Source organism: Semicossyphus pulcher, unplaced genomic scaffold (genome assembly GCF_022749685.1).
Source record: "Semicossyphus pulcher isolate SPU_LCO1_2020_fin unplaced genomic scaffold, fSemPul1.0.p SCAF_12, whole genome shotgun sequence".
NCBI classification, from domain to species: Eukaryota; Metazoa; Chordata; class Actinopteri; order Labriformes; family Labridae; genus Semicossyphus; species Semicossyphus pulcher.
This window is the reverse complement of record NW_027211626.1, coordinates 3,424,996-3,569,174: the sequence shown is the minus strand read 5'-3', so window position 1 is coordinate 3,569,174 and position 144,179 is coordinate 3,424,996. Positions and strand designations below refer to the sequence as shown.

The window sequence follows — 144,179 nt, the reverse complement described above, 5'->3', positions numbered from 1 at the left end:
TCAATGAATTACCTTTATATACATAAATTTCACTGATCACGGGTTTGACTCCCGGTCTGCCGATCATTTGATGCATGTCATCCCCCACTCTCTACTCCACACACTTCCTGTCTCTCTTCAGCTGTCCTATAAATAACCCAGCTTGCATAATCACTAGGTTGTGCAGACTATAGGGAACTTAAGTAGTTAAAGAAACTCCAATGGCATGACAAGCCAAAACAATGTATGCGCTCTATCTCTGATGCAGATGAAACTATCACAGCGTGTTTGCACTCTGCACATAAAAACAATCGTACCTCAAAACATGTGTTTAGAAATATTATCTGCATGTTTCTACATTTAGAATAGTTTCAATCAATATATTTTTTGTTTGTCTGATTTTGGATTACTTTGAGTGACCTCGCTCCTGTGATTGGCTCATGCTTAAACGAGCAAACACAAGAATTGTGAAAAAATGCTTTACCTTGGTCACTGCACACGCCTGAAGCACTTTAAGGTCAGTTCAGATCAATGATTCGCAACAAGACTGGATGCAACCGGCAAAAGAATCCCCTGACATCTGATCGTAAACATTCTAAAACTGGGCCGTTCACATCAAAGCAACGCAACGCAGCTGACCGTCTCCACAGCAACGACGCACTGACATACCCCACTACTTCTGCGTTAATACTATAAAGTTAGAATTAGGCCCAGGGTACAGGAATTAACCAGCTGGATTTCTGTTATCGTTATAAAAAGACAGTGGCATGCTCACGATGTTAGCTGTAACACTGATTAATAAACGTCGAAGACAGAGAGTTTGGACAGTGAGGATCTGGAGCGGTCTTTGGCTACTGCAGCGCCAGAGGCAGGGCGCCTATGCCAACTTATGCCGTTTGCTGATTGGCTGAAGTGAAATAGCAACATCATTCAGTTCTAAAACTGCATTTGCAAGTCAAATCTTCTGCAACTCAAGGCAACGGCTTCAGACGCTCTGCAACTAACCAGTTCACACCGCTGCAATTTTCTCTGCAACATTCTAAAACTGTTTTGTTGCGTTGCGTATCATTGATCTGAACTGGGCTTTATTACACACATTAAAACTCAATACAATTACTGCCTTAGGTCAATTTAGAAACATGATTACAAACTACTCTGCCCATGAATGTAGCTGTTTTTACCTGAACTCTGCAACTTGTTTAATTTCCTGTTATCTTGTTGTTTTGTTTGTTTATTGTGTTTTAATTGTACTCACAATGTCATTAAAAATAAGGGCATGCCCTCAATGATTTCCCGAGATTAAACAACGGTTGAATCAGGTATTTTTTATATATACGACATAATTTAAATTTGTTTATCTATTATAAAGGTTTATTAACTTACATAACCTTTTAGCTTAGCTTGTACAGATTCTTGTGACATGAAGCATTTGAAGAACCTCCAAGAATTCTAAAAGGCAAAAATATGTACCGTTCTGTTGCAGAGTTCAAAGGGTTATTAAAGGCCTCTTTTTAAAACTGGTCAACAACGAGGACCGGTTAAAAACAGACCTCACATTATGTGGACAACACAGCTACAGGTCTGAACCAGAATAGCGGATAATACGGAGGAAAATTGGGCAGAGTAGCATCCAAAAGCTGCAGCGGCCTGTGAAGTCACTTGACTGTAATGCAGGCGGACACAGATGAGATGTAAGCAGTTCATCTCCTCAACAACACATTCATGTTCGAGGCTGTAATGGTACAGAAATAGAAAAATTCAGTGTAGTTGCAGCGTTTACAAACATAAAAGCCTGTCAGGATCTTTTTGTGGGAACGTGTAAGTGACCCTTATAAAGCTGTCAGACACTTTAGTTACTGATCCTGCGAGCTGTAATAGAAGCCTAAATTCAACATGAGCAATACCTGTTTTAGTTGGATTGTGTACATTTTGAGCATCCTATTTATGTCCTCTTTAGGCCGCCTGTGCCTTCTGAAAAGATGCTGTATGCTTCTGCAGAAATCCAGTGTACCTTGGCTGGTTATATTTAGTCAAAGAGCATTATGAGCGATTGTTTCGCTCGTGTTGCTAATCTGCGAAGCTGCTAAATCTCTGCGATTGTCCTTTTGCATGACTCAGTAAATTTCCAGGTATAGATTTATAATGTTTTCTTCTTCTCGTGGTAATCTTATCTTCCCTCTTCTTTCTCTTTCCCCTGCCTATCTCCTCCACCCCCCACCAACCGCGCAGAGGAAGGGAGTATTAATCAAAAGAACTGTGTCTCCCCATTCCCTCCTAATAAGTAGAGAGTGAATGCATGGCTGCCTCCATCACAAACAGCAATGAGACCTTAGACTCCATTACCACGGGTTTGTTAATTCATGAAGTGGGTTTCTTCTTGCCCCTCCCTCCTCTCAGAGGTCTCCGCTCTCACATGCCCTCTTTCCATATTCTCCTTGATTCTTGATATAGTTTGCACCCTCACACTTTCCCTCCTCTCATTTCATTGTCATATTTAAGGAAGAAGTAGTTTCATTTGGGAGTGTGTGCGGGCCAAACCATGTCATGCTTCATAATTCAGCAGCGTACAAGGTACAAGTTATTTATGGACATGCAGGAATAACAGAGAAGCAATCATGACACTTTGAGAGCCTTCTGCCGGTGAATGGATGCACCGAAAAGGCACGAGGAGGAACACACACTACATTCAGCAACGTTTACATTTTTAACACCTGCTGAAAATAAAGTGGCTCTGTTTTGTAGTCCTACACTGTTCCTACATCTCCCAAATCTCAGCTCCATATGTTTGCAAAGAGGAAAATATGTCCTCTCTTTACCTGGTGTCAACATTGCATTTGTAATTCTACAGGTATTGTTTCAGAGTAATTACAGGGAAGCAAAGATGTACACAGCAGACATCTTAAAGGGCCCAGAGTTCAGATGTAAACTGAAGAGCAAAGTGAAGCAAATGTTCTGGCACTGCTGTGAATGCTTATTATATAATTTGTCACGCAGAGGCGTTTTGTGATTCTGCATCTTCTCCTTTATGATACTAAACAATTAAAGGAACGCATTCTGGGAAAAAAAAGCTTCTTCGCTTGTTCGCAGAGATGAGATGCTGCACTGAGATGAGAGGACTGATGCAAATCTCGTGCCTGATATCAGAACTAACCTTAGTTTCCTTCAGACAGAACTCGCCCCGACTCTCCAGAGGGTGGGGGACTGATTTTCCCTAACCAATCACAAGACACCAACACATCCATACCATTGAAACTGGTGTGCAGCCATGCCACCATACTAAATTTGCCGGGGAGGATTCAAAGGTCAAACAAATGGCATGTCAAAATATAAAGCTACTGTCAGCAGTCTGTTAGCTTAGCTTACCATAAAGACGAGGAAAGCAGACAGGCTCCGTCCAAAGGTGAAAGAACTCGAAGATTTTCACTTAAATAAATGTCTGTTAAGTCACTATCTATCGCCGTATGAGGTAACACAATGGTGTTTGAGCTTATGGCCCACTGATGCGACTTTTGTGGAAAAAATCACAAGCGGCGCCCAGTTAGTGAGTGAGTGATCACCCAGCAGTGGTTGGTCTGCCAGAGAGGGTAGGCGGAGCTAAGCGGCTGCTTTTCCGCTCTCTGCAAGTGTTGCGAGTAAACAGTAATCTACTATGGCTGAACAAACAAAGAAAAGATGGATGACTACAGATACAACTTCAACAAGAAGTGAAAACCAAAGAAAAAGAAACAAACTCGACGCTCAGATGAAGCAAACAGTCTGAAAAGGAAAGCGACCGTCAGCCAGGAAAATCAAGAGTTACAACCAGAGCCAACCGTGGACGTCACATATGCAACACTGTCTGGATATCTGGGAAGTGTGCTCCCGCAATTATCATTTATCACCACAGGTGCTGCCAAAGAGAACAAAACTGAGATCTGACCCAAGTGCCACACTGTTTCTTGACCAAGTTCAGTGACTTCCTGGAGTTACCTTTAGGGGTGGTGGCTCATGTAACTAGCTGATTCCCACTGATACCACCCTTTGTGCTAAGCTTAGCTAAACATAATGTAAAGAGGAGGCTAGAGCTAACAGATGGACACCACAGTGCTGTTGACAGACTCATCTAACTGTTGGATAGAAAGCAAATCAGTGTGTTTGGCAACATTCCTCTGACGGTGGTGTAAAATGTTTTAACCATCTAGAACTCTGAAGTACCTCACGACACTAAAGCACCAACACTAAAACATCTGACTTCACAACATTCTTTAAAAATAGTATTTTAATTAAATAAGATGTTGCAGTGTCAGTGATGCACAGAGTGCAGGTAATTGTGGTTAAATCTTTTCCCAGACTGTTGAACCGGCTGCTCTCACTACAATAATATCTGCTACCTGCAGCCTGTGGCCATGGCGCCTCAGCCTTCCTGCTGTTGCTGACATAGATTGAGGGCCCCAGTAATATTTGCAGAGCTCATTTGCACTCTGTGTGGCACATGAAATTGCCATTGACTGCAATCTTGCAAGCTCTCAATGGCCTCACATCGACAGTGCTTGTTAAAACCACACCATGAATAAGTCCTAGGATCGAGAAACGGGCCTCGGGGGAGTCCAAGATGGCTAACAAGCACATTAGGTATGGCAACTATGTAGTGCACATTGTTTACACCCACACTCAAGGCACACATGCACACGACCACACACACACAAACAAACATACAGGCCGAAAACTGAAACCTTGAAGGGAAATAGAGAGGCTGTGTGTAAAATTAGCTTATTAGGCAAAGCGCAGGCTGCAGCCTCCACGTAAAGGATCACACACAGGACAAGTGCCAACAGAAGATCAGGTAGTCGGGATAATGATTGTAAAGTGGCTTTTGAAGCAGCAATTAGCTGTCAGCTGTTGCAATAATGGCTGTTTGTCTTGTCTGATAACAAAAGAAACTCGTGTTCATACCGTTTCTGCTCCCCACCTCTCTCCCTCTGCGCTCCTCCTCTGCACTCTGGTGCATCGCCAGAAAATCTGATTTCTCACATGGGCAACTTTTCTCCTGCAGAGAGATTATTTCAATAAGAAATAAACAGTCTTCCCCCGCAAGGCATGATCCACTCAGAGAACGTGGCTTTAACAATGAATAATGCATATGTTCACTGTTAAATTGTATCTCGCTTACAAGAGAAGGAATATCTGTCTTTCTGCCAATCTGAAAAGTGTTAAACCATCAAGACATTTAGTAATATACGATATTTATATTGTGCTTGAGCAAATCTTAATACAGCTAAAGAACAGGACATTAAAATAACTTACATAACAGGAAAAGTTGCAGTGAATTCGTGCAGGTTTTGACCATAGACTGTTTAAAAAGATGGACGAAAGGGCAGCTCCCTAAACATGAAGTCACTCTATCGCCCCCTGCTGACTGGCTGCAGTATAGGTCATAAAGCCCGCCTCCTCCATGTTAACAGATGGGACATGAGTCAAACTATAAAATCAAAATATATACATTGTCAAACATGGTTTCTGTCTTTATAGTTAGTTCTTATCATTCTGATTGACGTCCAAGTGTTCATTTTTCTCACAAGTTTATTTTTAGTTAGTTATTTGATGCAGTAAAAAGGATGATTGACAGCTCTGTTGACCAATACGGCTCCTGCAGCCGATCTGTTCCAGATTAGCAGAGTAGCAGACGATTGTGCGAGAGGAGACGTAACTAAAATGATCAATACAGTCATCGAAGTTTCCTTACCTGTGAAAGTTAACCTCAGACCAACACAAAGAAGCTGTTCTGCTGCTAAACACGCCGGCGTGCGGGATCCTTGCTGTTTTTTCAGCAAGTTAAGTGTGTGTTTGGGTTAGCGGAAGTGGCTACAGCGGCTCCACCCGCCGATTTCTACTGCGCAGTCTCTGGCTCCAAATGACATCACCATCGCAAGATGGCAGCGCCTATCACGGGGCTATTTTGGCATCACTCTACAATGGGAGCAGATGGAGACGCGTCGTCCATCTATATATACAGTCATTGGTTTTGACCATCAGCCTCTTACAGATGAAACATTAAGCGTCATGAGTAAATGTCTCTCTAGAGTGGATAAAGCTAACAGTATTATTATGCTACATACTATAACAAACTTAACATGAGTCCTGTGTCAATAAAAGATAAGAGCTGCATTAAATATTAAACATAATCCAAAACACACCACAGTGTTCCTCTGAGAAGCTTTTTAATGGACACACATGAGCTCCATCGGATTACTCTCCATCCCTGACTCGTCCATCCTGATGTGTTTAATTAGTGCCTGAGCTCTAAAATATTGGGTTTGCAACTGGAGGCCCCCCTGCAGGAATTTTATTCATCAACATCTGCCCTGACTCCAGCATTCATTAAATGAACTCTTAAATTATCAACGAGCCAATTATAGCATCATACAATCAAGCCCCAGGTGACGCTGTTTGGTGCTTAAATTCCTTCCAGGGTTTTTGAGACAAAGCTTTTTTTCTTTAACGCCCAGAGACTGAGTGCAGGTTAATCTACAGTATGAATGTGTTTATTCATCTGCCATGTTCTCCGTCTGTATAGAAACATCTGCAGGTTCCTTTTAAATATAGCGCCCTGGGTAATGGAACTCAAACATTTTGGGAACCCGCCCAGTGAGCCGATTTGGAATGAAAACCTGCACTATATCCATTAATCCCCATTGATATGTTGGCATGTGAGGATAATTTGGCACAGTCACAGGCTGAATGGTAACAAGAAGGAGAAAGCATGCAGGGAAATTATTGTAACAAGCCATCACGAGGATTCAGGACTGGGATCATAGCACCTAAGTGGCACGTATTTCCAAGTATAGAAAAAAAAGTATTTTAATGTCATAAATTCAGTGCAGTTATTATTATTAATATCCTGATCGAGACAAAAGTATAACTCTATCGTGATATGATTTCATGAACATAATTAGAAGAAGAAAAGGTGAAACATTAGTTTATTAACAAAACAATTTAAAAACCAATAAATAATTAAGTCAGATAAAACAATACATTTGAAGTTGAATGCTTAGCTTCTGTTTCTAAACCAAATAAAAAAACCTGCGGCCTTAATAACGTCGTTTTTTTGGAGGGTCTGTCTTACAGTGAGTTCAATAGAAAGTCATAAAAACTGACAGACATAAAACCAGAAGTGCACCTGCTCCTGAAGGTCAGCATCCGGTCCCAAGAGCCTCTGCTGGTCTGGGAAGTGTTAGCTTAGACATGCATGCCCGCCAGCTTCACACACCTGCTCAGCCACCACATCTGTGGAAGTGTTGACAAACTTATCCAGCGATCCTCGCAGTGACTTATTAAATTCTTCCTTTCTTAAAATCATTTTCCTTTTCTCAGCACCCGACTCGGGTGAACGAAATCTGTCCCGTTCTCGTGCGGCCAGCATCGTTTCCCCTTGTCCTTCGCCCTTGCAGCTAGCAGCGAGATTGAGCACACACTGCGTAACGACGCAAAACCAAAATAACTTACTAAACGTTGCTGGAAAGAGGAGCCTCTTCCTGTTCTTTTTGTTGTTTTTGAGGTGCATTACCGCCACCTTCTGCTATGGAGTCCTCCTACAAATGCACTCAGGTACGGAACAAAATTGTTAATGTGAAATCTGACCACTGGGGGGGAGGGGTACTCAGGCACGGCGGTACGATGCATCGTATCTAATGTAAAAACGCCCTCAGAGGCGCGAGGCCCTGTGCGGTTGCACACTTTGCACAGTCCATGCAACGGATGAAAGGGTTTGTTTTTATGTCTTAAAAAGGTCACTGGGTAAGTGTTGGTCAAACTGGATGTAAAAGATTCCCCAATCTTTTTATGATTAAGTGTAACACCACAATGGATCTGAGAGAACCTGTAAACATGGTGATGAGGACAGAAAAGCGTCAGCACTGTGTAATTTGCGATGATTATCCTGTTTAAGGATTTGATTACAAGAGCGATAGTTAAACTTGCCTGGGTCGAATAAGGGGCTAAATGAAAAATTAACATATAGAGCAGCACCTCTACAGTCTCGGCCTCCTTTGTGAACATTTTAGACAAAGATGACAAGAAAGTAAGCTCTGTTAAGTGTTTGATATGTGGCAATTAAGAAGGGCACATCGCAGCAGCTTAAATCTGGTGCGGAAACAGGTCGGGTATACCAACGTCAACAAACAGTAGAGGCATCATTTACTAATTCATGAGGGTTGTAGATAGACAAGAAGGCAATGGATGACCGGTTTCACTTAATTGTAAGCTAAACTTTTATTCTGAAGACGAAGAACTGAAAGGGAAAAGGAGATGAGATTCTTGGGTAGGTTGAGTTACTGTGGAAGGTGTTCACCCACATGGATCCGTTAGCCTAAACAGTTTTTCTATGCACAGTTATTCAGGAAGGCCGACACTGAAATCAGCCCACAGGGTCCATGTGTTTGGACAATGAAGGTATCTATGACTTGTTCACACATACAATTATGTTAATTAATTACTGTAACTTTTACATTTCAGTGTAAAATACTTAGATAACTGCCTCCAGAGTAAGTGGACCAGGGGGGGGACGAGCAAACTGCCTCCCATAACAGACCATTAGCAGCTCATACACTGATCAAACCCTCGTCCCCGTTATCTCATTTCTCATGCGTGGCCATGTGAATTGTCACTTACATCTCCCATCTTTAAGCCACTCATCTTTATTCAGCTGATCTGATTACAGTTTGCATTTTCAATTAATGCCAGAACCCAGAGAGAGAGAGAGAGAGAGAAAGGGAGAGAGAGGGAGGACGGAGGAGAAGCTGATTTTAAGATTGCGTTTGAAATGTGAAAACTGATTTTAAATTAAGTGAACACGAGCTGGATGAATGGAAAAACGCCAGAGACACTGCGGTCCACATAGCACATCTGGAGCCTCTCCAAGTGCCCGAGGGGCGTCCCTAAGAGGAGCATCACTCCCCGGCTCCGTCAGCAGCAGCAGCAGCAAGGGGGGGAGAGGGAGCGTTTAAGAACACAGGAAGAGGAGAGAGGGAGAGAGAGAGAGAGAAATGGCTGGCAGGGTCTGATTTTTTTTACTGTTGAGCAGCTGTTCCTTACACAGCTTCCTGTTTTATCAGCCCTCAAAGAGATACTTTGTCATTCACATTTACAGAAGCTCACACACATTCTGCATCCTTATAAAGTGTTCATAAAAGGGCTGCAGCTCGGGCTGTGAGGGTACTGAATCTATCTAACCGCGGTGGCACACCAACGCCTCCTTGCCGTTCAGCTGCCCTTCAGTTTAAAAGTGTTGCTTGGCAAAAACACATTGGTTATCATCGTTTTTACCATCTATAAAGCCAACACAAGCAGCGAAGTGTCGTTTCCCTCCTGTCGCTCACTGTGGTGTAAATTTCTTTATCCTTCATCCTGATCAACTGACGTTCGGAGACTCTGAGCTGACGTTCTTGCGTGCTGTGGTTCCACGCGCACGTATTAGCGCTGATCGTTTACCTTCTTCCTCCCGCCCGACACATGCCAGGCTTTTTACTGCTTTTCTCGGACATAGGTGATGTCTTACTTTTTCTTTCACTCTTTTGGGGTCAGGAAAGAAATGTCTCACTGCTGCTTCTCCTGATTTTTGGCTGACCGCCGGGGTCAGAGCCAGATGAAGTACACTTCAAAATAAAAGCATTGTGTACAAACGAGGGGAGTCAGAATTCCAGATCTGGCTTTTACTTTGAAAAAGCATACCAGAAGTGTTGACCTACTTTACTCTCCATGCCTGTGACTTTTGCTACAGGAAGAGATGTTAATTTTGCTGTCAGAGATCAATGGGACTTATCACAATTCACTTTCACCGTGTATTTTGACCGAGAACCGGCTCAACTCGCTGTAAAAGTAGGCGAGCCTCCCATTCTCTACATTTTCGGCGCGCGTCACGCCGGCATTGTGAAGACTCATCTGTTTTCATGCATTCAAATGAAAGAGAACACGTCCCGCAGCCTTCACGCACACGCCACGCTTCCAGTGTTGTGGGCGGCCACATACTAGGTTTTGACCTCGTCTTGTTGTTGCTTCACTGCTAATATCGGACCTTTTATTTTTATTACGTTTTCAGATGTTATTTCAGTTAATTTACTGAACCTGGGATTTCAGCAGGTAAGTTATTGGTCTTGATTTTTTTTTTAGATAAATAAATAAGTGGCGATGACCGTCACTGCCTCCACTCCACAGTTGGCGTCATGTAACAGCAGTATTGCAGTCAGGCGGTTATCGTCACGGCACTAGCTGCAGCTTTATTTCAGTAACGGAGTATCCCACCGATTATTCCAAAGATTTATTGAGTAATCTGATAAGAAATACTTTGTCTTTTTAAATACGAAAACAAAACAAGACAAGGCTTGCTGAGTTGAAAATGATGCAGCTCTCTGCATGAAGTTGTCCATCCCACTCTGTGATGAACTAATACATGTGCATGGCTGATGCACGTCTATTCATTATATTTAAGGGTTGCCCGCACCTGTTGAACCTGTTGAACCTGTTGAAGCTGCTCTCTGCGATCAAGTTTAACTGAATAAATCTGCCGTTTTTGATTGATTTATTTCAGGCTCCGATTGCAAATCATGCCTGATGATTTCTGGGGAATTTTACGCGTCTCTGTGAAGGTGAAAGTCTGAGGCTTTCTCAAACTGACTGCAGCATTCTGAGCATTTTTTTCTAGGTATGTAATCTTTAGCAAAACTTTGTCAACTTAGGGACAAAATTAGCCGCCATATTGATTTATCCCTGAAGGCCAACTTGTCCCAGCTGTGCAGCGGTGAGCGACTGAGAGCTGCTGCTAAGTGACAGAGTAAAGTGATGCTGGGCAGGAGAAGGAGAGGCAGAAGGATTGCATCGTGTGTGTTCAAGTTGCATTCTGCAGCTTTACCTAGCTGGTGCATTTAGCCATAATGACTGTACATTATTTATTTGTCCTCATTTTAACAAGTACTTAAATGGATTTACGTTAATGCTTACGCTGGAATTACCTTTCTGCTGCTTCTCCGGCCTGTTACTTCTTTTCATTACTCGCTATTTCCTCTCTCTTCCTCAACGTCAATCCACGCGAATACACGTCTTCTCATGTCACGTGTCCAGACATAAGCTTGTTGTGTGACTATTAGAATCCTCCATGTGAAACACAGCACTGTATACACAATTAAACAGGGCTTAAATGCATGTATGTAGTAATCAAGGTATTGGAGTTCCTCGAGGAATCGTTACAGCCCGAGTTTATAAGCATGCAAAGAAATGATGTAAAACATAATCAATAAAAGGAGGTGGAGACGAGTAAAATCACCAATAATCTGCAGGTTTTTAATTAATCTAACGTTCAAAATGTTGCTCGTATCCCTTTGAAACATGTTCAAAGGGAGGGCTTTCAGAGAGTGTGAGGGTTAGAGACAGAGTGCAGCAGAAATAGCACCGCGCTCAGAGCACACAGAACATCCTGTGTGCAGGAGGTGACGTGGAAAAGGGGCTCTTTTTGCAGGCACTGAAGACGCTGCCTTATTTGGATGCAGTTAATTAGAAAGGTTGATTGATTTGATGGCACTAGCGGGGCGGGACGGCAGAGTGCACTGGTCTGTGAAGGAGTCCACGCTCAGGTCGATATGTGCGCCTTCCAGGGAAGCTTTAATAACAACATTAAAGCTCTATGAAGAAGCACCGACTCGGTTTCTGTTTGTCTTCCAGGACACAGTCCACACATGATTACACACGACCCCTTTCAGATACATTTCTGTTATTCCTGCTGTAGATTTGAGGTGAAGCGCTGCACTGACTTCAGTTTACAGTTTGCGCTCGTATCAAAGAGTGCTGATTTTTATTTGAGAGACAGAAATAAGGCTTTTTAATGAAATGCTGTTTGTGACGCATGGCTGTTCCAGAGGAGATGAAGCTGCTCTGATGATGATGATGATGGTACACTTCCTGTCACATCTATTAGTCACTCAGGGACGAGCTTGTGTATCAGAGCCAGACTCCTGCTGAGCTGCTCTGCTCCGAGTCTATACATTATTTTCTTTACTCAATAGCCACTTAACAGCACTGACTGCTCATGTCGTCACAGGATACATGTCGTATGCATTTATGTTTTTCTAACCGGAAGCGTCTGGACAGAAAATACAGTAAATATTCCCTGAATCACTGTTGTTAAATTACAACATAATAACTCAGATTTGTTTACTTCTTAGAGTTCGTCCCAAGTTGAACATTTGATCTTTGATTTCTAACTATTTTCCTCCTGCAGCCCTCGGGCATCTCAACTTCTTCAAACCAAACATCGCTGCAGGCATTAATGTTAGAGTTGGAACTCTTTATGTATATACAGTATTTAGGAATGAAGTCAATTGAATGAATGCATTTTAGATGTTGTAAAAAGGAAAATGTTGTTGATGTGATTTATGGGCTGAAACAGGCCGACATCACCGGTCTGATTTTTAGGAGAAAAGGTGAACTCACGAGGGACTCATTTCTCTCCAGGTTTTCAAAGCTGATCCTTCACTGCTTTGGTTTTTACATTTGAGATTTTTTACACACAATATTGGGGGTTGTTGGTCCTCTTTATCAGCTCAGAAAAATATACCAACACTGGTTTAACATAACACTGGCTTTTCCTTAATTTAATTTAATTAATTTAATTCCTTAACTGCCATTAACACAAGAGAAAAATACACTCCAGGAAATAACTTTAACCTGTTATAGGATGCATTTTTATAAGCTCTATACATCAGATTTTTTTTATTATTATTTTTTAAGATTATTTTTTGGGCTTTTTATGCCTTTATTTCAGAGAGAGGACAGTGGATGGTGGCGGAAAGGAGAGTGGGAACGACACGCGGCAGGGTGCCGAAGACGGGAGTTGGACCCGGGGCTGCCACATCGAGGACTATAGCCTCTTTTTTTTGGTCACTGATTTAACCGCTGAGCCGAACTGGCGCCCTCTTTATGTCTGATTAGACATGACATGGGGACATATCTCTTGAATGGATATTCTCACATTTTCATTGGTTTCACATTTTTGTGTGTTTATTGTTCACAGTGAAAAAGTGAAAACTGCATAATTCGTGTTTTTCCAGAATTACATGTTTAAAAAGGTCGCCTCTGAAATGGGCCGTTCAGAACAGCTGCAGGTTTCTACGTTGAACTTTGCTTTCGCTGATTTCGACCAATCGTCATTCACCGTCATTCACCTCAGGCCGCCAGCTTACCATTCCGATACCTCCTGGGAACTCCTGGGTTGCTGCAAGTGCTCAGGTGTATCGTCCTCCCACTCAGGGTCCGATTCTAGCTCGTACATAAGGCCAAATAACCGATCCTAGAGCAGCCATGTTTTCTACAACTTTGGAGTGACAGTGCAGTGCGGCCGCCCCCCCACGTGGGATCGCACACATGGGGGAGGGGCTATGCGGTCACTCCTAATACTGACAGCCAATCGTGGCTAAGGTCTAACCTTTGAATGGCAAAACTGCTTGTTCGTTTCAGGAGGAAGGAGAGGCTCCAAAAAATAATTACCACTTTTTTTTTTACCTGCGCCAAACCTCAGGACACACAGCATTTACAGCCTCAGTTATTGAAGCCCAAGCTTCATTATTTTTCAGCATCGTGACTCCTGACACGCCGAAACACGCTTCGGAAAAGTGTGTTTTTTTACCGCTTCCACCTCCGACACAATTGCCTCAATTTCTGCTGTGCTGAAATTCTTTTGGGGGGGTTCACTTTGGGGCCATCTCTTGCAACTTTTCTTTTATTTTTTGGTGATTTTGCGTATGCACTTAATTTGTACGAGAGTTAGAACATTTCTAAGCATATATTAGCGAATGAGGCTCATTGTCTTTAAGAAATAGGAGAAGAAAAAGTTAATGAAGACACATAAAGAATTGTGATCAACCTCACACACAAAAGTTTCTTCATCTTTTGAGAAGTGGACATTTTGCAGGTGAAGGTTTTCATACAGGCTCATCACATATTCATGTACAGACCGACAGAGATGGGTATAGATCGACGCGAGCTTACACACAAACACACACACACACTCAAATAAACAACAATAAAAGTCCATCATTTTCTTCTGACATCCAAATTAAAACTAAGCGTCCCCCAGAGGATTGTATTACCGGCGTGCTGCGTGCTCATGACAGCTTCATCACAGTCGTATGAAATGCAGACCAGGCCGGGGGGACACTGTTGTTTACCCCCAAACCATTACCCACTACTCTCTCTTATAAATCATTCTTGCATTCACTCAGCCTGTTTTTTTTCCTCCGCTCTGTTTCTGGTGGTTTATTAATACTTGCACCCTTCACGCTCGGCTGGCTGAGATGAGCCCCAGACTTCTGGCATCATCCGTGCACCTTGTCATGCGGAATTGATCTTGGTTTGTTGCTTTTGGGCATCGACTGTCGGAAAAAGTCCAAAAGTTTAATTGGCCTCGAATGTATGCACAGTAATGTATAGTGTGGCTCTTATGTAATGGAGCCCAAGTGTGACATAGATGTGCTGCATTCAAGCTCCACATAATCGGACACTTTAAGGGGCCCTCTCAGTTCAGAATTTATGACTTGAAGTTTTATTATTTCATATCTCAGTCAGCTTCATGTTTCTGTTTCTGTCTTCACATTTCCAACTTTTAATTGGGCTAAATTGTGTTTTTCTTATTTTCAGATTTATTTTATCCCTTTAATTTGAAAACGAAAACTTGCTTATGCTTTTGTCTGTTTCTATTTCATTACATTTGAAGAAGAAGTCGCCAGTTTGCCCGAATGGCAGAAATTACTGCTCACTGTCTTCTTTATTAAATTATACACAAAAACAAAACAAAAAAGGTCAAAACAAATTTTATTTTCTGAGTTCTTCTGACCCGACGGCCATTTTTTAAAGAAGTGGTATTATGCTGTTTCACATTTTAAGACACGTATATAATGTTACAACGTTGGATGTTCAGACTAAACGTGGGTGAAGTTTCAAATCTGTAGGTAAAAGTATGTTGGAGTAATCCCCAGGCTTCTCAGCTCAATCTGCAGGCTGTTTTTTGTAAACACTGCACATTGTGACGTCACAAAGTGCAGCCCAAAGACTGTATATATAGCTGGACCAAGTGTCTCCATCTGCTCTCATTGTACGGAATTTATACCATAATAGCCCCTGTGATAGGCACTGACATCTTGCGATGGTGACGTCATTTGAAGCCGGAGCTGCGCAGTAGAGATCGGTGGGTGGAGCCGCCGTAGCCACCGCACATCAGCGTTTTTAACAGCAGAACAGCTTCTTTGTGTTGGTCTGAAGCAGACGTTCACAGGTATGGAAACTTCGATGACTGTAATGATCATTTTAGTTACGTCTCCTCTCGCACCATCGTGTTCTACTCTGCTAATCCAGAACAGATCGGCTGCAGGAGCCGTATTTGTCAACAGAGCTGTCAATCATCACTCTGACAGCATCAAATTACTAATTGAAAATAAACTTGTCAGAAATATGAACACTTGGACATAAATCAGCATGATGAGAACTAACTATAATGACAGAAACCATGTTTGAGAAAAATGTATTTGACATGCATTTTGATTTTATAGTTTGACTCATGTCCCATCTGTTAACATGGAGGAGGCGGGCTTTATGACCTATACTGCAGCCAATCAGTAGGGGGCGATAGAGAGGGTTTGGCTTCACTTTTAGGGAGCTGTCATGTCGTCCATCTTTTCATACAGTCTGTGGTGCAGCCTCAGCAGGCTTCGGAGAGATAGCCAATCGGAAGAAAGCGGGCCTGTAGGGGCGGGGTTTCTTTAAGGGACAGTACTTATTGAGTTGTTTCAGGCAGAGGCTATATGAGGGCCTGCACAGAGCACCAGTGTGACAAAAATGAGTTTTTTAACTGTAAATTATGCTAAGCTACTCCACAGGTATCACAGAGTGAAATATGAAGCTTGAAAATAGCGTAATACCCCCCCTTTAAGCAAACTGCAGGAAATAAGAATCACATAATGATGCATTTTGTTAACTTTTAATGCAGGATGGAACTTTTGTTTACTTTTTGTGTTTGATTTGGAGGCAGAGACAACAAAGATCTAAACATCCTGATAAATTAGGGATAAAGTAAAACTTCCAGACAGGGCCAAGCCATATGATCCATATGGGATCATAAAAGGATTCTGCATCTCTGTGAGTTCATTAAAAGACACTTTGCAATAATGATCAGCTCTTTGATCAAGAGATGCAACTTGCTGCCTCACATGAATCTCTAAACCATAATATATCAGGAGGAGGAATCTGTATACTGACCTCAGGGTCAAACCCTCGTTTCGATGCAAGGCTTCGCAGCAGCACAAGGGCATAAAAAATACACACATTTTTTTTCTATGATGTGAGATTATTCATTCAAGATATAGATCTCAGGTCTGGAGCAGATAGTGCAGCCGCTGAAAGCACACACCTCACACCTCATCATTTATTTATTCATATATAATGCGTCAGAAAACACGCTCTCAAACTCTCTGTTTTGACACTCTCTGCTGCTCGACGCCATCCCCGGAGACAAAAATAGTGGTGCTGCCTTTTAAAACCTTTACTTTATTTATGTGGTTATATTTAGTAAGACTGCTGCAGGTGGCTTTAAAGCCTTTCTATTTCAGGTGATTGGACACTCGAGCCGATCTTTAAGTAGTTTTCTTTCTAAAAAAACAAATGGCGCCTAATGTCAGCCTGATGAGCGCTTAAAGAGCTGATGAGATATCGGCATTCAGTAAAGTCATGCATGTTGATTGGCTGCTTATTCTTGTGACCTTTTCAGTCAATCACAGAAGAATATGGGGAGGCCCTACATGATGCTTTGGGATGTATTGACTGTTTTCAGCAGATGGTAAGAGCCATTTCCAGTCCCGGTGGAGGCTGAGAAGCCCTGCACCACCCTTTGTTCCTCCACACACTCGCACAAACACACTTCAGGGCTGACGCCATAAAATCAATCTTGCCGTGACAGAGCTTCCCACTGCAGCTAGGGGCCTAAATTTATTGTTCTAAATTAGGATCTGACCCGACACCTTTCTCTCAGAGGACACAGGAAGTAGTACAATTTGGAAAAGCAAACATCGGACGCCAGAATCCGTAAAATAAAAGTTACCCAACGGATCCGAGTAAAATATATCGCCTACTGATGTGGGAGCGCGTCTTTAATCCTCAAAGAGAACATTAGCCTCCGCCTTATGAAGTACCACTTGTACGCTTGGAGCCGGCTGATTTATGGTTGTACAATCTTGTATACAACTTACAAAGGGAGTATGTGTGGAGAATAAAGGAGCATACAAACAGCTGCTCCTCCAATAAGGTATCAAAATGCAGAGGATCAGGGTGGCCTTCTTCAATGAAGCTGAATTTAACGTGATGTCTGATTTAATGAAAAGATAATCAAATATTCCTGTAAATGAGAAAATCACAGCTATACGGTTACAAACCAGTGTGATGCTGAACCGTATCAGGCTAACACAGCCTCTTTACAATAACATTCAGCTGCCCGTCAGTCAAAGTCACACATTAACATCCTGGGATGTTAGTAAGCTAACACAGTTCGCTAAAAGTAAGTATAAATACTGGAAATCACTCTATTAGCCATTCTAGTAAATAGTAACACAAATAGTCAGGTTAGAGGAAGTTTAGTTATAGAAATGAAACCCTTAAAATGGTTCACTATGGTGTAAATAAACAGTTAAAATAGTAAAAATGTAAAAACAGTTAATGACTCTAAATAAAGAGTTTAAATAACAAGTTTAAAAACAGCAGTTAGCCCAAAGTAATGAAGAAACTGTTCAAATGATCTGCGATATAAAGTTTTAAGACTTTTAAATGACGTGGAAATCAGTCTCACCTCTTGAAAGTAGGTGAAAACAGTCATTAAAGTTTGCCTAAAGTAATCACTGAGACTGTTAGTAGAAGGTTGATGAACAAATAGCATTTTACTAAAAGTAATTTATAGCTAAACATCTGAAACACAGCTTTATAAAGAGAACTAGATTTAACCCTGGATGTGGCTGTTACAACTTTAGGACAAACTAATTTAAATCTTCTTTGGAGCTATTTTAGCAGTTTTTGAGAACTATTTTAATGTTTTTACTGGGAAGTTGATTAACAGACATCTCTTTCACAATGTAGGTTCATAAGAAAACAGTTGAATCACTAGATTCACTAAACGTAACTGATAAACTGTTGATGTAGCTTAAAGTAAGCAGTTAACAGTTCATAGTTAGCTTAAAGTCTTTTATAAACAGTAAGAACAGAAAGTTAAAGTAGATTAACAGCTGGAAAAGGTGGAACAGTTTGTTCAAAGTAATTGATAATCAGAGATGGAGATAGTTAGGGAAGCTTCTGCTACTCTCAATGCAAACTGGACTGTAGCAACATTAGCTTTAAAGGTGGGGTGTGCTAATGTCAAGCTTCATATTTCGCTCTGTGATACCTGTGGAGTAGCTTAGCATAATTTACACCCTCAGACAGGCTCTGTCCCTTTAAGAAACCCCGCCCCTACAAGCCTGCTTTCTTCTGATTGGCCAGCTCTCCGAGGCCTGCTGAGGCTGCTTTTTGATGTCACAAATGTAGAAAAAACAGTGTGAAACCTGGCGTTCACAGCAGCCTGCAGACTGAGCTGAGAAGCCTGGGGATCACTCCAACACACTTTCACCTACAGATCTGAAACTTCCCCCATGTTTAGTTCAAACATCCAAAATGATCTATCGTTTCAAAATGTGAAACAGCATAATACCCCCTCTTTAAATATTACATTGTATGCAAGAAACATTTAACAATTCCTCCATGATGAATGTAAAATATTATCCAATCCATAATCCATATCTAGAACATATTTAGAAAATGTTGCAGGCTTGATAGAGCTGATAGAACGTCACAATGTCTCTAATATTTAAAGGTAAAGTTAAGTTTTATTATTCAGATAAGTTTTATGTATTTAGTTCATTTAATCTCTGTTTATTTTGTTAGACAATATCAATTTCCTTCATGCACACAAGCCAAACCAGAAATCTCTTATTGAAAGCTCTCAGCGGGGTGCGATTCTATGCCTCCTTAGAAATCTACCATGTGTTATCAATATGCTTAATGAGCTGGAAAATAACCTGCGTTCAAATGGCAGCAGTTGGTGTCCATCTAATTTATTGTGGTGGTGAAAAGTGATTCTTCCCAATTTCTCTATTTAAAGTGGGTGCTGCAATGAGGGCAAAACTTAACTCCATAATAAGGACTTTAAGCACTCAGCTCCGAGACGCTTTAAAAACTCTTTGAGCATTTAGGGTAAGATAAGGTCGGTAATACGCCGTCGTTGTTGTGGAAACAAAAGCATGGATAAAACACATTACCATTCTCTATGACATGAAATGAACATCGGACTGTATTTGAGGACAATAAATGAATCATCTTTGGGGCACTGACCTCTACTGCATAACGTTCAATGCAATGCTGAAGCTCTTTAAATATAATCACATCTTTTCTCTTCTCTTTCTTCTTGTTTGATTAGGCACTGTGTGTGTGACAAAAGAGTTCCTTTATTCTAAGTGTTCTTCAAAATAAAGTACGGATATGGAGGTGGCAAACTATGATTCATAGGTAAAAGTAAATCTAACGTTTGATTACAACAGTTTAAAAGTTGTTGAATAAAGTTATTCCAGTGGAATTTTAACACTCCACCCACTAATTTAATTAGTAATAAAAAGTGTTAATTTCGTTAATGAAAATTATTACGATGAATGTTCAACAGCCTTTTTTCCATGAAGAAGCGAGGCATTGACGAGCTAAAAATAGATCTTTGATAATTGATATGTTTTGTTTTCATTAGGGAGACGAGACAGATGTTAATGGTGAGCTGTCGGACATTTAGGAGCAATTATATTTTCCACCACCGTACGTCTAATGTTTCAGATTACAAGCAATACATTCCTGTAGCTGGTTGAATTGATTGAGGGGCGTCTGCAGATCCCCCTGAATCCGACCCAGGCATACAGGCGACGATGTCCCAAAGCAGCAGTCTGACAACAACATGAAAAACGGGTTTGGTCGGGGAAAAAAGATCAGCTGTGTGGACACACTTTGTTTATTTAACACAATGCACTGTAGCTAGGGGAGACGGAGAGGCGCCCTGTGGCTACACATTAGGTGCAAGAATCAGTGGGAGAGTCCAGGATCGATTATCCAAGGTAAGAAATCTGGATCTCACACAAGAGTGAAAAGGTGCTTTACAGATTTTAGCACCTGCTCCCACCTGTCACCTTGATACCGATTTCTGATACATCCATACTGCTGCACTATATTAGGTCATCATTACATGTGATATGTTGTTTCTGCTGCTGTAACATACACTGTTATTGACTTAATATTCCATATCATACTGCATCATACTATACGTATACCTACTGTGACATAACATACTGTATTTATTTGACACTTTTGATATTGCACATTATTAACACTGCGACTTTTCATACTTTATACTGTATGATTTCATACTGCTAAATGCTGCTGTTATTACCCATATATGTCACTTTATCCCATACTATGTCACTTATGTCACTTTTGTATACCAGCCGTATATACCTCTTATTTAACTTTATGTTATTTTTATCTATTTCTATTTGTACTTGCCTTCTTGCCTCTTGTCTTTGTGCTGTTGCAACAACCGAGTTTCCCCTCTGGGGATCAATAAAGTATAATCTTATCTCATCTTATACCTGTGTAAGGCAAATTGAATATGTTTAAAGAGAGAAAACGTTTTTTTTAATAAATGCAATGAATAAAAAGTAATGACTTTTTATTGACTAAATCTAGACTAAAGTTATAAAGGGTAAAAAATGACTAAAATGTGACTAAAACTAAGAAACATTTTCATCTAAAGACACAAACACTGGTATTCAGATCATAGTAGTTTCACTCCAAAGTCAGAGCTGCAGTCTCACATCATTGTTGCTCCAGTGTAATATTCCTTTCACTGATTTCTTCTACACTTTACTCAAATGATCCGCAGCAGATTTTCAGGGTTCACTTTAGGAGAGCATCCTTGAAGCTACGAGAGCTTCAGTGTCGATACAAACATATTTTAGCTCCTAAATTCACTTTAAAATCTGGAGTTTTGTCGGTAAAATAACTAAAAATTCACCTCATTGTGGAGACGTCCTCATCTGAAGCGTTATCAACTCACCTGTTTCAATGTCAAACACTTTTCATATCTAAAGAATCTGCAGGCCGACGTTTTCATTCATATCAGCTCATGTCAGTCAGAGCAGGCGTTCATTTCTGTTTTAAACTATTGTAGTTTTTAAAACAGCATTTTGCAGTTTACACTGAATGTATTTTTGCATGCAAATGTGGTCCGAAGCTTTTCAGAATAATCTGAGTTTAATTTCATTCCACATGTTTTAATAAATACTTTAAATTAAAGGGAATTTTGCAGTCTTACATAAAAATGAGCTCCCATCCATCATGTCCGACCCTGCCAAGCCCCTCTGTCTCTCCACACAAAATAATATAAATTCATAATAACGATTACAATGAGAGGAGATAACTTTCTGTTTAAATGTATAAAACTTTGGTCGAAAGAAAATTAAACATTAACTATTTTTATAATCGGTCGTTTCTCAAGCAGAATTGTCAAATATTTGCTGGTTCCTGCTTCGTGTCAGGATCTGATGCTTTTTATTGCAGTAAGTGAAGAGTCTTTGGGTTTTGATCTTTTGCTTTGACAAAAGAAGTAATTCAATACATCGCTTTGAGCTCTGGGAAACTGTGAGAAGTAATTTTTAAAAATTTTTGACACTAAAATCGATTCATCGTGAAAATAATCAACAGATTAAATCGATGATGTACCTAACCAAAGCCCGAGTTGCTTGTTAACAGGAACCTATGTCCAAGAAGGGTCAGCAACATGCTACATTTATTTTCCCATTGAGAAACTGGTGTTCCATTAATAGAAGAGAAAGGAAACCCATATCCTCTTTTCCCCTCCTTACAGAGAAGGCAGGAGCCTGTGAACCTGAACAGCAGATATAAAACTCAGCTTTCAGGTGCATACATGCTTCATTGGCCTCCTCACACCTGTGCATTAGTAATATTCATCCTGGCAAATCATTTAAGCTGGACTCCCTGTAGGTCTAATTAAGCGAATGATTCCAAACCCTCTCCGTGTGTTCGCCTTCATTCAGCGGCAGTCTGCAGTCTGGCGGTTTCAGCTCCTCAGCGGCTTCGGTTTGTGAAGTACAGTGAAGAGAGGAGAGAGAAGAAATGCTTCAGAGAGATGACAAGGCAAAGTAAGCCCCCAAGGGCCAGGTAATAGACGGCCCCAGACACTTGTTATGATACATGTCAGTGATATCAGACATCCAGCCCCACCTCTGCAGACTGGTGTTTCCACAGCAGCAGCTCTGCGGGGTGCTGGAGGAGGTGAACCCGGCCTGTCTGTCAGATACTCCTCCTCTGTTCTGAAGATGACCAGCACAGCGGAAGGAGCCCACCAGGAGCTCAGACAGTGAGAGAGGCGATAGACACACCCCTCCGCCTTCCAGCACGACTGCTACTGCCCTTGTCTGAGAAAATATTGGATCAAAAAATGTATCAGCACTTATTGGTAAGACAATCACTCGGCCTCTCCTTGTTTCGATTTCTTAGTTTTCCCTTTCAGGAAGCATCGACGAAATCTCAGATCACTTCACATTGACATTTCAAGGGGAGGAGGTATATGAAGGCATCGGTCTGAATGCTATCCACTGCAAACAGCATCTCAGGCTGGATCTCAGTCCATCAGGCCATGAAATATTCATCCGTAACTCCAAAATGTCTGTCTGTCATGAATACTGTACAACACGGCCCCTCCTGAATCCTGGAGGACAGAAACAGCAGCAAAGCCAAATCGAGCCACATCATTGTGTGATATAAGATGTTACCATCGTGTCATCTTTGCTCAAGTCTCAAGCAAGTCTCGAGTCATGTTTTCTTGGGCAAGTCAAGTCAAGTCACAGGTTATGTCAAGTCAAGTCGAGTCCTTAGTTAAGCCAAGTCGAGTCCCGAGAAAAGTCCCTTTTTTTCTTACCTAAGATGCAGCACTCTTACCTGTAGTATCCGGTCTTTATAAAGAGAAAACACAAGGTGTTAGCAGCTCGTCTAATAATGATATTATTGGCCAATTTATATAACCTGTTCAAAAAGTATGACAATGAATTGTATCTGTATTATCTTGGCACAGACGCAGCCATGATGATGGTCTGCCCTGAGACCGTATTGAGTAGTAACGAGTACGACTGATGAGGCTTCTCTTTGGGGGAAAAACATCAGGTAGCGGGGGGGCTTTGATGTTGACTGTTGCCATAGCGAGGAGTTGGATTGACTGCATTCATACTTGATAGACAGAAACTTAATTTTCAAACTTATGAACACACGCAAGTCATCCGAGTCATCATGCCTCAAGTCGAGTCTCAAGTCATTTATTTTTTGTCAAGTCGCAGGTCATCAAAACAGCGACTCGAGTCCAAGGCACCAATTCTCAAGTCCACATCTGTTAATTACTTAGATTAGATGTGATTTAATTGGACAAGAGGCCTTTACAGAGTGCTGATATGGAGTATAACAGCACTGAAATCCTTTAATGTGTAAATGTATCAGTATGCTTTAGGTATTCTGAATACTGTCGTAAAAGCAAACGGTCTTCGTTTAGATTGATCAAGCTGCAGCCTCATAATCACACATGCAAGCTGTCAACAGAGTCTCATTTCACTGGTGACATGATAGACGTACACATACAGATACATGTAAAAGAAATAAGCTGCTCTGCAGTTACATGACGACATACACAAAGTAGAAAGAGTGAAGGGCAACAATTATATGTGTTGGTGAGCAAAATGTTTGATTAAACAGAAATAATAATCTGCTTTTGCTCTTTACTACTTTATGCTGTTTGTAGAACTGTTGTATAAAGGGAATATCACACTCGATGTAGCGCTGTTGTACTGAATATCAGCACGGCTGTAATTATCCTCCACTCACAGCTGAGCTGATATTCAGTACAACAGCGCTACCTCTCGTGTGATATGCTTAAGTATTGTGATATTTTGATCGGCAACACTGAATCGAATTCCGTACACCAAATTAGAGCTGAACAATTAATTGAAATTGGAACTAAATCACAAAATGGCCTGCTGTCATTTGTTGAATCACAGGAGGCGCGATATTTGTTAAATGTGTGTCAAAATACCATTTTAATTTAAATATTGTGCTGCAGAGATGTGCTGGCCTACGCATCATACACAGATGTGAGTATCAAATATGTTTGGAACAGATCCCCGCAAAAAATCACGCCATAGTTATTTTAATATGTTTTTCAATGAAAATGAGGATCAAAATGTAAAAAATATAATTCAATTTAATATCACAAAAATCAAGTCAAAATAATCGCGATTAGATATCAAAATCACTCAGCCCCTCACCAAATATCTATCATTTATCATAAGAAATAATCAGGGTAATATTGCAAATATAAATTAAACTTTGGTACAAGTTGATAACAACTATAGCTGAGTTTGCTGAGAGTTTTTTGCTGCTGTGGTCAGCAGCAGGTACAAACAGGAAGTTGGTTGAAACAAAGATTTTGACGTCATTATTTCAAGTCAGTTTAACAGAAATCACTCTCAATTGCAGAACGGGCTGCAGAACTTTTTCTCCGGGTCGCATTAATCAGAAAACCTGTAAGTCTGTTTGCTTGATCTCATTTTGCTGCATTCAAAATGACTGATGGCAGAAAACTTTATCTTAAAGAATAAGTAATAAGTTTTCCTTTGAGTTCATAATTTGCGGTTGGAAAAAGGTCATAACTTGCATAATGGTTTATCACATAAAAGCTTAAAATCGCAATATTTAGCATCATAATTGTCGTGATATTATCGTGTCATCAGGTCTTTTGTGGTTCCCGTCCCTTTTGCTTTGGCTTCAGTGGAGTGATAATATAACAGTGTAAGATTAGAGCCAGAAGAAAAGTCTCATCGCCTCAGTGTCTTGTTTCCAGATAAGCTCGAGCTGTCACAGTCACATTCTGTGTGCAGCAACATGTTTCTGTTGCACACAGCTCGGAATTCGAGCCAAATCCCTCGACTACCTGCCATCGGACATGGTACAGTTACCACAGGCCCCAGATATCCGCTTCCTTAGCGCCCATTAGCAAGAAGCCGAGGATTTATCACTAATGTCAGGGAGGCATTAGCAGACCTAATGAAATTTCACGTTGTTCTTCAAGCAATATTATCCCTGTGACCCCACTCTTTTCACTTCAGCAAGGTTTAACAGCTGAATGTCAAACAGCTGGCTAAGCCTGTGGCATCAAGCTTAGTAGCGTTTTTTTTATCTGTGCTCATTTGGATTTGTGTTCCTCTCAGAATAATAGAAAATAATGACAACCCCCAGCCCCTTTCAGTCTGAGGTGGGCTGCAAGTTAATGACATCGGGCCATGTTGCGCTTGGCTGCATCCCCACACATAATTATGGTTTGATTGTCACAAAAATCGCCTGCACTTGCGACTATAGCTGCTATAAACCCCCCCCTCGTCTAGATTAACGAAAAGGCAAATTATCTTTAGTGTGCTGGCGCTCCAACCATAACTGCCCTGAAATGAGTAATTAAAATTTAGCTTCATAACGAAAGGTGCAGCCTGGAAATTAATTGCCATGTCTGAAATACAAATTCCCATTCTGCATGATATCAGCTGCCAGAGAGAACATGTGCAGCAGTTACATGTGGTGATAGTGCACTTACTGTTTCATTTTGAAACTAGCATACTTAGGAGAGATGAGGGAACCCTGTTAGCATGGCCCTTAACTTCTTACTACCAACTGAATTCCACTAAAAAATATTAATCCAAAATATAGGCTGTATCGTACCCTTTGTTTTTGGTACACTTTGTAATTACTTTGTTACATCCACCATTATACAAGTGATCTGATTGGATGAGAGGCATTCCATGAGTGCGGATATAGAGTATAACAGCACTGGGGTCTTATCAAGTTTAATCAATTACACATGCTCCAAAGCGACTGTCAACAGACTCGCTTTTTACCGGTTGTATTATAAACGTAGACATTCACTAAGCAGACAGAGTGCAGGAAAATGTTTGGGGAACTATTTGTGTTGGCGGAGCAAAAAAAAACAATAAATAATACTGTAAATTTGCTGTTATTATTAATATTACTGTTTACTCATATATGCTGCCTGTTAAAATATCAGAATCAGGTTTAGAATCTGGGTTTATTGCCAAGTAGGTTTGGACATACAAGGAACTTGTTTTGGTGATTTTAGTGCAGAACAATTAACACAGAAGTAGAATAAAAAAAAGAAAATAGAATAAGAATAAAAAAATATAAAAAGCAATACGTATAATACAAAATATCACTCGAGGCTGTGCCGTTGTACTGAATATCAGCACGGCTGGGATTGTGCTCCGTGCTGATATTTTGTACAACAGCACGACCTCGAGAGCGATACTGCTTAAAGCTCCAGTGACGAGTTTTTCGCTGGTTATGAAACAGACTGAAATTAATTTTGATGTCTCTGTATGAGCTACAAAAGCAAACCAGACCATCGGCAACAAGATTGATTATTTCTATATAGTTATTTTTAATGCATGAAACTGCTGGTGGGGGCTGGTGCACGCTGCCTTTGTTTACATTTTCCAGGGCAAACATTTTAAGTGAGTGATACATGTGACTGTTAAAGAATGCAGGATGAGATTGGTTGTTAAAACCCACCACTTAAGCATGTACAGGACAAAATCAGCAAAGGGATAAGAGGCACGGCTTTGTCCACAGGGGGCGCCAAAATCAACACAAACCGGAATTCCTCACAGGAGGTTTAAATAAAAGACAACACTCTTCACTGGTTAATGTTGTTGTCTAGAAGTTTTAAAATAAGGATTTTCTCTGTCCAAATGTTTTTCCTGTGCACGGAAATGTTGGAGTTTTGTCTCAGAATAGACTTCCTCTGTGGCCATCACCCCAAACAAAGCCTTTTCAGGCTCTGTACACTCTCTGATGGAGGCCGTTCTCCCGGTGCAGCTCTCACCATGTAAGCTTTGCATTTTTAAAAACCTGTAGTTGTACACCAACTCCCTGGAAGTGAGAAACTCTGCTGGATTTGCCGCCACCCACCACATTTAACAGCCTTCGAATACAGGCAGCCTGAGGTTCAGAGTGTAATCCCGATCACTTTCTGGGTCAGGGCGATTTGAGTTCATCCGTATCAAAGAGAATCCATCACATGTGCCGCACGTGGAGAGGTGGGGCGGACAGTCGACGAAGGTGAGCACAAGAAGGAAAAGGAACCATTTCAGGCGGGGGAAGAGGAGCAATCAAAAGTCAGAACAGGTTTGATGTTGAATTTTTCCCGACGTGGTTTCTAGATTTTCAGTTGTTTCACCTTTACATTGAGCGTCCCGGCGTGTGCAACATGGGGACGACTTGTGTGCAGCGAGGAGGTACGTGGAGGACTTGGCAAACTGTAAAACCAGGACACACTCTCCTCTCCTGTCCCGCCTCCCTCCCTCCCTCCCTCCTGCAGACCTCTCATGGGACTTACCTCCAAGTTCAGGTGGTTGGTCGCCATGGTAACTGCCGAGAGTGAGGGCTATTTGCATTGTTTCGGCTTTCATCTCTAAAACCATGTCATTATCCATACAGTACAGGTACTCGTGTTTGTTTGTGTGCTCCCGTCTGCCTGATTGTCAGTCTATTTGCCCGTTCGCCTGCTTGTCAATCCGCCTCCGTGTGTCAGAGACTTCCTCCTCGACTGCTCTCCTTCTTTTTCTGTCCAGATCTGTGCATCACTCCTCCGTCGCACACTCATTCACCACATCTGCCTCTTTTTTTCTGGTGCACAGCTGGAGTGCCACATGCATCTGCAATCACTTTATTCTGCACCCATTCTCTATTAATTTCCAAATCACCAACACACACACAAACACACAGATGCAAAGAGAACCATCCCATTTAAATTAGTGATTGACACACCTGACAGCACCCACAAAGAAAGCAAATCCTTTTGCCGTGCCTGCATCATGTGACTGAACATTCATATAGCATGTTAAACGTGCAGGGATGACAATAATGTGATATCAGTGCTTGGAGGAACACCCAGGTTTTGAGGAACACTTCTGACATCTGCTGGTCATGAAGGGAACAACAGAAAATATATAAAAGGGTGCATTACAGGACCAAAGCTGCACGGTGGCAGGTAGAAGCAGAGCGCAGTGTGGTTGACTAACTCGCTAATTAATGCTCTGCTGGATACAAATTAATCATCATAAAACATGCAAATACTGAAAGTGGTAGAATTTTTCTATATTTTCGTATTAACAATCGCAATCTTAAATAAAACAGTGCAATCAAACATTCAATTAACTAACACCTGCATGAGATTGCACTCGAGCAGAACACCTACACAAATACATAAATAAAATATGTAACTATGTGTGCACAATCTTCCGTCCATTGAGACTCTCTGCTTGGAGAAAGCGAGCAGTAATTATGCAAGAAATCTGAATTCTGAGACTGTTTCCTGAGAGAAGTCGTTCCATTAAAAAAGACAAACCTCCTGCTGCACTAATTGGGGGGATTTATAAGCTTTCAAAATGAAAATGAGAGCTGTTTTTGCCTGTCACCTCTACTGTACACGCAAAGGAAACGGGTCGGTTTCATCATTTAAGTGCAGTTATTGGATGTGCAAACATCTGCCGGAGAAAAAACTCTACCTGGAGTAAACAAACCTCCTGGGACCACATGAAGAAGACAGATAGGCCTGAGAGAGTTGTGTTTTAATCTGTCTGTGTACAGTTTCTAGTTGTGTGAGATGAAAGTGAGGATACATGGAGGACTGCGAGGAGGCCCAGGAGTCTACACTGTTTTACTGTGAGTCTGGATATGTGCCAGGACTTCACGAGAGGGAGAGCAGCTGTTTGCTGAATTCACGTATCCAAACTCAACCGCTCAGTGTTTTGTCTACACCAATTCCCACCTCTCCACAGCACGGTTCATTCCAGAGTAGTGGAGCTTTATAAAGTCATCACTGGTGGAAAAGCCAATTTAGCATGTAAACATTTGTTTAAAATGGAAGCAAACTCTCCAAATAGGGCGCCTAAACAACAGTCAGCGAGATCGGTGCTAAAATAGGAATAAAAAAACATTTGTTTAAGTTATGTTTTGTATCGGCTCTGCAGGACACACAAATACATTTTAAAAAGTTACATATATCAGCAAAAACGCAGCTTTATAAAAAGGGCCGTTTGGCAGCGCAGTGCATTCTTAAAGGTTCACACTCAGCACATTTTCACAAACGAACACGACCTCCCTGAATACATAAATAATCACACATAGAAACTCATTTATTTGGAACCAGTCCCTTTTAAAGTAGCATTCTGTGAAGGCCAAAGCTAGTTTTAAATACAACAGACACCACCATGGTTGCTAACGTGGTCGCAACCAGCTGCCTGTTTGCATGATCAGCAGGTGAGGAGTAAAAATAGCAATCAATGAAAGTAACGAAGGGAAATACTTTTTAATATCGTCTTATCAACTAGTAGGTAGTTAGGTAGTTGATAAGTTGGCTGATCGGTGTAGCACGTCGGATCATTAAAAGGGCCAGTTCGCCGATTTCCAACCTCAGTCCTATCACGCTATTATGGGGAGCTAATGCCAGTATGGCCAAAAAAAGCAATTTGGCTCTGTGTCTTTGGAGGACGCTATCCACTTCTTCAATGAGCCCTGGAAAACCTGGCCAGGGAGCTCGCCAAACTACACTTCCTCAGTCTAGGACGCTCACCTCCGATGTCATGTCTCGTTCAAAATCGTCAGGTTTGAAATGTAGACTGCAGACCTGAAGATTTTTTAGACGATCCACCAGTATATTCTCGTCGTATTTCAGATGCTGTCCCGCTCTGAGCCATCGTCTGCAGCGAAAACGGTAGTACTTCATTCCAGCATCTCTGCTGGGCCGTTCCTTTCAGAGGGAGGGGCGCAGTGCATGCTGGGTGTTGTAGGAATGTAGAATGGGCGAAACCACGAGCTGTTTCTACAACTTTCTCCATAGCTGTGGCGTCAATTTAAAATGTTATTGCTTCTACTGAGAACACCAGCTTTGACTGACAGCGGCTTTTTCCAGGGGCGAACTGCTCCTTTAAAGCTTTTCTAACTAAAAACAGCAGCCAGGTACAGGTAGAAAAACAAGAGAGATGACAGCAGTTAGAGACCTAGTAATGGGCCATATAACCAAAACAATGAGCTTAAAAGGAGATAAAACGCAACAGACAAAGCCAGGTGATAATAACCTGCAAAATCAGTTAAATTCCTTTTAACAACCCCTCTCAAATTAAACTTTATAGTTGGACCCGTTGTTTATAAAAAATATATTGAAAATGCAGCTTTAATTGTGTTGTGGTGTATTATTTAATATGAGAAGAGGACATCTCGAGAGTATGAGAGGAGATCATTAGTAGACAGACGAACTGCTGCAGACAGACAAACAACACTGATGAGAGCAGCAAGGCTCAACTAAAAAGGTACTCAGTTGTGAGCCAAAACAATATTTCAGGACAATGAAGTTTCTATGGCAAACAAGCAGCAGCAAACTTTTCTCTATATATAAGAGTGTAAATGCTTTCATCCTCCCACTGTCTGGGCCTCCACTCACATTCCTCCTTCAGTTAGCAGTCTGCCACAGGAGCAGTGGACCCGGGAAGAGAACTCGTGGGAAAGTGAGTCATCGAGTGGACGCTGCAGACAGGATGTGAGGATATGATGGGCAGTGGAGAAACATGTGCTGGCACAGAGAGCTTAATCCGTCTTATCGATGACAGGTCGGTGTCTCGGTGGAAGACTACGATCGATGGCACTTGACCCCCTTAAATAGCAGAAGTGCCGACATCCCTCCCGTCGCGCCGTCTCGCCCAATCAGGATTGATGGCGGCACGACCACACTCCTCCATGATCAAGCGATGCTGTTAGTCGCTCATTTTTAATAATGATGATGCAGCACATTGATCCCATAACAGCTGTCTGTTGTTCTGAGGAGTGGCTTTAAAATGACTGTTTACTGTTGTGCCTGATTATAGACTGAGCACTCATTCAACTGTGAATGTCTCACCATGAAGGCATGGATCCAATGAGAGTAAATAAAACCTGACGATGACACTGAGTAAAATACAGCAAACTGTAAAGACATGATGTTCAAATGGCAGACTATTTTAAACATACTTACATCAGTGTCACTGGTCTTTATTGGCTGGCATTGGATGTATTCTTTAGAGTAAGACATTGGCTGCTGATCTACCGGGGTCTAGGTTGAAATATCTTGCACACTTTATCACAAAACAAATGACAGATAATGATATTTAAAGGCAATGCTGCAAGATGCATGCACAAGCAAACATTATTTTAAGCAGGTTTAGTAAGTGTGCAGAATGATGGAGTAAAGATGTTTCTGTTCACAGCTTATTGAACACCGTTATACTGCACACGTGTGGTCAAACTTACAGAGACTTCAACTTATAATCAGGGTTGTACAATTAATGGCAATTTCATTGTTATGAAATATGAGCAGTCAAGATAAACACATTGTAAACATGTGAATTTATCGCAATGAATAAGAAAAAATATTTTATGTAAACAAGCAACAATCTCTGAGCACTAAGTGTGCAAAAATGTTACCCATTGTATGGAGCCCTGGCTGTCATGGCCGTGCTTTCACACCCTGTTGAGTCAGATGAAGCCCAAGCATCAGCTGCCCTCACACTAATTGTTGTTAAGTTAGAAAACAGCTTTTGGGTTTATTTAGGATTCAGCAGGGACATGCTGCAAACACAGGTGTGGTGTAAAACATGTGGAAGAGCAGATAAACATAGAAACATATATGCACTCTTTAATATCTGTTCATATCGTTATTGTAACGCGTCAACTTCAACCTTAGAGGGCTTTCACATTAGGGACCCGGGCCCGGATCTGAGAACACTTGCCCCCAAAGTCCAGTTTGTGTGAACACTGGGTACTGTAGTGTAAATCTGATGTTTCTTCAAATTAAAAAAAATGGCACAAATCACGTAAAAATTTAAGCTCCAACATTTTTTCTGAAACATTATTCAAATCAACATATTGTGCCCGAGTCCACTTGAAAAGGTCGTCTCGAGTACAATTCATGCGTACCCGGGTACGGTACACAACAGGTGTGAAAGCTGCTGTACCAAAACATGGCAGTGGAGCACTTTTTATAACTGCTGAAACTTCGAAAGCAGCGCAGTAAAGTAAAGTACAATTTCAAGCTGAAGAAGAGCTTTGCAGTAGCAATAGGTTGAATAAATAATACGAATAATCAAGGTAGGATAAAAAGGTTAATGAGTAATAATAAATAGTCAAGGTATGCAATGCAAGAAATGTAATTCAGGTAAAGACAGCAAGTTAGGAAAGCAAATTAAGCTGAATGGCAACAACTGACCGATGTAATCGCACATCGCAGAGTTTCTTGTACCATGCAGATCAACTTTGAGAGAACTTGTTCAGCAACAAAGCAAAGCTAAATGTTTGTTGGTGCACCAGTCCAAACTTGCAAGACTGTTTTAATTCATTCATTCATCTTTGTTTTAATCACACATCAGGTGTACATGCTACCAATCCAATCTCTGGAGACAGCAGCAGAGTTGAGTCTTTGTATGACCGTCAATGTGTAATTTATATTTGAAACATGTCCTGTTATTGAGCTTTGTGTGGTTTATTTTGTGCAATTGTGAGTCTGTAATAAAGTTCGAATTGAAATCTAGTCGAGGACACTCATATGAAGAGACATTTTCCTCATCTGACTCCAACTGTTCTGTTTTTCATTCAATAGTATAAAATGATCCTTCGTAATGCAGCCAGTCTCTCTCTCTCCATCTCTGACTTCTAAATGACATTTCAAATAAACAAACATAAAAATATCTTCAATATTTAAAATTCAGTCACAAAAATTCACTCAGGATTTTCGCCCAGAGGACGCTGAGGATTTTTTTCATCATGGATTCCTTTTATTTTGGCCACATCAACAACAACAACCAAACACATGCGAACGACAGGAAACACAAGGATGCTCTCAAAAACACAGAGGAAAGATGCTGCTGCGCTCTGCCAGAGAACTGCAGGGATTTTAGAGTTTACAGCACTCGTCTATGATGCATTAGATATTACTTTAGATTCCAGCTCTCGTAGTTTGCAGCAGTGTTGTAGTCGAGTCACCAAACCTCTAGTCCGAGTCGAGTCTCAAGTCCCCACGACCTGAGGTTTCTGGGTGCATCCTGGACAGATGCTAAAGTTCCAGGTTGTCCACGTCTTCTCCTCAATGCTTCTTTTACATATCGAACATGCTGCACTGCTCTTGCTTGCAGTTGCTGTAAAATCTTTGAAAGCAAAACGCACGATTCATGGCGCCTCTTTAAACATCATCACAGGAGCTGTTACTGAACAAGGCGGCACGTGAACGAGCATGCAAGTGAACACACGTCCCAGTTCCTGCTCGATACTGAATAAATTATTAGGAGGACATAAAACAAAGTAAGAGTTTGTCCCCTAAAAAGGACAAATCTAAAGGTGCTTTACGACAGCAGGAACTTTCCCCAGGAACAAGGAACCTTTTCAGGAACTATTTGCTTTTCGACAGCAGGAACCGGGGTCTACATTTAGTTCCAGGGTAGTTGACATGCCCCCTGAAAAGTCCCTGCTCAGGGGGTACTTTCCAAAGGTCCAGGAACTTTCTGATTGGTCGAGTATTCAGATTTATTTTACTCACTTGGGTTGCATGATATCGGGAAAAAAACATACATGGTATTAATATATTTTTGTCTGTTTTGCGATATTTATTGTAATATAAAAAACAATTAACACTAATATTTCTTATTATTTGGGACTTTTAAGTCTATTTTCCTAATGAAAAAGTTGGGATAGTTCAGTTGGAGTGACACGTTTCCGTATTAAATAAATACAAATAGACCTGTGTGCTGCTGTTGTGTTTTTTATACGGTATGTCATCAACTGTTTCTAAGTTTCAGTTGTTGAAATCTGAGTTTAATCAGCGTGATCAGCACCGCGACAGTAACTCAGTCTCCTACTTCCTGTCGGCATACGCCGTGTGTGCTGCGGACGTAACTGTAAACGCTCCTCGGCACGTCTGCTCTGTGAACCGTTTATGTAGTTCACAGCTAGAAGACTGACAATTTCTACATAGTTATTTTTAAAACGCCTTCACTGCTGCCACCTGGTTCGATTCAAATGAAGTGATTTATAGCACACAGACTGTTTACAGTGAATAGTATGTAGCTGTTAAAAGAGAGCAGGATAAGGTTTTTCTGCACACGACGTTCAGGGCAGGAACAGCAAAGAGATTAGACGTACCAATGTGTCAACAGGAGCCACAAAAAAGTTTCCAAAGAGATTATAGAACGGTTTTGTTTTTCTAGCAGGGTTCTGATCATGATTTAAAAACGTTTGCATGTAAACTCGGGAGAATGTGACTATTATTGACCAACATCACTCACAGGCGATCACATTTATCTTTGTTTAATGAAAGCGTGGACGGTGGAAATATTCTGCAGCACAATGAAGAAGAAATGAAACAATGTTAGAGCACAAAATAACTGCACCTTTGCATGCTTGGAGAGTTTCCAGCACACCTATACCTTGTGCAACTATAATCACATGATTAGCATTCAGCCATGATCATGGTTCAAACTCTACTGCTTTAGCGTTGTAACAAGATAACTTCAGGATTAACAAATCAATCCTCAAACAGAGGCAGGAAGGGAACAGCAGCCGGCTGGAAGGAGGGAGCGCTGCTTTGGAGCAGATGCTGGTGTGAAAAAGCATCAATGCAAAATCCTTCTGGTCTGAAAGTCTGTCGTGTTGAGATCACAGAAAGCTACAACAGTACCGACCTGGTAATCATGACCGAGTGTAGCAGTGTGTTATAGCACCCCGGCTACAAAAGCTCAGTGTTGGGGAAGCTAAAAGTAAAGCTTTGCAAACAATCAAAGTTTAACAAAGAAACATAACTTGGTAAAATATAATATTTAGAAAATTTGTTCAAATGTTCAAAAGATTATCAATACGATGACATACGATACAACGGTATATGTAATACAAGATTATTAAATAAATATACACATGCCAGAATAAAATGGTTTTTAGCAAAAATTGGCCACATTTTAACAGATAACATATTAACCAAAGATATTGTATAATTCAAAGGAGTCTGTCAGGCAGACACCTGTCTCCAGAAACTAGAGTCCAGGTTAGGGCATCGGGCCAAGCAGAAATACTTCGTTAGCCAGATGACTATATGAACATTTGTTTACAAACAGTAATAATTAATACCTATGACAATTTCTAATATCTGATACACCTGAGTTTTACAAATGCATTTAAAATTAATCAAAGCATAAAAAATATCGCCAAATTTTTTTTCACAGGTTAGCTGACGATCCAGCTTCCTGTAACACACCTGACACCTTAACCTGACCTAAACAAAACAATCCCAGCGCGCATATGGACAAAACTGCAAGACTCATTATATCTGCTGTAAATAAATATGGATTTTGTTTCTAAAAACAAATAGTGAAGAAAACATATTGAAGTGGCAACTTCCTTTTTTTTCTACGTCCCAAAGCTGTTTGTTGTTTTAGTGGTTTCAGTAGTTAAAGACACAAAAAGTGGCACAAAAGTTTCCACTACTTGAATCCGTAAATATTAATGCACTTGCTCTTTTAAATGTGGAGGTTTTTGAACACTGATATTTGGGTTGTTATGATGGGGTTGTACCCTGTATGTCTTTTGATTTACAGGTTTCTACAACGACATCAACATAACTGCTCGTATCTTTGTATTTTCTAACTAAACTAGTGAAGTAACTATTAGTAAGCTACTGCAAAATGAAGTTAACTTACCAGGGGAATCACACAGCTATCGGCTATTTCACTACTTCCCAGTCAAAACACAACCACTATCAGACTTAACATGGGCTAATGTGCAACAACTTTCTGCAAGTCGATAACCAGGACATGTGTGCTCATAGTGTGGGCGGAAATCACAGTGATTGATTGGCAACCAGTCCAGGGTGTACCCTGCCTCTCGCCCAATGACAGCCGGGATAGGCTCCAGCTCCCTGCAACCTTTAACAGGATAAGCGGCATGATGATGGATGGATGATGTTTTACTCCAATGTGAACATGAAACACAGACACTCTTTCATAGAAAGACAGAGAGGTGCAGGGTGGTCCTGTTCCTGCGGCTGTAATATTTTGAACACAGTTGTAAAAATTCGCCCAAACAACTTTCCAGTATAATTAAAAAGAATGAATTAAAATATAATATCACAAAACCTCCCAAGAGGTTAGTGAGCGCATTGGAGACAAATCATTTCATTTCATTCCATGAGGCGGATGATGTTTAATTTCTTCACTGTTATATTTCTAATTTTCTGCAAATAACATAAAATTAAACTTGTTTTACGTGTGTGTGTGTGTGTGTGTGTGTGTGTGTGTTAACTGATTTGTTTAAACCATTTTACAAATTGGACATTAATTTAAGTTAACAGTTAACAATGAGAATTGTTAAACTTTTATTTGCTAAAAAAAAGCTTGTCATATTTTTGATTGACAGTGCCGGCAGCCCCTCCTCTTTCACTCAGCGTACAGCTCACGCTGTGCACAGACGCAGAGGCCTACTTTCCATTACAGGTGGACACGTGCAGGTGAGACGCTACTTGTCGGTCAAACATCTTCTGTGACACCGCATTAATACAAGCTGCAAAACGTTTCCTGTGGACGATGCGGAAAATGTTTGTACAGCAGTGCGAGGGACCTTCCGCCACCTGTCCAGGTGCTGCACAGTGACATATTCCCTGGAATGGATCGTCTCCTTCAGGCCCTCCTCAGTCTAACATACAACTAGCTGCACTGTTGTAACTCTCTATCACATCTGGCACCAGTGATGAGAACCAGACTGAACTCTTTGAACCTGCTCTCCTGTGAACGAGACCTGAATGAAACGTTGGATTATGATGAACATTTCTCGGCCCGACGCCTCCTGCTGTGATCATCAAAAGTAAGATCGACTTTATTGTTCACTGGGTGTCGTTCGTGGTGGGTGTACACCTGCTTTTTATGCTGATGTTGCTGCATCAGTGTGTTGGTGTATGTGGCCTCCGTGCCAGGCTGTGTTCAAGTGTCACTGTGCATGTTGGTGCAGGTGAATCTTTATCCATACTCTTTATTTATGAAGCTGATGTGGCCGCCGTGCCAGCCTGTGTTTGTGTCATTTTCTGAGTTGAGGTCGCTGTACCTGTACCTGCTGTACACATATAATAATAAAAATGTACCTTTCTTTTAGATATTATTTTGTTAATAATTCCACATGCATATACCCGACTGTACATGTTAAAAATCTTCATTTTCCTTTGCATTAAACATCCTTTGGTCAGCTTTAAACAAATATTAAAAAAAACAAGATGGCAACGGCTAAAATGTAGAAACTCAGGCTCTAAAGGGGCATTCACGAATCAATGGACTTCAGGGTGGCTACACCCACTTCTTCTAAGACTTAAATTAATACTTTCTTATAAATCAGCAATATAGTAAAGTTAGCTGAAACAAATCACCAATCTATCAGCACGCCAAGACCCCCGTCACCCAGTTTACAACGCACCCGACACCAATGCCTATCCCTGCTGTTGGTGGGCCCACAAGGCAGCGTCTCCACGTTTCTTCTTCGGGCTGAGCCTGGCCTGGCCCCATGGATGAGAGCCCGGCCACCAGGCACTTGCCATAGAGCAACCCCCGCCAAGTCTGGCTCCAAGGGGTAGCCCTGGTCTCGCTGATCCGGGGGAGGTGGCTCTACCACGTTCTTGCCTTTTCATAGGGGTCTTTGAACTGCTCTTAGTCTGGTCCCTCCCTGTTGCTGGGGAGTGGGACGTCTGGGTGACCTTGCTTAGCTTGCTTCCACCGCAACCCGGCCCCGGATAAGCGGAAGATAATGGATGGATAGGTGGAACAAATGAGTTTGAATGTTTTCATTAGTAGCATTTTTATGACAATTGTTTGCTTTAAATTGTCGAAGTAAACTCTAAGAGTTTATAGGCCGACCATAAATAGTTTCAAAAATAGAGTTTCATCTCATTAAACTAAAATTGGACGATAAATAAACTTGATGATCTATGTTTGGGCCTTTTTTAAAAATGACAGTAATTGTCGTAATTTCTGATCAGGTCGGTGTGAATGCTCTGACCTGAGAGACTTGCTCATTGTTTCCCGAGCCGAGTGTCGAGGAGCAGTGTCTTATAGTTTATATTTGTCAAATAAAGAGCACCTGTAAGTGTCCTCACAGGGCCTCCTAACAACGCCATTGACCTTTTCTGCAACACCTCCTGTATTTCAGGTCGCAGGATGCTCAAACAGCCGGAGCTGGAGCCCCGGAGAAGCGGGTTGTGAGCCGTGATTAACGCTCCTCTCTCCCAATCTCTGACAAGCACAAGGGCCACTCCGCCCGTGTGATAGACTCCTTCCCAAATTGAATCCTCTCCTCTTTTTACTCGTCTGTGATGTAATCTCACTTGGTACCAGCGCTTCACACAGGGCCACCTTTCCTCTTTTCATTTCCAGCAATAAAGTATTATGTGTGAGCTGACTTCAGCAGCAGCTCTCAGAATGCGTTGTGCGGTTTTGAGGTCAACGCGGGTATTCATCAGCGCCGTTCCCCGCTGAGGCTGTAATGATCAAAGTTTGTGTGCCACAGGCAGAGCACAATTTACAGCACCCCCATGTGCCCTTGCCCATCACTCTGCATGGCGCTAAGCTTATCATTGTTCTGGCCAATTATATGACCCGGTGAGGAGAATACGATTGCCGTTCTGTACCAGTGGTTTGCCAAATAAATAAGTGCTTAATGACCCTCTCACTCCCCCTTTTCAACTTAATTAGGGGGGGAACGGATTTACTGGATGGATGAGTCTACAGCAGCCGACTGTGAATCTGAAGCAGGGGAGCGCCAGCCCGTCATTCGTCGTGTGTGTCGGTTTGTTCTGCAGCTGCTTGATTGCTGCCCGAGACACCTCACATTACTGACCACCAGCAGGCCCAGCTGTGCGGCTGCACACATTCAGGCAACCTGCTGCAGCTGAAACAGACATGAGGATGATGTCAGAATGTCTGCAGGTTGCTGAGCTGTATGTATGACATTTATATGTTTATGTGTGTGTATTTGATGAATTAAAATCACATATATTTAACAACAAGCTTTTTTACAGTGACACAGAAATGGAGGAGTCACGGCAGGCTAGTAATTCTGCACCTGGCTTTAACAGGGTTTGCCAAAGACCAGGGACATGCACTGAGTTTTTCAGGGGGCAGTGGCTCGAGCAAAGAGACATTCAACCCACGCACAAATTTTGTCTCCCCACTCACAGACTGTATGAAAGCATGGCCACGGTGGAATCATCCATTGGTCTGCAAAGCCTCAGGTTTGAGAATCCACTTTTTTGGAAGCAGAGGTGACCTTATTTGGATGACAGGGTGGACACATTGTACAAGAGACACTGATCTTATGGTGTTTTCTTTGTGTTCGGCCAATATGATACTGATTTAGGGGAAAAATCCAACTCTTCAAGATATGGAGGTAAGAATTCATCCATTCACTATCTATACCGCTTATCCTGTTCAGGGTCACAGGGGGCTGGAGCCTATCCCAGCTCTCATTGGGCGAGAGGCGGGGTTACACTTGGCAAGACAGACAACAGTTAACACTCACACCTACGGGCGATTTAGAGACACCAATGAACCTAACGAGCATGTCTTTGGACTGTGGGAGGAGTACCAGGAGGGAACCTGCGCATGCACGGGGAGAACATACAAACTCACTTCGTCAGAAGCGGGATTCCTTGGCGACAGCGCAAACTGCACCTCCATGCAGCCTGAGGTTAAGATAAGTTAAGATAAGATAGAACTTTATTAATATTAACTTTATTAAAGGAAATTATAGTGCCAGATACAAATATCCAAAATACAAAATTAGAGAAATAAAAAAAACAACTGTCACGACTCTGCTAGGACGGGGATCCATCCCAATAAAAGAGGGGGACCCATTTTTTTTAAAGGCAAAAAGTGAACAAACTACTTACAGAAAAAAGAAAATTGAAAAAGGTAAAAGATAAAAGACACAAGACGTCGAGGAGCGACTCCAGCAGGCTGCCGCCTGGAACGCCACCAGAAGTGGAATCAAATACTAAACACTTAACTGCCAAGAATTCACCCAAAATATGTTTGGCCACGTTTAATAAGTATTAAGAGATAAGAATGACAGTAAGACAAGTAAATAGATGTTTGGTGTAAGACACACAGTCAACTGATGACAAAGAACACTGATTAAAATGGCTCTGCCTCACAGCAACAGAACGTTTAATCATTAGAGCCATTCATGGTCCAACTAAACTACCTCTTCTCCTTGTTCATGAGCACAATCACTGTACATTTCAGGTTAAACACAGCAGAGGACAAACATCCAAAAACATCAGAGAATAAAAAGAGGAAGATTACGGTGTTTAAAGAGAAGGTTTGATTTCCTCTCGCTCTTTGTGAAAGGCAATTACAGGTGTATTCAGTGACTCCTGGTTGGATGGACGTCTTTGTGTTAAAGGCTGTCTGAGAGTGCTGTGTGGCTTACACTGAAGCAGATGCTGTTTATGCATTGACTCAGTTACTTTTTTCATCAGTGTCCTTTTTCATCAGAGTCTGGGTTTGCAGTGCTGGTGATGCTTGACAATAAGGTCTTAAGTGGCTCTTACGAAACAAGCAAGGACTCAACAAGTAAAGTGGAGAAGTGACTGAAAAGTTTATTTCTGCGAAGTACATTAAAGCTAAAGAAGGTTTATTTTAGAAACGTTGTTAATCAGCCTAAGGGGCCTTTCTGTGTGGAGGTTGCATGTTCTCCCCGTGCATGCGTGGGTTCTCTCCGGGTACTCCAGCTTCCTACCTCAGTCCAAAGACATGCTCGTTAGGTTCATTTATGACTCTAAATGGCCCGTATAGGTGTGAGTGTGTGCGTGACAAGTCTGTCTCTATGTATCAGCCCTGTGATTGACCGGCGATCAGTCCTGAGTGTAACCCCGCCTCTCGCCCAATGACAGCTGGGATAGGCTCCAGACCCCCCATGACCCTGAACAGGATAAGCGGTATAGATGATGGATGGATGTTATCAGCTTATATTTGTTGGGAAAAGGAAAGTTCTGTCTACCTACCTGCCTTCCTGCATATACATCCCAATGCAGTCATCACATGAGCAGTGTCTTCCATAAGCTAAAGTTAGCAAGCTAATTGCACAAGAATAGCAGCCAAAGCTGAAGTGATACATATATCTCTCCCCAGCTCTCTCTCATGGACGTGTCCTACACCATAAGAGAGACAGAGCATGTTTTTGTGTTTAAGGGGAGTGGCTTTAACATTGTACCCGTAACATACATTCAAATTGTAGTTGTACGCTTCCCTGTTCCTCCACAGTTGCCGACCCAATCTTTAAGTTATTAGACTTCTGCATATTTTAGTGTGATTTCCTTTTTGGAATTTGCATATTAACCACTATTTAAATAAATCCTATAAACATTAACCTTTGTTTGCTTTTCCTGCCAGGATTCATGATGAAAAGGTCAATGTAATATTAAAGGAGCACTTCACCCCTGGAATAAGCGAGAGACGCTGGAGTGAAATACTACTGTTTTCGCTGCAGACGATGGCTCAGAGCAGGACAGAATCCGAAATACGACGAGAATATACCGGTGGATCATCTAAAACATCTTCAGGTCTGCAGTCTACATTTCAAACCTGACGATTTTGAACGAGACATGACATCAGAGGAAGTGAGGAAGTGTAGTTCAGCAAGCTCCCTCGCCAGACTACATAAAATGCGTCACCTGGCGGAGGTTTTCCAGGGCCCACTGGAGAAGCGGATATTAGCGATATTGCATTTTTTTTTACGATAATGCCTTTCTTTCTTCAGTAGGTTTATTTGTTATTTTAATTTCATCACAATGCATTCCTACATTACTGTACATGACTGTTGATGTGGGTTAGTGGTACAGAGAAGAGGGCACGGCCTCTTCAGCAATCCCTTTAATCATAGCACCACTTTGTGGCTGATGATGGTCATAAATCTTCAATAATGAGGCCACTGTTGTCTGAACATTGTGCCAAATGTCACGTCTCTAATGAATTATAGAAATTATAAATTGACTAGTTTAACTAAATTACAAGATCCAATAAAGACGTGATTAATTTGACGTTCAAGCCTGAGAAACGATTGAAGGAGCAAAGAGGTGGAAATTATTGATTATGAGGAACACATTACCTTTGCTCTGATGATACAGAACTTTTTATTAAGTGCTGACATTTTTACAGGAGATACTGCATTTATTTTTATAGAACTCAATTGAGTGACATATGACTGGAACTTATTCATGCAAGAAACACAGCGACACAAACAAACCCTTTTAAATGCATCAAAAGTTGGAGCAGATTTAACCTTTGACCTGAACCAACTGGAGACACTTCACTCCACTCTGTGTTCTGTCCACGTTGTGATTGGGCTGCTTAATGCTTTCCCTGGGATTATTTAATGTCACATAATGATTCACTTCTCATTAAAATTGTAGCCTTTCATATTTTCCATTTTTAATTAGCATGTTTGGTCGCCACCAGGAGTCCCAGCTGCTTCTGTGTCTTGATGGGCGACACCAGATGTCCTCTGAAAACTGCACATTATGCTGTCTTCATCACAGAGACGCTGTGTAATGATGCTGTAGTCTCCTCATTTATATTTACAGAGCTTTTTTATAGATCCTGAATGATTTAAACTGTGCACAAAGATCACCTTTAGGCTGGTGTAAGCGTCGCTGTCAGAAACACTTGACAAACAGAAGCACAGAGTAGACTTCAGCGTGAGTATGATAAGATAAAAGCAAAGCATTCCTTTCCACTAATAAATCCAAGGAGCTAAACGTCCAGGGCCAGACTCGCCCACAGAGCTCAGATCGTGCCCGGCGGGTACAGAGAGTGCCGTCCTTAAGACGTCCTGAAAAAATAAGCAGTGAAGAGTGTTTGAGAGCCTCGAGTGGAGCCGTCCTCAGTGGACTGAAACACCACGGCTTCTGCAATATACTCTCAACATCCAGAGAAAAGGTGTGTGAAGATATGTTTATAAACACAAATATGCCAAGGGCTGGGCTTTGGTCCAAGTCTGCCACACTTTAAAACACACACACATACACACACACACACACACACACACCGATGCCACCGCTGCTGCTGCAGTCCAGCTGGCACAGAAAAGGGACGCTTTGATGTCGGTACAGGCCAAAAAATCAGCTGGAATTGCATGAAGGGGAGAAGTAGTGAGCGCCTGTGCCTGTTGTAAACATATTTTAGCAACCGAGCTGGAGATAATATTGAAACAAGTAGAACTTAAATATTTAAATGGTTGCAATGTCTCCGAGCATCGTGCACACTCAGGACAGGGAAGACTGCAGGCTTTGTGATGGATCAGCACTCTGATAAAAATGAAATATTGAGTCTTTGTGTTAAGAGAAAAAAGCTGTTCGTACTTTACAAACGAGTCATCAAACACACATTCAATCTACTGTAATACTCGCTGATTCCTAATTGGCGTAATTATCTCTCTCTCTTTATAAAGGCTTGAGAAACATGAAATGGGAGCTGTTTCTGCTCCAGACATGTGTGCAGGTAATTAACATAAAAGAAGATTGACTTTTCCTCACGTTTGAGTGAAAAGATGTTCAACAAATGATCAAAACAAATCATTACCAGAACTCTTTGCTTTTTCTGAACAGATATGAACAGTGAAAACATGTTTTTTTACATCCGATGTTTCTGCAAAATAACCAAATGTTTCATCAATATTTTGTGCTCAGTAGCTTTAGCTCCAAAATCCTCACACACATCAAACCTGATCTGAAAAAAGAGGATTTCTGTGCACATGAAGCTCTCTGGACACCATGATTTCAGCTCGCTGCTGGCCTCCACTGAGGCTGTAACCAGGCCCGTGTCCCATTTCCACAACACTGATTATTCTTTAGCTCTGGATCAGAATGAATCAGTGATCAAAGACCAGCTGGCTTTACACAGCAGGAATCCTGAGCTCAGTCCCATATATGAGAGAGGAGTGCTCTCTGACACCTGTTGATCAAACTGGAGAACTACAGCCACTTTGGACGAGAGCTGTCGATGCCACAAGTGCATCATGCAGTGGAGCAGATGATGGGACAAGTACGCTTATGCTTTACTCAAGTAGAAGTACAGATACTTGTGTATAAAAGGAATCACGTAAACGTATAGGAGCTCTAATTTACTGAAGTAAAAGTAAAGAATACAGGCTCTGAAAAGGACATCTCTTCGGGCTGTTTCTGTGCAAAGTTAACTGAACCTCACATAAAATAAAAACAATAAACTAGAATGTGCAAATCAGTTGGATGGGGAATATTTTGCTGCTTTGAATCTTCAGCAACACTGTTGGCCATTTTCACTGCTTCACTTTCATCCAAGTTCTCCTTGTTGGACTCACATCACATTCACTAGAGGTCTCTTCTGTGCAGCCCAGTTTCAATCTCTTGTGTGTTTTGGTCTTGATACATCCTTAACTTTATGTTACATTTACCATCTATAATATGTACTGTTGTACTGTGGCCGAATGGTTTCGAACAAGCTCCATAACCGAAACACCAAAGTGCAGAAGCAGCAACACAAATACAAAAGTTTCTTCACAAATACAAAAATTTCTACACAAGTACAAAAGTTGCAACACAAATACAAAAGTTGAGAAAAATACAAAAGTTGCAACACAAATACAAAAGTTGCAACACAAATAAAAAAGTTGCAAGATATACAATAACCCACAACACAAATACAAAAGTTGCAAGACGAATACAAAAGTTGCAACACAAATACAAAAGTTGCAACAGAAGTAAGTGAAAACGGGTATACAGTGTCGGAAATATTGTCTCTGGACTGTTATTGTTGTTGCACAACCTTAAACGTGTGTGAGAGAGAAGCACCTGCCTGTCTGAGAAGTTAGTGAAACCTTGTTTGCTGAATAATTATTCACAATTATTATTACTATCACTATGTTTCACAAGTGTGCATAACATTGTATGTCAGCAGCCTACATAAAAATAAAAAGACACTGAACAACAACTGGCCACCGTATTGTTGGATATCCAAAGTAAGTGTCTGTGCTACGTGTCACTGTCCCATCTATTAAGGTTGAAAGACTTGATCGTTCCCCTCAAAGAGCTCGCTGGAGGGATTAAACATCCCGTCTGGCCTGGGAATCCCCCAGGAGGAGCTGGAAAACGTTGCTGAGGAGAGATATGTCTGGGTCACCTTGCTTAGCCTGCTGCCAGCGTGACACGGCCCCTTATATGTGGAAGAAAATGGATGGATGGATGGATGGGTAAATTCCTCTCAAATGGATTAAAGGATTGAGTCCAGATATTTTAGTCCAGTATTTTTACTCTGTTACTTCCCACCTCTGTAGTAGTGCCTAATTAAACATTCTGGGGTCTGCAGCCATGAAAAACTCAACAATCTTTAATGTGACTTTACAGGGAACAATGTTTAGCTCGGTCTTATTTTGAAAGGGTTAACTCTCTTAATGCGATAACTCTGTGGTGCATTTGGGATGTCCAAGGACCACTGAATTCCTGCCCTGATAAGCTGTCAGCAGCATTGCCCTGTCTGCAAATTGTGCGTGTGTATGTACAAGTTAATGCGTGTGTGTGTGTGTAATTGGGAATTGAGAGAGAGAGCGGACGGCCTCAAGGTTGTACGCCATTAAAAACAAGACTGCATAAATTCCGCCTAATAATTCATAATAATGACTCCCCAGTTTGTTGCTTTGCTTGTTTATCCCACGTTCATTAACATGCCATCCTCATGGTGCTCATTCTGCAAAACGTCTTATGAGTGGGAGTGAGGGAGAATAATTAGAGGGCATATGGAAATGATTATAACCTGCTGAAGTGGAAGAATCCCAGATCTACTGCACTCAAACCCCTCATGAACACTGAGGGTTAAGTAAGTAGAAGTCCTGTGTGTTAGTGCACAGTTTGTTTATATAAGCGTGTGTGCTATCTGCTTTGTCATGTTGATCTCTCTCTGCTCTGTCTCTGTCTCCTTGGCCGTCACTTCCTGGTTGGTGATATAACACTCTCGTGGTGCCCTTCAGTGTAAAACCTTGGTTTTGTAAGTTTTGATGCCAAATCCACCTTCCTGGTTTTCCGAGCGCCTCCTTCTGCTTTGTGTTGGTTAGAGAGAAAAGACGCAGTGACATCAGGATCTCTTCATGGATGACCTCCGTTTACTCTGATGAACACTTAGTGAAACAGAACCTCCATGTTCTACTGCCAGCTCCATCTGCTCTCCTGCGGCATTATTAAAACAAAAGGCGACATGGACTATGTTCTGATTCACAGCATGGCATATCGCCGCTTTCACAAATGCACTGCACACCTAAAAATGCCCAGAAATTACCAGAGTGGTCTGCGTGTGTGTGAGCAGAAATGTCTGAATTCACTGACCTGGACATTAAATGTGCTTCAACATGCCAAAACAAAACAAAAGTATCAAGTCCTTCTACCGTCCAAGTGCGCTCACGGCAAGCGAGTGGGCGTGTTGATGAAGGTTTCACTGATTATTCTGCTCGCTTCAGTTGACATTTTCCACTCTTGTGTTTGTATTGTAGAAATGTCCGTACACAAGTTGTAGTAATACAAACCCAAAAACAGTCACTATTAGCGAAAAATTCTCCTCCATTTCCTTCCTGCTCTGCCCATGCACCCTCATCAGAACCCGTCGGCTATCGTCTGAATGCACTCAAGCCTTCGGGAGCAACTTTTAGGGGTTTCCGGTGTAACCTGCAGTTAGTGATAAAGGACTTCCAGCCAAGACCACTTTTTCCATGCGCTGCATTGTTTACAGTCCGACTTGCAACTTGAGAAGTGAGAATGAAGTTGGAGTCGAGATACGATGTCTAAGAGCTGATTGTTAAGGCCGGCCTACACTAAAAGATTTTTAAAATCTTGTGAGAACGTGAGAGAGCCCACACATGATGACAAATAATGAGATAGTTTTGTTCCTGTAGTGTGTGGAGAGCAACGATATGACCCAAACAGCACACCACACACCAACAGATTCATTCACCAACAACCAGTCGGACTCTTACAGCTGGAAATCTCACTTAATCCCTCGCAGTCAAACGAGACTTTACAGTAAATGAAGATGGCCGACGACTGGAAGGAAGGGACGGAGACGCCGTGAACATGAGCTGTACATGTTACTTTATGCTTCACGTTTGCTTTTGTCGTCATGGCTGCGGTTGATGTGCTTCCTCCTTCAGTCAGCTTGCTTTACAATTGGCTATTGTTTCGTTCCATGTGACACTCCACAGATTGGCTGTGTGGGGTTCTTTTGAGCAGATCAGAGGAAGTAAAATCACTCTTAACATCCCTCCCACCACAGGAACATCTGGAGAGATCATCTTTAGAAGCATCAAAAAATCAGGACTTGACTACTTTTGTCTGAAGGGGGGAATCAGGCCCAAAATTGGCTTCATTATCTTGTATACATACGTGTATACATTATGCGTGTTTTTTAGCTGCATGAGGATGCCTGTTTATAGAGATTAATAAAAGCTAAATCGTGGTAACTAATTAGTAAATTCACATACTTCTTACAAGGGAGCTGGCAGGGTCTGTCTGTTTAGGCTCCAGATCAACTGATTGGGACAATTGTGTTCTCCCTTTCAGCCCCTCTGGGTAATCTCCCCACATTTTCAGGGCGCGGTGCATGTGTGGACGGGCCTTTAATACAGTTGGTGCAAAAGGCTCAGCTGTCAAAGAAGCAGACAAACAGAAAGGTGAGAGCTTATCCTCTGCCTGTAAACAAAGATTAACACAATTTTAGAAAACATAAGCTCTTCCAAATGGACAAAAAGCTGAGCACATAAGAAGCTGGGTTAGTGGAGGGAGCAAATGGTGTTGGCATGAGCATATGAGCAGAGTAATAATGAGAAGTGTTGTAATGGGCGCTCGGCGCACCTGCAGGAATATGACTGGATGTTACTTTCGCCGCACAGCTGTGAGCGAGCCCGCGTAACTTCTGCCTGAACGATTCGCTTCATTTGTGTTTAATTCAAATAGTCAGAATTTACATGAATAATTAAGAGTCTGCTTCAGGCCTTGTAATGTAATGTTACGTAATATTGGTTTAATGTGAGCGCGAGTGGACTGGGGATTGTTTTATTCCCTTTTAAAGAGGCAACAGTTCAGTCTGACAGCGTTGGAAAGAAGTGGTTCTTCTCTGCTGAGCTGCGGCTACAGTGAAGAATAAAACAAAGGAACTCTGTGAACACACTCAGTGCCCCTGTTTCCAATTACCTCAAATGCCACACTGATGTGTGTTCGCTCTTGAACTCCCTGAAAATGTCACTTTTTGTGGAAATAGCAAGTAAACAGCGTTTGACACCGATTGCAGCTTCCACCACTTTCAGTAATGACTGCGGGCCTGTTGTGACTCAGAACACCCTCATGTGTTGTTCTGAGGTTTGTGCGTCTGTTGTGTACTTTCATGTTATGATGTTGGCTGTTTTTGTAGTTGTGTGTGCTTTATAATGTGTTTTGTTGTTTCATGCTGAACTGTGTTACGCTGTCTCACTGTGTCATGTCATTGTGTGTTGTGTTCCTCGCGCTCACCTTGTGTGCTCCGATGACCCGCGGGATGCTGACAGGTCAACAGCTTCACACCCAGAGGTAAGAAGAGCATGGTACCTAAAAAACCTCTAACAACATACAGTGACAAAGCAGGTCAGGGTGAGCGTGTGGGTGAGATCACACCTACAGTCAATTAAGTGACGTCCATGCACGGTTCTTATCTGCCCAGTTGTGGTCTAAAAAAAGAACCATCCCGTCTTACATTATGATTGTTGATATGTCTTTGCGTGCTCACTAACACTATATTCTTCATTCATTAAAAAGTACAAAACAGGAAGGTCAAACTGAGGGAAAAGAAGTGCTTTCAGTCTGCAGTGTGGACCTCACCCAAAATAAAACTCTGGTCCTGGTCAGTGTGAACTTGACCTCAGTCCTCTTAAAGGTGAACTTTAATTTGACTTGATAGGACTGAAAATCTCAGTCAAAAGGAAACCGAATCAAAATGATGCGTCTCAGGTACAGGTCGATGCAGGGAGATATCTGATAAGCAGCGGCTTGTGAGGACAAAATAGGAACTTCAAAAGGCACTCATTGTTAAACATCATCTTAGTTTGGTTATCCCACTTTAAAGGATATTATCTCCTAGTGCCTAAAGAAAAACTGAATGAGAAAGTAAAGCATGACACATTTCTTGAAGCCCACCAAGAGAAGCGAAAGAAGCATGAACCAAAAAGAGAACCACATAAACTACAAGAGAACAAAACACCCAAAAACTGAAGAAAAATACCATCGCGAGAAGCGAGACAACGACAAACAACCACTGTCACTTTTACTCTTACTTGTATACCAATTGTATTTACCTCTTATTTTATTTTGTTTATTTTATCTAATCTTTTATTTGTATTTACATACTTGCTGTCTTGTCTTTGTGCTGCTGAAAGACCAAATTTCCCCATTGGGGATCAATAAAGGATTATCATAAGTTATCTTAACTACAACAATACACACAAAACTACAACAATACACACAAAACAACTACAAACAGAAGGAATACAAGAGAAGCAAAACAAACTACTTACATAGTACCCTTAAAGGCACAGAAACAAGCTAGAAAGATACACAGAACAACTACCAAGACATATAAAATAACACAAACAGAAGCAAATCAACCACGAACATAGGAAAAATAACTACAAAGAAACATACAACAGCCTCAAAGACACACCAAACAAAAAAGCAGAGAAGCCATAAACTTATTTCAGTTTAGGTATTTTGCTCCTGTGAGATTTGTCAGCCTGTTGCTCGTATATTTAAACAGTATCACATGAGAGGGAGTGATGTCGTAGGTCGGTTGTAGGCACGAGGCCGCAGGCACGACCTCGACTGTGATATTGCTTTTATACAACAGTTATACAAGCGGCAATAGTGGTAAACAATCAACAACAGATCATTTTTTGTTCCACCAACTCCACTAGTTCCACCACTTAACTGAAACTGGACTTTTGTTGCCGAGCAACCCAAACATTCTCCTGCGCTCTGTGTCTACAGGTCATCAAAGATCAGCTGTTTTTATCATGTTCATTTATCTGTTTGTTTTAATTTATCATCAACCAGTGAAATAAGAGTCTGCTGTGTGATTCAGAGGTACCAGCTTGATTAATGTAGACATACACAGTCTGTAATGTTAATGAACAGTATTCAGAACACCGGGCTGAGGCGGAGTGATACACAAGGTGAAAAGTCCCGGTGATGTTGCACTCTGTATCGCCACTCATGGAATGCCTCTTGTCCAATCAGATTACTTGGTCAGAACTAACTGTTGTATAATACAAGTTACAAATATTAAGTGGCATAATTTTATTTTAGAGGATGTTTGTTTTGACACTTACGTATTACAAGGAATAATGCTAAAACAATATAACCATTACTGATATTCATTATGACTGAGATCCAGTCTTTAAACATTATGACTGATTTTACTAATGTGCCCCTTCTTTTTTAAAACAATGCCCCCCCCCCACGCAAAAGTTTCCAAACCCACCCCGTCACTTTAGTAGAGCAAACTACAGTTTAACAGACGAGTATCCAAAGAGGAGTCGAGCACTAGTTGTTCTCGTCGTGCTGATAAATACGGAGAAGCAGTCAAAGGGCTGCTGCTAATGCTTGAAGAGCAGCATTAATCCAACAATCGACCCGAGTACAGCCATTAGAATTGGTGTAACCACTTATTTTTCACATTCTGTGGAGCAATTATGAAATTTTAATGCGATGAAGCTCTAATTTTGAAAGTGTGTCGGTTTGCTTTTTCTTGAAAGTCGTCCCCTGCTGCGTGTGACCTTCTAGGTGTGATTTGATGCACAGCGTGGCGGTTAGCATGAAGACGTGGGCTGATTCATGGCCTGCATGCATAAATTAGCTTCTCTCTCTGCCTGTCAGCGTGTTTCTTCTTCCTTTCCGCAGGGTTAAACATACAGTAGTGGAACCTGACACTGTGCGCTGCAGAGAGTCTTGGTAAACAGTACTGGGCAGCAACCTCTCCAGGGGGACTGAGCGTGTTTGTGCGTGTGTGTGTGTGATTGTTCCACGGCAGCAGTTTGAAGAAGGTGCTGCTGCTGTGTTGACGTGGGTCACAGTGGCAGGGTGGAGGAGCTGGATGAGGAGCTGTTAACGGGGTCAGGGTCACTGACAGCAGAGGAGAAGCCACTGAGGACGGCGGTGACTCGAAGACTTTCCTTTGACAAACTGTGAATGTGACGTTGGCTCGTTGTTGTCTCGTCTCGTGTGATGTAAGGATGTTCCAAAAGAAATTTAGTGTTACAACAAAGAGGCGTTTTTCATTTGGAAGCTTTTTTTAACAAATATTTTATTTTAATTTTATATATCTGTATATCAGACCGCTGCAGCTCTGATCACAGACTCTGGAGGACCAACTTTAATCATCAACTAAACGTCAGCCAGTTTACTGTGGTGCAAAAGGGAAGCAAAGAAAACAGCTGAGAAAAAAGCAGGAGCTCTGAAAAGACACAGAAATCTGGATTGGTGAGAAATCAACTAAATTGAATCTCTTGGCTTTTAAGAGACACAAATCTTTTAGTGCTCGGTCACTCTGCTAAGTGATTAATCATTTGGGGAACAAGGGATGTTTCATTTTGTCATTTGGCTAACCATGTCAAGAACAAAAACTTTTGACCACTTTACATTCCCCTAAATCCGTGAAAAGGTGTTCAACCAAAAACAACTGAAATTATCTATAAAACTTGATTTTGTTGTAGTTATAAGAAGATTAGTTTGTACTTCATCCTCCTCCTTTTCGAACATGTTCTCTTTGCTTTGTGTTAAATTCATTGGATGTTGTTATGCATGTTTTAATGTTATTCTTGCTGCTTAACATGGGTGTTAATTGATTGCCCTCAGGCATGCCTCGACCCATTCTTCTGAGGATTTCCTTCTGCAAATGTAATTTTGTACTGCTGCTGTATGAAAACAGTTTGCCCCCACAAAAGGCTTCTCCAGTGGAACAACAAACAGAAGCATCCGGCCCGAGCCTCATCTTCAGCCATGGATACAGTTTAAAGGGGAAGTGGTGCCTCCTACTCACTCCATAAACACTGCATCACACCAGCAAAGTAGACTTTTTTAGGTCCAAGTTTTCATTGTTTCTATGTATGTGGATTAATATTTACATTTGGATGGATCAAATTATGATGCAGTGCAGGCCAGGACACAAGTACTAACAGTTGCAGCTTCAACAGCAGAGTGTCTCTAACATTTTTCTACCTTAGTCTCTGTTATTTCAAATGAGTGAAGGCTTTAAAAAAGATGTGTTGGTCTTTAACATTTTGGAAAAAGGCAATAAAGTTTAATTGGCATTGGGATATACTGCCTTCAAATGCAACATGTTTAACTGCTGTAAATTTGGGCATTTTAATATGGCGCTCTATGGGAGTTGACTCTCTTTTGGAGCAAGCCCCAAGTGGCCCTTCGAGGAACTGCAGTTTTTGGCACTTCTGCGTTGACCTTATTTCTCAGCCCTGGAGTTTGCTGCATGGTATGAACTAATGCATATTGACAATGAATACATAAAAAACAAGGTAAACGTCTTAACTGCTAGGTAAGAGTTCATGCACTACACTCAGGATTCTTAGGCCGGAGATATACTTGCTTTTTAACCTTGTGTTCGTGCACACAACTGGCTGAACGTAATTGTTCATATACTTGTCTATGCACTACGCATATTAGTTTGCAACTACCGTATGTGCGGGATGTAAACAACAGACATCGAGGAGGTTACAATTATGTTCTTTCTGAGATCACAGCAGAAGAAGTGACAGCTTCCTCCCCACAGTTTCCACTGTGCACGGACGTAACGGTCCCAGACTTGTTTCCATGTCGATTTCTAAATGAGAACTTATCTGTCTCCAGCTGTTTTGACGGGCATGTTTGTCTCTGTGCAGTGGCAATGACACATCGTACAGATGTGGACAATTGTGGACTTGATCTATTAGGTTGTCTGCAGAACTTTCTCCCATTGTTGTCCTGCTGCTGTGTTGACCCTCTCACATCCCCTCTGCCTCTACACTGCCCCTACCTTTCACGTGCAAACTGCATCTTGCGAGCATGTAGCATTTATTTTTGAGGACGTGCACAGCTGACGCTCCAAACAGACACAGGGAACACGTGGCAGCCATCATATGCACACGAATGCGTAGTTAAAGGCAAGAATATCTCCAGCCTTATGGTCATTGAAACAGCAAGACATTTTAAAATGTGTTATCCAGGCCTGGGGATGATCTGGACAAAGATGAACATGTCCACAGTGGATCATCTCACAATCAAAGAAGCCTTTTTGTACTGCAAGCGGTTTTTGGCAAACATTAAATGAGTCTCCCTACTGTGGTGAAATCTGGGATTAGAAAAAGGTTATTTGGCTGTTTAGGAAGGTGAGTTGAGTCCACAACAATGGAGCTAATTAAATCTGTTAAATCTGAACACAAGCAATGATGAAACAATCGTCACCTAATGGTAGTTATTTGTTGGGTAATTCATTACTCGTTCAGGAGGCAGAGAGAGGGCAGCGGAGGTGAGAGAACAGTATTCTCTCGCTCATTAAATGTGTTTATTGGTTAAATAAGGAGACTACAGACGGCCGCAACACCTTTTGTATTTCCCTCAATTATTCAGAGACTATTTGAACCAGAGCAACAACATTTTTAAATATTAAACTTACATCTGCCTGCTAATTATCCATACCATTTAGGGGTGATAACATACGACTTATTGCTCATAATATTAAATTTGATTGGAAGAAGTCAGATGTTGCAGTTGATCCCAACCCAGGGGACAGTTGCACCATATATCAAAATACATTAAATTTCACTAATATACTTTTGCTTTGTGTCTCAATATGAATATTCAATAAAAATATTTTGATTTATCTATGCAATAATAATGTAGTATGGTTTATGGTATGATTTTGTTTGTTTATAGAACATAGGCCTATAGTCAATGTACAGATGCCTTTCAATCCTTCTATATTTCAGTGTTTTTTTTAATATTAATTCAGTATATACGTTACATCCTATCACCAATGGCAGAACATCATGTGTTAGCTTAACTGACTTAATTCTCATTAAATTTTAATATACAGTATGACACAGATACGACTCATAAAATTAAATTTAAATCTCCAAAACAAGCTTTTTAAATAAATGCAGCAGCAATTGTTTATGGCGTCTTTTTTCTTCCCGTTGGCAGGTCTAACTGAGCATGTGCAGTATGAGTACCATCTATTAAGCAAGTTGCTGATTGAAGGAGTAAGACTTGTTGCAACTGTCCTTTCTTGGGATAAAATGCCCATAAAATGAATAATGACTGTTCAAATCCTGGTAGAATGCGGCGGTACCAAACAGGAAGTACCATTTGTTTATCATCTGCATTAAGAAATGAAAGAAAAATTTACATAAATAAAGATTTCCACTTCAAATTTGTTCCTACACATTTGACCCCAAACCAGCTTATCATGTTGAAACCAAACCTGTGCCCTCGCACATAGTTCTTCTCCCCTTTTGAAACCTCATTTGACCTACCACCAAACACAACACAGACTGAAGCGTGACATCATACCCACCTCTTCACTTTACACCAGTATCTAACAGAGATGTTACGGTCTCCACCCACTAAACGTCACATCTCTGCTCAGCTGTCAAAGAAAATTACGCCTGTGTTTCACTCATGTGGTTTCACTTTATTGGGTCTTGGACGGGCAGCAAACTCGCGATTACGACAGCACATGAAGGCAGCATTTGCTCCCGGGACTCACTGAGGGCGCAGGTGAAAAAAAAAGACCGCAAATTATTCAGGTTCAGCCCTGCGCAGTAGTTTTTGGATTAACTTTTACTTACTTAACTTAACTTTAAGGAGATTCAGCAGAGTTTTTGACATTTAGTTTTTTTTAATTCAGTTTTGAGTGGCCCGGTGTCATACATGGCTCCCTGGGCTGTCTGGCTCCTGGTCGCGCTGTCCGGTGTCCTGTGCACGCGCTCCTGCTGGGCTTTTACCTGTCCGACCATCTGCCGCTGCAGCAACGACACCTTTCAGTGCAGCAGAGACACTCAGCTGGCCGCTCGGGCAGCAGCTACATCCGTGCCGCGACTGTAAGTTACTGAACTTGTGTTGGTAGTTAAGTGTTAAACCCCTGTGACAGACTACTCCTGAGGGTCTTACACTCAACTTAAGCTACTTTATGGACGTGTTCGTACTTGTGTGATTCTCTCTTACTTACTTTGTCATTTAATTTTCCTTACTGTAAAACTTAGTATATTATTATTTATCATAAATGTAACTTGAAAGCTAACCTGAAGAGACATTGTTATATTTTACTATGTAAGTTACTTTTATTTTAACCCTACAAACATGTAATTATCTTGACTTTGAATGATACAGGCGGCTCACTCAACTACGCTTTAAAGAAGTCCCCACTCATGCCTTCAAGGAGCTCATCAACATTACTATAATGTAAGTAACTTGATCATTGCTGTATGTTTTTGTTTGTTTGAAATATGTATTGTGAGTGGACTAAAGTGACATTAAAGCTGGGTTAACCTATAAAAGGAAACACTTCTAATGCTGAAAGACACCTCGGCCTCAGCCTGCATGCACGTTATTTCATTAGTGCAGTAAAATGTGCAATGTTCCCAGACAGTATTTTGACATTAAACTTGACCTGAAATACCGCTGACTGACTGTAAATATAAACTTACGATATTTATTTGTTATATATTCTTTACTTTTGGTAAACTTGCAACAAATCCACTGTAAGATTAAGATGAAAAAGATTTATTGATTCCCAGAGGGGAAATTTGGGTGTTGCAGCGCAAAGAAAAAAGAGCAAGTAGTAAATAGAAATAAAAATAAGACATGTATATACCTTTCTCTAAAGGCCATTGGCAAATTATTTCTAAACACAGTTAAAATATACTTTCCTCATTGCCCCACCCTATGTTCAGTGCATATAGAGCATTGACAGTAATGTCATTCTGCACAAGACAAAACTAAAAACAGTTTAGTTATTATATACAAGTGTTGAATGTTGCATGTGTGGAAGCACCTGTAAGTGTCCCTACAGGACGTGACCACACATCCATCCATCTGACATTTAACTATCCAATCCAGAAGTCTGGAAATAGGAACAATTTAATACCTTAAAATAGTAAATAAAACGTTTGAATATAACACAGTGTGGTGTATGTACTTACACTGTATGCTCATGTATGAGGAGTGTATTTGCCGCTATTTTCAGAGTCGTCTGTTAAATCGTTAGACACCAAATATCTCTCTGTGGTAATAAAAACAACACTGTCGGTTAAACTTCGACGTGATAAAGATTGTACAAAATGTGTTACATCTAGTCATCATGGTATATGAAACACAATTTTAAGACTCTAATGACCCCATGAACTCTGGCAAATATATCTCTCACATCAGCTGTTTACTCGATGCTTGTATGTTTACGAGGTGCACTTAAAGCAACAGCGGAAAAGGTGCGAAATTGGTTTTGGACTCTTCGTTATTTCGAACATAATTACATTTCACTTCAATGTCTTTCTCTCAAGTTTACTTCCTACACTATGATCAAGGACAACACTAACTTAGTGAATGGTTTTAATTGCGTGCACTCTGTCAATTTATGTGTTAAAGTTTGTTTAGTACTTTGTTTACAGTTAAGTGTTTAAAATCGCATTTTGTTCCCCTACTGCAGTACACTTTATTTACTATAAGTAACCTTTAGGTATTGTTCCAGTAAGTCCATCATGGTAGGTGTGGATGTTATGTATGCTTTTAATTCAGATAAGTAGGTTAAAGATGAATGTAAGGAAGAAATTATGTATATTCGTTGTTAAACATGACATATTTAGAAGGAAAAAGGCTATAAAAGATGCACACTGCTGTAAAACTGTGAAATACCAGACCAGACTTATCGACAGCCGATTGTAATGAGCTGTTTGTTGGATCAGATGGCTATCAGGAAAACAAATTCAGCTAAATCAGATTACAACGGAGTGAAATATCTTCCCTAATAAGGTCTCATCTTTATAGTGTTAACAGCTACTAAATACACTGTCCTGAAGCACTTACATCCCCCTGAATGGGCTGCACTGTTTAATTAATACATCACTGCAGATAACGACTTTTAGCTTGTGGTGAAATCTTCTCCAAATTGGCTTTTTGTTGTTTGACTTTGCTCTCAGCTCCTCAGGGACACGTCTTATCAGTCTCAGATACTTCCAGATAAAACGCGTTGGAAGTTTAAAAGAGGTTACAGTCCTGAAGCTGGGATGCTGTGGAGCAAGTAGGCCAATAAAACCTGTGTCAAGGTGGAGTGACACGAGGAGCTCGCTGGTGACGCAAGCTGCAAATCAGTCCGCGAAGAAGAACGCTTTTTACAGGCTGCAGTTATGTAACTGTATATTATGCCATTAGAGGAGGGGATGGAAGGATGAATGTAAGCAGTTGGAGTCATTTGATTGTTCCTGTGTGAAGAAGAGACTCAAGAAAAGTGTCGGCAGATTACAGAAGAGTGGCAGATTACAAAAAGGAAAAGAGGAAGTTGCCATGCCTCCATCAGAAAACAAAGTGTTCAAGGACGTGTAAAGAAGTCTTGTTGACTTTGTGTCTGAAGGTCTTTGTTTAGTCCTCCTTTTTAAACATCTTCACTTCGTCTTCCTGGCCCACATGCATCCTTGATGTATGTTTGGAGCTTTTCCCAACATGAGGTGAAGCATGTGTGTGTGTAGCGCCCTAGAAGTGTGAGTAGTTTAATATTCCCCCATGTTTTCATCCCAGTATCAATCAACTCTGTCCTATTTCCAAAAGAAGTGCGTTGAAAAGTAAAACTTGTGAAATCCATAACTTGTGTCGCTCTAAAAGCCTATTTTGCTTATTTTCAGCTGGAGTTTAGTTCGGGCTGTTTCCTGAGATTTTTGGTGACAAAAGTTGGAGCTGGAGGGACTTTAGATTTGTAATGAAATAGAACGAGCTAACACTCCACCACCATCATTTAGCAGTGCATTCATAGCTGTGAGAACAAATAGGAGCATCCACATGATATGGACTGCAAGACATTTTGTAACTTAACACTCAGTGAACAAAAGAAGTTATAATCTCGAAGATCTCAGTTTTGTTCTCTTTGGCGGCACCTATGGCGAAAAACATTAATTGCAGGAGCACACTTCACAGATATTCAGACTTTTATATTATATATATTTTATATTCTTTTCTTTGTTTGTTCAGCCATAGTAGATTACTGTTTACTCGCAACACTTGCAGAGAGCGGAAAAGCAGCCGCTTAGCTCCGCCTACCCTCTCTGGCAGACCAACCACTGCTGGCTGATGGAAAACACGTCACTAACTGGGCGCAGCTTGTGATTTTTTCCACGAAAGTCGCCACAGACACCCAGTCTGTAATACTGCAAATGCAAATGCTTTCATCAGAGGGCCATAGGCTCAATCACCATTGTGTTACCTCATTCGGTGATAGAGACTTAACAGACATTTATTTAAATGAACATCTTCTGGATTATTACTTTAATATTTCCCATTGCATGCAGAGCTTCTGCTTCTCTTCTTATTCAAATTAAGACGACTCAAACGTACTGTTCAGGGCTGCACTACACTGATTGTCACATGCACTCATGTTTTGTTCAGAGCCAGGCAGATGTCAATAAAAATGTGATCAGACCGCACAGATTTGGTGGAAACAGAAAAAATTAACTGTTATTTAAGCAAGTTTTTTGTCGTAGCTACGAATGCTTATTTCCACTAACATTTCTGTGGATGCTAAATGAGACTCGACTATGTTGGATGCAGTTTTACTTTTTCAAGCCACATTTTTCAGAGAGTTGAATATTTGTTGTAATAAATCCAATATTTACTAGTTTAATCTGAGACATTTCAAGATTTAATTCGTTTGCACACTGTTGTTAATCTGTTGACTGATGTGGAGCCATTTCTTTGTTCCACAGTGAGATTTCCCAGAGCGACTGCATCACACAGATACAGAGACATGCCTTCCTTTCCCTCCGCAGCCTGGCTCAAATGTAAGTGACACTTTACCTTCCACCACACGTCAAACTCAGCCTGCAACATGAAAGCAATTATTCGTTTGAAAAGCTGGTATGTGTTTTGCATTTCATTTAAGCTTCACAGGATTAGCCTCTCAATTACAAAGCGGCGTGTTTAATCCTTGACTTTCACAGCGGCTGATGTACCAATGAGCTGTTCTGTGTTTGTTTGTTGACAGCTACTGAAAACAATATTGTAATTACTGATACATTCCCTCATTTTTATCCCCGCAGTTTGGTGCAGAATATCAACAGTCTGAGGGTTATTGAAAAAGGGGCCTTCACCGACCTGCCCAGGCTGGAATACTTGTAAGTTACTCTGTTTTGCATGAAATTTGTCATCATCATCTGCTGCACTTATTTCAAAGTAAAATGGTGAACATATTTTACCTGCCAAATAACAGCATGTTAGCACTGTCATGATAAGCATGCAAGCATGCGTACAGGATGGTCAATGATTAAGTCCTGAGAATATTAGAGCATGGATGACTTTCTAAATCTTGGTGATAAAAATCCTGATCTGTTGCTGGATTTTCCAAAATTTCTGCATAAGATCTGATTCAACTGGATAACTGGTTGAGGGACTGTGCAGTATTGCTGGAGAAGTTTGGGGGGCAGAGCAGTAAGAGACCTATTTTGTTTTTGTTTTATTCCAGAAAAATATTAGCCAGGCTTTCAGCAAGGTTAATTGGTCCAGTCTGGTTAATGGGTTGGATGGAGATGTACAGCTGGGTGTCATCAGCGTAACATTGAAAGTAGTTATTGTGGTTCTGAATAATTTGCCTCGCGGAAGCAAATAGATGGAAAACAATAGGGGACCAAGGACTGTGCCTTGAGGAACCCCGCATGAGAGACGTTGGGGGTTGAGGTCTAATTGTCAACAGTGACAGAGAAGATCCCAAAAATGATACAAGAGCGGAACCAGTCGAGAGCCATACCTTAAAGGCCCATCCAGTTTGGGCCACTGAGATCTAGTTGATGTGTACAGTTGAAATGCTGTATGTATGCGGCATTGCTCCACATTGAAAGCTTCCTTGTAATACAGTTGGTGAGTCAGAATAAGTCATGACACAATATGTTTGATACTGTAGGACTGTGTCAAAAAAGAAATTGGATGAACGTTGTAATACAGCGAGGGAAACATGGATGATATGAAGTTCAAGGGACAAACTAGCCAGTGAAGTCATCAGGGTTATCTTGGGTTAGCCTTATCACTTCAAGTATTTGACGCAAAATTCTGTGACTGCAAAAAACAGGCAGGGAGGGTCTACTGAAACATGCTATTGAGTTGCATCATTGGAATTGTAGGATTGTGTATTTTGAAGCTTCACCTGTATTAGCTATAAAAGTGAGGACATCTCGGACCCTGCTTTCTTTGTTATCTTTTCTTGCACGATAGAAACGCACAACGAAGCAGGTCACGTGTCTTTTTGGACGAAATGCCTACTCTGCATTCATTTTATTGTGCCAACCTCTTGCTGTCACCTTCAAACAAGAGTCTGAGGCTTTAGAGTTTATTTTGTTGACTTATATATTTTTGGAGAAAAAAAGTCAATCTGAAGATAACTTTTATGTATGTCGCACCAATTGCTTTAAGTTGAATTCAAAGAAATCAAAGAGCAGCAGATTAATATTCTCCAGAGCTGGCTCCTAAAATTTCTCCTACCCACTAAGATTCTGACATTTTGTTTGAAGATTTGAGCTAATCTGCTTACGATCATCTGTCTCTGCAGGAGCATCTCTAACACAGGGCTGATACACTTCCCCGACTTCACAACAATCTCTTCCCTGGTGCCAAATATTATCCTGTAAGTAATCGCATCTGAAAAAAGCGGGTTTCTATACGGGATTAGGGTCTTTCTGCACGTTGCAAACCCGCATTTTGATGGTGGTGTGGAGCCCAAGTTGTTTATTTATGAGCCCACTTTCACTTTTATCTATCAATGTCACGATGCCACCAACCCTGCCGCAAATCCTCCAACTGGGTCACAGTTCATCAAAGAGCTCTTTTTATGTGAATATGCATAATTTTTTTCTAACTGATAAATTAGCCAAACAGCCCGAGTGAATGTTATCTCCTCTGTGTGCAGAGAAATGGCAGAAAACATGAGGATCGACGTCATTCCTGCCAATTCTTTCCAGGGCATCACAGAGGAATATGTTGACATGTGAGTACAGGAGCCAAATTCTCTCTCTTCCCTCATTATCTGACCCAGGGGCAACATTTTGTCGCCATTTGCTAAGAATGTGTTTTGATGTGTCTCAATATGCTTATGTAATTGGATGTTCAGTTCTCTGACCTTGGTGATAAGTTTTTTTGACAGCAAAATACAATTTACAACTTCGTGTCCTTGACAGGAACCTGGTTAGAAACGGCTTCAAAGAAATAAAATCTCATGCTTTCAACGGAACCAAGCTCAACACACTGTAAGTGTTTTAAAACAAGATTTTCCCCTCATGTTACGCTTACAACAACAACACAACAGGCTGATACTGTACCAACACAACAGGCTGATACTGTACCAACACAACAGGCTGATACAGTACGTTGCTGTTAAGTATTCTGCGAAGGTTTAAGGCCTTTCTTTTTCTAATCATAAAAACTCAGTGTACCGGTAAACAAGAGTTATGTAAGACTAAACAAGATTGGATGCCCTGTTGTTTTCTGGCTGTGCCCCGTACTGCTGGATGTCGATGGGGACGAGATATGTGCAGACACCGAGCAGTCTAAAAATAATGCTCGTCTTCTTTGGTGTCAAGTTAGGAAAATGAAAAGTAGATGAAAAATGGTTGGGGGCATTGTTGGCTATTAATGTGTCATCTTAAATTTCCTTTCATATTGCGTGTTAACTGCAGCACTACAGTTTGGATTGAAGGTCGCTTTTGTTATAGCATCTTTTTATGTCTTTGTAGGATTTTAAGAGACAACAGGTGTCTCAGTGACATCCAGGAGGATGCTTTTGAAGGAGCCGTCGGTCCAAGTTTTCTGTAAGTAGCAGTAATTAAAGCTTTATAACAACTTCAAAATCTGTGATTGAGAAAGTATTTAGATTCTGCAGCTCACATGACGACATGTTGGTGAAAAAGTTTTGCTGCTGGACCTTCCCCTGAGATCTACAGAGCATTAATATGTCTTAAGCTCAGTGTTTTAGTTCACAAGCCACAACTTTACTGTTTGGGTTCACTCTGACTGTTCTGAGTGTTGTTTTTGGCAGTAGCACACAGCTGTTGCTCTTAAAAATGACTGACAGACAGAAGCTGGGTTTACATGAAGCCTAATATTCCGATTGTAATCGATTGAAAAGCCCCACTGAAACAAAAATTATCCATAAAACACCTCAATCAGAATAATTTGCAAAGGGGTGGCTCAAACCCTTTCTTAAACCAATCAAATGAAAAATTGTACCATGTAAACAATTTGACCCAAAGCGTTCTTCTGCTCATGCCCTCCATCGTGACGTAAATGTGTGGTGATGTACTTTTCACAAGATGGCCACATCCAAGTTAAACTGGGAACCTTTGAGAGCATCTTCTTAATTCAAACATTAAGAGACAGCTAGATATTGCTGACACGTTGGCAGCTGACCGCTATGTTGACGGCTGATATGTTGGTGTCACACTGTTGCTTGCTTAACGGCAACACAACAACGGCAACTACTGCGCTGAACAGATGATAGATCTCCATCTTGAGCCAATATAAAACGCGCGGCTCTGAATGAATAATGTGCACACGGTTGTACCGATTGAATGTGCATGTAAACACCAGATTGTAATGGATCCCAGCGCATGGAAACAGTCGACCTAAAATCTTAAATTTGAAAGATTTCAATCAGAATGACAAAAAAGTGTGCATGTAAATCCTGCTAGAGTTAGAATCGGCAGCATTTTGCAGGTAAAGACTCCTAATTTAATTTAGTAGACCTACATTCAACAGGCCAGAAACATGACTGCAAATAAATACTAATGTTGCTGTATGTGTAAAAACTTCAAAAGGTGATTATATCAAAGGTTGTGTTTACTACCTGTTCAGGCTGCCTCAAAGTGGACAGAAATTATTCATGTTAACAGCAAAATGTACTTGAAGTATCAAAGTTAAAGTACTAATCATGCAGAATAGCCCCTATTTTATAAACTGAATATATGATTCAGTGTAAAAGTTTCATCTGGATAGTAAATGGAAACTTTGTCTTTCAAATAAAAGTAGTGGTGTAATAAGTACAACCTTCCTGTGAAACGAGGTATAAGAAAACACACCTGCGTAAAGAACGTGTGCCTGAAAACGTATGTATTTAGTGACTTTGTCCCTGAGGAGTTTGTGACAGACACAAGGACTGAATCTAAAAACAGCAAATATAAGATTGTGTCAAAGTCAAATATGATTTGGGCCAATCATACATTCCTTATCTTTTGTTGTTTAGATCAACAGCATTAAGGCGGCCATATTTGAACTGGGTCAGTGAAGCCAGATTAATATTCATAACAATGTTTATCATTGTATTGTATAAACATGAGGGCGGTGACAGCCTGTCTGTGTAAACAACCAACAAGGCAGACGGGACCGCTGAATACTGATTATGAGCAAATAGCCCAGACTGCAGAGCACACAGCTTACAAGGTCTCTGATTGCCAGCAGCCCGGCGCCGCAGATATGAAATTTCTTCTTATCTTAGCTATGAATTAGCGTCTGTGATATTCACTGACACGCAGGAAATGCCAAAGGTCTTCCTTTTGCTCATGCAGGGTCCAGTGTGGTACCTCTGGGTATTTTTAGATCTGATGAATGTCAGGCTCAAAGTAATCCAATCAGACGGAGCAAAGTGGACCCTAAATGTTTAGTTCTGCTTTGGATAAAATGTTTTCAGTGTTCGGTAAATGTCAATGAAAACAACCTGTGATGAAGCATTTTCATTGTGAATGAGCATCACCTTCGAAAAACGTCTTGATTTACTCGTTGCCTCGATGAATATTGCAAATGAGGGCTCGGCTGCAGAAGTTACTCGTTAAACACCTTTGGGAGATTCAGCAGATTTAGCTGAAACAATGTTTCCTTCCAGCATCAACAAAACAACAAACGATGGGTCATCTTGTGGGAAAGACAGGACACAGCTTACTACAGTGTACTACAAAGCAAGTTCGACAAACCCAGGCTCTCTTTGCTGCAGCTGGCTCAACAAAACTTCAACCCAAGTTGAATTAACGGGTACCACAAAGTTGATCAACTTTCTGTCTGGCTTTCCTCCTCTGGCTCTGTGCTCATCCACATAAAAGGAACGATCACATGCCACCTTCTTTGGTGAGGTTCTTATAACAGAAAGCAATGAAGCGTATAAATTAGTTATTACAGTGAAAAACCAAACCTGCTGCTGCAAATAAGACGAGAGGAAAACTGCAGATCACTTTCATGTTGATTTGTAAATGTATTTTACCACCTGATGCACACCTGGTGCCTCACGTTTATTTCTAACATGACAACTGCATATTTTACAGCTTTTAAACTTTAAAAATGATGTAAAACTAATTTACTGATTAAATATAATCTGTGATAAAAACCAACAGACCAATCAATTTTCTACTCTTGCAGAGTAAAAGGGACTTGGCAGGAAATTTGGACCATGCATAAAAATGTGTTCTAGAGTGGTCTGTAGCTCTGCCTTCATCATTATTTAAATGCATGCATTATCGCCTGTGTGAAAATCAATGCGCCGATATCACCTGAAGCAAACAGGACACAGTGAGAGGGGAAGACTGGAGGGGGGTCTGTCATGTGATGCTACAGTTTGTACAACTAAAACTGCACGGCTTCCTTCTTTAGCATTACGGACGTCACATTACAGTTGAACAAATTTAAATTTATAGGGTATTCCCTCAGCTAAGAATCTACACTGCTCATAGAGAATAATGTTAGCAAAACAATTAGAGCGGGTGGTGCGTTCCAGCCACAAACTCTCAACATAACTTCTCCTGGAGCGGGTTAGGTGTGCAGCGTGAACCCATTACTCTCACTTTGTTGTAAACCCCTCAGAGTTGTTGGAGCTGCTTGTTGGAGTCCGATCCCTTGTTAAACACTGTTGTTATTTCACTAATCTTCACTGAAATGTCACTTTACCTTCTTTGTGTGTGTTTCAGGGATGTTTCCTCCACCGCTCTGAGCTCCCTCCCCCCGAAAGGCTTGAGGCAGGTGAGGTTTCTGAAAGCCAGCTCTGCCTTCGCTCTGAAGACCCTCCCTCCGCTGGACAGCCTGGCAGACCTGCTGGAGGCCGAGCTCACGTACCCGAGCCACTGCTGTGCCTTCCACACATGGCGGCGGAAACAAAGGTAACCGACCAGCGCTCCCGGAGATGGAACTAATCCATTCACATCTGCATAAAGAACAAATGCTCTGCCCACTGAATACAGATCACCAGCAGTTTGGTAATTAGCGGTTGTTTTTATTGGCATTGTGTGTGGGGGCTAACCTTTTCCTTTCTTGTGTTTTAAAGGGAAAGTGCCTTAAAGAACTTCACAAAGTTATGTGACTTCATCCAAACTGAAATGTAAGTAACTTCGCTGCAGGATAAGGAGGGGGGACTGAAAGGTACACACTTTGTCCCAATAAACCTCAAACTATTTTAACATTTAAACTAAAAGTGCAAAGATTTGAGATGTTCTACAGCACCTTTTCTCATGCAAACATCAATCCTGTTGGCGTCTAGCTCATGATTTGTGTCCTATGACTTGTGTCTCACACAAAATCCATCTTTAATGTGAATATTTGATATTTTTAAATCCATTTCTGGGACGAGAAAAAGTTAAACAGCCTAAAATATAATAATACTCCTTAGCAAGAAAACTAAAACACTACCCTCCTCCTTGTCTGACTCCCCCACAGACTCCCGTCTCTTCGGTAGACAGTTTTCTCTGATTAATTGCATTGAGATTTTATGGTAATCTTAACATTCTGTGTATTCTTCAGAGAGCCCACTGCAGATGGCATGAATCTTCTGGATGACATCAACTTTCAGTATCCAGACCTGGAATTTAATTGTCTCAACAACCCATTCGTCAAGTGCACCCCAAAGCCGGATGCCTTTAACCCCTGTGAGGACCTGCTGGGCTTCCCCTTCCTGCGCTGCCTCACCTGGATAATCACTGTTTTTGCCGTCGCTGGTAACCTGGCTGTTCTGATTATGCTGCTAATTAGCCACCATAAGCTAACCATCTCCAGATTCCTCATGTGCAACCTGGCCTTCGCTGACCTCTGCATGGGGCTCTACCTGATGCTCATCGCCTTCATGGACCGGCACTCACGTCACGAGTACTACAACCACGCCACAGACTGGCAGACCGGGCCCGGGTGTGGCATAGCAGGGTTTTTGACTGTGTTTTCCAGCGAGCTGTCAGTGTACACACTGACTGTGATCAGCCTTGAACGCTGGCACACGATCACCAATGCAATGCACGTCAACAAGAGGTTGCGGATGCACCACGTGGCGGCCATGATGGGGGCCGGCTGGGGCTTCTCTCTGCTGGTCGCCCTGCTCCCGCTGATGGGGGTCAGCAGTTACAGCAAAGTGAGCATCTGCCTGCCCATGGACATCGACACGCTGGGCTCTCAGGTGTACGTGGTGGCTGTGCTCATTCTCAACGTCGCTGCTTTCCTGGTGGTCTGTTTCTGTTACGTATGCATCTATCTGAGCATTCGCAACCCGGAGCACTCCACCCGTCACGGAGACGCCAAGATCGCCAAGCGCATGGCTGTGCTCATTTTCACCGACTTTGTGTGCATGGCGCCAATCTCCTTCTTCGCCATCTCTGCAGCCCTGCGTATGCCCCTCATAACCGTGTCTCACTCCAAGATCCTGCTCATCCTTTTTTATCCCATCAACTCCCTCTGCAACCCTTTCTTGTACACTCTCTTCACCCGGGCTTTCAGGAAGGATGTGTGCAAGCTGTTAAGTCGCTGCGGCTGCTGCCACGCCAACGCTGACTTCTACAGGTCACAGACTCTGGCTTCACACCTGAACTCAACCCACAAGATGCCCGCAAGGAAACCTCACTCACTTGGCTTCTATGCCTATCACATTAAAATGAAGGGCTGCTTTCTAAACAAGGGAACAACATGACCGTCAACAGGGAGAATTTTATTGTGAACTAAAAGGCAGAATCTGCTGTCTCGCTAAGTATGAAGCATTTCTTCAAAATTTAGGTCAGGGTGAAGATTTCTCAGTCTCTCTCAGACACGATTTGAACAAAGGTGAGAATTTCATCAGTCAGGATCAAGAGGCCTCAAATTGGAGCTGCTGCAGCCTCCATTTGTGCACAGACATTGTGGTACAAAGAAGCAGAAGAATGGAGAACAAATGAAAGAGATGGGTTAACCTGCAAAGCTACCCTGAGCCAGCTGCACTTGTGTCAGATATTGTTACGAGTCAGTAGAAATTATGTATTTTTTGTCCTGATTTGGACTTTGAATCATAGACTGTATACGAGTAGCGGACACTGTGACGTCACCCACTGGGTTGTAAACACCCTGTTTGAAGCCTCGAGATTAGAGCTTCAGCTGGCGCCATCTTGTTTTTGTGTACCAGAAATGACCATATTTGGACCACAGGGTAGATACGCTGCGCTAAGTCTCTATCCTGGTTGAGAAGTCACTGTGGTTGCAAAATGTCCCCAGGAAGTCTCGCCCTGAAGCATCGCCTGCTTCATGAGGCGCATGTGTAATGTGAGTAGTAGGCTCATTGTCTTGGTTTCACACAATCAGACTTCTTTTTGCAGCCATTGGAGTCGCCCCCTGCTGGTCATTACAAGGAGGGAAAGTTGGCTTCCCTTTCCAAACTGGAGGCTGCACCCACTTGTTAAATTGTTAAAATACAATGAAGTGAATGTGATCAAATATAAGTCTTTGTTTTAGCTTATAAGAGATTAGCTTTAATGGCCAACATAAGGTTGTTTTACTCGGCAGACATCAAGACTGGGAGACTTGAAGCCACAGAGTCTCAGTTACAGGTGAGACCTGGTCTACAAGAAATACTGCTGCTGTTAAAATTGTCCTGGATTATCACAATAAAACCTTTTGGTTGTCTTGACTTGTGCTTTTACACTTTGTTTCCCCATTAAGCAACAGCTGTCGAGACACAGAATAAAGATTTCCATGCCACAGATTCATTTCTATACCTACCTCTAGAGACCAAATTGTAAGTTTGCTTTTCACCTACACTTTTTAATTTAAACCTTTACAAAAACAATGAACACCATTTAAAAAACTAACTCTTTCAGCTTTGCAGAGAAACGTTTGTGTCTTCTATAGCTGATTTTATAAATCTGTGTTCTTTCTGAAGCTGTAAATATGATAAAAATGTTTGACTGAGACAGATTTGAATATTTGTAGGATCAATGTGGAAATGCTCAACACACAACTGTGGAAAATGTCATCTGATTTACATGCCTGGTAAACAACGGATCACTTTTTGGCGGGGTCACTAATCCTCCATCTGTAGCGGGGAGATAGATGTATCATAAAGGAGATCTGCCCTTTGATTCAGCTACAAACCGTTAGCTTAGCTATTGGCTTGTTACACCTGAAATAAAACAAATCTACCTGTGCAGAAAGTAGGCTTTGTCCTAATGTGCACGCATCGCCATTTGGATGCAATATTTGAGGCTGGTAATAAGATTGTAACAAAGCAAGGTCACCCTGCAAATGTCAAACTGAGAACGACACATCAACAGCCAAACGCTTTCCAAGGATTTGTCAGATCGTTTTTGTTTTGTGATTTGTTGCTGGAGCCGTCACTCCACCCTTTATAGACTTTCTTCCAGCTGTGAGCTTCTTCAGCGTCTAACCAAACCGTCATAAATTAATTGATTGTCGTGTTCCTGCTGGTATAAATTAGTTAATTCGTATACAGTAGGCCACAGGGAGTGTTTGGTTTTAAAAGAGAAAATAAAAAACCCTCCTTCATATTAAAAGATGATACGACAGCGACGCCACACTGGCTTTTTACACGGTTGCACAAAAAGGAAATGGTTTAATGAATGCAGCACATTAGTGCAGTGCAAAGAATGATCACAGGAACGAAAATACAATGTTTGAGAATCAAACAGCACATTAGGTACCTTCAAAGCAACATGATCGTAACTTAACACTTTCTTTTTATAAATATTATGAAACATAAATTCATGCTGTTTGTGTTGGACGATTAGGCTCACAAGCAAACGCTGTTAATGCTTTTTAACAGCCTAAATTACTTGCAGCTTTGCTCTGATAATTACATAATGAACAAAAAAAGTAGCAGTGATTTTGCACAGTGGTGTTTTAACTACCTGCACTGTGCACAAAATTACACCACCAAGAGGTCGAAATACAGACCGATTTTCTCTTTAAGAGTTTTCTTTCCTTTCAACGTGATTATTTTCCAACAGAACTAAAGCTCATTACCACTCGGCTTCCCCGACAGCTTTAGAGAAAACGTAGTCCCTGCCTCCGTAACACATCACTCCATCTTTCAAATGAAACTTCCAGCGGTTCTTACTGCGGTGAATCTGCAACAGACAGAAAATGTCACATTGTTAACAGTCCGGATTCAGCACTGGGCTTTGATAAGAGGCCAGCAGAGGTAAAAAGGTCTTACTTTGTCATACAGGCAAACGATCACATTGTCAGTGTCGAAGAGGTCCGGGATGTCCTGCTCGATCACATCGTCGCCTGAATTCAAAGGATCCTAAAAGGAAGTGTTTTAAAAGAAACTGTTAATTAATAAATGTAATTTAAGGGAAAATTCAAGAGGATCTTTGCATACAGAGGTGTTATAGTGTAAAAAAATAAACTATTAAGACACAGAATGTACATACAAACCGTACTATTCTCACCTCTTCCTCGATGTTAGCGAGTTCATCTGCTGCCTCGCTGTCGCTGCTGGAGGAGATGCTGTTGCCGTCACTGCTTCCACCTCCGTCCTGCAGGGCCTTTATGGCCTCGGCGTTGATTATACCCAGAAAGTCGTTCTCCTCCAGGGGAACTCCCTCTTCCTCCTCCAGGTCAGAGTTTTCAGCAGCACCGTCCAGCTGAACGATGTCTGACAGATCACTGTAGCTGTAGTCCAGGTCCAGCTTGGATTTACAAGAAGAAATGTAAGTTAGACATGATTATATTCAAAGTCTGTTATGCTGTTAAAGTTTAGCGCTAAGACTTTCTAATAAAAAAAGGTACAATTTAATAACTTTAATGCAGAATTTTAAAAATTTACACATTTATTTCAGATGAATTAAAGTTATAATCTCAAAGAGCTCAGTCTCGCTCTCTTAGGCGATAAACGGTAATTGCGGGAGCACACTTTCAAGATATCCAGCCTACCCTCTCTGGCAGACCAACCACTGCTGGCTGATGGAAAACGCATCACTAACTGGGCGCCGCATGTGCAAAAGTAGCACCAGACACCCAGTCTGTAATACTGCAAATGCAAAGGCTTTCATCAGTGGGCCATAGGCTCAGTCACCATTGTGTTACCTCATTCAGCGATAGATAGAGACTTAACAGACATTTATTTAAATGAAAATCTTTGAGATTAAGACCTTAAAGAATACATTTCTCTGACATGTTTTAACACCAATAGAGCGATCCTTTCAAAACATTTAGGGAAATATACTTATTTAAATTCTTCCCAGGAGATGAAGAACAACGTTGATGCTCATGTGTGTTGGATGAGTAAATATAAAGCCACAGCCCTCACTTGGTAAACTTAGCTTTAAGACTATATTAAACAAACCAAGATCTAGCTTTAGAGGAGGATTAAAGGCATATTTTGTTACCACTGGATCAAACACTGTATAAAAAGAAGTGAATGTAGCCCCCGAGACATCATCAACTTGATGGCTCATCCTCCTTTTGAAGCCTCGATTGGGACTATAATTTACAAAATAACATCATACAGTATAGAAGAGAATTTAACTAGCAATTTGGACCATAACCTTGTTAGGACATCTAAACATAAACATCTACAGAGGTAATAAATCAAGTGAGAAGTAGGCTGATCTTCCTGTCTGGTTTCACAAAATCTGAGTTTTTGTGTGTAGTCGCCTCCTGCTGGCCATTAGAAAGAATGCAGGTTAAAGGTACTTCCACATTGGCTTTACTTTTGAAACAACGAGGCTTTAGCAGCACTCTTTATGCTAAGCTAACCGGCTCTGAACCAAAGTTAGATATTTATTGTACAGACATGAAAGTCGCAGTTATTTTCTTTTCTCATTTCAAGCAAGAAAGTTAATCGCCAACTGTTTAACTCTTCATTTTACAACACATATCCAAACATCAGCCACTGCCTTTTCATATTTCTGTTACTGTTATTTGTTTAAGGTATTATAGGGCATTTTACTATAAAAGTACAATTTTAGAAACTTACCCCAAGAACGTCCTCAGCCTGGTTGTCAGTCTTTGCAGGTGCTTGACTCCTCGCCCTCTCCGCCTTCTCTCTCTCCTCCTCAATCACTTCTTTCAGGATGTCATCAATGTCTCTGGTCTTTAGCGGAGCCGTCTGCGCCAATGCCTCCTCAGCTCTGATCTGAAAGTCTAATAGCTGAGTGCAGGGTGAAGCGGTCATACTGAGGTTCACAGGTTCAGGCTGTGGACTCGGCTCACTTTCTCCCTGTGTGACCTCTGGCTCGGGTGATGGGGGCGTTTCAGGCTGTGAAGTCTCAGCAGCAGGAACTGGTGTCTGCTGGGGGACGATGCTCTCCTGAGCCGGGGGTAAATTGGTCTTCGGAGGTGGCGGCTGTGTGACAGAAGCAGCTGGAACAGGGGGGAGCTCCACCTCCTGAGGATTAGCGGTATTAGGAGGGACTGCAGCCGGCTGAGGGGCAGCAGCTTCTCTCCACTCAGTGACCTTCTGTGCAGGTTGGGATACAGGTTGCTGACCTGCTGCAGCCTGAGTGACCACAACAGGAACATTGACCTTGTAGAGTTGACCTGTGTGGGACAAAAAGGGAAGAGTAAAATGTTGTCTCAACTTTTAAGCGCATGCTGAAAACTAAAACAGATTTCGGCTGCTGAAAGGTGAAGTCATTGAGCACCTGAAGCTGTCTGTAGAGTGACTCCAGCTGGTATCTGCACAGGGTAAGCTAACCCAGCAGGGAGAGAGAAAGTAGCGAGAGTCTCCGAGGTGCTCTGCAATAAAACATGTGTAAAAGAAACATATCAAAAATGCAAAGAGTTACGTTAACCTTCTGCATAAGAATTTGGGTTATTAATTGAACAATGCATCTTGTTGTCATAATAGCCTTAAGGTGAACAGGTCGGTTCTACAGGTATCATGTCAGACAAATACAGTGAATAAGAGGGAGGAGGCAAGCTTAAACTACACACGTAGCTTTGGCACTTCTTGACTACTGGTGAATACTGACTGGTGATGTTTTAATGCTTAAATTCAATTAGTAAAATTTTGAGTAAAAAAACACAGTGTGTAGGAATTAGTGGCATCTAGCGGTGAGGTTGCATATTGCAACCAACTGACAATCGTTCCCCTCATCGCCTCCTTCAAAGCATGTAGGAGAATATACGCTCACCGGCCACTTCATTAGGTACACCTGAAAAGATCTAATGTAATCCAATACACCAGCTCAGCCATAAGATTTGCCTTTATGTTGCCTTTAATGTACAGTCTTTTTTCTAAGCTGTCATAGAGGTGTTAATCCAATGACATTTCAGCGTCAAGGTCATAATTGGTGGTGGGGCTGTACGGAGCTGCATTATATTCAGAGGTGTTCCTAATACTTTGGCCCCCTCATGTATGTAAATAGGGAGGACAAAAAATTAGAGACACATCTCATTATAATTTGTAATAAACATAATTGAATTTACACACTTCCGACTCTCAACAAAACAAAAGTCAACAAAAACTAAACTTCATAAAAGCAGCATCCATGGCAGTGCTGTTGTACTGAACTGCATTAGATTGTACAGGTGTACCTAATGAAGTGGCCGGTGAGTGTATATTCTAAATGGTAAATGGACTGTACTTATGTAGCACTTTTCTAGTCTTCAGACACTCAAAGCTGCTTTTAAACTGCATGTCACATTCACAGACCGATGGCAACGACCTAAGTGCCAATTTCCACTCAGGATCTATGCCTCTATGCCACTGGGGGCAATTTGGGGTTCAGTGTCTCGCCCAAAGACTTTGACATGTGACTGTAGCAGTCAGGGGTCACACCCCCAACCTTCTGATTGAGACACAACCGACTCTACCACCGAGCCACAGCCGCCCCCAAGCCCATAGACGCTCTATAATCCATGCTTAGTTTGTCGCTCTGGCCGACATGACGGTGAAACACCTCATTGTGTTTTGTTGGACAAACAAAAACACAAAGAAAAACTTTTCACTTAAACTTAATTTGGACACCAAAAGTATGTTCATTCTAAATTAAAACATCCTGGCCACCAGCAATATAATCAAGCCTAAATTAAATTGATTAGAAAGGTCACTTATATAGTTTTAATTAAAAAAACAAACAGCAAGAGGAGGAAATTAATTAATTTGTTCGTCTGAAATTAACAAATGCAGTTGAAGCAACTTTGTTTCTTTACTTAACTTTGTTGTTAGATCAGAAGTTCACTTAATCTGAATTTCTGGACCCAAACAACATGATGTGAAATCAACCTTTAGAAATTAAAGCACCTGAAACAATCTTCTAAACACTTTAAAAAGAGGAGTTCAAGCCACTTAAATTCAGACAAATTAAATACACCTACTCAATGCTTTAAATTCAATGGTGTTTCTCAACATTAGTAGTGCTTCAATTCAACAATAAGATAGGATAAGAGAAACAAGAAGAAAAGGCAGAATTAAAATTGTTCTGACTATTTTTGCTTTGATATGTGCTTCCTATGTAAAGAGACATTTAAAGTCAGGAAGGTGATGTGTTTAAATCTTGTTGACGTTTACCTTGAGCCTTGGGAAACTGTGGATATTCTGACTCGCAGGTATCACAACTGAGGCTGAGAGCAAAAATCAGAGCAGAGTGAGCGATACAAAAATGGAAAATCTTCAGCTACATTCGTCAGTGCTACAAATATCTCAATTGAAAAGTACACTGTTGTATTTTTGCACACTTTGATTTGTACCTGTTCTTTTCATGCAGTAGCCTGCTGTGTTACCTGTGACTTCATGATCCGTCTGACTGTAGCTGGCAGGGAGCTGCAGCACAAAGTTGGATGAGTTGATATTATTTTTCCTGAAGTCTTCCATTGCTTTAGACTGCATCATCTTTGACTCCCAAAGCTGCACATCAGAAGACATAGCAATCAATGCATAATTCCTCTCTACATGCTTAACTTAGCTGTAACTGACAGTTGTTTTTCAATGAAGCAGGGTGATGTAGAAAACATCTCACGTGTCTTAAATCATCCAGGACGCGATCTTCAAGCCCTTCATCCGAGAAGAGCTCCCTCATACTCTCAATCACATCATCAATTATGGACAAATAGAGTTTGGCCTGCAGTTGTTTTAAAGAAAATGTGAGTTACATGCTGCTGATATGCTTCTAAGGGTAAATTGAATCATCGTAAACAGTTTGTGTTACATTTTAAGAGCATTGCACCAAAGTCCATTCAAATATCCGCCATTCCTATGTTAATCTCTCTTGCAAAATGTAGGCTCATGCAGCTATTAAGTATCTTACAATATTATCTAAACATATTAAAGTCACTCTTCAATTCGGGGTATGAATAATAAGTCAGTAGCCTGTAGTAATATTTTTCTAGCTTAAACTTTTTCTTTTTCAAGAGGTTCCCCAATACCCCAATATAAACCCCAACATAATAATTAACCCAGTTAATCTTCTTAAAAGGAAAAAAACGTAGATAAAGAAAGCCATAGGAAAGTTAAGATAACTGATAGATCTTAAATTAAATTTGGCTAAACGGTACGATACATTAAAACTGTGTTTAAGCTGCTTCTAAGATACACAAACCAACAAGCGACACAACAGTTTTGCTATTAGCTAATATTAGCCTTTAGCACAGCTAGCTAAAAACGTAGCTTTGCTTACCACTGGTCCTGTGTTGGTTAGCATGATTCAAAGCAGGAATAACTTCTGTCCTGTAACAATTGATTTTGGAAACATAAAGTGATAAAGTCAGATTGTACTGACCGTAAAAAGTTGATAGAAAGTACACACACGGGTGGAAGTAATTAGGTTCAACAGGTAGATGTGATTGGAGCTGACACCAGTCTCAGGAGTGATACTAAAGAGTCACTGTTTTACATTGTAGGCTACTGTAAGTGTTGAATACATTTCCTCACCTTTTTCCTGACTTTTGTTTTAATTCGATAAACTTTAAATGTATTTGAAATTAACATAAAGTTAAATCATTTTAATCTTACTTTGTTGCTAAAGTAAGATGGGAGTTTCGGCCCTTTCAGTTGCTAAATCATTTGGCTGAGCTAAGCAATAAACCTCTTTATTTTATATTCAGTTAAATTACCAATATTTGGACCTATGATGTGATTGTTAAGTGTACGCCCTCAGGTCGGAGGTACAGGTCCCTAGAGGCACACACCAGCAGACGGGGGAACAGCTTTTTCCATCATAAGACCTTTAAATAAATAAAACCTTAACACACACAAGTGCAATTAAACCCCTTTAGTGCATGAACGTGCAATATCTACCAGTGAATGTATATTTCTGCCTTAAATGTGTATATTTTGCCTATGTTGTATATTTTTAGAAACATTTGCATATTTCTTAAATATCCTAATTATTTAATTTTATTACTTTATTACTGCATCCTTTCTTTTGGATTCTTTAGATATTATATTTTATGTCTAATATTAACCATTGTAATTGGAGCCTCCCAGCATAATTATTTCACACAGTTGTACTTGTATAACACTTAACATCTTGAATCTTAATAATCACCTAAATTATTAAATAAAGTCATATAAAGCCTTAAAATAATACGAATTTCATAATCTGACATCAATCTAGGGTATAAAAACGTTTATTTATGATTAAAACATTTGAATATATGTAATCTATATGACCTAATGTGAAACGAAAACCTACCTGGTCACAAAACAATTGATGGCATCATGTCCCAGCAGGGCGTCACCTGTCTGTGTACCTGCAGGCCACCCACCTTACATACACCCACAGGTGGATATCCAAAACCTCATTACAGCAAGAGTAAAACCTACAACAAAGCATCCTATTGTTTAATGTCGCTTCAGTATCTTAGTGGTGGCTTCTTTGTTAGAAGCAAGTCAACTATGTAGTTTCAGGGACTATTTTTGTCCAACACCTCTTAAATTTCTGTCCAAAACAATCTTTCCAACTCCATGTTTCAATAGAAAGGTCACACTGTTGCACACTTTCTACAGTGCTTGGAGCTTAGTATGCTTTCTCATTCCCAAGAGTGCACAATGCCAGGAGTTAAAAAAGTATTTCACCCTTTACAAAACACTTCATTTTGAACTTGGTGTTCAACAAATTCTTAGCAGCAGCAGCAGCTGACCTTTTACCCTTCTACCTCCAAGCTTCTGTTAAGTGGAGCTGGAGCTCTTACAACACTGTAGCTTGAAGACAGTAACATCCAGACAGTCCTGTTGACGCTGCAGACACTGAGACTAACAGGTACTTGGCTGTCACTTCAAAACAAAGCTATTCTGGACTCAGATAAGAAGCTCTCCTTGAATTATAAGATGATGGTCTTTTTATCCCCTTATAAAAACAATATGAAATTATCTAGCCTGTGATATGCTGATTTTATTAGCCCTGCATACTTCACAGATAGAAAATATAAGGTATTTGATATTTGTGTTTGAAAATAATACATGTAATGGAAGTACTAACTGTCTATTTACCTCCACATACACCGCCCCCTATGGTTAACAACCAGAACTAACAACTGGGAGGAAAAATCAAAAACCTTTTTGTGTTTATTGTAATCCAGATAATATGACTTGAGAAATGATATCTCTTTGATATCATTTCTGCGATCTGTGTGTCTACTTTAAGTCTCTTTTTGCTAAATAAATGTGTCATGTGAGCCTTTTTTGAGGCATATTCAATTCAAGGCGAGGTACTTTACTCTTTTACCTGTGCATTGTTAAACTTAATCACATTAAACTGTTACACAGCATGCAACATTTCCTGAAAATCAAATGTCAATTATTCAGCAGCAGCCTGTCATTACTCTCTGCTGGGTGTCTCAGTCTCTCAACAAAACAAATAGTTGCTGTTCAGTTCTGCTGTTTTGACACTTGTTTGTTTAAATCCATTTTGCTACTTTGATCAATAAATAATCACAGTGTTATTGTGCTGTTTCGTGCATGTGCGACACAACCAATGCCTGGTGTATGTGCTGTTACTTCAAACAGCAAGCTAGCTCTATTCTACTGTGGGAAAAATATCAATAAATAGAGTCGGTTTATGGGATTTAATTTAATAAAGGATAAACTTAAAGCTCCTCTTTAGTGGTAGAGACAAAGACTCCTCATATCTTATGAACATCTGTGAAGAAGCACCCCGAGTCACTCCATTTTAATTCAATTTTACTCTTGATGTACATCATATCCAGCTAAAGCCAGATACCTCATACATAAAAGTCATCATTGAAGGCTTTGTCGTTCTCTATGAAGCTTCACCCTTTATTTTTTTATTATCCAACTTAATCACAACCCAGAGGCAGAAAGATCACAAAATAAAGATTTGATTTGCTTAAATAACATTATAGTCCTCCAGAATGCAACCTTGGTATGAAGTCAAAGGTCAGATCGAGGTCAACAACCAAAGTAATGAGTTTTATTCCATGTGGAAAAAGGAAATTAGTTTCTCTCAGCACACGATGTTGCACAGTAAATAACTATTTTAAAAAGCCTAAATCAAGCTGTGGCAGTGCAGGTTTGTATTTTACATGAGCAAGACTTGGGCTCAGCATGATGTGACCCACCTTTGAACTGATGTTTTTTTGTGCAGCTTTAATTATAGAACTTTCATTTCCACAAGGTGTTTACATTGTTCTGTCTGACACTTGCATGTTTGTTCATGCAAAAGAATTACCAACATATGGACAACCGAAAACCACTTAGAATCCAAATCTAAATGAACGTGATGCGTTCTGGGCAACAAAAGGTCCCGACCCCAAAGCGCGTGCTGATAATGACCTCTTCTCACACGCACTGAATATTGCTCATTACTTCAGCTGTTTATCTCGCACAGCCTGTTCGGTGTACATTTATTAAGGCATTTAATAAGGATGCCAATCATTCTGGAGGGCAGTGCAGATGATGCAAATGCAAGCTTATATACAGTACTCGTATAAACTGTTCTTATCTTACAGTTGATAAATCTATTAAGTGTAAAGTGCTAGGCAAAAGGACCATGTTAAATTGTTTATTAGCTCTAGACTAATTCAGTCTCTGTAAAAGGATACAAAATCGGTTAACCTCCATGAGATATACCAGAATATGTGTAGTTAGATGAATTTGACACCAGATATAAGCAGAAAGTCCGTTTTCGCCTTTGTTTTTGTTCTTTTTTTTTTTTCTTTTTATCCCTTTTCACCGTTATGAAGATTTTGGGAAATATCCTGGACCAAAGGGATAACGTCCTCCTCACGCTTTCTTTAACAATCACTGTGTCATACAGCCCGACTGCTTCTGTGACTCCGTTTCAATCCATTTCTTCTCCACTTCCACCTAAAAAACCAACAACACAGATGTGGTTATTTGCACTGATAAATACAGACGTTTCTGTCTCTACATTGATTTTGGTGCGTGCATCAAGCAAGATCACATCTTACTTGACAATGATAGCGTGTCCAGCTGGTCACATGCTTCTGCGGCTGGATGTCGTTCACAGTACCCAGTGACTTCACCCTGGTCTGCGACACCACCGCGCCCATAATTTCACATTCCATGGTGACAAAAGGGTACCAGTCACTCGGGATCTCCTGATCAGATCCCAGCTCGAGCTTGCAGGAAAACGAATGTGGATGATCCACTGCTGCAGAGGACAAAACAAAGGTCGCTTGTAGTTAGAGATGTGCACCTCCGAGTGGCAAACATGCTGTCTAAGCAGATAATAAGAAGATTAAGGCCTTGTTTACACCTGGTATTAACATGCGTCTTGAGTGATCCGATCATAAGATAGTCTTAAGTACAGGTGTGAATGCACCAAAGAGGCACTGATATCCGATCACTTGGGCCACATTTGTCCACATTCTTTCAGCAGTGTGTACCAAATAAAAAGTATCCATTATATTTGATTTCCGCACGAACATACGAGACTAATTCTACAGAGTATTAAGTAGAACCGTGCATTTATATTCCAGTGCCAGGCGATCCCGTACAGACACAAGGGAGAAAGCAAGCCAGTGCCTGGATGCGAATGACAGATGTGACCCCACAAGCAGTACATCATAGTTTAAAATAATTACGCTCAGTGAGGACACAAATGCTTTATAGAGGAGACAAAGGTATATAATGCAGATGCGTCTGTATCTTTCTCACGAGTCCGTTTTAGATAAAGATTAAGTATCAGTGATGTTAGAAAGTTCTGCCGTGAAGCAGGCTTTGTTTATTTAGTAGAAGAGATACTTTGTTAACCCCCGAGGGGAAATTCGATTTTTCCACTCTGTTATTACACACATGCACAAACAGCACATGCATTAATGGAGAGATATCAGAGTGAGGGGGCTGCACAAGGACATGCGCCCCCGAGCAGTTGGGGATTCAGTTCACCTCGACAGCGCCCAGGAAAGGAACTGGCACCTCTCCAGCTACCAGCCCCAATTCCGCGTTTGGTCCGTAGCGGGACTTGAACCAGCCACCCTGCTGTTCCCAAGCCAAGTCTCTACAGACTGAGCTACCATCTACCATATATTTGTTTAGTGCTGTCATATTGCTGCCCCAGAAGGTGATTTTACACAGCGTGCCTGTATTACAAGGGCAAACCACCTTTTATGAAGAACTGCAAGGCGGAATAACGTCCAACCTGCAAATGCCATGTGTGAATGTTAAAGCCAGGTGTGAACAGCTGTACTTAGAGCTGTCAATTTGTGATCGGATCACCCAGGACACATGTCAGTACAAGGTGTAAACAGGCTCAGTGTGTTAGGCTGTAAGTCAGAGTTAAATTTAAACCGCTCTGAGATGTGTTACCTGTATTCTTTGCAGGTAGTCTGTCGATCCTCCAAACGATGGCTGAATATACATTCTCATACTTGACAGTGCCGACAGTCACCTGCATAACCGGCTGTGAGTCTGCGGCACTGACGGCGCCCAAGCAGGCATTTCTGTTCATACGGGCCTTCAGGGACCTCTGTCGCAGCAAGGCCACTGTCTGTGTCACTTTGACCCAATCGCCCGGTACTGGCACACGGATTACTACATTCTCACACAGTGGGTACGTGTCGGACACCCCCATGGAGGGAAGAAATGAGGCGGACATGTTTAGAAAGGCCTGGAGCTCCACATAGGCACCTTGAACTGTGACCACAGCTTTGATCGAGAAGGGAATCTCTGTGCAACCCAAAAGCAGCGTCTTGTACCGCATCAGCTCCACCCTGCAGGCGTCCGGAGGGGAAAACTTGACCAGCCTGGACCTCTGAAACTCTGTCTCATTAACACACCTGTGAAAATGAGAGTCAATGATCTCCATCCAGAGTTCCTCCTCAGACCCGTAGCTGGAGTCAAAGTGCAGCAGCCCGAGATCATTCAGGGCGAGAAAACAATCCCCGAGTCCGTTCAGAAAAGCCAGACAGTGAATCTGGGTGAAGGCCGTCCGCTCCATGACTCCTCCACTCTTATCCAGTTGTACCCAGATGTGATCAGTGATCTGCAACGACAACTCCTGCTCCTCGTAGTGCCGCCTCTGCTGGTGGTGCACACACAGTTTAAAGATCTCCTCCTCCATGGAGACAACCAGGTCCTCCATGTCCTCGTGCACCGTGGAGCCAAACTTGAGCAGCTGGTCTACCTCCGCCTCATGACTAACCTCTAACTTAGGGTGGAAGCGTTTCTTCTCTGTGTACGAGAAATGTTCTACCTTGAGCGTGAGGACTTTGCGGGGCTCTCCATAGCTTTCCAGTTTAAGATCAGAGATCCTGCACTGAGGGAGCAGCTGGAACTCCTTATATGGCTTTTCAAGCCCTTTCTCGTAGTACATCTGCAGGACACCTCCCGGCAACAAGCGGAGGTAGATCGGCCCCCACTGCCGAGAAGACATGCGGTTCTTTTTTTCAGGAATCCTGACCATGACAGACCAGCCGTCTCTCTTCTGGCTACGAAATAGACCCCGAGGAACAAACTGAGACGAACCTTCGCCTAACACCTCATTTTTGCAGCTCAGTCGCCTCTCGCCATCTCTTACAGTCTCCGTTTCTTGGTCCGATTCTGCTCGCAGGCCTTCCAATTTGTCGCAAACGTAAGAGAAGGAGTTCTGGAGTTGGTCACGTGGAGGCTCGCTGCCATCTTTGGTCCGAATAAAGAAACGTGGTAGGCTGTGGTTAGATTCTGAGTCTGAGGAGGAGGAGGAGCTGTCTGCATGTGCGCTGTATCTGGATCCATCCCAGAAGGGGTTATAGTGTCCTGAGTTCCCCTGGAAAGAAAGAAAAGGGTTTGGTCCATCTGAGGTTTTATTTAAGGCTTCTGGTGCAGGAGAGGTGGTAGATGTGCTGGAGAAACTCTGGAAGAAGTCGTTCTTTTCCCGTGTGTTGGAGTGAAATGGGGACACGCTGCTGGGAACCCCACTCACAGGAGTGCAAAAGGGTGTGTTACACGGTACACAAGAACTTCCACTAAGACTCGAGTGGCTTTGAGGGGATTCCAGGGAACTGTTGAAGCTCCAGGAAGTATCTCTGATCGGAGGAAGCACCAATTTCAGACCATTGGGACGCGGTACTGATGCTTTGATAAGCCCTGGTGACTGTAGGGGCTTCTGAGGAGACGAGAGCGGTGTGTTGTCATCTTCAAAAGTGACCCAGTTTGAGTGATTTGTGGAACACATGGCGAAGGAGGACTGATGACCGGTTCAAACGAGAATCCCTCCTTTGTTGGGTTAACTGTTCCGCACTTCAGACGCCTTCTCCTCTGCAAGACAGAAAAAAATAATGTAAATGTAATGTGCTAAGTTAATTTAAAAGATATTCCAGACACACGCTCCTGAGCGGATCTGTTGAAAGCTGGAACAAGTGCATTTATCCTGTCGGTAGAAAGACGAGAGAGAGCGAGAGTGCTCCTGGGGATATAAATAAAACATATTTCCTTGAGGTACTCCATTAAAACTTAATGAGAGGCTGACCTTGAAAACCTTGAACACGTTTAAATGTGTTAACACCACAATTAAGTAAAGCTCATTTGATGTAAAAGCTGAAGTAAGCGTTCTGCAGTTCAGTATCAGAGAAGCTGCAGGAGATTTTCTCTCAGCGACACCACAGATTAGATGTTGTGCTCATATTTAAGCTGTTGGAGAATCTTTAGGACAAACAATTATTAACTGTCTTAGAAGGACACATTTCATACAGTTTATTTGAATGTATACTGTTCTTTATTAAACGTTTGGACAGGAACGCAGTGATGTTACTTCTATGAATAACTGAACACATCCACATAGCAAGCAGCTGCTGATAATGTCCATGTTCTCAGTCAGACATCACTCAATGGTCAGAAAATTACTGTACATTACCAGCGATGTTATGCTTAACTTATAAAACAATTATCTCATACAAAGATTAACCAGTTAATAAGCCAAGGAAGAGGGGAAATAGATAACAGGCGATCTCTAATCACCTTGTTTGCTAGCAGTTTTAGCCTGCACTGTTGTGATGCCAACATATGCTTCTTCAACATTCACAGTCCCCCAGAACCTGGTTTGGTTTATGACGACAAAATTCCTGCAAAAAAAAAAAATCACATTCCTGTCATTCATTCGACTTTCCAGTAAATCTACCCATGATACCATGCTAAACTAAAATGTTATAAACATTATCCCTGCTGACAGAAATATGTTAACACTGTGTGCATGCTAGCAGCCTGTACTGTGACCGAGTACAGCCCCACAGAGCAGCTAGCATGGCTTTGTGATGAAGACTTTATTCTCAACAGTGCATCTCTTTTTATACATTGATGCAGGTCAAAGGTCAATAACAGTCTTGTGATTATTCTAGGGATCCTACACAATACATAATGCACCTTTTCTCCCATTTATACCATGAAAAAAAGGAATATTCTTGAGCACAAGTTTTGCATCCATGAATTCTGACAAACTGACACTGGACTTCTCAAAAGATTGTAATATAAAGGTGGTGTGTTTTTAGAAGCTCTTACTGAAGAGCAGAGCATATTTCCCTATTCTCAAAAGGAGAGCGAGTCTAGAAGTTTGGGAAGTCTTAAAGTTTTGTAATGCAAATTGATGAGCTAAAATGTTGCATTTTGGGCATACTGCACTTCTAAATGAGCAGAGTCTAAATATTTAATAGAAGCCCTGCTTTAAAATGTGTGTGAGAAAAGTTAGCCATGGCGGCAAAGATCCTGCCTCATTAACCAGCATGAAGAGAACTGTGAGAACCAGCTGGTGCTGCAGGAAGCTTCAGAGAGAAGCCGAGCTGGTTTCATGTGTGAGGCACCTCTGGAAGATGAGAGGATTTCTCCTCTCGGGTGTTAAATCTGCAGAACGAGTTTCAATGGAGATTAAAACAACAATGCAAAGGCTTGGGAAGTAAAGTTGTAATTAAGGCTGGGTGATATGGCAGAAACATATAGTCTCAATGAAATAATGATGTGTAAAGTGTATAATGTAAATGACGGGAGCCTTTAGTTGAAGTCGATAATACAGCTTATTTCCATGCTCTTAAGTTGTCCATCCCAATGAGCCTTTTATATCAACGTTAGCTCCCTTTGTAGGTGAGGTATCTACCGTAAGCCGAATTATGCACAGGTCTCCTCATCTCCCAAAAGAAAATGCCTCTGGATTTAAATCAGTATAAACTATGAACAAAGAAGTTTTGTGTTCAGAATTTGTATCTGGCCAATGCTGAGCCTATCAGGGGGGCTTTGGGTTAAACCAGCAGAGCTTTTGCTAACTTTAGCAAGACTTTTTCATCTCGCCAACCTCGCCAAAGTCTCATGTATAGTCTATTAGATCTGTCCATGTGATATATACAACGCAATATACAAGATGCATTCATCAATCCATTATCTATACCGAACCTATCCCAGCTGCCATTGGGCGAGAGGCGGGGTTACACCTGGACTGATCGCCAGTCAATCACAGGGCTGACACAGAGACAGACAACCTTTCATGCTCTCACTCACACTCACAACTACGGGCAATTTTAGAGTCACCGATGAGCATGTCTTCTATACGTCTGATAACTACAATCCTTTATGTGTTTAAAATATAATTAAAGAGGATATATATTGCAGAGTTGGTTGATTCTAGAGGGTTTTTATAAGTGAAAAAGTGCAATCGTGTCGTTTTGTAATGTCCTGCGTGCAAGCTCAACTAACTTCCTGTTATCGTATACATTTCTGATAGTCTCTTGGCTCTATATCAATAGAAAATATCCAAAGTTAATCACTGCTATCTACATAATTTAATCATTATCCAGTATCAAGATTGTTTCTGGCCCAGCCCTAGCTGTAATCTTCCGTTTAATTTCCCTGCAGGTCAACCCCGGCCCGCGTTCTGATGTCCTGGCAGCTCTGCTCTCACACATCCAGCTCTCAGGCCGAGGAGAAGCCACTCTCAAAATGTTGAAGCCTCATCTCACCATAAAAAACAATAATTGGAAGCAGAAAGCCTCAATTACAGCCCTCCTCCTCCCTGCGAGACCACAGCGATGACTTGCATGAAGACATCCAGTGGCAAGTTCCTGTCGCTATAAATAAACAGGGAAGTGGGGGCTCCGATTCGGGGTAGAGGATTGACACGTCTTCAGTCAAACACTGAGAACATCTTTGTAATGAGGGGCAATGATGGCGGAAGTTTCCGCAAGTTTGTCTCTCCTCTCCCGACTTAAAGAAGCCCTCAGCTTTGGTTCAAAGAGTCGGGCACAGACAAGGATGAGTTCTCCACGGGGGTTACTGACAGACTTTCAGACTCGTTTCCAGTCTGCCGTCTCTTCCTGGGTCTCTCTCTCTCTCAGCACAGAAACGCTGCTGAACCTACAGAGGACAAAAGAATACATTCCACACATTCCTCTGGGACAAGCAGCTTTGCACACAGGAAATACCAGCCGGCTGAATTTGTGTGAACTGACAGCAAATATTATCTTAATGTCATTATATCAAAATGCAGCAGCTGTGCAGGCCTGGTTAATCCGCTTGTTAATGGCTGTAAAGAAAGGAGCCTGGGGTTAAAGAAAGGCTTCCTAAAGTAATTAGGGAAAACATAAAGAACATTATTGTTATTAATGTGACCTGAAAACACATATTTTCTTTATGTCATTATATCAAATTCTACAAAGGGTTTTGATTTACAGATTTACAGATTTACAGGCCATAAAGTCGGCTTAGTTTGGTTATTTATGACTATGAGTTAAAAAAGTCTTGTTATATTGTTACGGTACTTTTTATAAAGATATACAACAAGTCTAGTTTAACCTTATCTTTCATTGTTATCATCATCCCAAGACTTGGACGTGAAGGAATCTGACTTGCAGGTAAACTGCAGCGCTGTAATCAAGACAATAAAGAAAACACTAATGCCATGAAGTATCTCCGCTTCATCATTTCTTACTGTGACTATACTTACATAAATGACTGCACTTGAGACTCCAGGTGTTGGCTAAATAACATACACACGTTATGCACAAGCCTGGAGTCATATAATAATAATTACTGGGTCAAACTGAGTCACGTAATGTTGCCAAATAGACGCATCTGTCAGCTTTAAAAGAGGCCAGTCAGCACTCGGATACAGTGCGCTGCCAACTTGAACTGTTCCACAGTAATCAGAGTTACAACCTGGAAATCAAACCGACTTACAAACAAACAACACAGTCCAAAAAGCAGACATCTGCTGAATGCACAAGGGCTGTAACTGATGTTTTCCCTAATCTAATAATCTGGTTATTATTATCTGTTTATTTGATTTGAACACAAGATACTTGTGACATAATGAAAAGGATAAGCGCTCAGTGAAGAACCCTTCCCTTGTGCCTTCATCCCGATACTTATAACTGACCTACCACATGACCCTTAGTGGTGACCGCAACCCAAGCAGCATCGCCAAATTCAACAGACCCAGGCTCTGTTAATGCGAGCTGGAGTAGCCCGACCTACTACCTGCCCTTCCACATGGCTTCTAACAGCCCCCGCCACTTAAACTTGTAGTTAGATGGGCAGCGAGAGGCAACACATCAACAGGGCTATCAAGTGGGCACCGCCCTTCACTGGTGTTTGGTCAGGTTAGGCCGACGACACCTCGGGGAGGCTCAACAGTTAGCTCCGGCGTCCCAGAAGAACCACCACCCATCACACTGACCCTTCGCTAAGTCCCGCCCCCCTTGGTTACTGTTGCTATGCCTGTCAAGCTTTCGCACCGCCAAGTAAATATTCTGCAGTTTTTCCAACTGTAACAGTGAGAGATGTTCCGAGGGAAATAATAGCAAATTTCTGGGAAAATAGTTCCCAAATATCAGAGAGAAGTCGACAGAAAGGACGACATTTGAAGGCTTCATCCAGAATATGATCTGTCAGCGGAGTGTTGAGAATGAGGAGGACATAAAAATGGGGGCAAAAGCTCACCGGCCCCAATGCAAGCGTCAGGCACCCCACGTCCTGACAATTCATGTTTAGGACAATCATATACAGGAACAACAATGTTCTTGCACAGCAAGGTGAGTCAATATATTGTTTTATTTTAAGCTAATGTTTAGTTATGATTCCCTATAACTTTCATTATCTAATATGTTTTAGCTCATTGCTAGCAAAACTAAATTATCACACATTTTCATTGTGTTTAAAGCGCGTCAGGATATTGCTCGCATATCGTGGGCTTGATCCAAACACTGGGTCTCCTAAAGGCACAACAGGAAAGCCCAACAAAATCCTGAGGTGGTATATTAAAGGCTCTGCCGGTATCATCGGTGGTGGTAGCGAAGGCCAGCGGAGGCCAGTTGACTGTCTTCCATAATTTTTAATCCATGTCCCACATCTCTCCTCTCGAGTGTCTGGCTTTGAGGATATCTGCTGTCGGACTTTCAGATTCCATGTGCACACGGTTCAAGGGGGATCCAGGGGTTTCCAACAACCCAACAAGCACTTCTGTGTAAATCATTTCTAATCACACATGGGATTTTCCCCTCACTTCAAAATGTTAGACTATTTTGTGTTGGGCCATTACATATCCATACTTAAATCCATTCTGACTTGCAGTTGTAACATGGCAAGATATAAATAAGTTTAGGGGCTGTCAATATCTGTGCCAGGCTCATTGTGTAAATCCTAAAAAGTACAAGAGAAGAAAGTCTGAACAGATCATATTACAGATGCAACGACTGCAAAATGTTTTCACAAACGGAAACAGAAACATTTTCAATCTACAAAGAGGAACAGCAATCAAAACCTAAATAAGTGATATGAGAAAATAAAAGCTGCCTTTTGGCATCCAAGCTCATGTGACCTCTTTACTCCAGAGATTGTAATGATCCTTTACTTCTAGATAAAATCCATTTTCACGAGGGGTTCCTGTTATCTGTCCTAATTACTGTATCGACTTCTGTGACAGAAAGGACAAATCCCCTGATGACAGGAAGCCATTTTTTACAGTCGCTTGATATATGATGACAGAGAGGAAACTTTTGTGGTCTCAAAAAAACAGCTGAATGAACTTTAACTTTGCGGACAGACGCTTCCCGATTCAATGGGACGACTTCCTGTTGGATTTTCCCGATATTTCCTGTCTTCTCACACTGCACAGTGGATTATTTTTCTTCGAGAAGTATAAAAATAACAGAGTAAGACACTGCCCCGTGTAATTTGACGGTAGAGTACTACTGTTGTGACCACAGTGACTTTGTAATCTAGCGCAGAGCTTAAAATGTGATGACCCATTTCCAGTGTCTGCTCACTGAGCTCTGCTCTCCTGTCAAACAAAGCAGAAGAGAAAGCTGCTGCTTTTGTGCTCTCACACCTTAAACAAGCTGAATAAAACAATGTTGTGTTAGTTATTTAAGTCCAGTGCTCCCTGCATTTATAGTAGATATTTGTTCCAGTTCAGGAAAGCATGACTGGAAAAATAAGCAGGAATAGATGGAGGAAGTTTGTGTCAGCTGCAGCAACTTTTCCATTATAGCTCGAACTGGTTTATTTTGGCTCATGGCAAACATACATTTCATATCTTAGAGTATTATTAAAGCAATAGTTTGTCACTTTTGGAAGAATTATACACGTTCTTCCAGTTACAAAGAAAAGTTGAATTAAAAAGTTGAATTAATAAGAATTATTGCTGTTTAAATTAATAATCTGTAGTTTGTACTCAGCCGTGTTTCTCTGGTAGTTTTTGGTTATTAAATGTTAGCTTTGTTAGCAAAGCTAAATATTGCTCTTTAAGTGGCATCATGACTCTTCGGCACTCTTCATTTAGTTACAGCAGGGGAGACTGGGGACAGTTGCAACACTTTTTGCATTCCTCTCAATTACTCAGAGATGATTAAAACTAGACAACAACAAGATGTATTAATCTTACATCTGTCTGCTGGTAACCTATACCATTCAAAGATGATTATTAACGACATATTGTTCACAATATTTATTTGAATGGAATAACTCAGCTGTTGCAACTGACTTAACCCTGGAGAGAAAAAAAAATATTTCTCAATATCGTAAAAACTATCAAGTAACTGTACAGCTACAATAGTAACAGTTTTCTCTCTAACAGACATTTATTAACATTAATTAATTCAGTAGCCTACATGTTGGGGCCAGTCTTCTTAGCCATGATAGAACGTTTTGTGCTAGCTAAACGTGCTAAACATGATAACAGTGTCAAAAGGTTAAAAAGGAAGAATCCAAACCGAGTTAGATTTGATTAAGTATTACAAAAGTATTGTCAGGTAAGAATAAAGAAATACTGCAATGCCTCCAAAACAAGCTTTTAATAACTGCTGGAGCAATTTGTCCTCTGTCTTCCTGGTTGTATGAAAGGTCTAACTGAGCATGTGCGGAATAGTGTGCCATCTCTCAAACATGTTTCTGATTTGAGAAATAAAACTTGTTTCAACCCTACTTTAGCGTGTTTGTCCTGTATTTTTCACTTACAGCCAGAGTGGCTCCTATTAAACCAAAGTTTGATGCACACTTTTAAATTTTTTCTAAATATATGGAACAAAAAAATATCTGCCAAGGTCCAAAAAATAATAATTTCCGAAAATTGCTATCTACATGTTTTAAATAAATGGTAAACTTTTTGTTAAAACCAACTCTAGATGTGCCGTTTCACTGTTGTAACGTCGCATTCTTGCAGCGCGGGGTCAGGAGAAACGCCGAACACGCGAGTTACCGGCGGTAAACAACAACTTTTTTTTTCACTCACAACAACACAGAGAGGAGAAAGAAAACAGAACCAGCATGCTGTCATCCACAACAGAGCCAGGCCCAGCATCCGGACCAGAGAGGCCCACTTCTGGGGTCACTTCTGCGCCTTTGTTTTGACGCGAACTCTGCGTAAAGTTGTCACTCTAGGCTACTTTTGTCCCTCTCTACTTTACGCACATTACAGCCAACACCGTCCACTCATAACTGAGCTACACTAAACGGAGTTAACATTTACGAAGAGTGCATCAAAACAGTTTAAGTGTCTCCTAACGTGACGTGAAGTATCACAGCTCGCTCACAAACAAACCCGAGTGCGACCAGGAGAGAAATATACTCACGATTTCACAGATGTAGTTCTCTAATCCGGGTCATGACTTGTGTTTAATGTCGGCCGGTTTTCCTCAAAATGGCAGAGTGTAAATCCTGGGAGTTTTAACAGCACAGCGCTGCTTCCCCTCTCGAGTTCACACAGACAGACTGTCCCACTACGGGACACTGCAGGAATGAACACAGCCGTGCTGCGTTCACAACTATAGGAAATGTCGGTATCAGGAAAAGGGCGCGCACGTCGGACAAACACCATTCAGGCTAATAATTTTGATTAAAGGCATAATGTTTGGTAATAAAGAATGTAAAATAACTTTAATTGAATTTGTTTTGACGTATGAATTCTGCTTTATCAAATATAATAGTTTAAGCTTTATAGGCTGTATATTAAAAACATGACAACCGGCAAAAATGCCAGGTCTTTATTTCAAAGGATAAAAAAATACAGATTAAAACTATTTAACTATTCTTTTGTCCGCCTACATGTACATCCTAGAAACTCCGGGTGCCGCTGGTGGGTGTGGTGCTTCTTGTTTTTGTCTTTCTTTTTTATTTTTTTTATTGTCTCATTACAAAAGTATCCTTATTTACCTTTTTTTCCTCTGTCACGTTAATATTATGTATATGTGGATATCTGTCTCTGTTCAGTAAGCTAAGCCTCATAATTGTACAATGGTGAAAGTTCTGTTTATTTCTGAATGTATCACAAAAACATGACAATTATAACTATAAACAAAACGTTTATCTTAAAGTACAAGCAGCGGAGCTTTATATAATCATGATTGCTACATATTTAGCAATAGATGGACTTCATTGAGGGGTCATATGCTCATCAAGCATGAAGTCTCTTGTCCTTTCATTATATTGATTTATGATGTGTTTAAGAAAGCACTTCAAAGTCTGTTGTACAATCATTTTGCCTAAAATGATAAGTGCAAAAATATATCACTTCAAGAAGGAAAATTACGAGTTCAGTTTTCCAACATAACTTCTCTTGTAAATGTTCGTTTCTAAATCTGAAAGCACTCTTCTTCTGTGCCTTTAGAATAATAAAAAAAGAAAACCAACGACTATTTTGACTTGTGAAGTATTGTAACAAGAGTACATGAAAGCATCATGAATTCAACTTTAATGACACAACATGTTTTTCCGTCCAAAACAAAGTGACGGCATCAAACAGTAATCTTCCAGCTCTCTTGTGTCCAACTCAATGGTGTGGCCTCAGTCCCCAGTGGTTGGGGTGTGTATCAGGCTGTTTTTCGTTTTTTAAATTACAGGCAATTTAAAATCCCAGTCCTTTCCAGCTCCCAGAAAGGCAGCACGAAAAGTGAGGTCATGCAAGTTTAAAGGATCATTACCAACCAGGTGAATTCAAACACACAAAGAGAGATTACATGTCGAACAAGCTTTTTTTAATTTTGTTTCACATATTTATATGTGCTTTGACGAGTTACATTGTGAGAATACAAGTGTTACTTTTTATCAGTTAAGGGGGCGTTTGCAAATCTTTGTAGTCAAAGGCTTGCTGGCAGGTGTGGACTGGCAAACAAAGAGGTTTGAATGAACTGCTCATAATCACTGCTGGGCCTTTCTTTCATTTACCTCGTGTCACTACAAGCCAAAGAGGTCCTGCTTTACTGTAAACTTTAACTGCACTCTGCCATGACTCATGAATCAGGTTGTCTAAGCACCAGTTACAGTACAGGCCAAACCCCTTTATGACCCAGAAATGAAGCCTAAATGGACGGACACACACACACACACACACACACACACACACACACACACACACACACACACACTCACACACACTCTCACACACACACACACACACACACACACACACACACACACACACACACACACACACACACACACACATACACTCACACACAAAACAAAGCTGCAGATCCAGTTGTCCGATGTTTGTGGAAAATAAAGATTTAACCTCTGAATAAATGCCTTTTTTTGTGTATATATATTTATACTTTTTTAGAAATTATACAGTACAATTATATCATGATTTGAAATGAGTGTATATTCACATGAACCCTTTTTGTCCATACATCTTACAACATGAATAGGTGCCACACCAGACTTCTGAGTACACATCCACACTTACTTTGGTGATAAAAACAACTACTGTTAAAGAGTAACTTCACAGAGACAGACTGACACCATTTCACAAGCTCTGACTCGTCCATCCAACCCTTTTTAGTCCACGTAAACACAGTTAATCAGTGCTGCAAGGCAGACATCTTTTCTCCCCTTTTCCCCACACCCAGAGGACTTTACATTTTCCGACATGAGGAATGGATTCAAGTTTGTCTTTGACGGTTGTTCTTTCAGGTTTTAAAGCCCTTCTTTACAGAAGCTTATGATATATGCATGTTATAAGGGGTATTAGAGGCCCTTGGAACTGCTTCAACAAATGATCTCTAATTTAATTTAAAAAATCTAAGTGTAAAACAATACTCAAGTGTTGTTGATGAGACGCACTCTGCACACACTAATGTTGCTCCCACAGATAAGCAGTAAGAACGCACAGTTTCATTTTCAAGCAGGAAAAGAAAACGCACACTGATCAACAGGGTTTGGTCTTCAAGTCTTCAGTGAGCATTATCAACGGTTCCAGCTTCCTTCCCTCTGTCCCTTTTTGGGCGAAAGCTGTTTCTCTCCCATCCTGCGTTGGCCATAAGGTCAAGCAGCGGCTTCCGGCACCGTCTCAGAAAGTATTTCATAGCAAATCATGTCATGTTATAACTGGTGCTGTGACAAGGGAAGGGGGAAAAAAGAAGCAGTCAAACATGTTCAAGCCTCCGTACAGTTCATTTGTATCGCCACTGCCTGACAATAGAGGATTCTGAGGCTCGTGTAGCCGTCCTGTGGTTCGGTGACAGTGGTAGAGTTGGTACCAGGACGCTGCTGGAGGCTCCACAGACCAGATCTTCTCTCAGGGTGCCCTTTGTGAAGCCGAACGGAGCCTGATTGTTGAGGGCAGCTCTAGCGTCCTTTGTTCTTTTTGGCGTTTCCCTGAAGGAAACAGAAAACGTATACGATCAGGTTTTTAAAATGTTAATGAAGTCACATCAAAGAATGGTGCAAAGATGAAAGCACTGTGTTGCATTTTAGCGCAGTACGTTTTGTGCCTCAGTTTTGTTTTCCGTTCTGCAGAAATCTGCAACATGCCGAGGCTGGTCTCTGGCCTTCCAGAGGAAATCACAACCTTCAGCTCACAGACGTGTTCTGTCCTGCAACTTCCCAACATGCAGCCAGCTGCGTGCGTACATGCAGCAACATGCACGCTCAAATCAGGCCTCTCAATTTCTGTGGCCTCAACCTAACGACTTTTTCAGATGTCTCCAGCAGGTGCTTTTCCTATCAGCCCTGGCAGCGACCACAACAGCACCGCTGACCTCCCAGTCCACCTCGTAACTGACAGAAACTTTACAACGTCACATTTCACTGCCGAACCTGAAATGATACTTTACACTCCCTAAACCCACTGGATTTATACCTCTCCTCTTTCGTTATCGAGCTTTAAGATGAATTTACTCAGACACCTGACAGGACGTGACAGCCAAAAACAAACCTGAGAGTGAACCAGTGTTTCAAAAGGCAAACTTTCTGACGAGATCATGAAAGACGAGAAGCAGAAATCTATGAAGTTCACTAGAAGGAAGGGTTCATCATCAGCCCTTCACCCCATATAAAAGAAGCTTTTCCCCTTTAAAGGGTAAGAATATATTCCAAGGCTGGTTTCTTTAAGGTATAAGGATTCTCACTGATCTATTCAAGGCTGAAACATCATTATTATTCTTCTATAAATTGGCACAACATCCCAACATTTTTATGGCTTTTTGCAGATGAGGCGCTTCATCAGCAATCTAAACTTTCCTACAACTAAGCCGAAAGCTTTCTATTGATTTCTTTGTTTCATCGCAATTAAAATTTCATATCCAACTTTTATTGAAGTCAGAAGTAAGGAAGAGAGACGCAGGGACTGAGTTTGTGAGTGAGCAATATAAGAGGGCCTCAGCATAGGATTTTCTTTTTAATAGATTACCGCATACATCCCAATCCCTTCATACTTTCTTTCCCAGTTTTCCCTCCCTTTTTAAATGCAAGATGTAAAGTGGTAATCTCAAAGATCTCAGTTTCGTTTTCTTTGGCGGCACCTATGGTGATAAACGGTAATTGCGGGAGCACACTTCCCAGATATCCAGACAGTGCTGCATCTGTGACGTCCACGGTTGGCTCCGGGTGTAACTCTTGATTTTCCTGGCTGACGGTCGCTTTCCTTTTCAGACTGTTTGCTTCATCTGAGCGTCGAGTTTGTTTCTTTTTCTTTGGATTTTCACTTATTGTTGAAGTTGTATCTGTAGTCATCCATCTTTTCTTTGTTTGTTCAGCCATAGCAGATTACTGTTTACGCGCAACACTTGCAGAGACCGGAAAAGCCTTCATCTGCTCGGCCCACCTAGCTAAACCAACACTCCTTCATTTCTCACTTTTTACCAAGCTTCTTTCTTTCTATTAGGAAAAATATGCATGTTATTTAGGGGTAAACGGATCGAGCTAAGACCTCCAACTGTTATCCAGTGGTATAAAGAAAACTTAAAGCAGACGTAGTAACCAAAAGCCATGGCAATGTGTACGGCTAAAAGCCCTGCTGAAATCTGTTTCTTTTCTTCATTTGATCTGCTTGTATTTGCTTGTGTTTTATTTCACATTCAGTAAAATATCTGCTTTAAATCTGTGTAAGCGTTGTACCTTGCTGCCCAGCTTGAGCGTGTCGATCTCCTCTCTCTGCTTGCTCAGAGTCTCGTTCATACTACACAGATGGTCACTCATCATGCTGAGCTGGTCTTCGTAGCTCCGCTTCGTCGTGGCCAGCTCATCCTGGATGAGAGGCGAGGAAGTTACAGTGAAGTGAAGTGAAAGAGGATGTACACACAGACAGGAGGCTCTTTGGTAATTTACCTGCAAGCGTGTGATGTTCTGATTAGCCACTTTGACCTCCTCGCTCAGAGTCTCCCGTGATTTTTCTGCGATGGCTAACCTCTTGGCCAAAGCTCGACACTGGGAAGTAGAAACAGGAAAGTAAACAACTGCTGTCCCCTGATAGGCTTAATGCACTCCTGGATGTTTTGCAAAAGCTGCAATAAAGGGAGTAATGGGTGTATTTGAGGATGGCACCAAAGGTAAGTGCACTGTTTGAACAAGTGACACTTTAATACCCGAGACATTGACTCGAGATGAGGTGCATCCCTGTTGCTACGATGAAAAACAAGGATGACTGACACGCCAGTTAGTCACACCGCGCCGAGATGTCACTTTAACAAGTATCTACATTCAGATCAAACGTCCCTGAAATACTAAAAATACAAGGTGTCAGGTTCTCTGGGAAAAAAGGCAACACTTGGTAATAATGGGACTCAGGAAACATTTCTTAAAGCAGAAAAAGTATAAACAAAGAAGCAAGGTTAACTCCTGGTTCAGGTTCTGCTCTCTTTGCTCTCAAGCGAATTAAAGAAGCAGATAAAAATAGTCCTCGAATAATTAAAGGAAGAAACACACGAGAGAGCGAGGCGAGTGACTTTTCTGCACTAAAGTGACGCTAAGTGGAAGTTGTAAGCGCTTTAATATCTCTCCGTAGATGACAAGCATTGTTAGAAAGGGTGCTCGCTGTGAAAAGGTCAGTTCTTCGCTATCAGAAGCAGCCAGTTACTCAGATAAACATTCAAGTGAGGGCTTCACCTCCGAGTGAAAGTGCACCGCTTTGCTGTCTGAAATCTGGAGCTGGGTGGTGAGCTCTCCCACTCTGGCCATGTAGTGAGTCTTTATCAGCTGCTCCCTCGACTCCTCGTCTCCCACCTGCAGCACAGACACAACATCCAGCAGATAAGATCCTTTTGCCTTCTGATTTCAATTTCAAATACTTTCTAAATATATATTATTATTTTACAGGAACTAAATATGTTTATGTACTAAGTGTATAAACACTCACATGCTCAATCGTAGGCGTCGTGCACAACATGCCAACCTGATGACAAACAGACAAAACATGGAAATGTGAGGAACTTAATCACAGATCAGATGTTATAAAATTCTCTTCAAGCACGGACAGGCCTCTGACACTGCTAAACAAACTAGCCATGGATGAGATAACAACAATAAAACACAAGAAGAGCCGAGGGTAGTGAGACTACATGCTCCGGGTTGAGACTGCACTGTGAACTTGCAAAAACAACAGAATTCTCCTTTTCTGCCTCATCAGCACATTTGATGTCTGAGCTTTATTAAGCAAAAACTTGCTTAGCGTGGGAGCTAACACTCCCTTTGTTGAAGCTAATCAGACATGAGCGCCACAGGCAGAGAATTTCCTCTCCGAGTGAAATAGTACAGCAGCCAGAGGAGTGACTGTACCAGGCTGGTGCAGAGTGTAGCCTCCTTCCCTGCAGCTTTCTGTTCTGTCTCGGCTTCCTCATGGCTCTGTGCGAGCGTGCTGGCTGCTGCAGCTGTTCCTGAGTTTGGACTTCCCCCCAGAGCCGCCGCGAGCTGCGCTTCCAGGTCTGCAATGCGCTGGTTCTCCTTTTCCAACCGCACCTTCCCCAGCTGGGCCTCCAGGAGCCAGTGCTCCTTCTCCTGCTCCAGCCGAGCGATCTTCTCCTGGCTCTGCTGCACCTGCACGAGGCCGACGGGAAGAGAGGAGAGGACAGTGATCTTGTGGGAAGAGAGCTGAGGAAACGTTTAAGGAAGTTAAATAACACGGAGAGTAAATATAATAAACAAATAATTTATTGGCCAATTTAAAAGATGGAAGTGATTCTGCTGTCCTGACGTTTTTAGGTCGTTCTTCCAAAACCAGGAGGCTCTAAAAAGAGGCCCAAAAGCCTGATAAACTTTATGCTTACACATAAATTTTACAACTTTGTTCTTCAACTAATAAACTTAGTGCAGAAGTGACAAATTTCAGCAGGTTTATGTGGACATAAGGGCACATTTTCAAAGAAAGAAAACACTCTTAACTTGCTCAATATGTGCAGGCTCACTGGCCAAGCTTCTCCTTCACACCCTGTCCCTAAAGAGCCACTCGTCTGACTGTTTGGAGCATGTTAAGACTGAAATGAACTGTGAAAGAATGTTTTGCACATCTCCCTATTTTCTGTTTCAATTCTACCTAAAGACCACAAAGCCATGATAGACATGTCGATGTAATTGAACCACTTCCTCTGTCACACTGACTCACACATAGTTACATTTTCCACATGACAGAGTGTCTGGTTGTTGCTTTTGGCCAGATGTGACCTCTTAAAATCAGCAGATCTGAGCCCGTGTAAAGAAAGAGGTTTTGAGGGGAGCGTCGTACCTGCTGGGTGAGACCCTCTCTGCTCTCAGTGGAGCTGGTGAGCACACGACGGTTTGACAGGGCTTCTCTGTACGGAACAGACTGAGGCCGGGGCTGAGGGAAGAAACAAAACAAGAAGTACAGCAGGAAAACATCATGCATGAATCAAGAGCCTGTATTTTATAGTCAAAATAAACCTCTACCTTACAATTCTTAAAATTCCCTCTTGCTAAGACCTGGGTATAACCAGCAGATTTAAGCATAAACTAACCTTCTTGATAACCTGGATGTAGGCAGCTGCTTTCTTTTTGTTGGCCAGCATACTCTCTGCCTGCAAAGGGTTAAGTGCTACCGTGCTGCCTCTTGGACTGTAGCCTGATGACGTGAAGAAGTCCAAGTTGTTGCTGAAGAAAGTGGCAATCTGCAACAAAACACTGACGTTATGTCTCATATCATACAGAAAGAACAGATCTTGAGCACTAATTAATACCCTAGTTTCTAAACTCTATTCTGTCTGGCCTCAAATTAAGCAGCACAGAGACGATTACACCACCAAGTGTCCAGGATCGTAAATGCCAGAGTAGCTGAGCTTTCGCCTGCAGAGATGATCACTCTCAAAAAGCAGCTCGCTCCAGACGCCGTGTGCCAGCGTGATATTCGGCGCCTCAGCCCACCGGACTGGGCCTCCCATCGGCAGACACATCTCAGCCAACGCTTCACTTGATTCAGAAAGAGAAATCATTCCCCCCCCTTCCTCTGAGTGGGGATCAGCTGTGCAAACTGTGATTTGGACAGTATCTTTGAACATTTAAGCGCTGCCCACCTGAGTCCTGCCGCTCTGTGATGTCACATTAGGGGAAAATTACCAGCGTGATCCAGTTGCGAGGAATACTGAATGCTACTTACAATTAAGCTTTATTAAGCATTACAGCTAACGAAAACGACACGCTGTTTGAGCAGACGATAAGGGAAATTTAAACTGGCTGCTGCCTGCCCCCTGTTGGCCGTACCTTGCCGGTGCTGCTGGTCAGAGATCCCAGAGATCCCAGCAGGCACTCTGACGTGGTGCTGAGCTTCTGGGTGACGGTGGGGAGCTCCTGCTCTAAGCCGGCCTTCTGGTTGTAGTGCTTTGACATCTCTGAACACAAACAGAAGAGTAGAAGTTGGATTTATAACACCTGTCCTTTCTTCAGCTTCACAGGCTAGATATGACATCTGCTGATGCTCTCTTTCTGATTGGTGTGTAAATGATGTGTAACACATATTTGCATATTGTAAAACTGCAGGTCTTTACGGGCACATTTGACCACAATAACTGTCACCACAAGAACCAAGACAAACAGATAAAGGTAATCAAAGGTGATCATAAACTCGTTTCCACTCCGCCAAATGTGCCAGCTGCACCAAAGTGACTCTTCTCTGCCACAGAGCACTAAATTACGCTCCCATTTGGCACTGCAGTGTGATGGATGCCACGCTGAAGCCTCTGGATATTTACCCTTCATAAACTGGGCTGGTGGGTATTGTTGTAAAAACAGAAAGAGTCTATGAACGGCAACAGCAGCTCGGCTGTTACGTGAGGGGAATCGATGTGCTGCGCTGCGCTGGCTGTGAATGGCTGCGGGTCAAAAACGGCTCACTGGCGCTGCTCACCTTTAATGGCATCGTGAAGACTGTGCAGGCAGGCAGCCAGCTGGGTGAAGACAGCTGAGGTGCTGCTCTGTGGCAGGGCGTCCTGCCGAACACCTGAGACGCACATTTGTAAAACAAGCATGTTGTATCAGTTCACAGCATCTTTTCTCAACATAAAAACAACAACTTCAAAACACTTCAAAGGAAAATATGTCATTTTTCTAATATAATATTATCTGAGATAAAAGAGAGAAATGTTAGCAGGAAAGATATTTAAACATCCACCACGACCTGCCACGTAAATATATGCATTAGTGCTGAATGATATACTGTTTTACTATTGTTAGGTCTTTAGTGGTCACATTATTAGTTCCCTCTTTCCTTTGGCTGGCTGGTAGTGGGCGGGGCTTGTCAATTAACCTGGTTCCTCAGGTGTAATAAGTTTGCTGGGTAACAGCGTCCGTAAGACGTTTGGCGCTGAACCACCATGATGATTGAGACCCGACACCAGAGCACCTTTTGTTTTGTGCCTAGAGGACTAGAAGCCGAAACTCGAACTAGACACGTCTACTAACGCCGCCTGATCTGGCCACTCGTGGGGACCTCTCAGTCTGAGCTTGCTGATCGGAGGTAAGCCCCACAACACCCACTGCCAGCTATATGCACTTTGTGTTGGAGAATGAACTTGCCCGAGACACACCAGGAGCCAAACTCCCACTCATTCTCGTGACACTATTGACCTTGCGATGTGTGCATGTGCAACAGACACACTGCAAGACATGGGATTTAAAGTGATGCTAATTTACTTTAACAAGTCATGCTACAACTTGTTTTTGCTGCTTGATGCAATGGATCTCATTTTACATGATTTATACAAGTTATCTACATGAAAACTGTGTCTGCTGATGCACTGACGGCTGTGCATGCAGAGTGCGTGTATCGTCTGCCAGTAAACAAACACAGTACTCTGCTTCTGTAACAGAAAATGTTGCCTGGATGCTCGAAGCAGGCTTTGGATTAATTGAGGCGGCTTTTGAGCATTTGTATTCCTGTTACCGATGTGCTAATATAAGAAACACTTAACACACACAACACATATTCCATGTACCTGTAAACCTTGCTGGCATTTAGTTAAATCTGTTAAATGTCAAAAAAGTTCCTAAAGTTTATCAAGAAACGTGCTGTTTACGTGTGTTTGTAAGATGTGGATATATTTTGTAATTACTCAAATAATAGAAATTATCATTTTTAAATTAATATAAGAACAGGATTAACATATTTCATGTGTCTGGAGAAATTTCCTATATGTTTTTAAAACAATATATATTGCAGAAAAAAGCCCTAATATGTATGTTATAGTGGCGTCTCTGAAACAACCCAGCTTTATGACCTAATCTGTAACATGTGGTGTGTGTTTCTGCCGGTGTCAACCTACTCGGTAAGGCCAAAAGGTTAATGTAGCTCTGCAGCTTCTCAAACACAGACGTTAGTCTCTTCATGTCGCTCTGCAGCTCCTGGTTTTTCGCAGTGAGGGCGGCAGTACAAAGAGGAGCCTCGCACTCTTCTTCCAGGCTGAAAGGAGAGCAGAAGATAGCCATCAAAACATCCACTCCGTTTCTCTTATCTCTCTCTCTCTCTCTCTCTCTCTCTCTCTCTCTCTCTCTCACTCTCGCACACACACACACACACACACAAACACCGCTGACCTTTTCAGCTGGTAGGGAAGAATCTTTTGCAGGAAGTGGGTGTACGTGGAGAAGTTATCAGCAAAGCTCTTCAGCTTCACCACAGTCTCCTTCAAGCCAACACAAAGACACAATAAGAGGTTTCGAATAAAGAAGCTGACAGTGTTCCTGTGGAGATAAAAAACCCACTCACCAGGACTGTGACCGTGTCCTCTGTGATGCTTTGGTGTAACTGCAGGAAACTGTCCTCCAGGGGGCGCACATACGCTGCGTTCTCATGTAGATACTGAGAAAACTACAGGAACAGAGCAATTTGTGTACTCAGTGACATGATTTATATGTGTGAAAGCACGACTGGAATATAAAAGGTAGTCTGTATTTTTGTTTGTGGTTGTTTCACCTTCTGGTTCAGAGGGGAGATGGGCTCTATAGACGAGTCCAGGGGGTATATGTGCACCCTCTGTTCTGTGTAGGAGTGGAAGTTCAACAGAGCAGCAACCAGGTCCTGAATGAAGCTCAACGCCTGACCTGCCACGTCTCGAGCTTTAAGCTGCGACCACAGAAAGAACACACAAGATTCATTATTAATGTTAAGTCTCAAAGATAAAACAAACTGCTGTATGAAGTAATATTTGAAATATATGTTTTTTTCCCAAAATAATTTAGGAGATTGTTTGAAAATTGAATCACCAGAAAATTAATCTAAATCTTCTTTTGATCTTTTTTATCATCTTTTATTTATCTCCTTATTTGTACTGCTTTGCTTAATTGCTTTAACTGCCTTTAAAATCTGTTTTATCACTTTTATTTATATTTATTCTAGTTGACCTTTTGCGTTCGCATTGTGTTCTTTTTAGACTACTAAAGACTATCGAATGATCATTCTGTTATCTTTCCGATTTCCTGCCTTTGCTTTGTCTGTCAAAGCACTTTGTAAACATCTGTTTTGAAAAGTGCTATATAAATTAAGTTATTATTATTATAAATAATTTCTATTTTAACGTTAATTCATTATCTTTAAGTGAATGCTGCTCAAAAATAACAAATGTTCCCAAGTTTTAGCTTCCACATTGTGCACATTTGAAACATTTCTTTGTCTTAAGTGATTGAAATCTTGTTTTTGGACTATTGATCTGGCAAATCTAAGCATATTAAGATCTCGCCTTGGGCTTAAGAAGGCATTACTGCTTGTATAACTAAGAATAACAGGCACTATTAATCCATTTCCAGTGAAAAGCCCTGTTTACAACAATCACTTTGCAGAATTGTTTTCTTCCTACAGGCAAGTATTTGAGAATAGCCAAGCGTTATTATCAGCCTGTTCTGATTAATTAACAGTTAAAAATATTTTTTGTAAAATGATAAAATGTTTGTCTAATAAACTGCAAACTGTAATAATAAAATAAAAAAGAACAAATGTGCTGCCAGGACAATATAATCATTTCTGTCATAACCTGTGATGCTACATTCACGAGCTTTTCATTCACACTTTTATTTTCAGCCGCCGAGATTATCGTAACTCTCTTTACACACGCCTCAGCCAATCGTCTCAATCGTTCACAGTAAGTTCAAAATGCAGCTGCCAGATTATTAACCCATCTCTCTCCTGTTCTTACATCCCTCCTAAAATTCAGAATAAACTACAAGATCCTGTTACTTACATACAAAGCACTGCATGACCTCGCCCCCTGTTACATTTCAGACCTTCTCCTTCCATATTCGAGGTCTCATCCGCTTCCATCATCTAACCTCGACCGTCTACCAATCCTACATTCTAATACCAGAACAAAAGGTGATCGCACATTTGCTGTTTTAGCCCCGACTTTCTGGAATCATCTTCCACAATCCATCAGATCTGCTGAATCTTTGGACAGTTTCAAGAAGTTGCTCATTTGTATAAACAAGCCTTCTTGTAGCTCTCAATCCCCGTCTTGTGTTTAAGTTTCTTTTTTGCCTTGTTTAACGTTGTGATTTTTGCCTTTTGTTTTTGTTCATATGTTTTTATTCCTGTTTGTGAAGCACTTTGTAACCTGGTGTTTTAAAAAGGGCTCTATAAATAAAGCTTAACTTACGAGACAGAGGTATTGTGTTTATACCAATGGAATTTATGTGCCACTATAAAACCATTAAAATAAATTGGGTTTTTTTGTCACACTCACCTGGTGCCTTCGGTTGTGTGTGGGCACGTTTAGGCTGTTGTAGTCACTAAATTCTGCAGGGTGGGAGAGAAAATCATTAAACCAGAGCAGAGCCTCCGTCCATGACTCCACAAACATAGCTTAAATGGTTTAACCTCCTGCCTCCTTAAGTGCAGTATTACAGCCGGGTGTAGCGTTACACTATTTACTCCGGGCACAATGTTGTTGTGGTGTCAGTGACAAAGACAAGACTGTTCTCAAATGGATGTCTGCTCTGTAGCGGATCGTTTTTGTCCACGTGGCTCGGTGCCAGATACTCACTGGTGTCATTGAAGGGCACTTTCTCCTGGATAACACTGCTGCTTTGTTTCACCTGTCTGTTCAGCTCCGTCTGGCACCGCCTCAACTGCTGCTGACTGCAAGAGCGAGCAGAGAAGGAGTTCAATAGATTAAACGGTGTTGTTTATTTAGCTAATCGATTTTAATACACTTTGAGGATGACAACTACAGGAAAAACAATATAACACACAGACACTGTCCGACTAAATGGAATTACAGTGGGTGAAAATAAATTCAGTTGCTTTTTCTGAAGATGTGTTCAGACAGAAAGTCAAGTGATTATTGGCCTCGTGTAATTCACATGTTTTACTGTGTAATCAATTGTGTTTATTCCAGATGGTTAAACACGGCCTGCAAATATTTGCACTTCCAGATACGCCAGTAAACTGTGCGCTGTTCTCTCTGGGTTCATAACATCATCCTGAGGTGCATAAAACTTCACCACATTCTCTAAGAAGTGTATTTGAATTAACTTTACTGCTTAAAGTAACTTGTGCCTGACTAACACCCAATTTCATGTCCTGTTAGCTAGGTCAGACTCTGCTTTCCTCAGGACCAGGATGTCCATCTGTCTCAGGTAAGTGGCAGTTTTTCTGTATCGAGCAGGTTAGACAGCGGCTGCTTTAGTGAGGTGTGAGAGATTTTTTCTGTGATTTAATTGCCATAAACAGGTTGAAATTATGTTGAAATAGCTACACGATGAACCAGATTTGTAAAAAGTAGAAATGCATGCTTTGTCAGGTCCGCAAGAAGACAAACAAACAACTTCTAAGACTCCTGTTTTATGAGGTCTGACCATCTCTAATGCATTTTCAGGCAGTCATAAAACTCTCAGTGGTGACTGGCTTTCACAGCACGGCATCTAACAAACTTAAGTTGAAATTTTTTATGCATGTCTTGCCAATTACTTTGTATGTAACCTTACTGCAGGACCAGTTTGCTTAGCATTTCGTCTGAACCGTAACACCACAAGGAGGATTTAATCATTCTCAAAAAGCTGCATTTACCACTCTTCTGTTCGCATTCTGCACTCTTTTGTTTCCTTCTCCAGAGTCTGTGCTTTCACCTGTCAAAAGGAAAGGACAAACACACACGTTAATAAACTGGCATTTACATTGTGCTTCACCCTCCTGCTGCTGCTGCTGCTGCTGCTGCTTATCCTTACCTCTAAACGTGCTTTGTCACTCTGCAGCCGCTCAATCGTTTCCATGTACTTAGTGGTGAGTCCGTCCACAACGGCCTGGTGCTGCTCTGAGTCTTTTTCCAGCTCCTCTAGTCGTGCCTTCAGCTCGGCCTCCTGCCTCCTGTGCTGCTCGTCTGCTTCATAAAACTGAAATGAAAACAGAGACAGAGCCGTCACATGCACAGCCTCTACTGTACATTAGCTTTAAATGATGTATGGCTGCTTACTTGGATATGAAGTCGCTCATTTTCTTCAATCTTTTTCTGCAGGTCTTCATTAAAAACACTCTGTGTCTGCAGGCCATGCTGTGAGGGAGAGTCACCTTTACTCTGGAGAAGAAGGAGAGAAAATAAGGGCTGTTAATCATGATAATAATAATAATAGTTATTAAAGACTTTGCACAATCTTAAACTCAGTTTTAGCTTAATTTTCCCTCTACCCAACTGTGCAGCCCCTCCCTTGTATATTCCCTCATGATCACCTTCCCCTTTTTGCCCTTAGCTTCACTCGCAGCGAGCTCCTCCTGCAGCAGCTCCACCCTCTTGGCCAGCTGCTGGTTCCTGAAGCTGAGACTGTCCATCTCCTGCTCCTGCTTCCTCAGGCTCTGGTCCCTCTGCTTTACCTGCTCCTGAGGATGACGACGATGACAAACAAGTTAGGCATGCCTTCACACAAACCAACCCATTTGTTTGCATTCAGTTGAGCTGGACTATGAAGCCTGTAATACGTGCTTAATTTTTCAGTAATTGAAGATCAACAGACTGAAAACAGACTGAAATCTTATTGGATGAAACAGATGTCCACATTCCTTTAGGGACATAATTTAAAATGGTAACTTACATTACTCTGCGTTATGAATAATGTATAACAGAAATAATGTGGTATCATGACAAAATATCGCAATAATGTTTCATAGTTTGGCCTCGAGAAATTCCTGTCCCCCATCATCTGTAATCAGAACATTAAAGCTGTAGCGTAATGATCTTGCCTGTATCATTATTTGAACTGTTTAATACAGCTGTGGTCATGATCAGGAGTATTTTTCTGTTTTTAAACGCTTTACCTTCAGTGAGGCAGAGTTGGCTTGTTCATCTACAACTCCCTTCTTCAGCACCTGATTCTGGGCACGGAGCTGCGAAACCATACAAAGGAAATGTTGAGATATAAAACATAAATGCAGCATTAAACATTTACAAGTGTCAGCATAGAGATTCAAGGGCAGTTTTGATAAAGACAAATATGGTATGTATCTAGTATCTCCACATTTGTCATATGCTTGTGTTTGGCTGCTATATTTTTCATTTTAGTATGCATATTACGAAGCGTCTCTGACTAAATGGCTAGTGGCCTTTAACCACATATAAAGTTAAGCACACTCGGGCAGTATGTGTGACAGTTGCAAAGTCAGCACTTCCTGAGCAGGGTATGGTGTTTGGCTAACTGGGGGATCAGAGTTGAACAGGAAACAGCACGCACTCCCCGTGCAGTCAGCTGACACGAAACACAAAGGGTGCATACAGCTCAAAGAGAAAACACAAGCAAACAGGCTGTGCTGTTACTGGTTAACAAATAAAACTTTTATATGCTGATAGAACGAGAACACAGCATGTTTTTTGGCAATATTAAATGTATGAGCTATTTCCCCTTTTTATATTGTCCACACAATGCAGTGAACTTTCAAGCTGAAGCACAAAAAAACTCAAATCCTAAAGTTCCTATGAAATATCAATATAAGTTTCGTATACACTTAGTTGCCTGTTTGTTAGGTATACCTGGCTTAATATGAGACAATTAAAGGTGTTTCTAAAATCAGTATTCTAACATTATCTAACTTTCATTTAATAGATTAAGACACAACAAACTGCACCAAAAACTAGCTGCAACCTTCTTAACAAACATGACGTTAATTCAAGCTTTATTACTGACAAGGTCCAGATAAAAATCAGGAATATTCACTGCAATATTCATGCACTCACAAACGTTTCACTTGCACTACACCATCCACGTCAACTTAATGGTGCTCTGAAAGCATCATTATAAGCTACTTGAAGTCTCTATAAGCTCTTGTTCTTGTACTTTGACCACGAGTGTGCAGTATACAGAGGTGTACAATAAGCCTTGAGCGGAAACATTTGTATACATACTAAACCTGTGTGACAGAATGTTTGCATGTGCAAACAGCTCGCCTCATTGCCTGTAAACATCGTCACTTGTCGGTCTGATGAACAGTAAACATCTGCCACAGTGTCAGAAACAACCCATGTATAATAACTCAGTGCTGTAAACATACACTGTGCCTCTAAAACAGGATACACCCTGTTTACTTCATGTAAATATTATGACTCAATCAAACGCAAATCTCTGCATGCCATATACTGTACATAAAATCAAACCCATCTAACTCACGTATAGAAAGCAACCTGTACATAACCTTCATCATCTTATTTATATCAGCATGCTTTACACTTCTCACCATTGCACCTCTAAGTGTTGCTCTTGGCATTTCATCTGCTATATTATGTAGGCCTCTTCACAGTAGTTTTAGGTTGCTTTTGTGGAACCTGTTGTCCAAACATATGTGCATTTCTGTGCATGAATATTCAGGGAAATAAAACCGGAATCAAATCCCTTGTATGTTTACAAACACGTGCCCAATGAAGCTAATGTTGATTCTAAAATGCCCAAGATGTTACATCCTTTTACAGACACGTATATTATTATGTTATGTGTATTTAACAATGACATTTATTTACTTTATCGACATTAAATGGGAGAGCATTGGTAGTGTTTTACCTTGGAGTACTCCTGTGCCAGCTTGCTGTATTTTGTCTGCAGGTCTGTGACGTTTGCCATGGTGATAGAAACGTTATCCCGTCGCAAACCGTTAAAGCTAGAAAACAGTGTTTTAGCTCGCTCGGCTAGCTGGTAGTAGTCCGGTTAGCTTGCGCGAGACAGTTCTTCACACTGTCAACTGCCTAAGATGTTGACGATTGAACACGACGGTCAGCTGTAACCTGGCTAACTTAGGTTAGCTAGCTCACTGTTATAACTACTTCAAATGGGATTGTTCCGTTACTCGGTAAACCGACCTCGCTGACATTTTGATGGATAGCCGGTATTGAGTCCTGTGGAAAGAAGTGGCTGGTGATCATCTGATTAACGATTGTTTCTAAAACCGGATGTTATTCTGACATGACAGCAACGCTTTTAAGTTAGCGCTATAAGCAGTGACAGAGCCTGCTAGCTAGCTAGCTTATTAGCTAAAAAGCTAACTAGGTAGCAAAACAAATCCCGACACCGAGTAACACATGTAGGTCAGGTTATCTGACAGCAGCCGTGTCACCAGCTGCGTCCGCAAATCGTATTAGAGACTGATTTAAGCTACTGCTAAGCTAGTGAAACAACCTCCAATCCATTCATGTGAGGGAACACTTTCATTTTTCTAACCCGCAAAAATCCTCCTCGAATCACGCGGCATTCAAGTGTTGTCAGAATAATCGGAAAAAGGACTTTCCGGCTGAGAATATTCCGGTTAACGCTCGTTCACGTTGGAACAATAACTCGGAATCTCGGATAAAATGTTGGTACCTGATTTGCGGAGCTGCCAAAATTAACATTAATTTACAACATGGCAGACTAAAGTAAATGTCAAATTTATAATCAAAACATTTTATTAATTCAAGCATTTCATATAATGTTTTGCTAATTCGTAACGTATTTTATTAGATTGTAACCGTTAGTTGTCCACAGAGATTGAAATTAAATTAAAATACTTCTTGGTGGCGTCCATGTTTTTCCAACATTACGATTTAAAGCTGGTAGTCATTGTACCGAACAACTTCCCAACTCGGGGAATTGTAGTATCTGAGGAGCACCTGAATGCAGCATGAGCTCAGACCAGAGACAAGCACAGAGGTCAGAGGTTAGAAAACAGAAAAGTGTGAGCTTCTGTACGCAGGGCGCCATCTAGCGTTTGAAAGTCTTCTTCTTCTGAAGTTTATTGGCGGTATGAAAACGTTGAGGGGCTTTAACGCCACCTTCTGGACTGGAGTGTGGATCAGAGGTGGTCATTAAATTATTTTATTAAAATATCATATTAATTCCTGTTTTAAAACCTGAACTCTTCTGCAGCTCTGTAATCCTTAGTGACGTGTGATTTCAAAGCAGTGTCATTTTAAGTGTCTGCCTCTATTTAGGACATTTTGGGATATTTAGGACACTGACAAAACATGCTCCACTGTTTCCTGTAGTTTACCATGCATACTTATTCATAATGTATTATCTACCATTCAAACCTGTGAAACCAGAGGGCATTTAGGACAGTTAAACTAAATAAAAATGTTAACTGCAACATAGTGTTCATTAAGACAAGAACCTGCTTCTTTTCTCAGAATAAAATGTAAATGTTTAGCTCTTTGGCACTTCATATTTTTTCTTAATTTAATAGGCCTGAATTATCCAATAACAATAAACCAAAGCAGTAAATACATTATTAATACATAAGAATAACAGAACCCAGGCAGTCCTTTTTTGCATAATGACTACTTCATTTTCTATTCTGATTACGTACAAAGGTTATATAATGTTCTTTAAAAATATACAGAGGTATAAATATCTGAACAGGTGATATAGGTATGAAAATATTAGTATGACATTATTACTATCATAATCTCCTCTCCTTTTCTTAAACTGAAAGTGCTGTGACGTCCCCTTTAAATTATTTACTGCTGAGTTTCAGTGTGCTATGGATGCATTAACAAAAATAAGGTCAGAAATCAGGGGCAGGCTGCAGCACTGTGAAGGATAGTCTCCTTTAAAACTCACATGACCTCGTTTGGGGACTACAAGTGAAACGGCATGTTGCTAATGCAGCCATCACTGCTCAAATCCTACACGATTAATTTCACCTAATCCATAATAATCCCTCCTTTTTTTCACCACATACAGTAGCATTACTGTTTCTTTAAAGTAATAATACAAATACAGCTATACTGTTAAATTTATACCATGTTCGTGCTAAATAAAGACGTTTCCTCTGCTGCTGTTTTACTTCTCCTGATCTTAAATGCACACAAGCAGAACACAAACTCGCTAACACACACACACACACACCACAGCCAGCAGCATTGTCTGGTTGCCTGGAAACTGTCAGCGTGGCGTGGGAGGGGGGGAGGTGATGCTGCTCTGATTTCAGCTGAATTGAGGCAGTCAGTGAGGGAGAAGCCCCCCCACCCTCCCCTCTCCCAGTCGACACACAGGACTCTATTGAACAATAGAGCCGTGCCAGCGGGCCTGAGGCTAGTCAGACAAGCCCTTGTTCAGGGTCACACTGTGTTCATCCCACAGTCCTCCATGACTAATTAACTTTGAGCCGAGATTGTTGTTAGATAATATAAGATAATATTGGATAAGATAAAATAAGATAAAATAAGATAAAATAAGATAAAACTTTATTAATCATGAAGGAAATTCTAGAGCCAGATTCAAATTACAGTACAAAATAAGAGCAACACCAAAATTACTCTATTACTAAGCGAAGCCAAAACATCTCTAGCGCCCCCTGCTGACTGGCTGCAGTACAGGTCATAAAGCCCGCCTCCATGTTAACAGATGGGACATGAGTCAAACCATAAAATCAAAACACATTTTTCTCAGACATGGTTTCTGTCATTATAGTTAGTTCTTATCATGCTGATTTATGTCCAAGTGTTAATTTTTCACACAAGTTTATTTTTAATTAGTTATTTGATGCTATTAAAAAGGGGGTGTGACCTCATGATTGACAGCTCTGTTGACAAATTAGGCTCCTGCAGCATTCTGTTCCCCGAGTAGCCGAGTAGAGGAGGAACGTCGAGAGGAGACGTAACTAACACTAACACTACAGCCATTGAATTTTCCATAACCGTGAATATCTGCTTCAGACCAACACAAGAAGCTGTTCTGCTGCAGACTGAGCCCACCCTGAGGGCTCCAACACGTCAAGTCCACAAGTTAAATGTGTGTTTTGGGTAGAGGAAGGGGCGGGACGTCCATGCTGCTGCTCCACATGCCGATCTCTAGAGATCTGCAAGATAGCAGCGCCCGCTCCGGGGGTATTTTGGCTTCATTTTGTGCAAGAGGAGCGGGAGATGCGTTGTCCATCTTTATATAGTCATTCGCTCAAAGACAGTGACGAAGAAGGAAATCGTACCTAAAAATAGCACTTAAATGAATTTAATTTATTGTAAACTAAAGATAAAATAAACAGTTATGCAAGTTAGAAAGGTCTGTCATGAATGGAGTGTATGAATGAGTGTGGTGACCAGAGGAAGAGAGGAGAGAGAGAAGCTAGCTTGGAAGCTACTTAAATAAGCTATGGTGCAGGCAGTCTCCTGATGTCCTTTCCGACTCATCCCATTGGCTCCTGAACCAGGAAGCCAAACAAACAACCAATAGCAGGCAGAGGGGGCAGGAAGTCACACTATTTTACAGAATGGATTGTTATTAGCAAGAATGTAGATCCTGTGAACTTCACAGCAGGTGGCATTGATGATGATGCTAATGATGCTAATGTAGGCGGCTAATGTAAAGTGAAGGAGGGCATAAAAAGTCTGATTCACGAGGATCAATCGCTGACCTGGCTCAGCAATAAAGAAAGATGCTCACAGGGATAACAAGAACAGGTTTTTATTAATATTTTGTAATACCATATATAATGCAATTGCATATCTTTGGCGAAAATAAATCTTATAAACATTTTATCAACAGAGGTTAGCATACAAAAACCAAAAGGTGTGTCGGTCCAGTAGACATGGCAGACAACTGACACAAACTGATACTGGGTTGGCAGCTTTGTCAAATGCAACAAAATGTTCATCATACCCCAAAGGAACTGCAACAGAAGTTTGAGACTCACATAACCAATATTCACTAACAGCTGTTGAGCGATGAAGCGACCGGGTTTCGAGTCTGTAGCTCGTCCGCTGACTCAGCGTCAACATTACAATTCTTTTGCAAGTGCTACAGAAAATATGAGTCAAATTCTCCCCCGAAAGTCTCCATAATTTCTCTGCAGTTTTCCCCTTACTCAAAAGTAGGTCTGAAACTCCACAGCAACAGCCTGAGGGACGTTTCAGAGAGATTCAAAACATCCTGTAACAATACCTGGAAGCATGAGTTATGATGGCAGTATTTTGTTTTTTAAAGTTTCTAATCTGTGATGAGATCGAGAGCAAATCAAGGTGACTACTTAGTCATAAAATCTAAACATAAACATGAGACAAATATAAAAAAATGATTCAATCATCTTTAAATAACCTCTACAGCACGTGGGAAATGTGTTCACATCAAATTCTATACCCCAGCTGTACGTCAAATTTTGGCAACAAAAGATTTCAGGATCAAAGTTAATTAACTGTCTTCTATCAAGACAAACAAAAAGCAAAACAAAACATCAAGAAAACCTGGCAGTCATGGTTAAAGTGAAAATAAAACACCCGCTCTAGAGACAAAGGACATTGGCAAAATACTTATTCACTGTAAAATAGCGAAAGGAAAAAAGGCGTATTGCTGGAAAATAAAACAAGGAAAAACAAACTTTCACAGAGGGAGAAAAATAATGTGCCCAGTCAGTTTTATATGACCAGTGTTTGATAGAGTATGCATTCAATAATCCCATAAATTAAAGTCATAAATAAGGTGATGATTAATGAACAATAATTTGTTCTTTTTTCACAGCTAAACAAGACCAGTGTATGCAAGTAAAACTTCTGAGAACTGTAGCTTACTCTCTCTGCGGAGAGCAGTCCCCACTCTGAAGCGACAAAAATAAACCAAAAAGATTGGTTAAGTCACTGCACTGACCAGAATCCTCTCCCATTTCCTGTTCGGATGATTCAGAGAAGTAGGGCAACGTTGCTCTAAATCACAACTACATCGTGGCAGCAGGGGAATCGAGAGACAATGGCCCCTTACAGTTTAACATCAGTGGCACAAGAACATGTTTGGCACCGACCATGCATGCTATACTAACAGTGTCTGTGACACGATGTGGTCAAGTACTGTGGGAAAAATAATAATAATTGAGTTTTTGTGTGCTTCCATGCTACCTTGTGTTATATTGGCTGCGAGTGTGCAGCGTTTTTCAAAGCTCAAATGAGAATTGTGGCATTTTACACAAGTGGTTTGCAACTTCCCCTCAGTGAACGGCATGCAATCAACTGACAGTAAACACTCCGTTTCACAGCTTGACGAGAGAGCGTGCACTTCCTTATTTTGTTCTAGGGAGGAAGGGCAAGGACGAAACACCAGTAGCCTGCCAGAACAGACTGAGGGCGCAATATAAGAGCAGCACAGGTCTTTAACTTCTCGCCTGCGAGCGACTGCACATGCAGAGTTCAGCTTTCTCTGGCTGCGGCTATATCCTCTTCTATGCTCGTCACTTTCCAATTACTTTAACCACAAACAGACACACTTTCTCCTCAAGGTGTGAATTAACCTGGCCACAGAAAATTAGCTGTGTTGTGATTTTCTAACTACATGGTTCAAACAACAAAGAAAACAAACTGCAAACCCAAATTATGGAGCAGGAAGTTGTGGTAATTTTAGCTCGCTCTGCTCAAAAGGACCACAAGCAAGCATACCGGAGATCCGTCATTATATCAATCACATTCATTGGAGCAGTATGATTACTCATTCATTAGGACAAAAAAGGTTTTGACCACCATTATCTCAGGTTTAGGCTGCAGTCAACATGCACTATGATACACACACACACACGCTAAATTAAAAATAAACCTGTGGGGATAACCTATGACCACACAGTGAACATCTGGCACCACATGGCAGATGTTCACTTTGCATAGGCTGTCACCAAACATGTGAATATATGTTCCGAGTCTGCACAGTAAATGTCAAAAACACACTGATGGATGAGAGGCATCGACAGGATGAGCAAAAAACAGCTTCATTTGTATCGCGCTGTAATGGCCGCACATAAATGAGCGAAGTACTTTAGCTAACTTTGCAACTAAATTTGGCAGTGGCAGAGGAATACTATTTCAACATCTTGCTAATCCTGAAATAGAGCCAGAGCTCGTGTGTAATAAGTTTATCGCATAACAAGATCATAGTACTGCTCCATTCATTCTCTTAATTGTAAAGTTTAACTAGCATACTCGACTCTGAAAAACGCCACCATGAAATAAAGTCAAAAAGTTAAGGTTGTGGATTAATTATTGCATCTCTCATAAAAGAGGATTCATAGAGCGAGAATTCCTTTCAAAAACAGTGGCATCTTTTTTCTTCAGCACAAAAAGGAGAAACCGATAACACCAGGAGGTTAGATTTTGTCTGTTACAAACATGCACTCATTCGCTTCATAAATAGATTCACTTGGAAGAGGATACAGGTTTGAGGAGGAAGCATGCAACGCTTTGAGTTATAAAACCTTCAGCTTTTCCCAGTTTGTCTTTCAGAGGGAAATCCTTGAATCACAATCTTCAAATCCAACAGAAGCAGGCAGGTCGTTTTGGATAGGTTTGTTTCTTGATGGTTCTCCATAGCCCCAAACACCCGCCCCCAGCAGTCACCCCCGAGTTACAAAAGTCTCTATATGGCTTTGTTCTCCTGTGTGAACGATACTATTGCCATTTGTTTTGTTGGACAGGGGTATTCCCAAACAAAAAAGGCTCAAAATGGTCAATGAACGATCAGATAAGGAGAAGGAGGCACACTGGGACACACGATCAGGGGTCAGAGGTTAGGGTTCACAGGGTCCAGAGTCTGATGGGGGGCTAAAACAAAAAACATCTTATTTCCTGTTAAGTTTTGTGCTCTTGACAGTGCGTTTGGAGCCCTCTGTGCAGCTGCGTATACCAGCGAGGTGCAGCAAAGAGCCGGCAGCCTCCTTCAGCTCCTCGTCCAGCTCCGGCTTCGCCTCTCGGCGTGGCCTTTTGCCGGTGGGCCACTTGATCGCCGGCGGACGCCGAGACGTCCGCTGGACGCCCCTCTCGTCCCAGAGGTCGGAGTCCTCGTCGCTGTGGAAGCCCTCGCTGCCGGCACGGCGGGACTGCCTGCGGTCGCAGCCTCCTTCGTCCAGTGAGGAAAGAGATGAGGAGGAGGAGCGGGAGGAGCAGCGCTGCAGGGCGACGCTGCTGTAGTTGTGGTCCTGCTTTGGATCACTGCTCACCAGGACCGAGTCGGGTCGGGAGAGGTCCAGCGGGCCTTCAGAATTGCCTTCGAAGAGCAGGAAGTGGAAAGAGTTAAAGTTACACTCAAAAGAAGAAGAAGATTTTACAAAAGATGTTAGTATTGCATCTTATAGCCGTGTTAAACTAATATGAAAGATTGGGGAAGTGTCTCACTTTGGTTGGTTAAAATAAGGTCGCGACTTTTACTAAGTAAAGCTTTGTATAACTTTTCTTTACCGGCTTTCAAATGTGTAAAAGCAATCAGACACAGTGAAGCACACACTGTAGCTTTAACCTGCTTTGTTTACAACTGTAAAGCAGAACTAGGAGTCTTCTCAACCCAGGAGGGAAAAACCTGATTTAAAAATATCTTGCTGCATGCTAAAACAGAAATTAGCAAAACCCAGTCACACTGTATCAAATGAACTAAGCTCCTGACTTAAACTGGCTCAATATTCCACAAAAAGCATGTCAGAATAAATCGTATGTTAAAAGTTACAGTTCAACATTTAAGGAAACATGCTTATTCGTTGTCTTGCAGAGGTGATAGATGAGAAGATTGGGACCAGTAACTTCAGGGAGTCTCCAAATTCCTAGCCAAAAAGTAGTCTGGTACATCCCCCCATTAAAATAGGGAATTGTCCTTTAAAACAAAAAAATAAACATAGGTGCTGGTCTATAGATTTTGTTCCCTTTGGACGGAGCCAGGCTATCCGTTTCCCCCTATTTCCAGTCTTCCTGCTAAGCCAACCTTTCCCTGGCTCTTGTGTTTCCCAAATGTACAACTATTCTGCTTAACTGTATTTAATGTTCTTGAAACCTTTGCCCTGCGTGAGCCAACATTTCTCTTGTAAGAACATGGGACGTTTACATTCACACACATTAAAGCACACAAAACAAAAGAATAAAGCAATGAAAGGGTGGTATGTCAGGGGGAATCAGACAAACAGTTGGAAGAATAGGTGAAAGTATGGCTGCTTGTGGATCCTCTTACATGGGTCAACGTGGTGCCCGGGGGCAGAGTTTAAGAGCATCATGGCAGTGGCAGCATCAATGTCAGACTCTGGAAGAGGAGAGAACATGCATGATGGTCAGTCCTACGGCGTGAAAGCATGGTCGCCAGGGCATCTCTGCTAAGACTAGGAGTGGGGTTGGGATCTTATGATAATTTTACAATCAAAGCAACCCAATCAGTGCTTAGAGGGCGGATTGGCTACTCAGAAGGTTCAACGTAACAAAAAATGCAGAAGATAAATTCAAGCCACTGATACTGAGAGTGCATCCGATCTTTTCAGACCTCACAAAGTGTCTAAAAGCCTCAGAGCTCACTTCTGGGGCTCTAAATTATTAATGATTACAGTGAGACTGAGTGCTCGACACTCTGCACCGGCAGAACCTCTGCCTGTAGTCAAGGTTACAAATCCAAGAGGCAGAGAGGGGGGGAGGAAGAGGAGTCTGAGACATCGACTGGGAGCTCTCAACATTATGGTCTACATGAGGCATCAATGACTTGAAAGCAACACATCAAAATAAGAGTTGAGGATAAAAGCACAGTGATGCTGAATGTTCTGGGGCTGAAATGTGCAAAGGCAACAGAATCAAAATACAAAACACAAAGTGAAAAACTGCACAGATTGTTGTTTTTGTAAATATGCAGATTCTTGCTGGGCGGGCAGCTTCTACTGTGCAAAACAAAACATGTAAACACTTAGATGAGTTTGCTGCAGTCTCACCTTTGAATGAGCAGCCTTGTAGAAAGAGATGGCGAGGGGGTGAGGAGGCACTGCAGAAGGTAGACAAAAGACAAGTCAAATGTGATGCTTTAAAAAAAGTGCAGCAAATAAATAGATTATGGTTCTGCTGATTTTTTGGCACCCAGAGAGTGTCGGGATGAAGGTTTACCTGGGTGGGGAGGCGGGTGGTGTGCAGAAGGCATGTGCGGCAGGGAAGTGCTGCTTCTTAAGAGCTTGGATCAGGTTGGGGCGGTACTCAGGGTCGACGCACCAGAGAGAACCTTTTCCATTGGCCTGCAGGACAGAGACGGGACAGTCAAACTTCCACTCCCAGGTTACAAAGTAAGAAACTTGTGGCAACAAAATTTGAGAGGAATTTTGATTCACAGTAGATCTAGATTTTCTTTAAAAAGGAAAAGAAATCCAGTGCCGGTTTAGTGCCCGGTTAAAGCGTGCGCCCCATGCATAACCCTCAACGCAGCGACCCCAGGCTCGACTCCGACCCTCGGCCACTTGCTGCACATCATCCCAGCTCACTCTCCCCTCATTTCCGACTCTATCCAAAAAAGGCAAAGGCCATAATCTTTAAAAGGGCCAGTTTGCCGACTTTCAACCTCAGTCCTATCATGCTATTATAGGGAGCTAATGCCATTATGGTGCAATTTTGCTCTGTGCCTTTGGAGGACGCTATCCACTTCTCCAATGTCACCTGGAAAACCTCCACCAGACTATGTAAAAGGTGTCACCTGGCGGAGGCCAGGGAGCTCGCTAAACTACACTTCCTCAGTCTTGGACGCCTGCCTCCGATGTCATGTCTCGTTCAAAATCGTCAGGTTTGAAATGTAGACTGCAGACCTGAAGATCTTTTAGACGATCCCCTGGTATGTTCTCGTTGTATTTCGAATTCTGTCCTGCTCTGAGTCTTTTCAGAGGGAGGGGCGCAATGCAGCTGGGTGTTGTAGGAATGAAGAATGGGTGAAACTGTAAGCTGTTTTTACAACTTTCTCCATAGCTATGGCACCAATTTCAAATATTATTGCATCTATTGATGACAGAGAATACCAGCTTTGACTGACAGCAGCTTTTTCCAGGGGCGAATCGCTCCTTTGATAGGAACAAAGGAAAAGAGATGCCCAGAAATGCAACACAAATGCAAAAGGTGTTTAGAATGTATTCCGTTTCATCCTTTGATAAAATGTAGACGCTACCATGTGGAGTTTTCTTGTTAACAAACAGAAGCTATGTTTAAATTGAGTTTTTCTTAACAGAACATAAATTTGAAGCCAAACTAATCTGGCTGCTGAAACATTTCCTCATAATATATTTAGCGTTTTAAATCATGCATTGTTTATATTCAGGTTTGCAAATACTGCCTCTATGGATGCACTGAAACGCTTCTTTGTGCATGACAAAAACCCCACACTCTACCTTTACTGATACAAAGAGAAATTTCAGCGCAGTATGAATGATTGTAATTATTAACCTTTTAGAGATTAGTCACTGTGGCAAAGAAATCACTTTTACAACAATAAGCTTCACAGCAGCTTTTGTGCGAGACATCCAAACTTAAATTGCTTTGAAATAAAATAAAAAACTGAAAACAACTGACTATTTGTGGAAATATTCTGTTCTTAAGCCATTATAAGAGCCAGAGATTTATTCGTTAAAAGGCTTACATTCAGAGAGTCTCATTCTGCACAAAAGACAAAACTTTAGAGCAAAAGTTCAGAAAGGAAACACAACAGAGGAAACTAGAAAATGCATCACTAAGAATTCCTCAACAAAAGGAGGAAGTAAGTGCTCCGCAGCGCTGTGTGGGGAATGAATTTGTCTGTTGGTGATGTGTGCGGGAGTGTGTTAACTGTCACTTTATCTGATGGCGGCGCGTTGCCCAGCCTGGGAGGAGAAGTGAGCGAGAGAGAGAGGGAGGGAGGGAGGGAGGAGAATAACCTTGACTCAGATTACCAACCAGCCCTGATGCAGGAAGAAGGAAATGTCTCCATGGCAACGGAAACCACCAGCCAGTGTCATGTGATTTCTGGCGCTGGTCTCTCAGCAGACGAAGGGCTCACGCTGCGCACCTGCATGCTGAGCGGCCTGTGCATCACCATGTTGCTACTCGCTGAGTGCTAACCGCCATCCCCTCCCACGGTGGGAAAATATGAGGTCGTAGCCAGGCTCAGCGTTGGCATCATTAGCTCTACCCGTCACACACGCCTGAACTCATGCTGAAGCTCAATATGGCTGCCACCGTGTGCAAGTGTTATGATTTCAAATCTAATTTAAAAGACGCACCTATTTTTTGTCTGACTTTTTGTTCAGTCTGATGTTTTCCACATGACTTCTGCTTGCCCTTTTCTGTTTTTGATTTCATCTATTTCTCCCTACTTCCTATTTAATAATTCTGATTGTGATCAAGATGTTGTAAGTGTTATTTCTGAGGTATAACTGCTTTTGTGTTACTACTTGAATCATTTATACTTGTACTGAGGCAGAGGATTAAACGTCCTGCATTGGCTGAAAAAAAACGTTTCATTCTTTTGAACGTGTCTTATTGATGTGACGTGTTATTTCCTGGATTAGTACGGCAACATACCAGTAAGGTTGCCTGACTGAACCCCCGACTCTCTCGATAACTTACAAATACAAACTACACTGAAATGAAGCATAAAAGCTCCACATTATGTCAGGAATAAAGCTCCATTGAACTCCCTGAAAACTATTGTCTGATTGGGTCTTAGATGAAAGCAAAACGTTCTGTCAAAGTTGTAATAGTTTTGTCACATGACAGATTTCGTTTCTCTGTTGTTTTCTCAGTGAGTGAAGCAGGCGAGGCTCGGTTGGAGACAGGTGATGTCAAGTACCTCTGTGCACCAATCAGGATTGAGCAATATTTTAATGAAAATGTGATGACATTTTTACGATTGTTTGCTGATGTAACTAAAGCACTGTCAATCAAAACGGAAAAACAACATGCTAACCGTCTTGATAAAGACGTCTGGTAACTTTAAGGGCGATAAACTGCTGTTAAGAATTTTTGTTTTATCACATACTGCACAGGTTGTCACCTATGAGCTGGTATCTGTCCAAACAGTGAAGAATAAGGCGTTTTGTAGTCGTCTTAATAATATTTTTGTATGTAGGGAGAACAGAGGTTTTCTGTAGAACATTTAAAAAATGTTTTAAATTTTATGTCCCACCCCAAAGAAACAGAACCTACGAGCTTGGTAGCAGCTATGGGTCGTTATTGTATTTTAGTTTACATTTTTGCACCTAAAGCACTAATGGCAACTGTTTAATATCTGCAACAAGTCTCTCCTGACCTTCCTGCTTTCAAAGGACACGTGTAAATATGCTTAAACGAATTCCACTCTGCTATCAGTCTCATGGGAATATTAACTATATCCGTGCCTCAATTCAGGGGCTGCATCCTTCGAAGGACGCGGTCTACAGAGGATGAGTCATTCGTAGCCTGTGTAGACGCTAAGGCTGAACTGAAATGAGACGGTCAAGTCTACGGATGATTTCCTGTTTGCGTCACCAAACGCTGCTCCTGACGCCTAGCAACAGGTAGCTAACTGGCTAACTAGCCATCATAAACATCACACAACTTAACCTATTTTTTTAGAGATAATTTGTTTTAAGGCCCCTTTTGTCTCTTTAACATTTGTATCGCTAGCTATTCGGTTGAGTTGAAACCAAAAACGTTTACATTTACAGTGTGCTGCTCGGCTGCGTAAGAGCCCACCATCTCGTTTGAATTGGCGCGCAATGAATCTCGGGATACATTGGGCCGTGAAGGATGCACCCGAAGGATCCTTTGTGGCCGAGGAAAAGGAGGACGCATTCGTCAGGCCGCATCTGAATGAGCCTTCGACGCACCGCCGTGATGCAATCTGCCTTCAAATACGTCCTTGGATGCAGCCCCTGAATTGGGACACAGCTTATACTAGTTGCTTATTTCGTCATAATTCTTCTACAGTATTCAGCAAGATTTGAAGCCATGTTTTTAAGAGCTTTTAAGTCAGCAATGTTTTAAAAAAAAACAGAAGAACAACTTCTCTTGTTCATTTTCGTACCCTTCCTGTTCCTTACCGTATAAGCCGACACAAAGGTTTGAACAATAAATGGAAATCACATCAAATAGGAAGTAAATAATAAATTTGCTTAACAAACGCTTCACTCATTTCTAATTCAGTTCACAAGAATGTTTGGGCAGGATGTGTTTAACCTTTTGTCACCATGAGAGTATGAGAGGGTCAACTTCTCTATTCTTCTTTCTGTAAAGGAACACCAACACAAATTTGCATGCGTGACACAGATTCTCCCACAAACTCATCTCTGTCTCCAACAAACTCATCTCTGCCCTTTAGTTCACATTTGCCTCCTTTTCTCAGTGTGACGTTGAGGTTTCCATCAGTGGGCCGCCTCTCTCTGCTGGTTAAAAGAGTTGCACTACCTTGTTGTGCTCTGGGAGATAGAGTCCTATCTTAGTGTGCTGTGTTTGCGTTTCTTCTGAAGGAGTATCTGTGTCCTTGACTGGATTCCAGCCTTATCTCAGCAGAGTCAGAGGTCCCTGCGACTGTGTTACAGGCAGTGTCACATGAGACACACTGCAGCCTCACACTGCAACACAATATTCAGCTACAGTGTTGTGTTAAACAAAGCGGACACATTTGGAAGTTTTACCATCACGTCATCAAAAAATGATGCAATGGGAACAGTTTCAAAAGGCATAAACAGAGCAGCTCTTCAAGTTTAAATCTGTGTGAGTTGTATGAGAGTAAGAAGACAGTTTGCTAACATACCTTTCCCAAACTCCTTTCGACCTTGCGGAAGCATTTGTTCAGGGACAAGTTGTGGCGAACTGAGTTCTTCCAGCCGGTGGGAGCGTTGGAGAAGTAAGGGAAGTGCTCGAGAATCCAGCCGTAGATTTCTTTAACAGGCAAAGATTTGCTGGGTGACTGCTCGATGGCCATGTAGATGAGGAGAGAAAACGAGAAAGGGGGCTTTGACTTCATCGAGTCCCGCTCCCTGCCTCTCCCGTGTGACGAAGATGAGGAGGAGGAAGACGGGCCCTGGTTGGAGCCGTAGTCTCCCTCTATGTCGAAGAGGGGGCTGCCGCTGGGCTGAGCCTCCGGACCTCCCAGAGTGAAGTTCTGAAGCAGGTTCTCGTGCAGCCAGTTGAGGTTGGTGAGCTCCTCATCCTCCGTGCCTCCTGTTCGATCCACGCTGGTCGCCAGCGGACTGGACGCACACTCCGCCTCAGGCAGCGTTCCCACACCACAGACACCTCTGAGCCCCGTTCGCTCCTCTTGCATACCCGGAATTTCCGTTTTCTTATCTGGTGACATCCCAATGATTGGACCCATTAAATCAAAGAGGTCTGGAGAGAGAAAAGAGGAGGGTGTTAAAGCAGGAAATGTGGCTGGAAATAGTGCAAACATGATATGAATGTTGAGAGTAAATGGGCTGTACTTGTATAGCAATTTCCTAGTCTTGCGACCACTTAAAGCTGCTTTTACACTACATGTCACATTCACCCTTTCACACACACATTCACACACCAACGGCAGAGGCTGCTACGTGAAGTGCCCGACTGTCAATCAGTCATCACATTCACACACCGTTGGCTATGCCACCGGGAGCAATTCGGGGTTCAGTGTCTTGCATGAAGACTGAGGGAGCTGGGGATTGAACCACCACCCCTACCGATTGAAAGGCGACCGACTCCACCACTGAGCCACACGGCCGAGTCTCCAAAAAATCTGGCTAAAAAAGTGACATTCAAATTATTACAAAACCTTGTACCAAAAACAACTCAATTTGCTGTTAAGACCATTTTTTAAGACTTTGTGAGCGTGGCAGATCAACTTTTGATTGACATCTGCCTAGCACTTCTAGACATGTTTGAGTCATCTGACTCAGATCAGAGCAGGGAGAGGCCTGACATCTGAGATGGTGAGTTACAATATGCTTGCTATCCATATCATAGTTAGCTGTTAGCATACACATGCAAAGCTAGCTGAAATGCCCCTGTGAGTTCAAAAGCTATAAATGCAATGCTAAATGGTTCTACAGTGTTAGCTACTACCTTATTATTATGGAGCTAAATCTAGCCTGCTGACTACCTTTGGCAAAATCTAGATTATCAACCGCTCAGATTAAACTCCACCAGCTGAAAGTAGACAACACTGATCACCCGCGGACGATGCTAACGCTAGGTGTAAACTGCCAAACAGCTGCCATGTTACTTTAGGACTCAAACCCCAGAAAAGCTTTCAGAAACTTAAATGACAATAAATCAAATTTGGATTAAACAACTATATACACAAGACCCTAAATTACATACTTAGAAGGCTATAGTTGATAGCTTTTAAGATTAACAGACACAATTTCTGACTGTAAAGCGATTTCAAAACAAAGTTGGCAGTATAAAATAACTGGATGTGACTTTATTAAAAGATGCTCTTCCAAGATTTGACCCTGTTTTCTTAAGTCTTCCCCGGGTCCACACCCCCAGTGCCAGTCCCCATCTGCGTCTATCCCTCTCCCTGTGGCCCTCTCACTGCCCCACTCCTCCACGCCTGGCGAGGACGCCGGAGAGGCTCTCAGCCGTCCCCTCCTCTTGACTCCAGCCGAGGAGGACCTTCGAGGATGTCCTCTCAAGACACTGCACCGACTTAAGCTCCACTCCTCGACGCCCACCTCGTTTGAGACGAGACCCAGCTGCTCGTTATGTGTAAATGAGCATGAAACCATCGGACGGCTGCAGGAAGGAGTGGAAGGCCTCCATCTTGCAGAGTGGATGGCTCTTACAGGCTGATCTGCATTCAGCCAGGATCAAGACTCAATTTGTCACATGCTAGATTAAGTAGTGTAAAGAGGCTGCAGACCCGGGAGTTGTCAGTCATTAAACAGCACTAGGAAATTCAATATAGCCATGAGCGCTGTATCATTAGATAATTCCACCCAAGTACTGTTATTAAGAAGACAATGATAAGTTTACAGAGGACCAATTCTTGGTGGGTAATCTTTTTAAAGAGCCAATGCTTTTAGTCGAACCAAATGGATGAAGATTCGATTATAGGCACAACACATACGTCCAACTTTCAGCGCACTAAAATGAAGAAAAAAGAAATGATCTTCAACAACTTTTTGTTCAATAAACCTGTTAAAAACAAACAACAAGCTTTACGTCCTGGGTGTCAACATGAAGACCGCGCCGTCCCCTTAATTAAGAGCAGAAACCCCCCAAACAAGAGATCTTAAAGCCCCTCAGGTCAAATGACTGCTGTAGACCCGGGTAATTATCACATCAGCTCTGATCGGCAATGATGGGAACACAAAACCCAGGTAGATGCGCTAATCTCCGCCCCCTTTCCAACGATGCTATGACGCGCATTGAAGTTCTGGCGACTGTCGGGTAAATACAGAAGAACAACATACAACATTTAATATGTTCTTTTTTTCCTTCCAGATGCAGCAACACTGGCAAGACAGCGTGGTGAGAGAGCTTCTTCTGAACTGAGGGAAGTTTGTTGTTCGCCCTGTTTCTGGCGTGTTTGTGATGTCAGACGGTGACGCAGCAGAAAAGAGACCGAAAGGAGTATACTCTACTGGCAATGGGAAAAGAGACAATCAGCATAAATTAGTGGGTCTTCCCAGGTCTGAAAATCCTGCGTCAATGCGGTAATTTTGGTGGGAAAGGGGTAATCCATGCTGGCTGGCTCTGCCTTTCCACAGATGACCACTGCAGCCATTCTGCTGCACCTGTGAGGGGACACCAGATGCCCCAGACCAGGTGAGTCTGGGTCATTCATGGGAGGTAAGGCAGGTCGCACAGAGAGAGGCCAATGCCTTTTTATTTCTGCAATAAGATAAGAATTGGGTCAAACTCGAGTGTGTTTGCACAGTGGGTGAAACAAGAGAGGGAGTGTACACACTTACACACACAAATCAGTTTGTCACAAGGACAGGAGGGGCAAGAAGGAGGCGTTACAAAATGACCACTCAACTCTGAGGGTATAAACACACAGCAGACAGATCCTGTTTAGGCTTCAAACTACTTCTTAATCTTCCGTCATGTTTTATTCAGCCTTTAAAGCACTTCCTGTCTGCTGTAGGTGACGTCACGTGAGCTACATTTGTCCTGCATTCTGCCTCTCTATGCACACACGTCTGTGATTTTGAACACCAAAAAAAGGGAAATCAAAGCGCTTTCCAGGCCAAAGGCAAAGGGACAGGCTGTGAGAGCAAAGGAAGGGACATAATAAAAGGGAAATCCTTTTATGGAAGGACAGAGGAAGACAGAAAGAGAGACCAAGAGAGCGAGAGAGAGAGACAGCTGAGACTCAGTGAGGTGGGCTATGCAAGTTATCCTCAGTCAAGGATGAATCACAGCTCTCAGCAAAGTAGAGCAATCAGATGTGTCAGGCAGCGAGAGAACTGCCCATTTGTGTTAAAAGAAAATCTCTGCTCAAGAGACCAAAACACAAAAAGATCTCCCTCGACATGACAGGTTCCTACTCTGTATGAATTTACAAATAGAAAGGGGACCGTGCAGACGAGCCTGCAGGTTTGGAGGACAATATCATTTATACTTCTAAGAATAACTTCTTATTCAAGCTAGCTGTGCACACGAGCCTCACATCCAGCACTTTAGGAAATGGAATATTCATGCTAGGGTTGGGTTATAGGCAAAATAAATTATCCCAATATCCTTTTTTTAGCAATATTTATCACGAAACTAAATTTGATAATGCTGCCAGTTTGAAGAGATTCCTGACTATGACGAAAGCTTGAAGAAACCAGAACCATTTGCAGGTGCTAAAGTTGCATTCCTTGATTTATTTAAGTAAAAAAAGACAATTAAACGCAGAATAAGGCAGTTTCAATTTAAAAATCAGTGTTTCTCTGCGATCTTTGGCGGGCAGTATGTCAGTAGGGGCTGTGATATGAGCTGCCGCTAACGATTATAGCTCATTGTTAGGTTAAAATTCCTGTTCCTGTTAGTCGTTCATGAGGTTTCAGCCACTCAGCCCTAGTCAAGGTACAACTGAGGGCACATTTACACAAAGTGATTCTAGATTTGTGTTGATTGAAGAGAGAAAGAGAGAATTTGAGGACAATATTTGACAAAGATACCAGGCAGTCTTTGAAGTCAAACTTTAAACTGTTGTTTGTGACTTAAAGTCAAGTTTAGAGCAATGATTGTGTTACCTAATACACGCGGATGACAAACATTAAGGTTAAACCACAAGCCAACACAGGTGTGGCAAAAAAGGCCTTGTAGTTTCATTGGTTGTTGTTTGATTAAAAGGTGTTGTCAAGGAGTTTTCTGGACCCAGGGTCAGATATAAACACTTCAACAGGCTGTGGATGACTTGCCCGTAAACTTTATTCAGTTTTGTGGCAGGGAGATGACGAGAAGTCCCGGCGTGTGTAAAGTGTCAGGCCGCTGATTAACCTGAGAGCTTCACCTCAGTCCATCTTCACAGCCCCGACCTCTCAGCTGGGCCCTTGGGTGCCAGGGTCGCGCTTATCCTCTTTAGAGTAGCTCCTCCAGGACAACGTCATTTGAATATCAACCGAGGCAGGGTGGACGGCTGAGAGAGAGCCGCAGCCAAACACAGGAAGTGTTTTACCGTGACTGCAGCTGGTCAATTACCACTGCTGTTGCAATGATCGCAGTTATCATTGCTCTTATGAAAAGGCATCAAAGAGAGGCGGCTGGGAATGCAGTGAATAATGGGATACTAGTGTGTAGAGAGGGAGCTAATAAGCCGCGCTGGCCTGTTGACTGCAGCTCATCCTTGAAAATACACCAAAGCTGCAATGGTGCTGACCTGATGGCTCATCTGCAAGTTAAAATAGCCTCGCACACCGCCAGCCTCATCATATTCATGTGCAAACAGGCAGGCACTAACAGCAGGTGCCAAGCCACATTTCCCCCCCTTTTCAAACTGCTCTTTTATCCTGTTAAGCACTTAGCCCATTCAAAAATACACAAAGACATATGGAGATAGCTGTAAGTGGCAAATCAAGCCGTTGATGTGTCAAATGTGTACGTGGGAATGTAAAGGAGACGATAGCAGCACAAAATGAAGAGCTACTGGTTTGAGATGTTCTCCGGCGGCGAATCTCACGATCAGGACTCAGTTGCCACAGCAGCCACTGTTGTAAGGGAAGCAATTGTGCTCATGTCTGTGCATGAAGAGAGAGCTAATGTGGGGAGATCAATACAGGCGGAAAATGCTGAGGCCAGCAGTCTGCTGCTGTTCTCCACAAACCTGTCTGACAAAGAGCAGTGGGAAAGGCCAGAACCAACCTGGATGCCATGACACTCCTCTCTAAGAGCCATTAAGGCTGACTTTATGACAGCCAAACCAACCACCACAAAGCTGTTTTGTTTGGTAAAAAAATGACATACAACTTATTATATTTATGTAAATAACAGATTAGGCATGTCAGACACAAAATCTTGAGATTATATTTATAACTGCCTTTATTTGCCACACCCTTTTCACACGAAATAAACCAGTTGACACAAACCAGTTACACCTCTGTAATGGATACACAAAGGTGTGTCGCAAAGCCCCATGGCGAGGGCTGTTATTTGAAACCCTAACTGATATTTAGGTGACTACCCAGTCTGGCTGGAGCTCTAAAAATGTGAATGAGACAAAAGGGGGGGCGGGGGGTGAGAGTTAGAGAAGGAGAGAGAGGAGAGGAGAGGTGGCCAAGTAGCTGTCCCTTTATTTTATAGGAGAGTTAAATTATGTCATAATAAATAAAGCATCCATTAATGTGAAGGCTACTCAGGCGACTGCTAAAAGGACACATTTTCAAACAGAACTTCTGAATGGAAGAAACCGATCCACTCTGTAAACCAGGCTAAAGCAAATTAAAAAGCTTGCACAAAGCATTACGACCGGCCCCACGCTCGGCTCACACAAAGGAGCAGTTGTTTTTGCTCTAGTCATGTTTCGGCAGCGCTCAGTATTCACCTCACAGTTTCAAACAGAGTAACCGGGAGGGGAGGAAACACCTCCTGCCTGTTGAGGAAGTTCATTTTCAGAAAACAATTTCAGACTTCACACAGAGACACTTCGGCCTGCTCCGCATCAAAACAGTGGACTCTGAGCAGCGAGAGGCCGAGAGGTAGCGATTATTGAAGCAGCAGCGTTTACTTTGGCAATCTATGAATTCCACCAGCATGGAGCTTATAGACTGCTGACAAACACCCGAGCAGAATCTAATGAATTGACTGATGCAATCACCAAACAGTCAGGGGGGGAAAATGAGCAAACAAAACAACTGATAATGATTGTGTTGTTCATCAGGGGCATTAAACACACAGTGATTTCAAACACACAGGGCTGAACTCTGATGTGAGGCCTGTAAAAGTACATGCCAGCCCTCAGCCAACACTGAAACCTTATCTCTTGGGTCATGTGGCTGTAAGTTCAGTGTCCAAACACTTGCCAAACAACATACGCAACAACGTCACGTACTGCTCAACACCAAAAAAAGCACTGAAGGCCAGACTGTTATTTAAAATCCTGGAAATTAATTAAGTTTCTCTGTCCCTTTAACAGTTCAGTTAAAGTTTCAACATAAGCCCTTCCAGGAATGTGCTCTGGATGAGATTACCCTCCATGTAAATACAAGTGTTTGCAAATGTGTACAAGAAAACACAGAAACAAGCACGACGGCCCTGCAGACACAAACCCTTCATTTTTGAATCATAGTAAACTCTGATGGAGTCTGTACAAGGTGTCCCCGTCTAATACAATGAGAACACAGGGCTCTAATAAAGACATGAAGACAGACTGAAGTACCTTGCTTTGAAGGAATGAGAGTATTTACAGAAGCTTCTGAAGTGGGTAAATCATCTAAAAAGCAAACGCAGAAAAAATTAACAAACAGTTTGCAGCGTTATTAAAACATAGAGATGAGCTCAGGGCTTTTTGTCTGGCAGCAATGAAGGCCTGGCTACATGTATGTAACAACGCGGCCTCTTATATTTGTCTCTCACTCACTTAACTTCACTTCTACTTCAAACTTTTAGAGCATGCTAGAAAGCTTATATTTTTAATCCTGCACTTTAACAAGGGGTGCATATAGTATTCTAATTCTCCACATTCGTGCCATATTACCCCTGAGTTTTGGTACCAACATGCTACTTTTCAAGAACATTTGTTTTTTCAACAGTAAAGAATCATTGTGTAATGTAGGAAGTCCAAGTCCACTGTTTTTTCTTTCTGAATCTGATACAGACACGACGACGAATCAGATGTGATAAGACTGCTTTCATTGATGTATGGCCTGGCTGTGTACACTGAGGGAATCCTAACATAAGAAGAAGCTGAGCTAATGTTAGCTTAGCTTGGCTAGCAGACAATCCTGACGCCCGGTGTCTACCGAGGATGTTAAAACATAAAACTGCTTTATTTTGGGGTTTTTACTTGTTTTGCTTGTCTTAAAGGGAACATAGTTTAGCTGTGCAATACATTTTCTATTATTCTGATGTCTTTTTGAATCAAGTTGGTAAAGTTTGTTTCGTTTTAAAAATTGTATACGTTTTAACTGAATGATTTTTTTGAAGCCTCCTTCCTTCTGAAACCAACAAGCCGTTTTGCCTTTCAAAGGTTAGACCTTAGCCACAATTGGCTGACAGTATTTGGAGTGACCGCGTAGCCTCTCCACCGCGTGGGGGAGCCGCCGCACTGCACGGTCACTCCAAAGTTGTAGAAAACATGACTGCTCTAGGAACGGTTATTTGGCCTTATATGAACGATCCAGAATCGCCAGGAGGTATCGGAATGGTAAGGTGAAATCTTGACGACGACTTGACTACAAGCTAGTGCAAGAAGGCAGCCTGAGGTGAATGATGGTGAATGATGATTGGTGGCTTTCAGTGCAGCTGTTCTGAACGGCCCATTTCAGAGGCGACCTTTTTAAACATGTCATTCTGGAAAAACACCCAGAAATTTGAAACCCATGCAAAATATGAGAATATCCATTCAAAAGAGGTGGCCCCTTTATTTTAAATCCAACTAAATAATTTAAAAATGATGATTTGAAAGTACTGACTGCTGTAATTTTGTTTGCTTTGACTAACGTTACACTCTGTGCTTGCAATGCACTGTTTTTCTTTAACACTCCAAAAGAGATGCTGCTAGCTGCAGTTGTAAGGAATATTATTGCTGTCTAGGCTAATGTTTTGTGGAAGAAGAAACAAGTTGATAAATAATATTATTGTTATTTGTCGATAACCAATCCTGCAATTTAGTCTGTATCAGAGACGCTCAGATCACAGAACAACTGTAGTTTAGTTCTTTAAATAAGGCAAATAGACCACCGAGCACATTTCCTGTCGTCCCATTTGTACAGACTCTTAGTATGCGCAAAGTTTCAATATGCAGTGCTACAAAAATGGTTGAGATTTTATTTAGCCAGCCCGAACACTCCACAGTGGCTGCAGCAAATTAGTCGCAATGATCATAGGACAACCAGAAAGAACATCTTCTGCTCAAATTACGTTATCAATCAGAAACGTTTCCTTTCTATGCAATAAATCACCACAGTTATCTGAGGAAAATGTACGACTTTTAAAAATAACAAGCTCGAGAAAGTCTCTAGTAAACAGAGCTGTGTACGTTTTCATGGATTCAGCTGTTCAGAGAGCAATATTACACTGTCAGGCTGTGTCCTCGTTGTCACACTACTATCAATTAAATAAGTCCCGTTAATTCAGCCAGGGGTAACGAGACAAAGACCCATTGTGACACAGGACACAGCCGTGCTTCGTCCTTTCTCTTAATCAAGGAAACGGTCACATCAGTGGTGCTTTCAAGGAGGCGGGCTCTAATGAGCTGCGTCTTGAGTCTGACCCGTCATGAACTTGACAGGCACAGGGACAGTTAGGGGGTTAAAAAGGGGCAGGGAGGAGATGGAAAGTGGGGGGCGCTCATTATAGAGTCACTGCGACCAATCAAGAGATGTAAAACAATAAATGGAGAAGACAGAGGGTCACAGCAACCGGAAAACAAACATTTCCCGAATGCAACTTGTGCAAATACACAAGTATAGACATAAAACTAAAGCAGACATTGAAAACATTTCCTTTAAACCAAGTATTTTTAGATTAGCAGACCTAAATATCATCCTGTCATGTCTTGTTGTTGATGTCCTGACATTAACAATAGGTTAACCCCAGTTTGTAAAATAGTGACAGCTGTTAAGTGGAAAGCTAAGGGGATAAAAATAGATGGCATTTAGCAGTACCCTCGTCTTTCAAGAGAGGCTAAATAAATGATGTAATTTATCACAAAAAAAACAGACAGCTTCATCAGAGGAAGAGGACGAGAAAACTAAATCAAGACCAGAGAAACTAAAGATGGAGGAAGAGGCAGCACATGGGTGTAAACTCTACAGGCGTTTACATTTGCATCTCAAACTCAGAGCACCCACCTATGTTTGATTAGCAGAATGTCACAGACCCGAGACAACAGAAGAAGACACACTCCCGGGGATACCCCTCCTGCAAACACACACGCACACGGGGGGTGTGAGCAGGTGATGAAACATGTGCGGTTTCAATCACTCAAGCAAACCACGACAAACTCTGCAAGCCAGATAGGAAAACGTCAGCAGGCCCTTGTTGTGGGAGGTGGAAGGAAATACACACGTTCTTTTTACAGAATACTTTCTTAAGTTTAAAATTAACACTAACATTTCTACTTTCATTTCCTTTAAACACATGCTCCTAACCTGTTTTAAACCATTTCCCACTTTGATGTGTAAAACACTGTAATATGCACACAACATAATTACGGTCACTCCAAGCGAACAAAATAACGTCATCTTCGTAAATCTGCCAATCATCGAATTTCAACCTCTTCTATTACAACCATAATGGCTACCTCGATCACACTACCTTGAAACAGTCAGTAAAATCAAAGTCACAAACACCTTGGTAATTACAGGGTTTTTCAGTGAACAGTAGGTTATAAAACTCTGAGCATTTTTCTGTTGTGAAAAACCAGGCTAAAACTGTGTTAAGGAATCCAGAAAGTTTCAGCCACATTGGTGAGCTTTCGTAATAGATTTGAAACCACAGCCGCTCATATAGCTCCAAAGAACATGGTGGATTTTAGAGGTTGAACCTTTCATTTACTCTGGGTCAGAGTACACGCTCTGTGATAAGACTGATTACATGGCAATACCACCATTTTGAAGGGCAGATTCTGTGCCTATGAGCGATCTCGCTAACATTGGGGCTACAACAGCTACAGGCTTAAAATCCACTACCATATTATTCCATTTTAAGATGTTTTATTGTCTTCAGCATGTTGAATAAACTGGCTGTGGTGGTCTCTTTTGTTCCATTGCTTCATTGTTATCACACATCCTCAGAGGAACATCTTCCTGTTTTGTCATCAGTACAGTACAATGGAGCGACTTCTCAGAAAAGTGACACCAAAGTGTTTTCAAAGTTGTAAACATGACATACTTCGAGACTGGAGATTGAGACATAGGCTCTATGATGTCACTCCTGTAGAGTTAATTCATAGAAATAACAATGTACGTGAATATCAGGAATTATGTCTAGACTTTGATCTTATATCATAAAATGAAAATAAGAAGTAGGCCAACACCGCCGGGTTTACCGTCAGGATTATATGACTAAAACACCAAACGATACTATGACTCATGTAATCATGTGTCACATCAACTAGTTGTAAATTTCAGCTTCCAGTTTTCAAACATTGTGCAGACAATTAAAAAAGAGCATGTCGTAGAAAAGAACCTTAAAACACAGAGTAATGCTGTCTACAGTCAGAACAATGTCTCTGAGGTATGTTCAAATCACGTAAACAACCTTATGATGGTGTCAAACTAAAGATAATTCAACTCTGCTGACAATACTTTTAAATCTGTGTACTTATTAAAGCCTATTCACGTCAGCAATAATAACTGCATCACTGCGTTACGACAAGTCTTATTTTTAGAAATTAATGTCAGCAAACTTAGCAGACCCTCGTCTATTCTGGGAGGCATAAGTAGTTACCCTTCAGAGGCTCCTGTACATGTTTGTATGTACAGGAGGATTCACGCTACAACTACAAACAACAGATGGTTTGACCTACAACATGCACATGGAGGTTGTGGATATAAAATAATGGCAGATTGACAACAGCTGTTTTTTGTCTTTTTCTGTCCCTTAAGCTCCTGTTGCCTTTGTCTCCTATGTATCACCGGGGCTTTAAAAACTGACAAGCAAGGAGAAAAACAAACGTCAGTCTACATTAATGTCACAACCTTGCAAAGGAAAGGCACATTTTTCCATCACTTTTTCCAAACATACACAAAAACCTCAGCGCTCACAATGAATTTTAGATGAGGTTTGTCCAGTCGGGTAAATACAAGACTGACAGGTAGCAGGGAAAGAGACTGTAAGGGCAGACACATGGAATAACACAGAGTATATCTATTCAGTAACAACATAAGAAGTGTATTCGCCTGGATAAAGCAGATATATTTTTCCTACACTCTGGCATTGTTTGTAGAGCACTCTATATCTGGGACAATCTTGTGATAATCCATTACATCATGCGCTTAGCTAGCCCATGTAGCCTCCAAACCTCTGGAGCTGTCGATATAGCATTTGTACTATGTAATATTAAACTACTTTTATATGAGGGGAAGACATTTGTGTCTTAAATTAACATAATGTAGGTGAGACTGGGGACAGTTGCAACAAGTCTTATTCCTCCAATCAGAAACATGCTACAGAGATAGAACTCTGCACATGCCCAGTAAGACCTTCCACCAACCAGGAAGACAGAAGACACATTAAACATTTATAGCTGCATCTATTGAAAAAAAACTTGTTTTCGAGGCATGGAAGTAATTTTATTTTCACAAGCTATATTTGTTTTCATACTGTCCAAAACCTTCAAATGAGATAATCCAAACTTTTTTTTTGGGACCCTTTTTTTGTTGACTTTTTAGTGACGCTGTTAGCATGTGTCAAATTCTGTGTGTTTAGGTAGCCAATTATGTTTTGTCATGGCTGATAGGATGGGGACAACATGTGGGCCTATTTTTTTTTTTTTTTATAAATATGTCTTTAAAGCTCCTATGAGGAGTTTTTCACTGGTTATGAAACCGACTGAAATGAATCCTGATTACTCTATATAACCAACAAAAGCAAGCCAGACCATCAGCAACAAGATTTCTTATTTCTATATATTTATTTTTAATGCCTGAAACCACTGTAGGTGTCAGAAGAAGCGACTGACTGCACGCTGCCTTTGTTTACATTTTCCAGGGCAAAAATTTTAAGTGAGTGATTCATATGACTGTTAAAGAAAGCAGGATACATTTTTTTGTTAAAAACCACCACTTAAGCATGTACAGGACAAAATCAGCAAAGAGATAAGAGGTACCACTTTGTCCACAGGGGGCGCAAAATTCAACACAAACCGAAAGTTCCACACAGGAGCTTTAATGAAAGTTTTTTAAATTGCAAATTATTGTTCTTCCTGTCTGAAATATGTAAGATTGAACAGTATCTGTAACACCTTGACATTGACTTTCGGTAAGTATAAATTCTGTACTTGGCCATGTGCAGTTAATTGCTTCATATGACACCTACCCCCAGCCAGCGGTTTCACACATTAAAAATAACTATATGGAAGTAAACAATGTTATCACTGATGGTCTGGTTTGCTTTTGTAGGTCATATAGAGTAATCTGAATTAATTTCAGTCTGTTTCATAACCAGAGAAAAACTCCTCACAGGGGCTTTTAATTTGTTGAATCTATTTTAACCTCTTAGATTCAAATAAATATTGTGAAGGATATGTCAGGCATTGCCATCTTTAAATGGTATGAATATACCAGACAGACCCATATAATGTGGTTGGTCTAGTCGAAATAGTCTTTCAATAACAGAAATGCCAAAAGTGTTACAACCGTCGCCAGTCCCCCCTATTTAATATCAACGTCTTCCACAACCTGAGAAACTTGGCGGTAAACAAACTCATTAAATTAAACACTGAGTCTGAGTTAGTGTAAAAAAGATTAACTCAAAGTAGTGTGAGCAAAGAAAACTAACAGCTTCGTGGCTAATGCTAGATACACAGAGACATTAATCACCACGGACTCGAGACTGCGCTCACAAGCAGTCACACAATGAGGAATACAAAGTTACACGTCATGGCGTGGGCTATTGCACAACACATCCCGACACACTGGACTCGTTACGAACTAACTTATCACCGGTTTACTGTTTACATTTTGTTTACCTTCAATGAAATTCACGAGCTGTAACGTTACCAGCGTTAGCCCACCCACTACTACCGAGAGGCAGAGGAGCGTTAGCAGTTGCTCGGTGGGTCAGTGAAGGTAAATGTAGAGCTAGCGTTAGCATAACATTTTTAACTACCACAGACTAGTAAAGCAATTCTATTCACATATATCAAACCATAGCCACCATGTGCTATAAATATCCCACTGTGCTCTTTAAGTTTAAGAGACATAAGTAACGTTAACATTAGCTAGCTGGCCACATGCTGTCGCTTGATCTGCCATGCTGGCTGCTCTAAGCAAAGTCACTTGACCACATTTACTTTTAGCTTGTTCGAAACACAACGCGTTTACTCCCGAACGCTTGTTACTAACAGAAATTTTAAAAGACGAATTAAATACTCACATTCATACACGGCGTGCCTCGGTCCGGTGTATTTAAAAGACACGTCTGTGCGCAGTTTATTCAGATGTCTGTCTCACACAATGTCAGAGATCAGATCAGCAGCTGCTTCCTCCATACACGCAGCGCGCGGATCACACAGCGCACGGCAACGCTACCAAACCCCTAGCCGTCGTCATGGCAACAGGCCCACTTCAGCCAATCAAAACCCCTCCCCTCCTATCTCCCCTGGCAACTGCCGCAGCGCTGAAGCTCCGCGAACGCGCACGCCACCCTATTTTGCATCGCGCGGTGTGCTTTCACTTTTATCGCCAGCTGCTTGTAACGTAACACAGACAGGAGGGAAATAGGTTGTGTTTTAAGCAGATTTAGTGTCTATTAAGGTGTTATTGATATTAATTTATTTGTATGCTTAAATGTAAATGAATAAAAGTGTGTTAGTGATCAATCCCACACACACAATCCCGCGTTATTTAGGCTACACAAACACCTCGGGGCGGAGAGAAAGGATGTGTCACCACACCCAGCCTCGTGACGATATGGACCCTCAACAGGGCCCCTCCTAGAGTAAACGGTGAGACAAGGGGTTAACATGACTTGTATATCCACAACAGACACACGCTGGCTGAGGAATGAGCATTTAAACCAAGCAAAGAAAATAATAAGGAGGAAAAAGAAAAAAACATTTACGTGTACTTTTTCCAGTTGCAGATTAAACTCTTCTCTGCACAAACCTGTTATTCATATAATGTACTTTTATAGCCAAATGTGTGCTACAGCAGGCCGGTTTTTGTGTCTTTTCCAGACTGAGTGAAGCTTTCCCGGCCAACCGACTTCACACCAAACTGTAACTTTCACATAGTGGTGATACCTTACTCATCCCAGCCACTCCATTTCATAAGCGTACACGAGTAGCTCTCTGTGGACTGATCTAATAGCCTCTCTATTTGCTTTTACTGTGTATAAACCTAAATACCTGCCACGCAGCAGCGCAGTAAATACTTCTGCACCGGTGTCGATGCACACCCTTGTTTTTTCTCCTTTTCTCAACTGGACAAACAGGCTTTGCAGTGGCGTAATGTCAGAGTGAATACCTGACTGATACTGTGGAAAGTACACAGCACAAAACAGTTACAGGAACAGATATCATTTGGATGTTTTTATTGAACAATTGGTATGGCCTATAACATCTAGAAATCAAAATGCATACTGAAAATGCATGCTAAATTAAACTTTTATGGCTAGGTATGCCATTAAAAATGCATTTTTTTTTTTTTTTTTGGATTAGTATTTATTGGATTTGTTTCATTAACATTTAGCTGCTTCAGTGAGTTTATTGTTTATGTTGTGTTGGTTCAGGTACATTATGAATAAAAACACTTCATGCCGACACAGAAGGTGAAAAAATTCCAGGAAAATGTTGTTGAATTTATTTATCCAACCAAAAAGCATGTGATTCAGGGATTTATCAGTGTTTGCAGAGCACCATTATATTCACTCATTCATGTTTTGCTCAGGTTGCTGTGGCATCATTTTCCTGCACGCTGAGCTATTCTTAGGGCCAGCGAGCTGCACAGACTCTGCCCCATTTTTCCCTTCCTTTATCACTCCTCAGGATGATGAAGTTGCAAAGCTAGCAAATGAGAGAGAGGAGAACAAGATGCATCAATCACAGGGAAAACAGTTGATTGAGGATGCCTCGAAAAGACAGGCCCATTAGTCTGTGTGCCTGCGATGGTGCTAATCTGATTGTAAAACTGTTAGGCTAAAACAACATGCCCCACTGACCACCATAAGAGATGCTCATAGCATTACCTGCACCATATAACACGGCGTCCCAGAGTGCTTATATGGGAGTTTTATGAATCGTACATTTTGTGTCATAAAAGCAAAACAAAAAACGCATTGTGAGAAATGTTTTAACTCAACAATAGGTGAGAAAAATAACAGTAAACAGCCACTTTGTACGAGGTGAAGAATAGCCGGATTACAGACTATGAGAGGAGTCCATGTAAGGCAGTAAAAGTGGTCCTGATGAAGGGATGGACAATGAGGAAGCTACCCAGTGATGGAGAGTAGTGACCGAGCATGAATGAGGGTGCAGTGTGTCTTAGCAGCCCAGCCTATGGTGGCACAGCGGTCAGGAGGCCTGCTGCTTTAATGGTCCATAAATCTGTGTGGACTGGCTGGTCTGATGCCGCCCCAGTGAGACCCTCTCATGCGGAAAATGAATCAGACCATTTTTACGGAGCGCAAGTGTGGAAGCTCTCACCCTCCCCTGCTGCCAGCGAGCCGATAAGAGCTGCTGCACACGCACGGCACTCCATTTCAGCAGGTCTGGAGCTCATAAAACTCTCTATTAGTGACAACCCTTGTTTGTGTGCTCCCCTTCATTCAATCAGTCCTCCTGCCTTTGTTGGTCCCCCTCTGTTTTCTTTCTTTTTTTTCTCATTACACCTAGCTTTGGGTACACGGACAGTAAAGAGGTAAAAGCTATAAAGATAAATCACATTCCAGAAGATAGATTTACGATAATACACACAGACGGTGAAAATAAAAATTTGCATGTTTGTAAGTAACAGATTGGAAACCGGATCTCGACAATGTCTCAAACATCTTGGGGCGACTGCTCAAACTTTTTGGAGCATCCGGTGTAGCTAGCAGCTATTTGAATAAGGATATCCGGGCTAAGGTCCCGATCAGACAGAGCACGTTTTAGCACCTGGGGAGGCTTTTTTGTAGTTGTTTTTAAAGAGAGGGAAGCTTGTTGCGTGCTGCTTTTGCGTTGCAGAGTGCCTCACGTTTTTGGGGAAATGCTCTGAGCCTCCTTGAGTTGAAAAAACTTCAACTCAAAGCAGAAAAGCGCCCGACGTCATTGACGTTTTTTCTCATTGTCCAATCGGATGAATGGAGAGGCGGGCCTTCTGTGGGGGGTGACAACATCGAGTGATTGCCGTGATCTTACCTCTTTCTGAGGGTCTCATGTACCCCCACGGATCTCTGTTTCCCTGTGTTTAATGTATTTGGGAACAGCCTCTCACCTTCCATCAAAGCCAGAGCAAGTGACCTCTGCCTGTCAATTTTTTAATGCAGATACTATAACCAATCTATTGGGGTTAACTCAAAGGTAAGTATTTTAGCTAGCCAAAATCAATGGGAAAAGACCAGTTAGTTAATAACGGTCAGGTTAATGACAGCTAATGATTTGGTGGTTGCCTTAACAGCGAGCTGCTTTTTTTAACCGTAGGCTACAACAGAAAAGACAGTGCAGTGCGCCTCGCGTTTTACAGCCTGCATACGTGCTCTGTCTGATCGAGACCTAAGACTTCCTTTTTCCGTGTGCTTCAGTCCGGCTAGCAACTTGAGATGCAAGAATGGAGTTGGAGCGGAGAGACGACATCTACGGGCAGATTGTTATCTGCACTCATACGCAGTTTCTGTTCATAAAGATTAATAAACTGTTTAACTGTTGTAAGACAACATCCAATGGGTTCCTGGCTTATTTTAAGGATGATGCAGTCCACTTCTTTTGCTCCTCACTTGGACTGTTTCTCCTGCAACCAGCCAAACCCTTTTGCAATGCGATTGAACAATACTGTTTGGGCTACAAACAGATGCCAGAACACTTGCCTCTGGCCTTCAGATTCTGCAATTACATGTTACAAATATGCAAAGAGCTGTATCTCTACCACTTACTTTCTCCTGCTTCCTCTCAAACAGACATCCAGGACAACTAATGTAGTTGTCTAATGACAAGAAGAATGTACTTTGGGTTTCTTCATGCCTTAAGGGACAATGATGATACCCAAAATATTTACCAGATCGGCAGACCTTTATTTTCTCTGCTTAGCTGCACTTTGACAGGTGAGGACATTAAAAATGTAGTATATCAAGTCACAGTTCTGGTCCTTGTAGAGGATTCACATGTTGGTACAATCACCTGCAGTTTTTATGAGAGCGAGACTAACAGACAACCGGCACCCTGAGCTAATTAGTTTGAACCTCCTTTGAAATGCGAAGTGGGAGAGTCATCAAGAGAATTGTGACGTAGATTAAAGAGTGCTAACACACATGCAGAGAAATGCAGGCAGACGCATGTGCACACACGTGCACTGAGGCTCTGTGGCATTTTCCTCAATAAGTCTGGTCCAAGTGGTTACTGGTTAAGCAGGAAGTATTTGCATTCTCTCCTGGGATGAGAAGGGCACATAAACAGTCTGTGAAGCTGCCAGAGGCTACCTGCTGTGCACAGACACGCACCAGAAGACCACATTTAATTGCTAAAGAAGGAGCAAACCACTGTCCTCTCCTGCAGAGAGCTTATCTTTAGGTACTGCTCAATAAACACGCTACATTTACGTCATTGCAGGTAAGATAGCGTGGATGTTACTTGTGCTCTCCCTCTAACTGTCAGCAGAGCAACCAGGCGTGGTCAACTTGTTTCAAATTCAACACTTTCTTTGTTCTCCAGGTTTTGTTTTCCCTGGAGGTTCTCCCGGCTTTTGCCCGCAGCCGAAGAGTGTGTTTGCCCACAGAAGCCTTTGTTTGACGATCCTTTCTGCTTATGAATTGTGTCAGCAGTGTGCTGATTGTCTGTTATCTGTCAGCTGATAAGTGCCTCCTCTAATGCACAGGCAATAAAATGCTCGACATGTAGGGCAGGGGAATGATCTTTTCAACAGTCAAACAAATATCCTGTAATTCTGTATTGATTCAGTCTATTTGTCAAGGTTAGTCTGGGCAAACGCCTGAATAAAGAGGCACGAGTGTCAATTTGCTCCAGTGGAGGATTAAGCATGTCGGCAATGAACTCAGGACAGTGTGTAAAATTTTATTAGGGTCTGATTAAAAATAACTCAACTGTTTAACGAGGCAAGATTGAACAACTAGCTGCTGAGTAAAAGGATTTTTTCCTGCTTTTAATTGTTCATTTGCAGTGGTCAGGCTTACCTTTTGTCACAAAAATAAGGAAGAAAAATAAGAAAGAAAAGGAAGATGAAACTTTGAGTGCTGCACCAGTTGCATCGTTCTAGCTGTAGCATGATGGCTTAAAAGTTGGTGCATGATTTAATATAACGTAAATACAATATTTGATTTTTAAAAACATTAGCATTCACTGATCTTAAGCCTCGAGTTCTAAAAACAGTTTGCATAAACTTTATTTTAAATTTAAAGATCAAAAGAAATAAGGTGGGTGGTGCAGTGGTTAGCGCTGTTGCCTCACAGCTAGAAGGTCACTGGGTCAAACCCCGGTTTGGGTCAAGTGAGCCTTTCTTTGTGGAGTTTGCATGTTCTCCCAGGGCATGCATGGGTTCTCTCCGAGGTCTCCGGCTTCCTCCCACAGTCCAAAGACATGCTTGTTAGGTTAATTGGTGACTATAAATTGCCCATAGGTGTGGGTAGCCCTGTGATTGACTGGCGACCAGTCCAGGGTGTACCCCGCCTTTCGACAGCTGGGATAGGCTCCAACCCGCGACCCTGAACAGGATATCGGTAGAGAGTGGTATAGATAATGGATGGATGGAAGAAATAAGGTGCTGGTGCTTATAAAGTGAGACATTTCTTTTGCAATATTTGCAAAGGTTTATGCTTCTGGTGCCTTTTTACATTTTCTTTTTCTGTTTTCTTTTCTATTCAAAGGTTTTTAACCAAGTTGCTTATTGGCTGACAGCTAATGAACTAATGAAACTATTGAAAGTAATTGTCAAACCAAGCTTCTCAACCTTTCAAAGTACAAGAAGTGTGGAAAAAGGAAAAGCTGTTTGGTTACTGAGTGGTCCTTCAGGTAGATTTATCAATCTCTTTGAGGTGGGGAAGATGCACATTCATAAACATGACTTGCAAACAGAGACCTAACCAAAGGGACCGGCCTTAATCATTTCAAAGCAGGGGCGTAGCTAGAATAACTTGCCCCTCCTTAGAAAGACGTGACACCTGGTCCCCTCCCAAATTAGTGCATAATTAGTTCAAAACCCCCTTTTGTCTGAGCGGGTGACTCTTGCTTTAAGACTCCACCACACCCACAAAACTTGATAAAGACACATTATAAAAGGGCCACAAGGATAATGAATTACATACAGTGAAGTTGAAGTAACTTGGCATCATGTGACACCACAGTAATCAGATAAAGGCCCACATCACATTGCATGACATATAATGTGATTACGACCTTGATTTGACCATGAAAACTTAATTTTGAGACTTTTGGGAGATGTTTGAGAAAAACAGGCACCGTTTACATTATAAGTGCACATTAGTGTAGTATCGGCTGGAGTGCATTCAGATATGTTGTCCTTTTAGAGCAGCCAAAGCCATCATGATTATACCGAAAGTTTTCAATGTGTGCTCACGCCACAAGTTGTGTTAAGTAAACATTTCATGTAGCCTATAAAAAGTGATCTGGTCGTTGAGTTAAACGTTGATATGAGTAGAAAGGGTTGTCAGAATACATGAAATCACAATGTCAGCACAGTCTGTAGTTTAGATAATTAAATCTGAAATAAACAGATGTACGCAATGCAATCTAATTTGTATGCTTTTACAGTGAATACAATGCATTGACTGCAACAAGTGAAGTAAAGACCGCTGTCTGTGTCACCAAACTCTCAGCACTGAACTTTGGCCTTTGTGTCGCTGCCTTTATTGCTTTTCTTCCTCTCTTTATTGACCAGTATCCAAGCTATCTCATTGCACTTTTAAGCACACTAAAACTGCATGACTCCTGTATAAAGGCCTTCAAACGGCCCGGCTAAACAATACACCACATGCAGAGGCAATTGAATTAACCCATTGATCCCTGGCTGTTCTATTGCTGAGTTAAATTTTGTTATTCAACCTTAATGACTGCTCCTCGCAGGCAAATGAACAGTTGTAGTCAATTAACTGTGAAGCAGGAGGAGGATGAAGGAAAGACGCAACCCACTCGGACATGCACCTAAAGTTCAACATGGTCATCTGATGACTTCACTGTAAACAACAACAACACAACACCAACAGCTTTGTTCTTTGGCGCTCCCTTATCTTTTTGCAGCCTCTTGTCCTCCACGCCTCGCCTTGGTCACAAACGCACTCTATCTTGCGGGACAATGGTGGTCTTGTGCCCGGCAGTGTCGTCTGGCACTACCAGCTCCGTAGTGGACTATGACACGTATGAGGGGTTGCTAATGTTCCTCCAGCAGTGTTTAATAAGCGTGTGGTGGGTATATAAAGTGCAATAATCAGTCCGGCTGCTGCTTAGTAATTTGAATTATACACTTTATAATTCTTACGCACAGTTTAAAATGATCAAACCCTGATGAAGAATGTGCACTCCTCAATTAACAATCTGACAAGGGACAATTGTATTACTCCAATGATACTGCCCCAGGGTTAGCTTCATGGAGCCTATCCAGGAGGGGTTCCTTTATAGTTTCAAGGGGTATATATGTTGAAAGATTATCTAGTGGCTCCGCAGAAATGATACATCTACATATTAACAACCGTTTATCAACCGTGAAACCTGATAAGTGTCGTAAAATTGTGAAAAACCTATGGTGAAAGAAGTTAGCAAGCCAGCAGTGTAGCTAGCTTTGTAGTTGGCTAAAAGTAGGCTAATGACACTTGACACTGACTGAAATAAATGGATAAACAGTTAAAACAGTAAGCTAATAATTATTTGAAGACAAAAAAAAACACATTCAATAGAATAACAAGTTATAAAAAATTAAATAACATAGCTAACTCAAAGGATTGGATAAATGTTTGAAATGTACTACCCAAAAAATAAAGGCATTTTACTGCTTCTGGACGTTTTATAGTGTTACAAAATCCAATAGGAAAGGCACAAATCTCAGCTAACAATGTTAGTAAGCTAATAGTAACGTTAGCTAGAAATAGACTTAATGCTAACATTAGCTGTTGTGACTTAGCTGTCCTTATGAGATAACAGATACGTTGTTTTGAATCAGTTACTGTATATATAGATGGACGACACATCTCCATCTGCTCTCATTGTATGAAATTGATGCCAAAATAGCCCCCGTGACGGGCGCTACCATCTTGAGATGGTGACGTCATTTGGAGCCAGAGTTGGCGCAGTAGAGATCTGTGGCTGGAGCCACCGTAGCCACTTCCGCTAACCAAAACACACAAAAGATCCCACACGCCGGCATATTAAACAGAAGAACAGCTTCTTTGCGTTGGTCTAAAGCAGAGGTTCACAGAAATGGGAACTTCATTATGACTTGATTGTTTTGGTTATATTTCCTCTCGCAGTTCCTCCTCTACTCTGCTAATCTGGAGCAGATTGGCTGCAAGAGCCGTATTTGTCAACAGAGCTGTCAATCATCCTTTTTACAGCATCAAATGACTTGAAAAAACTTGTAAGAAAAATGAACACTTGGACGCAAAACAACCTGATAAGAACTAACTATAATGACAGAAACCATGTTTGAGAAAAATGTATTTGACGTGTATTTTGATTTTATAGTTTGACTCATGTCTTATCTGTTAACATGGAGGAGGCGGGCTTTATGACCTATACTGCAACCAGGCAGCAGGGGGTGCTTGAAATGTTTTGGCTTCACTTTTAAGGAGCTGTCATGTCGTCCATCTTTTCATACAGTCTATGTTTTGAATACTCATTTGCTATCGACAGCTTAGTCACAGCTAATGTTAGCATTTAACCCATTCCTAGCTAAGATAACTGTTAATTAGCTTACATTACCATTAGCTAGGAAATTTTCCTATCATATCTTGTAATACTATAAAACGATAATGTTAGCTAGGAATTGGTTGAATGCTAATGTTAGCTACAGTAGCTAATGGGTTATAAAATATATTTTAACTTGAAATATGGCCTGATGTGACTCTTAAATTTCCCTATCCATTGTCCTTTCCAGTTGCTGATCAATAGAAAGAAGTGAAATGATAACGATTTGTTAGATTCCCAACATTTATAAGACTTGCAAATTGGGAACTAGCAGCACAACACAATGATGGCATTCTAGCTTCCCACCCTGTGCGT

General features: G+C 41.6%; 5 protein-coding genes across 6 annotated transcripts; 1 reads left to right on the top strand and 4 right to left on the bottom strand.

Annotated features, from left to right (window-relative positions):
* The first annotated feature begins 55,225 nt into the window (after positions 1-55,225).
* LOC138588157 (lutropin-choriogonadotropic hormone receptor-like) lies at positions 55,226-67,481 on the top strand. The gene is made up of 11 exons (XM_069658060.1): positions 55,226-55,413; positions 55,703-55,774; positions 59,281-59,355; positions 59,614-59,688; positions 61,113-61,187; positions 61,470-61,547; positions 61,738-61,806; positions 62,293-62,367; positions 65,506-65,694; positions 65,859-65,912; positions 66,332-67,481. Exons 1-11 carry the CDS (start codon positions 55,244-55,246, stop codon positions 67,479-67,481), a joined length of 2,082 nt encoding a protein of 693 aa, XP_069514161.1. The 5' UTR covers positions 55,226-55,243.
* A 2,314-nt stretch (positions 67,482-69,795) lies between these two features.
* On the bottom strand, positions 69,796-75,426 carry gtf2a1l (general transcription factor IIA, 1-like). The gene is made up of 9 exons (XM_069658061.1): positions 75,403-75,426; positions 74,746-74,847; positions 74,510-74,633; positions 74,298-74,350; positions 72,427-72,520; positions 71,760-72,322; positions 70,231-70,470; positions 69,993-70,082; positions 69,796-69,903 (listed from the first exon to the last, which is right to left on the bottom strand). Exons 1-9 carry the CDS (start codon positions 75,424-75,426, stop codon positions 69,796-69,798), a joined length of 1,398 nt encoding a protein of 465 aa, XP_069514162.1.
* Positions 75,427-77,824: 2,398 nt separating this feature from the next.
* Positions 77,825-90,366, bottom strand: ston1 (stonin 1). The gene is made up of 4 exons (XM_069658059.1): positions 90,233-90,366; positions 80,517-82,445; positions 79,157-79,359; positions 77,825-79,052 (listed from the first exon to the last, which is right to left on the bottom strand). Exons 2-4 carry the CDS (start codon positions 82,360-82,362, stop codon positions 78,987-78,989), a joined length of 2,115 nt encoding a protein of 704 aa, XP_069514160.1. The 5' UTR covers positions 82,363-82,445; positions 90,233-90,366; the 3' UTR covers positions 77,825-78,986.
* A 908-nt stretch (positions 90,367-91,274) lies between these two features.
* Positions 91,275-107,985, bottom strand: ppp1r21 (protein phosphatase 1, regulatory subunit 21). Of its 2 annotated transcripts, XM_069658969.1 has the most exons (22): positions 107,343-107,985; positions 105,613-105,681; positions 105,031-105,177; positions 104,777-104,878; positions 104,532-104,696; positions 104,374-104,432; positions 103,349-103,443; positions 103,049-103,101; positions 101,290-101,439; positions 101,083-101,184; positions 100,911-100,999; positions 100,640-100,776; positions 99,226-99,318; positions 98,583-98,710; positions 97,844-97,993; positions 97,594-97,686; positions 96,651-96,908; positions 96,232-96,267; positions 95,982-96,098; positions 95,205-95,303; positions 94,995-95,123; positions 91,276-93,254 (listed from the first exon to the last, which is right to left on the bottom strand). In XM_069658969.1, the coding sequence occupies exons 1-22, from the start codon at positions 107,400-107,402 to the stop codon at positions 93,225-93,227; spliced, it is 2,361 nt and encodes a 786-aa protein (XP_069515070.1). In that variant the 5' UTR covers positions 107,403-107,985; the 3' UTR covers positions 91,276-93,224. The 2 variants fall into 2 exon arrangements, with proteins under 2 accessions (XP_069515071.1, XP_069515070.1); XM_069658970.1 differs by lacking the exon at positions 96,232-96,267 and having other exon boundaries at positions 91,275-93,254.
* Positions 107,986-111,199: 3,214 nt separating this feature from the next.
* foxn2a (forkhead box N2a) lies at positions 111,200-135,293 on the bottom strand. The gene is made up of 6 exons (XM_069659243.1): positions 135,179-135,293; positions 121,260-121,837; positions 116,621-116,745; positions 116,452-116,501; positions 115,713-115,781; positions 111,200-114,764 (listed from the first exon to the last, which is right to left on the bottom strand). The coding sequence occupies exons 2-6, from the start codon at positions 121,821-121,823 to the stop codon at positions 114,340-114,342; spliced, it is 1,233 nt and encodes a 410-aa protein (XP_069515344.1). The 5' UTR covers positions 121,824-121,837; positions 135,179-135,293; the 3' UTR covers positions 111,200-114,339.
* Positions 135,294-144,179: the final 8,886 nt, after the last annotated feature.

Coding starts and splice junctions, on each gene's coding strand:
- LOC138588157 (XM_069658060.1), top strand. CDS start 55,244: ATGGCTCCCTGGGCTGTCTGGCTCCTGGTCGCGCTGTCCGGTGTCCTG. Junction 55,775..59,280: donor CTCATCAACATTACTATAAT/GTAAGTAACTTG, acceptor TTTGTTCCACAG/TGAGATTTCCCAGAGCGACT. Junction 62,368..65,505: donor GCCGTCGGTCCAAGTTTTCT/GTAAGTAGCAGT, acceptor TGTGTGTTTCAG/GGATGTTTCCTCCACCGCTC.
- gtf2a1l (XM_069658061.1), bottom strand. CDS start 75,426: ATGCTAACCAACACAGGACCAGTG. Junction 72,521..74,297: donor ACAGTTTCCCAAGGCTCAAG/GTAAACGTCAAC, acceptor GTTTTATTGCAG/AGCACCTCGGAGACTCTCGC. Junction 70,083..70,230: donor TCGCTAACATCGAGGAAGAG/GTGAGAATAGTA, acceptor ACTTCCTTTTAG/GATCCTTTGAATTCAGGCGA.
- ston1 (XM_069658059.1), bottom strand. CDS start 82,362: ATGTGTTCCACAAATCACTCAAACTGGGTCACTTTTGAAGATGACAAC. Junction 79,360..80,516: donor ACTACCTGCAAAGAATACAG/GTAACACATCTC, acceptor TGTCCTCTGCAG/CAGTGGATCATCCACATTCG. Junction 79,053..79,156: donor GGACACGCTATCATTGTCAA/GTAAGATGTGAT, acceptor TTGGTTTTTTAG/GTGGAAGTGGAGAAGAAATG.
- ppp1r21 (XM_069658969.1), bottom strand. CDS start 107,402: ATGGCAAACGTCACAGACCTGCAGACAAAATACAGCAAGCTGGCACAG. Junction 101,000..101,082: donor AGGACACGGTCACAGTCCTG/GTGAGTGGGTTT, acceptor GTTGGCTTGAAG/GAGACTGTGGTGAAGCTGAA. Junction 97,687..97,843: donor ACATCCAGGTTATCAAGAAG/GTTAGTTTATGC, acceptor TTCTTCCCTCAG/CCCCGGCCTCAGTCTGTTCC.
- foxn2a (XM_069659243.1), bottom strand. CDS start 121,823: ATGGGTCCAATCATTGGGATGTCACCAGATAAGAAAACGGAAATTCCG. Junction 116,746..121,259: donor TCGAAAGGAGTTTGGGAAAG/GTATGTTAGCAA, acceptor TCTGTCCTGCAG/GCCAATGGAAAAGGTTCTCT. Junction 115,782..116,451: donor ACAAGGCTGCTCATTCAAAG/GTGAGACTGCAG, acceptor CTCCTCTTCCAG/AGTCTGACATTGATGCTGCC.